The sequence below is a fragment of the Schistocerca serialis genome, chromosome 5, assembly GCF_023864345.2.
Source record: "Schistocerca serialis cubense isolate TAMUIC-IGC-003099 chromosome 5, iqSchSeri2.2, whole genome shotgun sequence".
NCBI lineage: Eukaryota > Metazoa > Arthropoda > Insecta > Orthoptera > Acrididae > Schistocerca > Schistocerca serialis.
The window spans coordinates 209308397-209452575 of record NC_064642.1 but is presented as its reverse complement, the minus strand read 5'-3'; the positions used below and the strand labels follow the sequence as shown (position 1 = coordinate 209452575).

At 42.0% G+C, this 144179-nt stretch overlaps 1 pseudogene; it reads left to right on the top strand.

The window, feature by feature from the left end:
- Positions 1-32587: 32587 nt before the first annotated feature.
- Positions 32588-122759, top strand: LOC126481854 (uncharacterized; annotated as a pseudogene).
- The last annotated feature ends 21420 nt before the right edge of the window (positions 122760-144179 follow it).

Here is a 144179-nt window from a genome sequence, read left to right as displayed (position 1 = left end):
GCAATATCGAATAGTTTTGCTGTAATGCACCCTGGATCGTTGCACATTATGCTCCATGTTCGTTTGACAAACAATGCCATTGCTTTAGACTTGATGTCGGTTAGACCCATTCCTCCATTGCTTGGATCCAAAACTGCTGTCTTCACCGGCACTCGAAACAATTCCCCTTTCCACAAGAACTTTGCTAAGGTGGACAGGATCGCCATCGCCACCATTGATGGAATGGGGAGAGCCTGTGCTATGTAGTAGGCCTTGGATAAAATATATATGTTGATAAACAGTATTCTCTGGAACTGGTCTATGCTACTTTGATAGTTTTCAATCAAAGCTCCCTTGATTTTTCTTGCCAAAAAAAAATGGCTCTGAGCACTATGGGACTAAACTTCTGAGGTCATTAGTCCCATAGAACTTAGAACTAGTTAAACCTAACTAACCTAAGGACATCACACACATCCATGCCCGAGGCAGGATTCGAACCTGCGACCGTAGCGGTCTCGCGGTTCCAGACTGCAGCGCCTAGAACCGCACGGCCACTGTGGCGTGCGATTTTTCTTGCCACCTCCCGCCAATTTATTGCTATCATTTTTAAAAGGGGAGTTGTCAATGCTATTCCAAGAGCTTTGTGTTCATTAACATGGTTCACCCACTCAATGCGCAAGTTAGCAAGCCACTTCATATTTAGAAATTTACTTTTGTTTTCATTTACCCTCGCACCTGATGCGGAACAGTATTTTGCAAGTACCATCTCTAGTTGTGTCACATCTGTTTGGTCTCTGCTGATTACGCCTACATCGTCCGCGTAAGCACCTACCATGATCTATGTTACTTGAATGGTAATGTCTGTCAGCTTGTGTTGTAGCTGTCTCAGGAAAGGTTCCAGCGATATAACGAACAGGAGCATGGATAAGGGGCTTCCTTGGGTAACACCCCTTTTTATTTCAATTTGTTTTGTCAGTTGACAGTTAACGGAGATTAGTGCAGTAACACCCATTGCCATGTTCATGATAATGTCGATGGTTGTTGGCAGGAATTCCATTCGGCGCATTGTCTCTGTCAGGTATTTGTGATTAATTTGATCAAATGCCTTATGGAAGTCTATGAAAAGCAGTCTACATTTTATGTTACTTGCCTGCGTGATACGAAGCCGCAGTTTGTAAAATCGTCCTTCTAAAAGCACAAGTCTGCTTTTGGCCTATGATGTCCGCGGTGTATGGTGTAAAGCGCTTGTTAATTACTCGAGCTGTAATTTTATAATCCGAATTTAAAAGCGAAATCGGCTGTAGGTTGTTTATTTTTTTTGCAGCCTCTGTTCTTGGGGATCAACGATTTTGCATTGTTTGAACTCTGCAGGTACTGGCTTTCCCTCTAAGACTCCATTGACAATTTCGGTGAACTTTTCTCATATTAGGGTCCAAAATCGTTTATAGAATTCAATGGGCAATCCGTCAGTTCCTGGAGATTTCCTAGCGGGGGAGCTGCACACGATTTCTAATACATCTTCCTTGGTGATGTCCGAAGAAATGTTCTCATCATCATCTCGCAATATTCGTGGAAGATATGTACCAAAGAGCTCATCTTATTCTTTTTCGTTTGTTTCCCCTGACGCATACATATGTTCATAGTACGCTGAGATCTCTTTAATTATTTCCTTCTGAGTGGTGATTATGGTACCATCATCGATTTGAAGTTCATCCATGAAACTTCTTCTATTCTTGGCGTATCTGACAAGGTGGTACAATCCAGCAGTCTCATCTTCAGTGACTGACGTTGCTTTGGATTTTATATTAAGACCCTCCATTTCCTTACGTTTCAGACTTATTAATTTGGCTTCTATTTGCTTGATGTCTTTTAATCTTGTAGGAATTGCATCTGTCTTATCGTAGAGGTCCCTGAGCACCCTATAGTTGAATTCTACAGTCTGTTTCCTTTCTCTGGCCATATCTATACTAAAAGATATTCAAACTTCCCTTAGCTTCGGTATCGCTCCTTGGGTCCACCATTCTATCACACTTGGAAAGTTGTTCAGTGAAAGGAGACACATTTCCCAAGATCTGGTTAGGGCATCTTCTAAGCCTTCTTCTGATAATATTTAGTTTCCACTGGCTTCTCACCCTTCGGGGAGGTTGTGGTGTTAAATTTACGTAGGTCAACAATGCACTGTTATCGGAAAAACTAACGGGAACAGTTTCTGTTATCAGTACTTTATCTGCTAAATTTTCCGACACGTAAATTCTGTCAATTCTACTACAGGAATTCGCAACAATATGAGTGAAGTTCACCATTGTTGGATATTTTATTTCCCACACATCTTTTAATTTTAAACCAACAACAAGACATCTCAAGTCAGTTGAGTAATTGAAGTTGGGGATTTGATCCTTTCGACTCAATACACAATTAAAATCTCCCCCTATTATAAGTTGGAGGGGGTTTTTCCTCGGTATATAAATTACGCTTTCATTAAAGAATGTGGCTCTTGCAGCTCTATTACTACTGCCAGAAGGAGCATATAAATTGACTATAGTAACTCCTGCTACATTTATTCCAATACCTCGCCCAGATTCTAATTTATCAACGTTATGTACGGGGCTGCCTTCTCTAACTAAAATGGCCGTGCCAACACTCGTTTCAGCGGAAATATTGTAAAAATCAACGTTATTGGAAAAATTTAATTGCGGGAATACCACTTCCTGTAGGAGAGCAATACTCGTCGCTGACTCATACAGAAACTGTTTCAGAGCAGCTATTTCAACATCCGACTGTATCCTATTAATGTTTAACGTGGTAATCGTATATGACTGTAACATAGTGACCTTTTTTCTAGCTAGTGTATCATTTCATGCCACTCCATACCGGATACTTCCTGAGAATCTGACTGGAGACCACCGTCCGGTTTGCATTAGAACCTTTCTTTTTACTTTTCTTGCGGTTTGCATTGACACTGGGCTTCACCGAATGTCTGCTCCGCCCACCTCCTGAGTAGTTTTCCACCGAGAGCGGTGTTGGTGGATCTGAGGGGCAGTCGTGTGCCACCATCTCGTCTGCCAAAGGCGGCGCAGAAGCAGTTTGCAAACATTCTTCCAATGCCCCGTCACTTCTATGATCACTTTCGTTTGCTGATTGCGTGTTATTGCTGTAAAACTCCGTTTCTTCGTCTTGGTATTTGGGCTGTGACGTCGCCTGTTGTTGACAATCACTCGCTATCTCGTCATGTTTGATTTCAGTTGCATCCGCGAGTGAATCTGTCTGCATTGACTGCCGCACCGGTACTGCAGCGCGGGGTTGTGGCGTCACCAAGACCAGCGCATTGCCATCTACTGGCGCGTGCAGCGCTACACAGTGGGACTGTGATATTACTTCGACCTGTTCAGGTGATGGTGGCGTACTCGATTTGTCTGCTAATGTACTTGACTCAGAGTTTGAATCTATGCTGACAATATTGTCTGAAGCAGTAGTTTGCAGTACTGTTTTCTGAGTGTCACCTACAGCTTTCAGCGACAGGTTGATATCTTCTTCATTTGCGCTACTGCCGTCACAAGTTCGACGTCTCTTGTTAGTGGCTATACTGCTTTTTCCAGCCGGATTGTCTACAGTGTCTTTCCTGAGTAAAGCTGGAAATGCTTCAAGAGTGTTTTGTGGCCTGTCGTCCACATGTTCCGTAATGCTGGAAACTTCACCACTCGTCATCTGATTTTCGGTCACAAGGTCAACCAGTGTCAACCTTTTACGCTGTTGCAAATTATTCTGCAATACAAACACCTTTTTTGGACAGTTTTGTCGGAGATGCCCACTTTCATTACATATGTGACAAGTCAAAGTCTGTCCACTGTACATAATGTGCGCTTTGTAGCCACAAACCAAAATATGAGATGGAATGTTTTGTTTGACATGCATATCGACAGAACGAACACCACTAAAGCATTGCAATCTATGCTGGCTTGACCATCGTTCATTACGAATTTGCCTGATGTCACCGTATTTAGATAATACGTTTTTTAAGTAGCAGTTTTCTACCTCAGGGGGCAAATTAAATACTCTGACTTGTTTATAATCAACATCAGCATTTTAAATGGTAACTGTACTCACCGAATTATCGCGATGGCGGAATTCAGCTTTTCCTTCAAATTTTTGCAAGATTCGTTCCAGCACAAATGGGGAAAGCAGCTTCACAAAAAAGCAGTATTGCTCCAAGTCATAATAAGCAGTGTGCGTCTGATCCGAAGTAATACCAATAACGTCAACGATCCAGCCATGAATTTCCAGTGAACTTGGCTGAACATTACGGGTTGCTTCGTCAAATCCAAATCTTAGGGTAAGCTTTCCGGGGAAACATGGTTGCCATGTCATCCGTTAACAGCTCGCGAAAACAAGGAAACTAAAATGCTGCATCACCACAATCACAATCTTACACAATAATGTAACGCAGAGACTGAATGTAAATTCGTAAAATGTAAACAGAAGCGCCACACCGCGTCCGCTCAGGACGGCTGCAAAAGCCGCTGTTCTTGTCCCAGACAAACGAAACTTTTGTGTAATTGCTTGTCGGAGGGCTATGAATGATAATGGACACCGCTCAAAGTACAACTGTCAGTAATACAACTATATTTTTAAATTATTTCGCAATGCGAACAAAACTGCGATCTCTGTTTACGTTGCTAAGCAGAGATACTAGATTAGAATCATTACTGGTGTTCGGCACGCACTGATTATCTGTAATTGGAGGATTATCATTAAAACACTGAGAGTCGCTAGTGTTATTAATCAAATTATTCGAGTCGGCATTTTCACTCACTGCGCATCGCGATGTACTGTTGGCAGTATTTCGCGGCATTTTCACAAGTCAAAAATAGGCACAAAATCAAACAAAGACAAAGCAAAAATGGAACAAATACAATAAAAACAAAGAACAATAAATTGCCGATGATCTGTGAAACAAAAGTGACAAATTAGTAAATGCGTTCCACCAAATGCAAACTAAATATTAAGTAAATAAGAGCATATATATAACTGACTACTTTTCAGAAATTCACAAAAAGAACGATCCTGGCAGGCTGTCGACAAGTGTAACCTCCCAACAGAAAAAAAAATATTTACGTATAACATTCCAACAGTAAAAAATATAATTATATCATTCACTTTCAGTGTAACCTCCCAACAGATAAATTCCGTAACCTACCAATAATACAATGTGACTAATCTCTCAATAAATTGTGGCTCACTTATAACCTTCCAATAATTGACTGACTGTGAATCTAAACTGGTAAATTTGGACGTCAGCAGTGCTGCGTCGTGGCCCTGAAAGATCATACTTAATAAATTGAAAATTCTTATCTCAATGAAGTCGCCGGATGACGCGTATATATGTGCTCCTATAAGAAATCTTTATGGCACAGCCCAGTGCAATGCTGTCCGATAGATTTGTCATGTATAAAAGAAATAACTGATTTTTCTTTACAATAATCTGGATGATCATGGATTGGAGGAATTAGCAAATTCTTTAAATTGAGATGACTGATTGTCAAAAGTTAATTTTTATAAGAAACATTATTATTAAGAGATTTTTTAAAAACATTTACATGGTACTTGATGAAATGAAATGTCGTGTGGCTAGGGCCTCCCGTCGGGTAGACCGTTCGCCTGGTGCAGGTCTTTTGAGGTCACGCCACTTCGGCGACCTGCGCGTCGATGGGGATGAAATGATGATGATTAGGATAACACAACACCCAGTCCCCGAGCGGAGAAAATCTCCGACCCAGCCGGGAATCGAACCCGGGCCTTTAGGCTTGACAGTCAGTCACGCTGACCACTCAGCTGCCGGAGGCGGACATGGTACTTGATATAACAATAGTACATATGGGCGAGGCTGCTTTTACCTTATACTACAACGCTCAGGCACCGCCATCGCTCCCCACGACCGGACCAGCCAACTCGATACACCAGAGAGCTAGCTACTACTTACTCCTACTGCCACAGAGTTCCCACTGCATGCAACACTGCTTTCTTATAGCTTACATATCGCAAGCAGCGCGCGAGTAATCCACCGAAATTACATCTGTTCGAGTGCGCTAACAATAAATTCCTTAGTCATGGACCTCTTACAATATTGTTAGCAGTATTTCTGCCCTTACGAAAGCCGTATTGCTTCCGGAGGAGCAAGTCGTTGTTTTCAACCGCCGTTCTAAGTGGAATTTGATAAGACGTTCAAAAGGTCTTATGCATACGCGACGATAGGGTAATCAGTCGATGCGACTTCTCTCACCCCGGATCCTTCCCAGGTTTCAAAATAGGCATCAATCGGCTGGAAGGTTCCCGTCCTTCCAAATGTCACTGAAGATGACGATAAGAATGCGTTTTGTTTCCTCAGACAAATCACTGATGACGGAATAATTTATCTGATCGATGAGACCTTGAGAGGCCCGTGGAGTTCAGCGAGAGAAAATAATGAGATGAATCCATCTCGAAGATCGTCAGCGGTACTGGGCAGCCAGCCGGAGTGGCCGAGCGGTTCTAGGCGCTACAGTCTGGAACCGCGCGACCGCTACGGTCGCAGGTTTGAATCCTGCTTCGGGCAGGGATGTGTGTGATGTCCGTAGGTTAGTTAGGTTTAAGTAGTTCTAAGTTCTAGGGGACTGATGACCTCAGATGTTAAGTCCCATAGTGCTCAGAGCCATTTGCACCATTTTTTTGGTACTGGGCACCGAGAGAGCAATGAGTGCTAGTAGTGCAGAGGCTGTTCGATATTATTAGTTAACTTTCTGTCTGGTTCTGCAACTAGCTTCCATTTGAGCGAAGAATCCATTGCTCAGATCCACTCGACGGGGGTGTTCGTGGAGAGATGTTCACAAAATTTCTTCCAGTGTTCTTTTTCACAGGCCTTGAGAAAGCGCTTAGTTGCTTCATCTGTATGTTTGTAAGCAACGCTGTTCTCCCATGCGTTATGCCGTTTGAGTGGACCGCAAGCTAGCCTCCTGTGAGCCACCTGACGAAAACATTCTTGATCTTGCCTGGTAACTGGCTGTCTGCTGGTGCTGGTGATCACCCTCCTCTATGGGATAGAAAGCGTTGCCGCTACGTTGACATGTGTTCCAAAAATAATGTATGTTGATTGCGGGTCGTTTCAGTGGGGAACGATGAAAATTATACATTCATTATTGCACTTTACTGGGACCAATACTCCTTTGTGACGTTCCATATGTGAAACGGCCTATAGACTGCTACATCGCTCTGAGTGAATGTTAGTATTAGAAGACAGTAGTGATTAGACCCCACATGATTAAAATTAGTAATCCATGAGTTTTGTTATTTGGGGAGCAAAATAACTGATGATGGTCGAAGTAGAGGGGATATCAAATGTAGACTGGCAATGGGAAGAAAAGCGTTTCTGAAGAAGAAAAATATGTTAACATCGAGTATAGATTTAAGGGTCAGGAAGTCGTTTCTGAAAGTATTTGTATGGAGTGTAGCCATGTATGGAAGTGAAACATGGACGATAAATAGTTTAGAAAAGAAGAGAATAGAAGCTTTCGAAATGTGGTGCTACAGAAGAATGCTGGGTAGATCACATAACCAATGAGGTGTTGAATAGGATTTGGGAGAAGAGAAGTTTGTGGCACAACTTGACTAGAAGAAGGGATCGGTTGGTAGGACATGTTCTGAGGCATGAAGGGATCACCAATTTAGTATTGGAGGGCAGCGTGGAGGGTAAAAATCGTAGAGGGGGACCAAGAGATGAATACACCAAGCAGATTCAGAAGGATGTAGGTTGCAGTAGGTTCTGGGAGATGAAGAAGTTTGCGCAGGATAGAGTAGCATGGAGAGCTGCATCAAACCAGTCTCAGGACTGAAGACCACGACAAGAACAACAACAACAACAATCCATGAGCGGAAATAGACGCCAAAGACATGGTCAAGTCGACGGCTAAGAGTCTCCGACCCGGTAACGGAAGTAATGTAGGGGAACCACCTTTGACGGAGATGAGACAAATCACCGAGAATCTACAGATCCCGGTACCCAATCTATCATTAAAGTGCGACCTCATAGTCCTCTGTGTGCGTTAAAATCCCACAGAATAGGACATGATGTTCTAAATGCTATTCCAAAGCATACCACTCTTCGGGGAGAATATACGACTGCGGCCAGCGGTAGATGGCCGCAATGATTTTTCGACCGATTGCAGACGAGAGCCGGACTGCTACCACTTAAAAGCTGGCGGTAGCGCCGTGGGATGTCAGTACTGAGGTGTGGTACGACACATTACTGGTGAAGAGGGCAATTTCTCCTCGACCATCCTCTCTGTCCTGTCGGTATACCTGATATCCTCGGAGGCAGACGACGGGATCTGGTTGAAACCATTTCTCGGAGATGGCTGCCACTGGTATCTTCAGCGTTCGAAGTTCATGGTAGAGTACATCCTCACTGGCGATCACAGGTCGCGCGCTCCACTGGAGGGTACTAAAACCTCCCACAGCATCTAGACGTTAAGAGGGTCTTTAACAATAGTCGTACAGGCTGTTACTGTAAAATTCTAGGTAGCTGTGTCGTTTCGTCTTGAAGAAGGCGTAGGATAACTCATACGATTTTTTTCAGTGACGTACTCGCTGTTACTGCGAAGTGACGGTGGTTGTTTAGCGTACTGAACAGGATATGTGTTGTATGGTACAGGAACTTGGGGGAGACGGTTAGAGAATATTCTTGACTAATTTCTGAAAAGCCCTGCCATTTAGATGAATCTCTCTTGCCGAGGACGATACCCGATCTGTCTGATGACTGAAAATCATTCTGTTCATGCCCGACTTCCTGGGAGAGATGGTGGGGTGGCACTGGTGGTGACGGTGATATCGTGGAATAGTCTTGGGACTGGCGGTTGTGGTGGTAGCCTTAGAGGTGGTGGCAAATAATCCAGGTGACTTTGAAGACTAGGCTGAGTATGCGTGCTTTGAGCTACCAGGTACCATTGCCTACGTGACCTAGGCCCTTGCACGCTGTAGCTCATTTTGATGGAGAAATACCACACACGACAGATCTATCCTGGACGTCGTGGCAGCCCAAAATAGGATTTCTTTTATGTATTAAATTCTATGATTCATTTTCGTGTTTAAAGGCCTTTCTACAGCACATGTGCCGCCTGAATTCCTAGCTGTCACATAAGACCTGAAAGAAACCGAACCACCATAGCAGCAGCAAAGGAACGTATTTTACGCCATCTTCCGCTATATTATAAACCAGAGCAGATGCACTTCCTGGTCCATGAATCGTAGAGCCCATTTAGCACTAGCCTGAATTACTAGCTGTCACACAAGACCTGAAAGAAACCGAACCACCATAGCATCAGCAAAGGAACTTATTTCAACTGGTTTCGGCGCAGCACTAATTCGCAGAGCCCATTTATCACTAGTCGTGCTAGACCGCGCGCATCGCGATGGTATACACTTAACGCCTTACAACTATCGATATATCTTGCGAGTTCATTTGCTTAGTTTATATCATTTGCTGCTGTCCAACGCCTGCGAGAACAATGGGCGTCCACATATTGTCTACAACGTCTCGTTATTTAATTTTGGCTCCGTTATTTCCATAGCGACTCTTGTGTAACATCCTTGAAGTACATATCGACTGCTCTATGAACAGGGATTTATTGCAGTCGATCTTCCTGCCGATACAAGTAGATCATTTGAGTTTATCTAAATGTTGTAAACTTGTTATTTTGACTGCGGTTTTCAACCATTTTACACACTAAAATCCCAAAAACGAAGATCTTTAATTGCAATCGTAAATGTTACTGTAATCAACACAAGCTTCTTGTTTGAAATCGTAAAAGTGAGGAGGCAATTATGCCTCTATGAAGTGAGGTTAGGCCGGAAAGTTCGCCAGACAGTGGTTCAAAACACAAGTTGAAATATCTTAACGAAAATGAACAAGATGCTGGTGTTGTAAGATCACATGTTAATCACCAAGTGTAAGCTTCTAGAATTGCTTTTGTCTGTGGCTTAATGTAAATACTGTAATAGCGAAAAATCTCTTATGTTAATGAGGACATAAGTAAGAGAAGAACCCTGTGCAGCAAAATTCTAGCGTAGTGTCAAGTTTGTAAAGTAAAGAAATGTACAGTTACACTCCTGTAACACGCAAAAAATTTGGTGAAGTGCATATTCACTTAGTCCATGCCATGAGATATACTGAGAAAAAAAAATAGCCCAGATATTCTATGCTATGCTGGATCTCCCAACGCCGCCTATCAAGTATGAGTCGTATTATAATCGGTTGCATAGCGTCCTAACAGAAGTTAAGTGAAATATCTATGCAGAGGGTAGCGAAAGAAACAGTAGATATTTGTCAAATTACCGCTACTGTTGCTGCATTGATGTGCCTGGCAGAGGAGAAACCATAGATTGCTGACTCGAGTTGTCACAGTTACACCTATGTAAATACAGGTGAGGTGCTGGGTTATGAATCTGTGACAAAATACTGATAAGGTTGTACCAGTAAGGTAAATGAACACAAATGTGACAAAACTTTGTAGGTTCCTGCGATGGTATGGAAAGCAAGGGAGAAGTCTCTATTTCTAGGCAATTGCTGGATGTGATGATGACTATAAAGGTTTCTTAACATATGGTGAAAATGAAATTGAAAAAGAAATGTAATGTATAGGTCATGTGTAGAAAAGAATGGGGTCAGGGCATAGGAAACTCTTTGCAAGGTCATGACAGGAAAAAAACTCTCTGATGGAAATGCAATTTGTGGACAAGGCAGACCCACCAAACAAAATTTATGGTTAGCCATCAGGGGAAAGAGTGAAAATGTCAGTGAGGTGAGAAAGCAATTTGGGCAGCTCTGTTTCTCAGAATATCCACTGATGAGCATCCACAGCGTGGCAACTACCCAAAAGGAAACACCTTAAGGTGCAAGTACAATAAGTGTAAAGCAAATGGACAAAAATTTACACGTGGACATCCGATTCCAGAATCTGTTATGGAATAGAAATGAAGTCCCGTGCTTCTTGACAGAGCGTAGGGGAACGATGCAGGAGACCCGCAAGGTCCTAGTGGACTTGGTATGCCGTTGCCTTCTTCCGACCGTAATGTGGATGAATGATGATGACGACGACGACACAACACCCAGTAATCTCGAGGCAGGTGAAAATCCCTCACCCCGCCAGGAATTGAACCCGGGTCCCCATGCTCGGGAAGCAATAACGCTACCACGAGACCACGAGCTACGGATAGAATCTTTTATGGTAGAACTAAAGGCAAAATGTAGAGATCTCTCAGATTCTAAACTCCTGGAAAAATGTTTAAATGGTCTAACTCAGAAGCCGAATGAAAGCTGAAATATCTGCATATCGGAATGCTTGCCAAAGGCTGTTTTTGTTAGCATGTCGGCTTTTCAGACTGGTGTGATGGACGCCATAATATCTTTTAGTAATGATGTAATCAGCAGATTAAAAACCATGAGCAGAATATACATCGAAACTAGGGACAACATGAAAAGTGGGCTGCTACAGGTGTACAGGCAATGTGTCACTGAAGCTCAAAAAGCTACTGGAATCATGACAAAGAAGGACAAAACAACAAAGAAAAGAAAGATGAAAAGGACACACAGAATCTAAAGGTTATGGATCTGGAATGTTTTGACATGTTTTAATTGAGAAAAAAATGACATGCATGTCTTTATTTCAGTTTCCTGTAATCAATGTTTTTGCATACTTAGGTATCATTATATGATTAAAGTCTCATTCCAATACTTATTAAAGTTATTGAGTTATTAAAGTTCAGAATACTAGTAAAAACTACAAGCCATGACGTCCAGATCCTCTTAGGCAAACTGAAACTGTAGCCATGCGTGAATCCGGTGGGTATTGACCGTCGCACCTGATGCAACGAGTATGGCTTCGCACTGGTTCAGCCGATAACGAAAACGCCAGCAATTTCTAAATTGGATGACTGGGGCGACGTACGGTTGCACCGAACATAAGCTTTCCACGAGGACAATGTATGGGCCTGCATCAGATCGAGTGACACTCGCCCGCACAGCTTCATCGAGAGGAGTTGAGGGATGATCCTGAGAGTGTTCTTTGCCTGCATTATGCCACCAGCAGAAGGTGGATACGAACACGGTATCGCAGGCATATCACACCTGAGACAATATTAGAGTTGACATGAAGCCGATTACTAATGGGGCCGCCTTACTGCTAATGATGGTCAGCTGCAGTGGTGTCGAGTGCTAAGGTTAAAGGGTCACAATGATGGCTGACATGCTGGATGACATTATGTAGTACTGTCATCTTTGATGTTTTTTTTACTGTTTTCTGTAATTCCTGTTCCTCAAATTGTTGCTGCTGGACCGATTGTTGTTGCTGAAGTTGTAGTAGTTAGTCATGTTGGTCAGCAGCTGTTGTCCCTGATGGTGTTGTAGCCCCTGTTATTGTAGAGACTGCAGGGGAAGGCAGTTGACCCAACTGAACTTCACAGTGAACTGGAGAGATCGTCTACAACGGGACACCCGTTGGTGCATTCTTCTGGCAGATTCCCGGTGCCAGTGGCATTGTCAGGAGGATCGTCCATTTTTGAGGTTAACTGTGAATCGCTACCACCGCAAAAGTTTGATTAGGAAAAGGCTCACAATCCTGGTGGACACTACACTACACGAAAACGTTTCTCCTTTACGTGAACGACGAGGCAAGTAACGATACTAGTCTAAAATCGCTTATAAGAGTATGAAGAGAATGATGGGAGAATGACAATAAGAATATGATAGATCAATTTACTTTCAACATATACGAACCCATTGTTGAAAAACTCTTTTGCCTTATTCCTACAGGCAGGTGCATCGTTCGTTGTTGCCAACACTAAAGAAATGAGTTGCTGTATCATAGTTGGAAATTAAATATAAATATGTAACCAACGGAGATTAGGACCAACAGAACGTGAACAACGGGAGAACGTAAAATCTGGCATGTAAAACAGGTTCTACCATAGTCAGACTGTAAATCTGTTTATGGGATAGGCCAGGTGCACGGTAGAAACTAATCGGAGGATACGATGACCAGACAACAGTCTCCTCAAAATTTCTTAGTCACATGTAGCCTGCAGGAAACATGTTTTGCCGCCTTTTTTGGGTTATTAGTCTTCTGACTGGTTTGATGCAGCCCGCCACGAATTCCCTCCTGGGCCAACCTCTTCATATCAGAGTAGCACTTGCAACCTCAATTATTTGCTGGATGTATTCCAACCTCTGTCTTCCTCGACAGTTTTTGCCCTCTACAGCTCCCTGTTGTACCGTGGAAGTCATTCCCAGATCTTTTAAAAAATGTCCTTTAATCCTGTCCCTTCTGATTGTCAGTGTTTTCCACATATGCTTTTCCTCTCCGATTGTGTGCTGAACCTCCTCTTTCCTTACCCCATCAGTCCACCAAATTTTCAACATTCCTCTGTAGCACCACATCTGAAATGTTTCGATTTTCTTCTCTTCAGGTTTTCCCACAGCCCATATTTCACTACCAAGCAATGCTGTTCTCCAGACGTACATTCTCAGAAATTTCTCCCTCAAGGAATATATTTGATACTAGTAGACTTCTCTTGCTCTGCATTACACTCTTTGTCAGTGCTAGTCTGCTTTTGATGTCCTCCTTTCTCCGTCCGTCACTTGTAATCTTGCTGCCTAGGTAGCAGAATTCCCACTTCCTCTACTTCGTGACCGTCAATCCTAACGTTAAATTTCTCGGTGATCTCATTTCTTTTACTTATCATTACTTTCTTCTTTCTTCGATTTATTCTCAATCCACTTTCTGTACTCATTAGATTATTCATTCCAGTCAACAAATCATGTAATTCTTGTTCACTTCCACTCATGATAGCAATGTTGTCAGTGAATGGTATCATTGATATCCTTTCATTTGAATTTTAATTCCACTCCTGAACCTTTCTTTTATTTTCATCATTGTTTCTTCGAGGTACAGGTCGGACAGTAGGAGCGAAAAACTACATCTCTGTCTTACAGGGTTTTTAATCCGATCACTTCGCTCTTCGTAGTCCACGCTTATTATTCCCTCTTGGATGTTGTACATATTGTACATTATCCGTCTCTCCCTATAGCTTCACCTATTTTTCTAAGAATTTAGAACATCTTGCACCATTTTAGATCGTCGAACTCTTTTTCCAGGTCGACAAATCGTATGAATATGTCTTGATTTTTCTTTAGTCTTCCTGCCATTATCAACCGCAACGTCAGAATTGCCTCTATGGTACCTTTACCTTTTCTAAAATCAAACTGATCTTGATTTAGCACATCCTCAATTTTCTTTTCCATTCTACTGTATATTACTGTCCTCGGCAACTTGGATGCATGAACTGTTGAGCTGATTGTGCGATAACTGTCGCACTCGTCAACTCTTTCATTCTTCGCAATTGTGTGGATGATATTTTTCACAAACTCAGATGGTATGTCGCCAGACTCCTCATACACTCTACACACTAACATGAACTCTCGTTTTGTGGCAACAAATTATTTTAGAAATTCTGATGATATGTGCCTTATTTGCTCTTTGTTCTCCAAAGTTCTCTTAAATTCGGGATCCCCTATGTCGTCTAAATCGACTGCTGTTCATTCTTCTCTCACATCAGGCAAATTGTTCTCCTCGTAGAGGCCTTTAATGTACTCTTTCAGCCTATCCGCTACATTTAACAGTTAAATTCCCCTGGCACTCTTAATGTTACCACCCTTGCTTTTATTGTCACCTAAGGTTGGTTTGATTTTCCTGAATGCTGAGTCAGTCCTTCCGACAATCATTTCTTTTTCGATTTCTTCACGTTTTTCATGCAGCCTTTACGTCTTACATCCCCTATACTTCCTATTAATGTCATTCTTCAGCGACTTGTATTTATGTATTCTTGAATTTCCCTGAAAATTTTTGTACTTCCTTCTTTCATCGTTCGACTGAAGCATCTCGTGTGTTAACCATGGTTTCTTCGCAAATACTTTCTTTGTACCTGTGTTTTCTTTCCATCTCCTGTGATTGCCCTTTATAGAAATATCCATTCCTCTTCAACTATACTGCCTACTGAGCTATTCCTTATTGCTGTATCTATGACCCTAGAGAACTTCAAGCGTATCTCGTCATCCATTAGTACATCCGTATCCCATTTCTTTGCATATTGATTCTTAGTGACTAATTTCTTAAACTTCAGGCTACTCTTCATCACTACTACATAGTGATCTGAATCTATATCTGTTACTGGGTATGCCTTACAATCCAATATCTGGTTTCGGAATCTCTGTCTAACCATGATATAACATAGCTGAAATCTTCCCGTATCCCCCGACTTTTCCAAACTATATCTCCTCCTCTTGTGTTTCTTGAAGAGATTATTCGCTATAATAGCGGAAATTTATTACAGAACTCAATTAGTCTTTCTCCTTTCTCTATCCTTGTCCCAAGCCCGTATTCTCCCGTAACCTTTACATCTACTCCTTTCCCTAAAACTGCATTCCGGTACTCCATGATGATTAGATTTTCATTTCCCTTTACGTACTATATTACTCTCTCAATCACCTCATATCCTATCTCTATATATTCATCGACCGCTTGTACCGTCGGCATGTATACCTGAACTATCGGTGTCGGTGTTTGTTTACTGCCGATTCTGATAAAAGCAACTCTATTACTAAAGTGTTCACAGTAACAAACTCTTTGCGCTACCTTCCTACTCATAACGAATCCTACTCGCGTTAGGTTCTGCTGCTGTTGATATTAGACTATTCTCATCTGATCAGGAATCTTTGTCTCCTTTCCATTTCACCTCACTGGCCACTGCTATATCTATACTGAGCCTTTGCATTTCTCATGGTCACTTCCCCCTTGGCAGTTCGCTTCCAGATATCCGCATGGTGGACTATTCCAGAATCTTTTGTCAATGGAGGGATCAGCACCACGCTTTTTCAATTAAGGGCCACATGTCCTATGGATACACGTTAAGTGTCTTTAATAAAGTAGTTTCCATTGCCTTCTGCATCCTCACGCCGTTGATGATGGCTGGTTCTTTCGCCTTTACGGACACCAGCACCTCTGTTTACATGAGACACTTTATTTTAAATACTCACAGCTGGTGAACATTAAAGACGGAACTATTGTATTCTGTTGTACCTCTGTGAAGGAGGGGGCCGAGTTCTTACTCACTTATCCCTGATACAGTGATGCAGATTCGGTGAAACGTTATGCTGTTCTCATGACTTTACCCCTACTTTTGTCCCTGCCACAATGTCTTAGATTAACTTGCAGACAATAAATGTGCACCTAGAGTGTTGGGTTGTTTCATTTTCAGCCACGTAACATGCTTCACAGTCTCCAGCTATATGCAGTTTAAATGTTTGTTCCCTCAATCCAACCTTAAGTCTCGCCCACATGGACTAAGACTAGGACATCACTGGTAAGTAAAACCTGGCCATGCAAACTACAACACCATGAAGGCTGCATGGCCGAGCGGTTCTAGGTGCTTCAGTCTGGAACCGCGCGACTGCTACGGTGGCAGGTTCGAACCCAGCCTTGGCCATCGATGTGTGTGATGTCCTTAGTTTAGTTAGGTTTAAGTAGTTCTAAGTTCTAGGGGACTAATGACCTCAGATGTTAAGTCCCATAGTGCTCAGAGCCATTTGAACCAGTTGAAGGCTGCATACCATATACACGGAACTGCCACAAAGTAAATTACATGTTGAGGGGTGGCTACCTTTTCCAGCTAGTCACATCTTACTTTTGATCAGAGTCACAACGGAGTAATATGATAATGATAAATCGATTGTGATAAAGGCACTTACATAGTTGGATATGGGTGTGATTGCAGAGGCAGAACTGACCTTTTTTTTTTTTTTTTTTTTTTTTTGCTGGAGTCTCTCCACACCCACCCCGACATGGTGATCGTCTCAAATGATCTACTGTCACCTCCGTTTTCGTTAGTTACTAATAGAGAACTTCACAGTATATGGGGCCTTGATATTATCCGTGCATGTGGGTAGGATTATTAACTAACACAGTTGCGTCGGGGAGATCTGGGATCGGCCGATCGCGTAAGCACCAGTTGGAGTCAGATGATGTCAGTGGAGAGGACATGTGAACGGCAGTGATTGAAGGCCGCCCCGAGTTCCTCTGGTTTGGCGCCAGCCAGCACAGCTTGTAACAAGACTACACTGCAGTAACGCCACACAAGGGTCAGATAGGCACACTAATTTGTTCATTTGAACAGAAGCGGTGGTCTCCCCACTAAATGAGTTATTTTCACAGATGTCAGCTCCTTATCATGCAATCACTGCATAACTACTATCCCATCCAACTTCGAATTTCTGTATGTATAGTAGGATCGCATCATAACCTGATTGACATTCTTACTTCCCAAGCAACAGTGACACATGTTAAAGTAAACTGTTATATATTATTTGAGATGAGATTGTGAATAATAAATGTCCAATCCTTGCAAGCTTTAACGTTGTTTATGAAATAAATTCTGCATATTATACTCTCTGACTTTGCTTTCATAGCTAGTAAGTCGCATATCGTGGTAAAGATGATGATGATTTTGGTTTGTGGGGCGCGCACGGAGCGGTTATCAGCGCCCATGCAAATTTCCAATCTTTCCACTGTCCAGTATCACTATTTTCACGAATTATGACGTAATGATAAGGACAACACAAGCACCCCCAACCTCGAGTGCAGAAAATCCCCGACCAGGCCTTGAATCGAACCTGGGACCCCGTGATCCAGAGGCAGCAACGCTAACCACGGCACCACGAGCTGCGTAAAGAGTTATAGAAGATTCAAAGAATCCTAATTCGGGATTCAGTACTAGGGCCCCTTATGTCAGGTCGCATTGTCCAAAATCTGTTGCGTAACTTAACTAACTAGCAACAAACCCGGATGAGAGATCTGCTACAGCAGTTAGACTGGTCAGTTCAGATATCAGAAGACTGAGTACTCGCATAGTTTCGATATGGAAATTATTAGCGTTTCAGTATAACTGCAGTAAGCAAGTAGGAATAACGCCCTCTGTAATCTGTATACATGGAAAGAGTGTGCAACGGGGTTCTTGTTCAGAAATGGCATTTGAAAGGTTATAGTTTGTGACAATATTATGACCTCGTGTAACGAGGCAAACGTCTACCAGCACATGTCAGTGTCTGACAGCAGCAGGAGTGTGGCCTGTGGATACTGTTTGTCTTCAACGATATTGCTGCTCAGGTTTGTGGTGATCCCACGACTATCAAGCGAATCAGCCCCTATGAGATCAGAAGGGCCATAATTAACGCCTTATTAGATCTCACTGGCCTCACGTGTCAACCGCCCACCCGGCCTTATTCTGAGCCGAAACCTATGAAAAAAGACAAGCCGCGGTGCGTACGTAACAGCACGTGACACACCAGGTCTTGCGAGTGCCAGCAGTCATCTCCTGTAGGGAATGAGTAACTATTTCAGACGAGTTTAATACTTTCTAACTGCACACTTAAAAACATGCAAACTCTTGACACCACGCGACAAAGGTAAGACATTTAATGGGAACCTTTTCATTGACTTATTAATTTCCCAAGAGCGCAGCATGGAGCCGAGCATTCACATAGTATGGTGGACAAGGCGTTTCATGTGACTTCATATTTCATTGTGGGACCCGTATTACTCGTGTCCCCCTCCCCTTTGAGACGAAAAATGGGTGTCGACAGCTAGAGAAGTCTCCCAGATGGGCAGCGCTACAGACCGCCGCGGACTGCCAGGGCGCAACCATTGTTCGGGCTTTCCTTGACACAGTAGTAGACAGTTGCCGACAGTGGGGCGCCCAACGCCAACGCTGGACATAGCAGTGGCACGAGGTCGTCTTTTCAGGCGTCCAGGCCCCGTATACTTCATCACGATGGACGTATCCGTATGTGGAGGCTCCGGGTAGAACGGCCACTGGCAGATTACATTTATCATCATATTAGCTATGTGCAGAGCAACTCCAGTGTGAGCGTGGGGTGCCACTGTGTACATAACGTGATCATTTCTGGTTTATAGCTTTAGGGCAAACTCTCATAAATTATATCACTTTTAACACTTTTCTAGTTTTGTTGAAATCTAATACACGCACATCACTACATGTAAGGCTCATAATCAGTAGCCTTTCTCTCAGTCACATATGCCGGAAATTTCGAAGACAAATTAGAAGATATAACAAAATAGGTGAAGAGATGTAAAGTGCTACAGTTTACAAGAAAGTCTTCTAATTTAAACATTGTTCCACAAAAATTAGTTAACTATAGCAGGAAACACTCTAAAAAAAAGAGGTGCCACAAAGGAATTATCCGAATGGGACAGAAATCTATACATGTGATATTCGTCTACACGCAGACAAATGATAACAATTTCAGTAAAACTGGATGATTTATTCAGTGAAAGAGCTTCACAAACTGAGCAAGTCAGTAACACGTTGGTTCACCTCTGACCCTTATGAAAGCAATTATTCGGCTTGCCATTGAATGGTAGTGTTGTTGCTCATTGAGGCACAGGTCGAAGTGGGACTAATCACTTAAGACAATTCTACTCCAGTGAATGAGATTCGAGGCCAACAACGTGTCTGCAGACGCCCTCGACTGCAGTGGGATACCAACCTGGGAATCACCCTCCATAGGGCCTAACAACCAGGAATGATGATCAAGGCTGCCACTTCCTTTCATAGTAGGACCCTTTTGGTAGTCATTCACGACACCCTTGGAACAGAGCAGACGTCAACGATTTTCTACGCTTCGTTGCCTTTCATGGCAAGCCATCCTGGGCTTACCGAATGGCCGCTCACACACGGCAACAGTTTCTGTCGCTTGTCTTCGTGGCTGCTAAACCCTACATTGGCCAACAAGGTTGTAGGATCTCTCGCCAATAGAGAACGTTTGGAGCTTTATGGGTGGGCCCCTCCAACCACCTCAAGACTTTGATGATCTAACTCACAAATTGAACAGAATTTGGCACGCTATCGCTCAAGAGGACACCCAAGAACTCCGTCAATCAATTACAAGCTAAATAACTACTCGTGCAAAGGCTAGAGGAGGACCAGCGCCTTACTGAGTTGCTCAATATGTGAAGTTCTTTCTCTTGAGTAAATCATGTAACTTTTCTGAAATTACATTGATTTGTTTGTCTGTTCGTGTACATCACATCTACTGATTTCCATCCCATTTGAATAATTCCATCGTGCTGTATCATTCCTATTTTGTTTCTTTTTTTAGGACGTATCTGGACTTATGAGACGTTAGCAAAAACGTTGAACCTTCATACGTATTCATTATCTTCAACACATTCATTCAGGTTAACAGCTATCACAGTGAAAAACTGTTTTCTTTGCACTTAACTTTCACATAACGGGCATGGAACTATGAACAACATTTGAAGAAATTAATCATTTCTTCCTCCTGGTCAACTTCTGCAGAATCAGTGTGAAGACGTATTCTCACTGTTGATTTTGTCTGTTCTAAAATGAAATTTTCACTCTGGTGCTGATATGAAACTTCCCGTCGGATTAAAACTGTGTGCCAGACAGAGACTCTTCCAGAAGTGCTAGTTCTGCAAGGTTCGTAGGAGAGCTTCTGTTAAGTTTGGAAGGTAGGAGACGAGGTACCTGCGAAAGTGAAGCTGTCCGGACAGGTCGTGAGTTGTGCACGGGTAGCTCATGTGGTGGAGCACTTGCCCGTGAAGACAAAGGTCCTGAGTTCGAGTGTCGGTTCAGCACAAAGTTTTAATCTGCCAGGAAGTTTCTTCTCTGTTCTAGTTTTGCTTTTCTTAGATTCCTTGTCCAAAAGGAGCCTTCTATAGAGACGACCGATGCTTCAATAAAATACCTTGGTGCTGTGTTGATTTTTCTTTTTTGCAGAACTGGGATAGGGTAGGTATCTTGTGGACCTACGCTATAGCAGTAGCTCAGTGATCAGCATGTCTGGCAGCTATGCTGTGGATCTGGGTTCGACTGCCAGTACAACCAGGGAATTTTTTTCTCGTTGGGAGTTTCAGAAAGGAGTGAGTATTGAACGAGTCGGGAAAATGGTTCAAATGGCTCTGAGCACTATGGGACTTAACATCTGCGGTCATCAGTCCCCTAGAACTTAGAACAACTTAAACCTAACTAACCTAAGGACATCACACACATCCATGCCCGAGGCAGGATTCGAACCTGCGACCGTAGCAGTCGCACGGTTCCTGACTGAAGCGCCTAGAACCGCTCGGTCACACCGGCCGGCGAACGAGTCGGGAGTGCTTTAGTTTGTCTTCATTTTCCTGGGCGTTCTTAACGTGTCTGTGCACTAATTTCTTATTCCTCATTTCTAGCTTCTGAGTCTGGACTTGGTTCGATCACCACGAAGTCCAAATCCTGAAAAATTTATCGGTCCAATGAACAGATTCCAGTTTTGCAGAGGCCACTGATAGCGGTTTGTACAGTCTTAGACCTACCATATGACTCTCCTAACACTGAGAAATTCTTGTCTGACTAATATTGCTGTAAGGATTTGTGCGAAGCCATTTGTCAGCTGCTTCGTTGTAATAAGCTGCAAGTGGCTTAATAAACGCAGCATCTGGTGGCTGTATCCTGTGTGTGGTACGGAGACATGCAAACCATGAATACACCATTATCTCTTGTTTACGCTATAGCAGTAGCCCAGTGATCAGTATGTCTGGCAGCTACGCTGTGGATCTGGGTTCGACTGCCAGTACAACCAGGGAATTTTTTTCTCGTTATGAGTTTCAGAAAGGAGTCCACTCAGCTTCGTGATGCCTACTGAGCAACTAGTGGAGTGGGAGGTAGCGGTTAAAGTGTTAAAACACCCGGCAACGGACTGGAGAGCAGTGGGCTAACGCCAATCCGCTCCAAACTGCATCCCGTGACTCCATTGACAGAGACTGAGACGGTGTCGTTCGGTCCCGATTGTCTTGTCACGGGCCAGAACGCAGAGCGTTTCTGTTTTTCTTAAGTTATAGCGGGCAGTATATATAATAGCATTACAATTATTAGATTAAATCAGTTGTTAAAACATGTATACTTAAAAATGTATTGGTACAATTGTAACCTCCCCCTCACTTATCGACCTTAATGACAGTGAAAAATTAAACCGCGTGTACCTAATGGAAATTTGGGAAAAGCAATCGTCACCGAAGTTAATCTATCGGTAAAGAGGGAGGAAAGGGTTACATCTAAATGAAAGGAAAAATGCAAATGAAACTGGTGGAAATTAATTTTGAAAAGGGGTAAAGTTAATAAAGAAAGTAAATGTGCGGCCGTTACGTTAACAATTAACTAGCGGTAATTAGATATTTGAGATTTGGGGGAAATCACGGTCGCCAGTCCTAAGGACAATTACTATAGTAACTGAAAAAGAAAGGTTATTACACATATAATTAACACTAGAAGCGTGGCAACTGAAGGTTGACACGTGTGTAGTGAAAACTGAAAGTTTGTCAGAAGTAATAAATTTCGCTACACTCTGACTTAATTTAGCAAAAGAATTAATAAAACCGGAAAATCGAAAGTTAATTTAGTGACTGAAGTTAATAGTGAGCTTTCTTTCTGAAGCACATCGAAATCCAGTAAAATACGGTTAGTCTTGGACTACCTCAACAATCATTTCAAAAGCAACTTGACTCTACGCAATTTAGAAACAAGAGATTTAACTTTGAACTTGAATTAAATGATTCTGAACTATTAACAATAGTAAAATTTAGTACGTACCAAGCTGAGCTGCACTCACAGGTGAGCGAAAATATGCTAACAAAACACGCACTCTAAATTTGTGCTCGTGTAACCTAAATATTGTAGCCAGCTACTGAACTTTGAAATTAAAGCAGTGAAATCTAATTATATTATTTTAATGCTGGCGTTTGAATTTCAACGACACTCGGGTTCATTTCGGAAAAGGAAGGGACCCTGCTTGGCAATGCAATTGGGACAATGAGCAACAAAGGTTCATGCTAAGTTGCTGTAATTTTGCGAGGCAAATGGAACAATTTGAAAAGCTGAGGTCTGCCATACAGTTCTGAAACTTTACGTGCTTTTAGTCTTCCTTGTTGGTTGATTGAAGGTTTGAAGCCGTCGATCGAGGAGGTGGCGACAGTCACTCATTGTCGGCCGTCGCTGTTGCAGAAGCTGGATGTTGGCACGCCTTCTTCTCGACACGGTCACCAGGCGAAACGGGCTCTTGATGTGCGCCAGCTAATGCTTCCCGTCCGCGACACCATGTCAGAAACTATCATCGCGAGTCGAGCGCAATTACATGCTGCCAAACCCCGAAAGCGCGGCCACTCGCGGGAGCGTCACACAACACCTGCTCCACTCGCTACTCCCGCCAGACTCCCACCGTTCTGCCCGCGCTCCACGCGGCAGAGTTGACACTACCAAAGATCCTACACACTTTGATTCTTCACACGACCTATCGATGTAATCGTTCGATAGCAGTTTTCCCTAGGCAAGACCCAGCGTAAAATACAAATAATATTTACGAAACAAACCAATTATACATCGACATAAATGCATAAATACATATATATATATACAAATAGTAAAACAATTACAATATGTAAAGACACAGAAATATCATATATTCAGGTAGCAAAAATAAGGAAAACAAATTATAGTACAATAGATGGAAATAGGAGGATATGCATTTCCGGCGTTACACGTGCCCCACATCGTCTGAGGATGTTCGTGTAACGTAAACAGACTCAGAAAATGTCCCAAAAAAGAAACAGCGGAAATGCATATGCTCAAAACATCAACAAAATTTAGCATTCGTCTAATTAATCATAAATCAATTTTTAGACCATAATAACTGAGTGGAGACACTCCTAATCTTATTCCACTCTGTCATCTTGCACCAAAATAAAACAGGTTGACAACATATTAAAATTCATAGAAAACATAGAAAATGGTTTAGCTATTCTAAAATTGTCAAAATTCCTAACAGTATCAAGAAATGGAATACTATTTACAAAATTAATCAGAGTACATGGTCATAAAAACAGGTAGATCAAAATACGCAAATTAATTATTAATTACATAGAATACACATTTTATATAACCTTTTCGTAATTAATACGCTTGCCATGGGAGTCCACTTAATGCTAAACAAGAAAATAACATTCAGTAGATCGAAAAAAAACATAAGTATTGACAGCAGAATTCTTCCACATCATCTGTCCGGGAAGAAAAACAATTCCGCCTTCCGTACTCGCAAGTACAAAGAATGCCGACAGCGGCACAAGAGCCGACAGCGGCACAAGAGCCGACAGCGGTTCCGCCCCGCCAGTATTGTTGCGCCCGCCTGTGCGGCACGCTTGATCTCTCTCGCCCTTGTAACGGCACTTCCAGAACGTCCGTTTCACTGAATTCTTTAGGAAAAACTCACTCCCGAGTAATCTCAAGGAGTCCCTTAATACTATCACAGTGGATAACTCAACACTGTCCATCATCACACGCATGTACTAGCCTGAAACTTAAAACAGCGCCTAAGTACATCGGCAATGACTAGTAAATCACATATTTATGAAATCTTACAGCTATTTAAAAAATCATATTTACATTCCTTAATCTACTGTGACTCAGCTGAAAACTTAAACTAGCAGCTTGGATTTTTCAGTTGATTAGATCATGATTAAATTGATTAAAATTAAATTGATTAATCAAAATTAATTACTTATTAATTACAACTTCTTTAATGACCTTGGTCAGTCAAAAGCATGGCAATCTAGCAAATCGTTAAATCTTACACTCTATTTTACATACTGTATAAATTACCCATTGTGTGGTATTAATCGATCCTAGGTTGGTACAATTTCAAGTCTACAATATTCCGTAAGCATTTGTGTGAGGTATACCAATGACTTTATATGGTCCATTATAAAAAAACTTCAATTTAGAGATTTCATGGTCTATCTCGCTCGATTTCTCATGAGCTTTTACAAGTACTAAGTCACCGATTGCAAACTTAGCAAAACGCGCTTTAGCGTCATGACGACGTATGCGAGCATCGGCTTTTAGCTTCATTACTTCTCGCAAACGATCGTTTTTCACACCAATACTAATGTCAATCCGTGGAGGGAATTTGATTATCTCTTCCAATTCACTTTCTACACTTTTGTCAATGCCGAAATTCCTCACATTACGGCAGTTCCAACTCATTCCTACGTCAATGTCATCCGGCCAGTTAACAATGTGTATAGGCTGGTATTGCCTATGCACACCGTCTCCTGCCTCGTCAAAACTAACTATCATTGTTTTATCTAGTGACATACATGTCAAAGTTTTGCTTTCGCAGTTAATCACTGCACGGTACTTTAATAGCCAATCTAACCCGATAATTACTTCCGTAGTTAAGTCTGGCACGACGACAAACTCTTGTTCAAATCGTGCCCCACATATCTCGAAGTTGACAAAAGTCTGTTTTGTGACCGGTTTACTGGCCTTCCCAGTAGCACCGATAATTTTCATCCCTGTTACTGGCATAACTACGATGCCAGGTCTGTCTTTCAGTAACTGAAATATTTTTCCAGATACAGCACTCAATTCTGCACCGGTGTCAATCAACACGTTTAGTTGTAGGCCGTGCATATTAGCAGACACTACTATCTGTCTACACTTGTCCTCGACTGTTTCTTTATTTTCCCACAGTAAATCCTTGTCTATATCCAGGTCATTCCAGGATAAACCATCCGGCTTTGATCCTAAATCCGGTTTATCTGGCGGCTTTTTCAGCCTCTGTTCACATACAGTTTTAATTTCAAAACGTTTGTCCTGAGGCTTAGTCTGTAGCGTCGCCTCCAATACCGAAACCTTTTCCTGTAACTCGTCAACTAGTGAGTGTTGCTTTGCTATCAATTCACTAATTGTCACCTTCGTTGATTCCTCTTTAATCAGATTGATCTCATCTGCCAATCTACCTGGAGACATGTGCCCAGTAGTATCTGCAATTACTTCCTCTGGATCTGCGCAACCCACACTGCTATCGTCTGACCGTATAACGTCAGCTCTAACCTCATACACACTGTAATCTACGTGGTTTTCTACCAATCGTGTCCGGCTATCACTAAAATTTTCGTAATCTTTCTCCTTAATACTCTCGCAACGTTTAAACTGGAGGTTTGCGTCGGATGGGTCGGCTACTTCTATCACTATAACTTTCGGTAAAGTCTGCCGGTTAGGGCCAGAACTTTCCGTTACTACTTCAACATCTAACTCCTGCGGGACGAAACACGACGAATCTTGCTCGTGCTCCCCATTAACATCAACTATTTCTGGTAAAGTCTGCCGGTTAGGGCCAGAACTTTCCATCACTTCACAAATACTATCTTCCTGTGGGACGAGACGCGGCAAATTCTGCCCGCGCTCTCCATAAATGCTTCTCCCGTACAGGCCCCTATAATCTCTTAGTTCGTCGTATAAGCGACCGAACTGCCTTAACCAGACCTCATCCCTCTCTGCATCCCCTCGCTCAACGACGGACGTGTTATCCGACATCTGATCTTCTCTCAACAATTGCGAATCATTCTTAAACTCAATCTCCAGTTCCGCTGTGGGTATTACAGCTGCCCCTTTGTAATCGATTTCCGGAACACTACTTAAATTGTTCTCACTGACAGTGAATGTACCTTCTACTGCCGTGTATACAGCTGATCTACTACTTGTGGGCGCACTCCTTTCTCTTAACACTGGCACATTCTCCCGCCGTTGATTATTCCATACGGAATTTTCATAACGACGACACCTGAGTTTTCTACTGTTATTGGGCCGCCAAAATTTCTCCACGCCCGGTCGGCCCCTCACCGGCGCGGCTAATGGTTTCCCTGTCTCGTCCCAGCAGATACGCTCCTCGGATGCTGCTGGGGCGGCTGATCACACCCTCTGGCGTTATTACTATTCTGTGAAGCCCGTATCACGTTAGTATGATACTGGTTTCCGTCATTCCTGTTATTATTTGCATTGTATCGTTTGTTATTACGGTCCGAACCATTATTGTTATTGCTGCCATGGTTGCGGTATGCATTATTCCCATGGTTATCGTTGTTGTGGTTGCTGTGGTACCCGTTGTTGTTACCACGGCCTCTACCACTGTCGCGATTATTGCGCCAATTGTCCTCGTCCTCAACTCTTTCCAGGAAATCATTGATTGTCCTGTAATTGCTTCCAACGTAGCGTTTTGTATCATCTGGAAGCTTCATGTAGAGTTCCCAGACTATTTCGGATTCCGTGCGGCGATCACGCAAATATTCCAAATTGCGGATCCAGCCCTCACAAAACTCCTTCATCGAACCGCGCGAATTCGTATCGAAAGGCCTCGATACGACAAATTCGCGCCAGACACTTTGCTGTTTTTGCTCTGACCAGTATTCAGCCAGAAACAAATTTTTAAATTCGTCAAAAGTCAGGTTCGTAATGTTGAGGTTTAAGCCCCAACGCTTGGCATCACCAGCCAACACATCAATAATCGCATTAATTTTTCTCTCATCAGTCCATGATCTGGGTAAAACTCTTTCACAATTTTTAATGAAATCCGTCGGGTGTATACCGCCTTTTTTCAAGGGGTCGAACCGCTCCTCTTTCGTCAACAACTCCGAACTATGTGCACAGATTGGCACATAGCTCTGTTTTTCGTCAAGTTTCCTTTCTAATTCCGACACTCTCGTAATTACATGGCAAGTGGTTGTCGCAAGCGTTTCTACTTCCCTTTTTTTCTCTTCGCAGGTATTAGCCTGCTTCGTCACTTTGGTATCTACTTCGGATACTAAAGCCTTTAAAGTTTCCACCTTCTTTTGATCCTCTTTTTTCACTAATTGAATTTGTTCCGTCACCTTATTCTCGATGATCGGAGCAACTGATTCTCCTACACTTTTCTCGATTCTGCTAATTTCGGAATAAAAACGAGTATTTATGCTCGCAATTTCCGCCTGAACGCCTATCATTTCCTGTTTAAGATTACCAATTTCGGTATTAATTACAACAATATCTTCTTTGATTTTATCAACTTTTGTGTTAACAACTCCAACATTGTTGTTAACAACGTTAATAGCTTTGTTCTGATTGTCTAGCATCCGTTCAAATTTTTCAGACTGAGCTTCTTGCTTGACCGATTGACTCTTGATTTCGTTAATCAAAACGTTCAATAAATCAGTTAAATTCCCGGAAACTACCGGTTTTACTTCCGTAGCGGCTTCCTCTTTAATTGTCCCCCCGTATTCGTCATCAAGGGATTCAGATTTGATTTTCACTTCTGATTCCGAAACATTTTCTAAAGTTTGGAATTCCATTTCTGCTCTTTGTTGCGTTTCGCCGGTCGCGTCTTTCATGCTGGCCGCCTGCCCCTGAACAATGGGTACCGCGGTGCGCGTTTCCCACTGTTCGACCGATTGTTCCGTATCCAAGTCTACCAAATTTTGGCAATTGTTGCCTTCACTCATTTTAATAATTTTCAATATAACTGCCAAATCTCAACTCTAATTAGGATTCCTCACACGAATATTCTCGCTGACGTATCGACCATTTCGTAACCAGTACTTTGTTACGAGATTTGCACAATGCAAAATTCGTGTCCAGAACAACCTCAAATTTGAAGATTGTCCTGTCACGGTCGCCACGTGTAACCTCCCCCTCACTTATCGACCTTAATGACAGTGAAAAATTAAACCGCGTGTACCTAATGGAAATTTGGGAAAAGCAATCGTCACCGAAGTTAATCTATCGGTAAAGAGGGAGGAAAGGGTTACATCTAAATGAAAGGAAAAATGCAAATGAAACTGGTGGAAATTAATTTTGAAAAGGGGTAAAGTTAATAAAGAAAGTAAATGTGCGGCCGTTACGTTAACAATTAACTAGCGGTAATTAGATATTTGAGATTTGGGGGAAATCACGGTCGCCAGTCCTAAGGACAATTACTATAGTAACTGAAAAAGAAAGGTTATTACACATATAATTAACACTAGAAGCGTGGCAACTGAAGGTTGACACGTGTGTAGTGAAAACTGAAAGTTTGTCAGAAGTAATAAATTTCGCTACACTCTGACTTAATTTAGCAAAAGAATTAATAAAACCGGAAAATCGAAAGTTAATTTAGTGACTGAAGTTAATAGTGAGCTTTCTTTCTGAAGCACATCGAAATCCAGTAAAATACGGTTAGTCTTGGACTACCTCAACAATCATTTCAAAAGCAACTTGACTCTACGCAATTTAGAAACAAGAGATTTAACTTTGAACTTGAATTAAATGATTCTGAACTATTAACAATAGTAAAATTTAGTACGTACCAAGCTGAGCTGCACTCACAGGTGAGCGAAAATATGCTAACAAAACACGCACTCTAAATTTGTGCTCGTGTAACCTAAATATTGTAGCCAGCTACTGAACTTTGAAATTAAAGCAGTGAAATCTAATTATATTATTTTAATGCTGGCGTTTGAATTTCAACGACACTCGGGTTCATTTCGGAAAAGGAAGGGACCCTGCTTGGCAATGCAATTGGGACAATGAGCAACAAAGGTTCATGCTAAGTTGCTGTAATTTTGCGAGGCAAATGGAACAATTTGAAAAGCTGAGGTCTGCCATACAGTTCTGAAACTTTACGTGCTTTTAGTCTTCCTTGTTGGTTGATTGAAGGTTTGAAGCCGTCGATCGAGGAGGTGGCGACAGTCACTCATTGTCGGCCGTCGCTGTTGCAGAAGCTGGATGTTGGCACGCCTTCTTCTCGACACGGTCACCAGGCGAAACGGGCTCTTGATGTGCGCCAGCTAATGCTTCCCGTCCGCGACACCATGTCAGAAACTATCATCGCGAGTCGAGCGCAATTACATGCTGCCAAACCCCGAAAGCGCGGCCACTCGCGGGAGCGTCACACAACACCTGCTCCACTCGCTACTCCCGCCAGACTCCCACCGTTCTGCCCGCGCTCCACGCGGCAGAGTTGACACTACCAAAGATCCTACACACTTTGATTCTTCACACGACCTATCGATGTAATCGTTCGATAGCAGTTTTCCCTAGGCAAGACCCAGCGTAAAATACAAATAATATTTACGAAACAAACCAATTATACATCGACATAAATGCATAAATACATATATATATATACAAATAGTAAAACAATTACAATATGTAAAGACACAGAAATATCATATATTCAGGTAGCAAAAATAAGGAAAACAAATTATAGTACAATAGATGGAAATAGGAGGATATGCATTTCCGGCGTTACACAATGACTAAGTGGTGACAGAATTTATAATCCGACGCCAAACTTTTTCAACTTACATTTCAATCCGTAGAAGCTAGCATCTGGTGACTTGCCGAAACTAAGGCTGAAGTTACGGAGACTGGAATGATGTATGATTATTTGACGTTTCTATTCTATATAATCACTGAAAAGTGTAATTATCTACATCTACATTTATATACGCACGCTATAAGCCACCGTTCTGTAAGTGGCGGAGGGTATCTTTTACCACTATTAATCACTTCATTTCATGTTCCACTCTCAAACAGAGCAAGGGAAAATCTATTATCTACAAGCCACTGCATGAACCCTAATTTCTCGTATCTTAATTTCGTGGTTCTTACGCGAAACGTATGATGGAGGTAGTAGGATCGTTCTGCATTCAGCTTGAAATGCCTGTTCTTTAAATTTTGTCAAAATTTTTCCCTCCAGAGATTCCCATTTCAGTTCCTGAGGCATCTCCATAACAACAACGTTTTGTTCGAGTCTACTAATAACAAGTCTAGCAGAAATATATCAGCCCGCCTCTGAACTGCTTCGGTATCTTCCTTTAATCCGACCTAGTACAGATTTCAAACGCTTGAGTAGTACTCAAGAACAGGTCGCACGTACGTCCTATAGGCGGTTTCCCATTCAAATGAATCACACTTTCCCAAAACTCTCCCAATAAACCAAAGACGACCATTAGCCTTCCCTATCACAATCCTTTCATGCTCGTTCCACTTCATATAGCTTTGCAACGTTATGTCCAGCTATTTATACGACGTGACTGCATCAAGCAGGACACTACTAATGCTGTAACCGAAAATTAAGGGTTTATATTTCCTACTCATCCGGGTTAACTTACACTTTTCTACCTTTAGAGCTAGCTGCCATTCATCACACCACCTAGAAAAAATGGTTCAAATGGCTCTGAGCACTATGGGACTCAACTGCTGAGGTCATTAGTCCCCTAGAACTTAGAACTAGTTAAACCTAACTAACCTAAGGACATCACAAACATCCATGCCCGAGGCAGGATTCGAACCTGCGACCGTAGCGGTCTTGCGGTTCCAGACTGCAGCGCCTTTAACCGCACGGCCACTTCGGCCGGCACACCACCTAGAAATTTAGTCTAAGGCAGCTTGTATCTTCTTACAACCACTCAACTTCGTCGTTTCGCCGTACAGCAACCGCAGTATGCTGCCCACCCTGTCCGGCAAATTATATATATATATATATATATATATATATATATATATATATATATATACTTTCCGGAAATCTAGAAATATGGAATCTCCATGTTGTGCTTCATCCACATTTGGCAGAGTATCATGAGAGAAAAGGGCAAGCTGAGTTTTGCATGAGAGATACTTTGTAAAACTTTACTGATTCGTGCACATAAGCTTCTCTATCTCAAGAAAATTTATCATATTCGAACTGAGAATATGTTCAGAGCTTCTGCAACAAATCCATGTTTGGGTATTGGTCTGCAATTCTGCGGGTACGTTCTTTTGCCCCTCTTATATACAGGAGTGCTTTTTTCTAGTCGTTTGGAACTTTGTACTGAGAGAGATTAGAAATACGTACAAGTTATGTACTCTTTGTAAAACAGAATTAGAATTCCATCCGAACGTGCTACATAAAACACAAGTAGACCTTAAATACCTGTAGAGAGTACAGATGCTTAGCTTCGGTAACAAATGTTTACTTTCTCAGAGCACAGAATAAAATTAACCACTACACGCCGAAATTGTCAATGGTCTGTCGATATGATCACGTACAACATCTACAAGGGGCGTAAGACAACAATCAGCGTCGCCATGCAGGTAGTTTGCTACATCTATTAGCGCTCCAGTTTAAAAAGTGGTACAACAGATAAGACTTTACTCTACGTGGCTGACATTTTAAGGTCCGTTGGTGCCTGTGCAATGTCTCCGAGTTCTCTGAGACGAAATAAGACGGTATGCTGCCTATAACATCATGAGTCATGACCAACCTCGGTGCAGAAGCTGTTCGACAGTTTCCCTCGCAAAAGATACTGCGTAACTCTTACCCATCGAAAACATCTTGTCACGGGTTGCTACCACTCGCCAGACACAAAGTCTGCTGAACTATGGTGTCGTTATGGCACGATATACCCTTACCCGCCATCCAAGTTCAGCTCGGCTCGATGGCCAGTTGGGTTAGGGGCGTTGCTGCTCCTAGACATTGATGATTTGTGTTCTAAAATTACGAAACCCTGTAGCCCCGTATCACCCTCTGATCTTGGCACGTATTGTTCCTACTTCAGTGTACAAGTATACTAAGTAAAACTGCATTATGTGCTATTCTGCTTGTTGCTGCAGTCTGAATGGCCAGCAAATGTCCACGTTGGTGGAAGAGATTAGCTTGAATACTGAGTCTGGCGTCGAGTTCTCTGGCAACAAGCCTGCTTACTTCATTCGTGTGAGCGCCGCAGCTGCTCCTGCAGCGCCGCCTTCTGCCAGATTACTGGAGGCGCCTCAAGCCGCTGGATTAAGCCGGCCTCTGCTCGTGCTCCCTCGTGAACACAGCGGTGTCAGTCCGCGGCACACCGCCGCTGCTGCTCCACAAAGACGCAGGTGCCACAGCCGTCTAAGAACTGAAAATGTTGTGACAAATAAACGGACACGCCAGACCTGTATTACTTCGCAGGATTTGTCTAAAACTGTCACGCAACATATTTCAGAATATTACAGCACATCCTCTTGATCAATGTAGTCGTTCTTTTATGCTGTTTCGTAACTGCAGATCATGTTCAGCACCACCAGTGACTGTCCGGTTTATTGCCTGCTTTTCACTTCTAACTGGAGAGCTAACAGCCTACGAGTTTACTGACAAAAGGTAAATATTTTTCTTCAAAGAAATGAGCAGGGTCATAATCTTGCTAGCCTAGGGCTGAGTTTTAGCCTCAGGTAGCCGCCAAAGCATTCGCATCCCCTCTTCCCTATGTGGTGTCGCTCAGAAATTGCGGTCCCACACCAAAGGTGATAGCGCACATCGATACCATAAACATTAGAGGTGTCTAGCTGCAATCCGCAACGACGCGAGGCTGAAGAGGACACCCACGCTCTTCTCAGCACGGCAGCACCCTCGCACAGAGGTTAATATCGAAGTGAGTGTGGAAGCCCTCTGCCCAGTTTCTGTTTCTGTTAGAGACAGATGATCTCTCCTCTCATTAATAAGTTATATCTATGTGTGTGCTGCGATACCCACACTTTCATTCTTAATTGTGCTACCCCTATTAACTACCTTTTCAGAAAGACGTTTCCATTTTCACGACACTATCATTTCCTTAAAATTAATTTGCATGATCTTACGGGGCGCTTCCCTTCTTATAGGTCACAGCAGATCGGACTATAGCATCTGAGGGTATGCTACAGAGCACAGCTGGCACCGCACATCTGGATTCGAACACACATTGTTATCTTTTTGCGAGGAGTGGTCGTAGTGTCTTTACTTTGATTTTTAAGTACATACTTCCTCCCCTCATAGCCACGTTTGCTGTAGCCAAAATGAGATTCATCAGTCGCAACCTGTGGCTAGCTCAGAAATTTCCTCATGGAAATAGTCCAGTAGTTCTATTGATAAGTCCGCCACTGCGACACCAGCAATGTAACGCAATACGAAATTTGATTCTTCTCTCAAAGAGGGCCAAATGTTTCTTAGAATCAGTTCATAATATCGTTTAACTATTGCTGGATTTGAAGCGCTATACTGACAAAGCCTAAGCACTGTTTTAACACAAGGAAAACCGTCTTTATAAGAAATGGTTCAAATGGCTCTGAGGACTATGGGGCTTAACTTCTGAGATCATCAGTCCCCTAGAACTTAGAACTACTTAAATCTAACTAACCTTAGGACATCACACACACACCCATGCCCGAGGCAGGATTCGAACCTGCGACCGTAGCGGTCTCGCGGCTCTAGAGTGTAGCGCCTAGAACTGCTCGGCCACCGCTGCCGGTCTTTATAAGAAAATCTGAAGTAAAAGTAAGGAGTTTGTCTAATGTACATGAATATTTTCTTTAGAGTTGTTCAAACAAATTACAGTGATGCTTTGTTAAACGGTTTAGGAAGTGATGAACGTCTAGTTACTTGTTTGTGACAGTAAAATGGCCGTTCAGACATCCGTTGTAGCTGATGTTGAACTTGATGAAATGTTATTAATTCAATTTTTCTTGTTATAAGACTTAAAGTCTTTACGTTCTGTATGTCTAGTATTGCCGAACAGTTTTCTTTTAAAAATTGCTACTTAACCTAATTAATAATCCACTATTCAAATTATACAACCACATGAATTCAAATTACGAGTGACACATGAAAGTACGCATGTAAATGAAAGGAACACCAGTGATTGCGAATCTTATAAATACTTCTTCATTTCATTTGAAAATGGTTGAGATATGTGTAATCATTTTTTAGTACACTGAAACCGTTGACTACCTGTGGAAGAGCTATCCATAATGAAGCGCTGTTTGAAAGAAACTGCATAAATATTAAGTTAGATCTTGATAAGATTCTGAAGCGGTACAAAGACTGACAACTTGCTTTAAATAAAAACGTAAAATTGTGTACTTTGCGTAACGAAGAAATGTAGTATCCTTTGTCTGTATTATTAACCTGAGCTTATCACTTTGTAGGGGCACGTAGTGGAATGGCCACATAGGCTCAGTCGTGGGCGAAGTAGGTGGTAGGCTTCGGTTTATTGTTAGAGCACTGCGGAAGAGCGGTCAGTCTACAAAGGAGATTGCTTACACATCACTCGTCCGACCGGTTCTAGAATATTCCTCAAGTTTGTGGGACTCATAACAAATAGGACTAACAGGGCATATTGAACGTATACAGGAAGGGCAGCACGAATGAACGCACGTTTGTTTATTCAGTGGCAGAGTATCACAGAGATGCTGAAAAAACTGAACTGGCAGACTCTTCAAGACAGACGTGAACTATCCAGAGAGTGTCTACTAATAAATTATCAAGAACCGGCTTTAAATTATTACTCTAGGCATATACACACATAGAAAACATTTTGCATTATCCCGGTGCCCAGAACTCCTGAAGAGACGTTGACTCTGGATATTGTATCACAGACACAGTCACTTAGACTACTCATAGATGTCACTAAACCCTCCCAAAGATGTAAACAACCACGCATGAGCAACGACCATTACACGGAGGGGTTCAAAAAATGTTCAAATGTGTGTGAAATCTTATGGGACTTACCTGCTAAGGTTATCAGTCCCTAAGCTTACACACTACTTAACCTAAATTATCCTAACGACAAACACGCACACCCATGCCTGAGGGAGGACTTGAACCTCCGCCGGGACCAGCCGCACAGTCCATGATTGCAGCGCCTAAGACCGCTCGGCTAATCCCGCAAGGCACTCGGAGGGGTCCGACAGCCGATCAGTTCTAGTCATTCCACCAGGAAGGAGGTACATGGCTCGTGTTGTCTGCAGTTCAACCATGCTTAGATGGTCAATCTCGCGGTTAGATCTCGTCCGCATTGTTACTTTGTGCCAGGAAAGGCTTTTAACGAGGAAAGTGTCCAGGCGTCTCGGAATGAACCAAAGCGATGTTGTTCGGACTTGGAGGGGATGCAGAGAGACAGGAACTATCGACGACATGCCTCGCTCATGCCGCGCAAGGGCTGCTACTGCAGTGAATGACCGCATTCCCTCGGATTATGGCTCGGAGGAAACCTGACAGCAACGCAACCATGTTGAATAATGCTTTTCGTGCAGCCACAGGACGTTGTGTTACGACTAAAACTGTGAGCAATAGGCTGCATGATACGCAACTTCACGTCAATGGCGAGGACCATCTTTGCAAACACGACACCATGCAGCGCGGAACAGATGAGCCAAACAACATAACGAATGAAGCGCTCAGGATTGGCATCACGTTCTCTTTACCAACGAGTGCCACATATGCCGTCAACCAGACAATCGTCGGAGACGTGTTTGGAGGCAACCCGATTCAGGCTGAATGACTTAGACACACTGTCCTGCGAGTGCAGCAAGGTGGAGGTTCCCAGCTGTTTTGGGGGGGCATTATGTGGGGCTGACTTACGCCGCTGGTGGTGAAGGAAGGCGCCATAACGGCTGTATGATAGGTGAATGCCGTCTTCTGACCGATAGTGCAGCCATATCGGCAGCGTATTGGCGAGCCATTCGTCTTCATGGACAACAATTCGCATCCCCATCGTGCACATCTTGTGAATGACTTCCTTCAGGATAACGACATCGCTCGACTAGAGTGGCCAGCATGTTCTCCAGACATGACCCTATCGAACATGCCTGGGATACATTGAAAAGGGCTGTTTATGAACGACGTGACGTGACGTGACGCCAGAAGGTTCTCTAACCGCTAGAGCAAACAAGTACTAAAAATCCACTTAAATTTTAATTACACACTATTAATGAGCCAACCTCACATAGAGGAACTCTTTCAACAGTGATTGCGTTAACTACGGGGGTCGTTCCGAAAGTAATGCCTCCCATTTTTATTCAGGTAAATCACAACAGCATGGCTAAATAGAGCAATATTTCAGATTTCAGCTACAGATTACTATATTTCCACATAGTCACCACCATTCGTTATGAACATTTGCCAATCACGAACCAGGGCCTGCATGCCACACTTGTAAAAATCAGAACCATCTGAGTCTAAACGCTTCCTTACAGCTTTGACAACAGCATCCGAGTCTTGAAAACGTGCACCATGTAGTCCATCTTTAAGAAGCCCAAAGATATTAAGTCCATCTTTAAGAAGCCCAAAGAGATTAAAGTCTGAAGACGCTAAATCGGGACTGTAGGCTGGATGGGGTAAGAGAGTCCAGCCGAATTTTGCAATGAGATGCGCAGTCGGAGAAGTGGTGTGAAGCCTGGCGTTATCAAATTGCAGTTGAAAATTGGTCTTCTTCTCTTGTCTTACACTCGGAAATTTGGGCTTTCAGCTTCTTCAGTGTCGTCTCGTAGAGTGCTGAATTGACAATTCCCCTAGGCTGCAGGACATCCAAAAGAACCATACCCTGGATATCCCAGAAGACTACGCACATCACTTTCCCTGCAGAGGGGCAGTGTCTTGAATTTCTTCTTTGTTGGAAAATTTGCATGTCGCCATTCCATGGACTGCCGTTTGGGTTCCGGTTCGTAGTGTTGACACCACGCCTCATCTCCGCTGACAATGTTGTTCAGAAAATTGTCACCTTCAGCCAGCAAATCCCGATAAATTTCCATCAGCGGGACCCATCTCGCACAGATTTTGCAACAACCAAGATGTTCCTACATTGTTTCCAAGGCATTACAGCCGACATTCAGCTCTGCATGCAATTCTCTGGTCGTTATCCGCCGATCGACGCGGATGAATTGATCAAGACGCTCTTCATTGTGAGGGATGACAGCTGTGCAGGGTCCATCTGGCCGTAGCTTGCCACACACACCCTTTTCACCTCCTTGAATATGTCGTACCCATTGCCTTACATTGCTCACGTCTGTTGTATCGTCTCCATACACCTTTAGCAAGAATCAATGGATTTCAATTGGCAGTAAGGAATTCAATCAAGCATCGCTGTTTTATACGCCCGTCCATATCAGACTCCATTTCTAACACACCTCTGCCAGCGCCAGCTACCGCAGAACAACGAAACCACCTGCAAATGAAAGAGGAAGGCTCAGGCATTAGCATTACACTAACGACGTACGGCGCGGACATCCAGAGTCGCCAGAAAAAAATAGGAGGCATTACTTTCGGAACGAAACTCGTAGTAGTGGTTTGTGATAACCTAAGGGCGATCGTTGCAGAAAGCAGACACCCAAATATAGAGGAAACTATGGTATATTTAATTCTGGGGTGAGACAACTGCTCATGTGTTTGCTTTTCGTGGACAACGTTCTGATTTGCTGAACAGCGAAAGATGCCACAAGGTCTGGCTGTAAGCTCCATGTTACCAACACGTATGTCCTGTTCATTCAACTACACTGAAACTACCCTGTACACCTCGCTGGATTACTTGAATGTTGAAGTTGTGATGCAATATACATAGGCATGACATGCAGAAATATTAAAACACGATACAAAGAACACATTAGGTGTTGCAAGTATGAAAAAACCATTCCACATTCTTAGAGAACTTACGACACCATAACCACCATCCTACAAACATGGAAGAAGATAGGAAAATAATGAGAATAAATAACCCTTAGAAATACCTTATACAAATGCAAGAAAAGTTCCATATGTAGAATGCCATTGCTGAAAACAAACATGTGATAAATGAGCAAACACATATCAGTACAGACTCCCTACTACACTTAATAAGAGAAATGATAACATAAAATATTACCCCTCTTGCACATACAGCCACATCAAAACAAATAAATACCTTTCTCTCTCTCTTTCCTTCTTTCTTTCTTTCTCTTTCTCTCTCTCTCTCTCTCTCTCTCTCTCTTTCTCTCCCTCTCCCTCCCTCCCTCCCACCTTCTTGTCCTTCCCCTCCACACACACGCACACACAAATACACAATCAGATCACAGACAGCTCAAAAAAAAAAAAACACACTCGAAAGTTGGCAGTAACATTCGATCTTTGGGAATAACATCCAACAGTCGCCAACACAAACAAAAAAATACAATCAAAACAAGTGTTCAGCTCCTAGTGCTATGAAGTGTGGGAAACAAAAACCCAAATGGCAATTATAAGGAGAAGAACACCGCCAAAAACGGAACTAAAACGCAACATGTAGAAAGTCATCCACGAAATCTGTAAGTAGGATTTAAAACATTACTTCGCCATAGGAAAACCAACCACCAGAACTATGCATAACATACATACACATTGTCCTAAAATGTAAAAAAAGAAAGAAACTTTGTGTTCCGCTTAGCGGCAGGTCTTCTCATGGGGGAAGCCTCGTCAGAGAGATCCACCGAATGAGCGTCTATGGAGGTGATTCCAGTGGTGGTTTCCCGTTGCTTTCCACTGATGATGATGAAATGATAATGAGGACAACACAACACCCAGGCACTGAGCGGAGAAAATCTCCGACCCAGCCGGGAATCGAACCGGGGGCCCTTGGCATGACAGACTGCCACGCTGACCACTCAGCTATCGGAGCGGACTTAAAATGTAAAGCACATAGCAAAACTATATACATATTCCAGACCACTGAAGATGCCTTGCAGAGAATAAAGGCGAAAAGCATATAGCACGTAAAATGTGTTACATCCAGTTGTAGTTGGATGGTCAACATCTATAAATTAACAATATACCGAAATATGTGAAGCTAAATGGACTCAGCATGATCAAAGCAATAGCTGCTGTAAATGCCTATGGTGACATACTTACTGACAACATCATACAGAAAAAACAATAATGAACCGATTTTTACACAGAAAATAATAAGAAAGGAACCATCTGTTTGCATACCATTCACAAGCAAACTCTTCTACCAAAAAGAAAAAAAATATTCAGATCGCTAAACATTGATACCGCTTTCAAAACACAACGTACACTACTGCAATATATACCGAGACTCAACATGAACACACAGACATCAAATACACATAATCAAGCCTTTACAAAGTCTGCACTAAGGACACTGGCCAACCACTTCAGGATATCGTGAATGACCTACATACGTAATATAAAATGGACGCCAAAGGTATGTACACTCCTGGAAATTGAAATAAGAACACCGTGAATTCATTGTCCCAGGAAGGGGAAACTTTATTGACACATTCCTGGGGTCAGATACATCACATGATCACACTGACAGAACCACAGGCACATAGACACAGGCAACAGAGCATGCACAATGTCGGCACTAGTACAGTGTATATCTACCTTTCGCAGCAATGCAGGCTGCTATTCTCCCATGGAGACGATCGTAGAGATGCTGGATGTAGTCCTGTGGAATGGCTTGCCATGCCATTTCCACCTGGCGCCTCAGTTGGACCAGCGGTCGTGCTGGACGTGCAGACCGCGTGAGACGACGCTTCATCCAGTCCCAAACATGCTCAATGGGGGACAGATCCGGAGATCTTGCTGGCCAGGGTAGTTGACTTACACCTTCTATAGCACGTTGTGTGGCACGGGATACATGCGGATGTGCATTGTCCTGTTGGAACAACAAGTTCCCTTGCCGGTCTAGGAATGGTAGAACGATGGGTTCGATGACGATTTGGATGTACCGTGCACTATTCAGTGTCCCCTCGACGATCACCAGTGGTGTACGGCCAGTGTAGGAGATCGCTCCCTACACCATGATGCCGGGTGTTGGCCCTGTGTGCCTCGGTCGTATGCAGTCCTGATTGTGGCGCTCACCTGCACGGCGCCAAACACGCATACGACCATCATTGGCACCAAGGCAGAAGCGACTCTCATCGCTGAAGACGACACGTCTCCATTCGTCCCTCCATTCACGCCTGTCGCGACACCACTGGAGGCGGGCTGCACGATGTTGGGGCGTGAGCGGAAGACGGCCTAACGGTGTGCGGGACCGTAGCCCAGCTTCATGGAGACGGTTGCGAATGGTCCTCGCCGATACCCCACGAGCAACAGTGTCCCTAATTTGCTGGGAAGTGGCGGTGCGGTCCCCTACGGCACTGCGTAGGATCCTACGGTCTTGGCGTGCATCCGTGCGTCGCTGCGGTCCGGTCCCAGGTCGACGGGCACGTGCACCTTCCGCCGACCACTGGCGACAACATCGATGTACTGTGGAGACCTCACGCCCCACGTGTTGAGCAATTCGGCGGTACGTCCACCCGGCCTCCCGCATGCCCACTATACGCCCTCGCTCAAAGTCCGTCAACTGCACATACGGTTCACGTCCACGCTGTCGCGGCATGCTACCAGTGTTAAAGACTGCGATGGAGCTCCGTATGCCACGGCAAACTGGCTGACACTGACGGCGGCGGTGCACAAATGCTGCGCAGCTAGCGCCATTCGACGGCCAACACCGCGGTTCCTGGTGTGTCCGCTGTGCCGTGCGTGTGATCATTGCTTGTACAGCCCTCTCGCAGTGTCCGGAGCAAGTATGGTGGGTCTGACACACCGGTGTCAATGTGTTCTTTTTTCCATTTCCAGGAGTGTATATGAACAACCATAAATTTTCATTCATGGCCTAGTGAAATTATAAGCTACAAAGTAACAATCTAAACTTCTTCAATAATACCCCTAATATGGAATACTTGTTTCATTAAGACATTAACGACCGAATATTTTTGCTCCAGCTGGCAGCAGTGGTTGGGTATTGCGTGCTGCCTGATTTGTATGCAGCTCAAAAAACTTAGCTGTCTTTCGGTATAGTCGTTTATATATAAAAAATGTCATTTTTTGGGCTTTCTGTTTTTTGTTTGAATGTAACCATAAATCAATTTACGCCTAATCAACATTACATCATTTCTACTTTAAACTTTCAGCGGTTGGACGTAAAACGTTTCTCCACATTACGAAACCATAATTTTTAATGCTTATGGAAAAATACCGCTTTTATAAAGTATAATGGTGACGTATTTGTATACTGCTTTTAAATACAATTATCATCATCCACCATAGTAGTACGCACAAAAATCCGTGCATTTTATACAAAAGCACCTATTTTTGCAGTGTCCATTTATTGACTTGTTCCCATGTAGCAGTGCATTAAGACACACAGAACATATGCAAATATTACACTCATGTTCAGAAAAAAACAGAACTCTTTGAGTGACTAGAGATAGGACACTTATTTTCACAGGACACGTTTATTCCTATGTTCTGCATTTCAGTCACCTTGGTTCAGCATGTCTCCTGTTGCCTATAAAGGCAGAAATTCCGCCATGGGCCCTCTTAATTTGTTCCATGCGTGATGGCATCGGCATGTTTAAGGGGCGAATGCACCCATCGTTTAACTATATACCACACATTTTCGATTTGCGACAAGTCTGGAGATCTGGCCGGCTAGGACAAAATGGTGACGTCCTGTGACAAAGCAGCAAAGTGTTAAAGCAGCAACATTTAGTTGCGCATTGTGTTGCTGAGAAATGGTATCGCCGCGCGGGATTAGCCGAGTGGTCTTAGGCGCTGCAGTCATGGACTGTGCGGCTGGTCCCAGAGGAGGTTCGAGTCCTCCCTTGGGCATGGGTGTGTGTGTTTGTCCTAAGGGTAATTTAGGTTAAGTAGTGTGTAAGCTTAGGGACTGGTCACCTTAGCAGTTAAGTCCCATAAGATTTCACACACATTTAAAAAAAAATGGTATGTGGTGTGTTGTGCAGAAAGGGTGTGGCTATGGGTCGCAGAATGTCATTCACGTAAGTCTCCGTGGTCACAGTGTCCTGGACATGCACCAGGTGTGATCTGTGGTTGTACCCAATAGCACACCACACAACAAGGCCTTGAGTTGGCGCTCTATGTCTTGTGCGAATGCAGTTACTGTGATGCCGCTTTCCCTTCTGCGGCGAGCCAAGATGCGGCCATCATTTTCGAACAAATAGAACCTGGATTCGTCCAAAAACACTTATGCCATTCCTGTCCTCAGTCATGTTGTTCCATACACCATTGCCATCTAAGCATGTTTCTGTGCATCCGTCAAAGGTAGGCGGAGAAGTGTACACGCAAGTAGCCGATGCCGTAATAAACGGTGACAGACTGTCACCCCTTATAGTATACGATGTGTTGGCCACGTGCTGAACAGAACGCAGATCTGCCCTGTTGGATGAGGAGGTGGGGGTGGTGGGTCTGGGTGGTGCGACCTGACTCATCTCGTCCTGTTCTATGGCCTTCCGTGACCATTCGGCACACACCCGTTGCACTGGCGAAACATTTTGTCCCACACGAGCAGCAATTTCCCGGATGGATGCACCACATTCTCTCATGCCAATAATGTGCCCTCTTTCAAAGTGGCTGATATGACCGTACGGCTCACGCATATGTCTGCGATCCATTCTGCACTCTTCTCAGGTCACACTGATCCACTACCTTCAGTTTATAGCGATCACGAGTGCCGTTGACTCATTTTATCGTTAGGTAATATTGCTCCGTGATATCTGTATTGATCCTGAATCCACGGGACGACATGATTTAAATGCCAATCATTTTATTTTTCAGAAAATATTAATGTGTATGTCCCATGAATATAAAACTCTATCTCTAGTTGCTCAAGGTGTTCTGATTTTTCTAAACATGTTTGTATAACTGAACAATTTCGTTTGATTTATCGAGAAGACATTATGTTTTATCGTTAGTAATATTTCGTGAATTTTTAATGTATGACAATATGAAAACATTTCTCTCTATAACGCGGAACCACACAAAATTTGCAAATATACCTTGCTTCACTACGTTTTCCACAGAGAGCACACACGCTACAGTCTCTGGTAGGAAATTTTTTCTTTCGAATGGTTGAAATGGACACAATTTCACGTTATTTCACGTCACCTGACACGCTTTCCGGTGGATCTTCATGCGATGCTGTCCCTACTCTTTCAGGGAATGGCCTTGGCATATCCCTCTTTGGGTCCAGAGAGACTTCATTATCAACATTGGAAAGCCATTATTTCGCCACCGAAACGAGAAACTGTTTATACTTAATTTTTTTCTCTGGACTCAAGTTACTGTAAATTCCAAACGAACACAAGAGTCCTCAGTTTATTATATAAACGAGACATATTTGTCCATTTCTTTGATTTCATTGGAATGGGATAACAGGAAAGGTACTAATCCACGTGATCAACCCCTTTCATATGGGCGTTGTACTGATTTACGTACACAGGATTTACTGTGTCCTCTCCCATTTTTTTGGTCCTTGTATTTGAGAGAGGATCATCATAAATTGTTGATATTCTGACAGCCCGATTGAGTTTCTATACGAGGAGAAGACTGTCACCTTTTCTACAGAAAACTTTGTCACCTTTCTTCATTCTGGATGCTCTGGTTTTCCGAGTTTGCGGCAATCCTCTGTTCACGGTAGTAGTACCATAAATTCTGGTTTTGTTTTTCAGTAATAACTCTGCATTAGAGACATTGTTACTGTAATTATACTGGTAGACATGATTCTACCTACCATGATAAGGGAAATGGAGATAACAGATATTTCCAGTTTTTTCCCTCCACTGCGTAAATTTCAACATTGCAGATATAGACTGTGTCGTTCTCGCACACCACCCCAACATGCAGCCCACAATTTTTTCAGGGTTATACGTTCGAAACCTCAGGCGTCCTCTCCAGAAAATCATCCCCTCGTCCGAAGACCATTGTTTGAACTTTGAAGAGTCTCCCGGAACTACTCTTCAGTTTCGTGTACCCGTTATAAGTACCGGAATGTCAAAATCTGTCCAAATCTATTGGGACTGTCAAAATATTGGGGCAGCTATCAGACGGTCTGTTGACCAGTAATCTTTCTATCCATCTTTACTTGTTAATCCCATCAAAAGAATTAGGCCAATGAATTTCTTCATGTGTCTTTGCGTAACAGGAGACCACATGAGTGACTTACCCGACGTATTGCGTTTCACTGAGGTTTGATCTTGAGACGTACACAACTTCACAACTTCTTGCAAGGCAGTTCAATCACGTCGTCACCAGACATCATGCTAATCACATAGGGTACAGAGACATATTGTGTAGGAAATGTGAAGACTACAGGAATACCTTCACACGGTAGCCCTATTTTCTTATGCTCCTTCACAGATTTAAAAATATCATTATCAGTGGAATCTTACGCAGAACCGTAAATGCAACCCCTCTCACAGTCATCCAGTTCTTCATTCCCACTGTGAATATATGAATACGGTTCGGAAGTGCTCCAAAAATATTGCAGAGTCGTTCATATCCTTCCGCTTTCTGAATTAGGGCATCTCTAAAAACAGAAGTAACTTCAAGACGGAAATAGTAATTATTTATGAAATATCAAAATACGCTCACAATGCTAAATAAGCAAAAGGTACGTAAAGGCAATAGCCTTTCATAGATTTTCCGTGGGTGTAAACACCTAACTCAACGATGTGTACAAGCAGCGTGTGGTAAACACGAGTTACGAGTATATCTCGATCCGATTGTGCGTGAGACACACACGCACACAAACACACAAAAGCGCGCACGCACACACACATACACACACACACACACACACACACATACACATACATACACAAACACAAGTATTCAGGAAGAATGTAAGTAAGAAATCAGTGAGTTGATTTAAACACAATTCACTTAAGGTATTCACTGAAACATATAGATATATAAGTACAGAAATAAATTTAGGTATTTAGTACGATACCCACCAAATAAATCTAATCGCTCTTCAGATCATTGTACATGTAACTGCAAAGTATCTGATAATGGCAGCGTGCTGCCGAAATGCGTCGTCCTAACAAATTTCATGAAACCTCAGTTTGCATTTTAGAGAAGAAGAAGAAGAAAACAGAGAGCGCGCCTTATGTTGTTCTTGATAGTGAAAGCAAGATCAGAATCGTCAATACACCTCCTTAGCATTTGTTGATCTATAAGAAGAGTTGGACAACGTAAAAACGAAGCAATATAATTAAAATTTACATGAAGTAGATATGTGTTACCGTGAAATATCGATGCATATAAACCAGGAGGGAACAGTAAGAACGGAGGACCAAGACATTTCTTACATTAAATAGGACTTAAGGCAAGGCTGCAGCCTGCTAGTGTTCTATCTGTACATCGAATACACAGTGATGGGAACTGAAGAAAGATTGAGGAATAGGATTAAAATTGAGGGTGGAAGGATCAATGATACGTTCTTCCACTGTGGAAATAATGGGCAGAGAATAAATCGAAGAATGACTAAGATGTTGATGACTGACAGAACTATGATTTGCGATAATCTTAACATCAAAATTGGGGACCTCACGGCATGAAAGTGCAAGAAATCTGCTACGTTGGAAGCAAAATAACGCATGACGGAAGAAGCACTGAGAATGTCAGGATAGGACAATCTCAGCCGAAGTTCAATCCAGTGGTAGCAAACATTTGCTTTAAGTTAGGAAGAACTGTATGAGAATATTCTTTCGGAGCACGTCACTAAATAGAGAAAGCCAAAAGAAACAGATCGAAGGGTTTGAGGTATGATGTAATAGAGATATTTTTAACGTTAGCAGGAATGATGAGATAAAAAATAAGGTTCTCCACAGGACAGGGATGTATGAAAACGGAAGTAGATGAAGCGATAATATGATACGCTATGTGTTAAGACATGAGAGAAAAACTCCCACGGTACTAGAACTAGAGATCAGAAGCTGTAGAGGGAGAAAGAAACTAGAACAGATCCAACAAAAAATTGTATACGTATGTACTGGCACAAGGTAGGAAATTGTGTCAGACCGCATCATGTCAGTGAGAATATGGATGAGAAAAAACCTCGGCGGTGTTTGCGTATCATATATAACACAGAAACGCTTGCTTCGAAATTATGAACTGTCTTTGAGTTTATTAACGTAACGTTGAAATGTGGCTACACTGAGCCACAGCGCCAGAGATTGCGCCAAAGAGTTTTATTCCGCCGCCTCCACTGGCAGTGCTTATTGAGAAGTAGCAGTAGGCAGTGCTTGTTGAGATGTTGCAGTAGCAAGTCGTAGTTGAGAAGTTGCGGTAGTGAGTGCTTGTTCAGAACTTGTCATATTGTTTTGATGGGCTAGACTCCAGGTGTTGTTGGATTGGGGATGCTGTAATTATCAGAGTGTGCTTTTCGTCAATATATATGAAGGTAAAAAAATTCCCTTTTTTTATTATTTCAATGTCTTAAACAATAATGCCTCTTGGTCACAGGTTCAGTCAACAAAGCATATGGCTCGTGTTCTTGTATTAGACTGTATTTCTGGTTTCTATGTGCAATTATAGTATTTCTGTTTTTTTTAATTACTTCAGTATAAATGGTGTTTAAAATATCTGGTCTTATTGAGGAAGAACCGTGCCAGATGTGTACGTTGAATCATACTTCCACACACAGAACAGCTACACTTGTGTTTTGTTGTTTCCTAGGTTTTATAGTTGCTGGGGACTTAATTAATTAATTGTGTTAACGGAAATTTTCTTTCATTCTTTGTTGTTATTCTATGCAGTCAGATTGCGGAGGAATACTAGTCAGGGCCAACCGGTTACGAGACTGCGTAACCGGACAGACAGCGACTAAAAAAAAATTAAAATTATTTGCATTCTATATAATTAAGCCCCCATGCACGTGGCGACCGTTGCTTCGGATCGTCCCTTGGAATTCTTCTGATAGTAAAAATAGCAGACAGTAGTATTGTTATAGTAATTTGTAGTTTAGTAATTGTAGTCTATATTGCTTGTGTAGATTTGGGAATTGTCATTCTTCTAATTTTTTTTTTTTTTTTTTTTCCAGAATTTAATTTTTGATGTCTTGTATACGCGTTTGACAATTTTGTGCAATTATGAAGATTTCAATTGTTCGTTAATCGTGTTTGAGGGAATCATTTTGCGTGAATGGTATTGTTGGTGATAAAGCGTCATATTGTGTTTATTTTTCGTATAGTGACGAGTTTTGTATGTTTTGTAAATGATTACGCGATCGATGAAAAAGGCAAAAATGATGGATAGTGAGAATGACGAAATTGTTAACATGGCGAACTCGCCAACAGAGGAAAACAGTATGATGAATAATGAAGTATGAAACAATTTAATAAGCAGGGAAAATAGTCCAGAACCAGTTGAAAACTTTTCACAATTAAAAAGTTTTCAGAATACGAGATTAATGACAGAAGAATCTGGAATAGTATCGAACACAGATAGCTTTACAGCTATGACGAAGGAAGCTGGTTTCGCGGGAAATGTTAGGGGCGAAAGGAATTTCGAACCAGTCAATGTGGAGCAGTTGATGGGTGCAATATTAAATCTGGGATCACAGTTGGGATCTGAATTAAAAATAGTGGGATTACAAATAGGAACAATTAAAACAGGGATAGGAAAAATTAAAACAGATATGGGAACAATGGAAACACGGTTAGACTCACTGGGATCACAGTTAGGATCTGAATTAAAAACAGTGGCAACACGGCTAGACTCACAAATAGGAACAATTAAAACAGAGATGGAAACAACGGAAACACGGTTAGACTCACGAATAGGGACATGTTTCAAGAAGATGAAAGATGAATTAAAGAAAGAAATTAGAGAAGAAGTACAACCGATTTTGAATTCTCACAATAATAGATTAATTGCAATAGAAATTAGACACAAGGAACAGGGTAGAGAACAGGAAGAAAGAGATCGCGTGATAGTACAAAAATTTTCAGAGTTAAATTTACAACGTGCACACGATAAGGAAGAAATATTTGAGAGAATCGAGGAATCCGTACCAAATGACAGAATCAATAACATAACACAACAATACGAACAGTTAACTACTAAATATGTCAATACTGAAATCCGAGTCGCGACACTTACGGAAGACGTAAATAAACAGAAAGAACAAATAGGTGACTTATCGGAAAGAGTTGAGGAGATTGCAGATAGATTGACAAGTCTTAGTTTAAATGGGGACAGAGAGTCAGATGATACAGCTCCATTGCCATTTGCGGAAGCCGAAGAGTACCAGAACATAAATAAGCATGTTGAAAATCAGGGAAAATTTAATGAACGCGTTAAAAGGGAATTTGAGGCATTACGAAAGCAAGTCAAACAAATTGAAGGTGAAATCGTAGGAAAAGACAGTAGAAGAAATTTAGAATCACAGGTAGCAGAGGGGTTTGAAGAAAGTAATTTATTTCATTTACGAGAAGCATCAAGAGAGCGCCAGGCGCGCGAACTTGACAATAATCGACATTCGGACTGGGACAGACGCGGTAGGTCTTTGTCGCCACGAGGAGAAAACTTTGACTATAAACACTTCTTAACTGTTCGGAAGTTTAAGATCTTTCGCAATTCTAAGAACGACATACATCCATGTTCATGGTTAGATCAATTTATGTACGCACTTCCACCAAATTGGCCACTAAGTCACAAACTGGAATTTATGTGTGGATATTTAGAAAACGAACCGGCGACGCGGATGCGCGCACTTATTAGAGGTTGTAATAATCCAAATGATTTTTATCATGCTTTTCTATCGGCATATTGGTCCGAAAACACGCAAGACAGAGTCAAACATAGTCTTATTATGCAGCGTAATTTTAAACAGTCTGAGTTCCGCACGCCAGCAGAATACTTTGAAGACATGATTCGAAAGAATCAATTCCTGTCCAACCCTTATAGCCCAACTGAATTAATTCGCATTTGTTTAACTAAGCTGCCACAATCCATAAGACAAATTGCTTTAGCCGGAAGATGTAAAGACGATATTGAGACTTTTAAGACGTTGCTACAAGAACTTGAGTATGACAACGACGACGGAACGTCTTGCAATTTTTTCAGTAACAGTAATTACAATAGATTTTCAGAGAAAAGGGATAATGATCTGAACGGACGTTATATGGGTAATTTTGAGAATGACAGACGAAACAGACAGGACAATAGATACCAGCCTTATGACAATAACAGACGGTCTAACAGAAATTACACAGACAATTATAATAACGGAAATTCCTACCGGAATGATCAATCATACGGAAACAGTAATCGGTATCATCAAGACAGAAATTATTCATACAATAATAGGAATTCTTACTATAGAAATAACCAGGGTAGTAGATATAACAATAATTTCAGAAGTGACAGTCGAAATAACACAAGAAGTAGTCATGCAGATAGCCAGGAAAATAGAAATTTTAATAACAGACGCAACCAAGAATTTGCATGTAACAGACAGGAGGGACCTAATTGGCATCCTCCGCGTGACAGAAATTCCGAGAGACAAGTGCAAATCGTAGAAATTGATCCGCGAAATGACGCGAATACTCAAAGACGTGACGCGAACAATCGACAATGACTTGTAGCTTCGGCTTCTGGCAGCAATATAGACGGTTCAGAAAGTAATGACACTACGACTTTACACTACGTACGCCTGGAAGACATGGGAGACATTTTGCTGGACGAAAAGGAAAATATTGTAGACGCATTTTTACATCCTGTTATTGAAGTATGTGTGGGTAAGAATAAGTTCACTGCAGTTTTAGATTCTGGGAGCCCACTGAATGTCATTAGTGAATCAGTTTTTCGTATATGTGTATGAACTATTGCTTGTCCTGTGTTACCTGTTTCTAAAACTACAATTCGAGGAGCTATTTCTGGAAAATGTGTGAAAGTCAAACAACAGACCAATCTAAATTTCATTTGTCAAGTATACGAATTTTCTGCTAATTTTATTATTGTTCCATTACTCAGTACACAAATTATATTAGGTATGGAGTTTCTTAACACACATAAGGCAATTTTGAACTTTAAAGAAGGAAGTGTGAATTTGACTGTTGCCGGAATGCCGAAAACTTTGAAATTTTTCGAGTGTTTAACAAAATCTGAATCAGACACAAAATGTTTAAGGTTTCTTACTTCTGATGTTTTCGCTGAGCATTATGACGACAACGTGTTCATTCATGACAATGACAATAGATACAGATACCCGAAGGATGATATAATTAATAGCGAAGAATTAATTAATGAAAAGGTTAAGAAAGCCGAAGTGCCAGATGACGTTGCAAGAGAAGAACTGCACCAAATTTTGACTTCACATGCTACAGTATTTAGTCATCACACAGGAACTATACAAGGCTTACAATATTTATTTAAAGTGAAAGAACACACACCATTTCGGGGGAAAATGTACGCTATTCGTTTGGGTTACAGAGACAAGGTTAAGAGTGGACTTCAATACATGTTAGATCAAGGCATTATTGAGCCAGGAGTCAGTCCTTATACCAGCCCACTACACGTCGTTCTTAAAAAGGATGGGTCAATTCGTTTGGTTCTGGATTCCAGACAGATAAATAATATCATCATTCCTGAAACTGACCGTCCACAAAATTTAGATGAACTTCTTCAACATTTCCATGGAATTAAAGTTTTATCCACGATTGATATGCGCGCAAGTTTTTGGCAAATAGAACTCCACCCTGATTGTAGAAAATACACTGACTTTTTAGCCTTTGGTAACTGTTATAAATTTCGGAAATTACCGTTTGGACTTACTGTATCTTCAGCAGCATTCGATCGTAGTTTAAACGAAATTTTACCTATTTATCTTCGTGACAATATTACTTCATATGTTGACGATATTCTTATTGCTAAACGTTCTTGGAGTGAGCACAACAAAATTTTGGATTCATTATAACGTATTTTTGCAAGAGTTGGCATTACAGTGAACTTGGAAAAATCTGAATTTGGTCGTTCTCAGGTGAAATTTCTTGGTCATATTATTTCTACAGAAGGTATTCTTCCTGATCCAGAGAATCTAGACGCTATTCGTAATTATTCTGTCCCTACTACAAAACGTGATTTTCGCAGTTTCCTTGGTGTCTGTAATTTTCTTAGACGCATTGTTAAATTGGACGATTTGACCAAACCTCGTTTATGTGAACTATCTGGAAAGAAATCTAATTGGTGTTGGGATGAGGAAGCTCAATCAGAATTTGAACAACTTCGTGATGCTTTAGTTGCTGCTCCACTTCTTTCACATCCGGATTTATCTAAAGATTTTTGTTTGGCGACGGACTCATCATATAAAGGCTTAGGTGCACACATATTTCAAGAGATAGAAAAAACGGCGTTGTAGTACAGAAAACTATTGCATTTGGAAGTCGTGTTCTCTCTAAATCAGAAAAGAATTATTCGATTACGGAACTTGAAGCTTTGGCTGTTGTATGGGCTTTCACAAAATTTCGCATATTTTTGTACGGCAGACATACTAAGGTTTACACCGATCATCGAGCTCTGGAATTTCTTATGTCAACAAAATTAACTCATGTAAGATTGTCACGATGGGAGCTGTATCTACAGGAATTTGACTTTAGTATTGTTTGCATACAGGGTTCTTCGAATATTATTGCTGATGCTTTATCACGTGCACCTATGGGTTTGAAACAAAGTGCTGAAGAGGACTGCAAAGAAAACAATTATTGTTTGATGTATATTCAAGGTGTTGCGTTCGAAAATTTTATTTCGTCTTCGCTCCAGGACATCGCTAAGGAGCAAAATAAGGATCCAGTCTGGAAGGACATTAAGGAGAAGTGGAGGAGAAGGGAAAGCGTAGCGATTAGACAGTACTATTTAGTTCGCAATGATATTCTTTTTAAACGAAAATCGGTCGACAACTCTGTTTGGTTAGTTTGCATTCCTGATGAGTGGGTTAATAAATTGATTTGGTATACACATTTCAGTTATGAACACTTTGGTCCCAGCAAATGCTTTCATAAATTACGAGAAAATTGCTACTTCAGTAATATGGAAAAACGTATTCGATCTGTTCTTGCCAAATGCAAATTATGTCAGAAGGCTAAGCCGCCAACTATTTCTCACAGAGCACCGTTGTTTCCTATCATTCCAGCGAAATTAAAGGAGATGGCTGCAGTCGATTTGTTCGGTGCAGTGGTTCGTTCTACTAATGGTTTTGCGCACATTTTGGTAGCAGTGGAATTGACATCAAAATATGTGTGTTTTACACCTTTACGCAAAGCAACAGCTCGTTCAGTATCTAATGCTTTCATCAGACATTTTCTTAAAGAAGTGGGTCATGTTGATAAGGTTATATCAGATAATGGATCACAGTTTCGCTCTAAAATTTGGATTCGTACTCTATGGCGTCGTAAGATTAAACCAATTTTCATTTCACTTTTTCACCCTCAATCTAACGCTTCAGAGAGATGGATGAAGGAAATCAATAAATTGTGTCGACTTTATTGTCATCAGAATCACAGAGCTTGGGATCAGTATCTTCATATTTTTCAAAACATTCTGAATGAACTCCCTAATGATTCAACTTCTTTACCGCCTATATTGATATTAAAAAACAAAGCACCGACAAATCGCATTTCTGAAATGGTTCCTTTTCCGCCTTCACGGAAACTGCGGCATTCTGAAGTTGTGAACCTGGTTCTGCAAAATATTGCATCTGCGGCTTCTAGAAGAGAGAAATCAGCTAAACGTCCTGGTCGTTTAAAAACCTTGTCAGTTGGTCAAAAGGTGTTAATTAAGTCTCACCGTTTGTCTCACAAAGGAAAAGGCTTGTGTCGCAAATTTTTTCTGCTTTATAACGGTCCATATGGAGTTCGCAAAATTATTCATGATAACACTGTCGAAGTAGAAACTCTTAAATCTCGGCGCTCTAAGGGAATACATCACATATCGAACGTTAAAATTTTTGTGGAATGACATACTTCCGAGGAACCAACAGTTATACGTAAACACACGGAGAGTACAAGGATACCGCGCCGTGTTCCGGCGGCGGCACATACTCAAAGCAACAGTCAAGTCTGCGCGCCGCATAAGGCTGTCGTTGACCGCAAACAATTACTTCCTACGTCACGCGTACCTACAGCTGATCGAGCGCTCAGTTCGAATGCACTGACAGCCGTAAACAAATACACAGTCTAATTTCTCTGATTAAATTCAGTATAAAGCTATAGTGACTTGATAGATTATGTTATTAACGTTCAGTATTTTTCAGGATAAAGTTGTATAAAATATTTAAGAACTTCGGGTAAATTCTGTGTGTATCCGACGTTAAGAGGACTTGCTATCGAGAAAATTTCAGGAAGAATGTAATTTCGAAGAAGAAACTAATAAACTAAAAAGGTAACTATTAATTGAGTTTGTTTTTCAGGTAACATAGTTCCACTTAGGTACGTACTTTAGACGTAATTTGCTGCTCGCGATTACGTGATTTATACTTTGTGCTAATTTTATGTTCTATGAATTTACTTCTGAAGCGACGTGCTTGCTTACATTTGCTGATTTTGACAATGTTTTATTAATGAACAGGGTTGTTACTTGTGTATATTATGTTACTTGTGTATATTATGCATCGCTTGGCTGCTATGCTTTTTCACTGATGTCACATTTTTTTTTATTATGTGCCTGCTGTGCTTACTTATTTAAATTATAATTGTCACATGATTAATTGTGCTGATATGGTTGCGTATGTAGGTTGTTCTTGGTGCTGTGTCTGCTTGCGCCTTCATGTTTATTTATTAAGATTGCATTTTATTAAGATTGCATTTATTAAGATTGCATTGTTTGCTTATGCTGATATGATGCTAATGACCTGTTTATTATGTAAGATATATATTTGCTGCTTTGCGTATGGATTGCATATTTACACATTTCTGTTTTGCTGTCATAACTACTCTTTAAGTTGGTATATAGAAATGCTGATATGCGGTGTACGAACATGGAGTTTAGGTGACACTAGGATATTAATTATAGATTGTTCGCTTGACAGAGACTCGTTATAGGGACTGTGCTGCAACCACTTGTTGACAATCTGTTCTCTACTGGTATATTTACTCGCTATTGCATGTTTTGCTTACACTCAGTGCCTTATATTTTAAGATAAGAAAATGAACTGCTATAATTCTACGAACGACGTTGGTACAAGAAACTTCATTGAAGTCATATGAGCTGGAGGTTTTATGGAAGCTGTATAAATTTATGCTAATAGGAAGGAAGCTAACGACATGACATACCAACACTAGGTTTAGACCATTGACAGTTATACACTGCATTCTTCGTGAGCAATTGAAATAGCAAGTGACACTTGACACAAGAAATACTTCACATGTTTGCTTCTGTTTTGCCATGATTCTTGAAGTGGTGTACACACTGTGAAATATTACGATTTATTCACTCAAAGTCTTATGTGATCTTTCATACTACGTACTCGCACCTACTTACTGAAAGTTATTCAAACTGAAGGCTGTTAGAGGTCATGCATGCATTTCTTTTATTTTATGATGGACGAGGTAACCAAAATGTATTTTATAATTCATAATGAGCAGAAGATTTGGCTCAGGTGGACTACACAGAGGTTGTGTGTGGACATTGTGTCTTCAGATTGCATGGGATGATAAATTGAAGTTAGCACTAGGATTTTGTCTGTACTTGTTCGAGGAGACTGACTAGAGGAAAGAGTTGTTATGGAGGTGAAAGGATATTGGTAATAAGGTTTATATGTATCGACGTATTAAAGAGGTATTATTGAGGTATTGAGATTGTGTGAAGTTGATGATTACTGGAGTTTTGGTGGACAAGAGGTAAGGTAAATGATATTGATGATAAGGTTTATATCTATCGACGTAAGAGGTATTATTGAAGTATTAAGATTATGTGATGATAATGATTATTGGAGTTTTGGTGGATAAGAGGTGAAGTAAGTGAGGAGCATTTTTTATTTATTTATTTATTTTTTTTGTTGGTCTATATGGAACAAGGAGGATGAAGATAGCAGACTAGAACACTCAAATGGAAAGAAGATTGTCTACACACACACTTTGTTAAATCAATAAGCAGTATATATTTTTTTTGGAGAGAGGAAGTAATTGCATATCTTGGCACACTGACAGTTGTTCAGAAACTGTACATTTTGATTTGGCTTGGCAAACATTGGTCTTGACATGATGACTACGATGTTGACTAACTATTATTGACTGTTATACATTGCTGCAACTACTACGTGATACACAAGTTGAACATAAAATTTTGGACAGAATTGCATTTACACAGTTAACACTATTCAATTACACAGTAGTACTTAATGTGGATGAAGGATGAGTGAGTGTGTTTTGTGTGTTTTCCTTTCCTAATCCCAAATAACTAGTACCGACCTATCTCCTAAATATTATTTTACTTGTTTGTTGTGGCTTGCACTGACACCCATAAATATTATAGGTTTACTGTTATTTGTGTATTGTAATAGTTAATATGACAATTATCTGATATCATTTGTGTGTTTATTATAATTTGTATGTTTAGTGTAAGAGCATTGATAATAATTTTGTAAAAGCAATTGTGTGTGCCTCAAACTATTGTTCGTGCTTGCACCTATTCAACATTGCTGGGTGCCACTTGGAAATGTTTAATTTCTGCTGATAAACTCTGATGAACTGTCTAATTAGTGATAGTGAATATTATGGACTGTTACGTGCACTTGTTCAACATGATGGGTGCCACTAGGAGATGTTTAATTTCTGCTAATGAACTCTGATGAACTGTCTAATTAGTGATAGTGAATATTATGGACTGTTACCTGCACCTGTTCAACATTGCTGGGTGCCACTGATGAAACTGCTTAAACTGAAATGATGTCACTTGTTGCTGTCTGCACCTGCTCAACATTGGTGGGTGCCACTGATGGACTGCTTCTACTGAGATAATGTCACTTATTGCTGTCTGCACCTGTTCAACATTGCATGGGTGCCACTGATGGAACTGCTTCTACTGACATAATGTCAGTTGTTGGTGTCTGCACCTGTTCAACATTGCTGGGTGCCACTAATGGAACTGCTTCTACTGAAATGATGTCACTTGTTGCTGTCTGCACCTGTTCAACATTGCTGGGTGCCACTAATGGAACTGCTTCTACTGAAATGATGTTACTTCTTGCTGTCTGCACCTGTTTAACATTGCTGGGTGCCACTGATGGAACTATTTCTACTGAAATAATGTCACTCGTTGGTGTCTGCACCTGTTGACCATTGCTGGGTGCTACTGCTGGAACTGTCAACTACTTGTTTATTGATATATTGATAATATTTTATGTGAATATTTGTATAAACTGAATTTTTTGTGTATTTACTGTTTATGAAATGTTATGAGACACTTACCTGTACATATTCGTCATTGCTGACGCTATTGATTGAATTGTTTAACCACATGATACTTGTGTAAACTATTATGTAAAATCATATGTATGCAAGCATTTGTATTCCTTACTGTATTTTGTGTATTAGGTTATTGAAGGGTCAGTGCAAAGCCAAATTTTATTTAGTGAAGTGATATTTACTTATTAACATTATCTTTTATTTTTGTCTGTATTTTTTTTTTTTTTGGACGAATTTGGTGGTATTTTCACCACCAGTGCTGGCAAATATACCATCAAATTCTAGCCCGTGGAGGAGGGGCATATGAAAGGTGGCTACACTGAGCCACAGCGTCAGATATTGCGCCAAAGAGTTTTATTCCACCGCCTCCACTGGCAGTGCTTATTGAGAAGTAGCAGTAGGCAGTGCTTGTTGAGATGTTGCAGTAGCAAGTCGTAGTTGAGAAGTTGCGGTAGTGAGTGCTTGTTCAGAACTTGTCATATTGTTTTGATGGGCTAGACTCCAGATGTTGTTGGATTGGGGATGCTGTAATTATCAGAGTGTGCTTTTCGTCAATATATATGAAGGTAAAAAAATTCCCTTTTTTTATTATTTCAATGTCTTAAACAATAATGCCTCTTGGTCACAGGTTCAGTCAACAAAGCATATGGCTCGTGTTCTTGTATTAGACTGTATTTCTGGTTTCTATGTGCAATTATAGTATTTCTGTTTTTTTCTAATTACTTCAGTATAAACGGTGTTTAAAATATCTGGTCTTATTGAGGAAGAACCGTGCCAGATGTGTACGTTGAATCATACTTCCACACACAGAACAGCTACACTTGTGTTTTGTTGTTTCCTAGGTTTTATAGTTGCTGGGGACTTAATTAATTAATTGTGTTAACGGAAATTTTCTTTCATTCTTTGTTGTTATTCTATGCAGTCAGATTGCGGAGTAATACTAGTCAGGGCCAACCGGTTACGAGACTGCGTAACCGGACAGACAGCGGCTAAAAAAAAAATTAAAATTGTTCGCATTCTATATAATTAAGCCACCATGCAACGTGTATCGTGTTGTACATTGAACGAGGTAAGTATGTAGTTAAAAGAGGACAGTCTGTGGTCTCCGGTCAGTATTTGGCAGCAAAAGATATTCCTTTTTGATAAGATATGAAAATAAAGTTTGACGGGACTATCGTGCACTGCAGTATCGTACTGATTTTATTCTCCCAATGCTGCTACACATCAGGCCTCAGGTCCATAGTTTCCGGGATGTTTTGCACCGAAAACTCCCTCGCCGCCATAAAGTAAGGCTGGGGACATCTGGTGCCGCAGATATGTGGCGGAGGTAAGACCGGGCGCGGGCGTGCATACATACAGGACGCAGAAGCAGCGACCGGCGCAGGTCGCATAAATTGATACGAGCCGAGGGCCGTGGACCGGGGTCCCGGAGCTGGTATCGGGATTACGCCAGGAAATACCGCTCCCAGCGGCCGGCCTGGGACGCCGACGCCGACGGCGCTGCTCCGGGGGAGACGGCGCGGGCGCGATCTGCAGGCGAGGCCCGGCTGGCCGCTGCGTCGCTCACATCCCCACCCACTCTCTTCTTCTGAAGAACTCGGCGAAGCGTCCAAAGTTCTTGTCAGCCGGCATAAGAATGTCCTAATTCGACGTCTCTCCGTCGTATCGATTACTCAACGGTACACACGGAAAATTATTATCAATACTACACCTGCATACCGTATACACAGCTGGTAATCACAAACGACCGAAAAAAAGAACGCAGCAGCCTCAAGAACTATGTTCAGTGGCACCAGGATATAATACTTAAGTACTGACGGAAGACAGTGCTTGATCCATTTGGTACGGTCACTGGCGATCAGATAGCGTGCAGGCCAGTCTGTTTTGACCTGTGCAGTAGGTACGAACTGTCTTGAGTTTATAGGAGAAGAGTGTTTGCAGTGGTAACAACGATTCCGGTCAGATCACCGAAATTGAGAGCTGTCGGGCTTGGCTAGAACTTGGATGGGTCACCGTCTGGTTCTGCCAAATGCTGTTGGCAATCGGGGTGCACAAGGCCATTCTGAGGCCAATATAGGAGCTACTTGTCTGAGGAGTAGCGACACCGATCACGGAAAAAGACAACGACCGGAAAAGCAGAGTGTTCGCCACATGCCACTCCGTATCCGAATCGGATGACGCCTTTGGGCTGAGGGCAATACGGCGGCCTGTCTGTCTCGCTTTTTTTCCCTTTTAACGTTGGCAACATTCATTCTAGCGTAAACCCATGTCTCACCGATGACACCACATTCTTGTTGAATAGTTTCGGCCATTAGGCATTTGAAATGAGTCACCCTGTGGACCTGCGACAATCTGGGTGTATGTATCGAGGGCTGGGCACGATGTATCGGTGATGTGTCTCTGCTTTCAACAGTGGAGCGTTCCCACATGTGTAGACCAGATTCTGGACGTCCGCATAGTATTGACGCACGTCAAGGTCGACACACAGAGCGAGTAAAGGTAGCCGACCTAACGTAATTCAGGGACGAATTCTGGGCAGATGTTGCACCTGCTGTTTCATCAGGGACGATCGTTAAGGTTATGCTTGCAGGTGGACTAAAATCACATGTGAATATGACCAGGATTCCACTGACACGGCACCACCAACCATGGCTACGCCGGTGTCGTGAAAGAATGGACTGGAGAGTGAAACGGCATTCTGCTTCTTCGGTGGTGAGAGGGTGAGAGTAGGTTCATTCAGCATGCGAGTGATGGACGTACAAATGTAGACCGCCTCATCTGCCTATTCCAGAGTGCATTCACCCACCACACACAGGTACCATCTCAAGCACTGTTGTGTGGGAAGGGATGTGCACCGCTTTAAACCCACAGTTTGGTGTTTCTGCAGGGTAAATTTACCAGTGCCCACTACATTGCATAGGCTGTAGTCTCCAGGCTGCAGCCTTTTTTTCGACTGGAAGGTGGTGTACTTTTTCAGCAGGACACTGTACCTCCAAATATGGCTGCTGCGACGCAACGTGCTCTTCGTGGTGTACAAGTGTCATGGCCAGCAAGATCACAAGCTGTCTCACCAATGGTTGGTTGGTTGTTTCGGGGAAGGAGACCAGACAGCGAGGTCATCGGTCTCATCGGATGAGGGAAGCACGGGGAAGGAAGTCGGCCGTGCCCTTTGAAAGGAACCATCCCGGCATTTGCCTGGAGCGATTTAGGGAAATCACGGAAAACCTAAATCAGGATGGCCGGACGCGGGATTGAACCGTCGTCCTCCCGAATGCGAGTCCAGTGTCTAACCACTGCGCCACCTCGCTCGGTGTGTCTCACCAATGGAAATGTGTGGGACATTATGAAGCGGGAAAATACTCCTTCCCCAGGGCCTCGAAGATCCATTGCCGAATTGCAACAAAAGGTGGAAGATGCTTCGACAGTCTACTGCAGGATGCCAATCGGCACCATTATGATCGTTATGATGTATGTGGGCGCTCTTTCCTGTGACAAGTGAGTTTCAATTGATCTGAATTTGTTATTGCATACTTCTACAATGATAATTACCTTTTCACTTGTCAGTAAAATATCCTGGCCTTGAGGAAGCTGCATTTCTTTCCGGCAGTGTAATTGTAACACAAGGAGGGATTGTGCCCATGTAGATTTGTATGAACTATACATGACTAAATTTGGAAATGATTTCGTGGTTCGCGGGAGCGGTATTTAGAACTCGTAATACCTCCTGTGGGAGCTGAAATGGCTGTAACCTAGGTGGGGATCGAGTCAGTCTTACATTATTCAATACCACTTCAACTCTACGTCAGCGCTCATCAGTCGTAGTTGTGGGCGAGTGGTGGCATGCCTGTCTTAAGTCCCATGGCCAGATGGTTTCAGCAATAACGAAAGATCCTCTGTATCGAGGTGCAGGGGTTGGACAAAAATATATAAACACCGCACGAAAGGCATGCTTCAGCATGCAGATGCTATGCGGTGCCCTCAATATGTTGCAAGTCGTCAGAAACAAGCCCTGTGTGCCTGTGAGTGCAGTATATGGGAGCTGAGTGAATTAGAACGTAGGATAATTGTTCTTGTTCAGACGGTGTGTGCTTCCGTGACAGAGGCAGCCAATATGTTTGGTTTTCCAAGTGGAATCGTATCGAAGATTTGTACTGCATCACAACGCAAAAGAAAGTGTGTTTAAGTGCCCGTTACAGACGGTCATTGAAGAGGATTGTGACGAGAGATAAGAGGAAGGTAGCTGCAAATGGCACTGCAGAACCGAATGTCGCACTCGCAAACCTGGCAGCAGCAGAACATCACGAATGGAACTCCACAAGCTGGGAATTCCAGGGTGAGCTGTAATTCCAGACCACCCATTATCGATACTGATGCCCATAATAGATGCAGATGCGTGTAACAAGAAAACTTGGTGCTAAAGCTATAAAACTTAGAGTGTGGTGTAATGGAGGAATGTCATTTGGTCGGATAAGTCTTGTTTCGCTGTTTACAACTTCTCAATGATTTTACTCCCAAGACTGAATTATGGCGGGAATTCGGTGATAATTCAGACAGCCATAGTGTGTTATTCCTCGGGTCACATGGCTAATCTGCAAAGACGCATTACTGCCAAGCATTTGAGACCTGAGTTTCTCCTGGCGTATACAACTTTCAAATAACTTCCGGGAATTCAGCCAGCTAATACTTTCAGCGACCGTCGATATTTCGGCGGGAGAACACCCCGCCATTTTCAAAGCAAACTGCAACGGACAGCGGCGTACATGCAAACTTAAAACCTCGGTTCTCGGACTGAAGCAGAAACGATAACACACACACACACTGAACACTAGGGCCACCAAAGATGACCATAGTCAGAGCTATCGATAGTGAGACTATGAATTCGCAGGTAAGGTAGCATTGACTCTGTCCCTCTGTTTTTTGACAAGGGAGAGAGCCGGATTCCAAACAGAGTTTAAACAGAAACCTCCATCCCTGTTAACGAGGTTGCTCGCTAATTTAATCTCAACTGCCTCCCTATTAACACTGTCCCAATAGCTGGACGTGCATGCTAATATGTCGGTGTTATTATATAACATGTGGTGACCAGTATCCAGCATCCAAGTTCGGCAATAGCAGATCTACTTGGCTGCTCTAATCGTGTGTGCCGTTTATGCTCAGTACATCGGTCCTCCACGGTCCTGATAGTTTGACCAATATATGCCATGCCGCAGCTACAAGGAATACAATATACACCCGCCTTACGCAGTCCAAGATCATCCTTAACGGGACTCAGAAGTGCTCTAATTTCAGATGGAGGTCGGAAAACGCATTTCACATCATATTTCCGTAAAATACGACCGATCTTGTTGGACGTGTTTCCTAAGTAAGGCAAAAAGGCAGTAGACTTAGATGTTGACTCAGAATTATCATCAATCACCCGATGTACAGTTGGTCGACAGTGCAACGCACGCTCAATCTGTCTATCACTATAACCATTTTGGCGAAATGTAACTTCAAGATGGGACAGCTCAACTGGCAAAGTCTCAGCGTCAGAAACGACATGTGCCCTGTGTACCAAGGTACAAAGTACCCCTTCACGCTGAGCCGGATGGTGACAACTATTAGCCTGTAAATACAAGTCGGTGTGAGTACGTTTCCTGTAGACTGCATGTCCCAATGATCTATCATCCTTCCTCCTAACCAACACGTCAAGAAAGAGAAGGCAACCATCCTCTTCCACGTCCACCGTAAAACGAATTTTCGGGTGGATCGAGTTCAGATGTTCTAGAAACACATTCAAATTCCCCCTACCATGAGGCCAAACAACGAAGGTATCGTCAACGTATCTAAAGAAACAGGTGGGTTTCAAAGGCGCCGACTCTAATGCTTGCTCCTCGAAGTCTTCCATAAACAAATTTGCGATCACAGGAGACAACGGACTACCCATTGCAACTCCATCTGTCTGCTCGTAATACTGGTCATTAAATAAAATGTAAGTGGATGCCAACACATGCCGAAAGAGAATAGTTAATTCGACACCAAACCTGGCCTCAATTAACCGCAACGAATCAGACAAAGGAACACGAGTGAAGAGAGAGACCACATCGAAACTCACTAAAATATCACATTCATTCAACCGCAGTCCCCCAAAACGACGTAAAATATCAGCTGAGTTCCTGATATGATGTCCACACCGACCTACTTGTGGACAACAGAGAAGCAAGATGCTTGGCTACACGATATGTCGGAGCGCCGATGTTACTCACTATAGGTCGGAAAGGAACACCTTCCTTGTGAACCTTCGGAAGGCCATATAACCTAGGTGTCTGATTTCACTCGGGAATGGATGGACGATGCCTCATGGGGTCAAGATGACTGGGAATAAAACTCGGTCACTGCCCGACATTTGGCAAAGTTTGAACGTTTTCACCGGACGGAGTCGGATGTTATATCTCGACGTTCTGTGATAAATGTCACAGAGAAATCTTTCGACGACGCAGCCTTATCCATGCTAGGGACAGATTTAGATTTTGCACCCACTCCAAAGAGTTTGCCGGTAGCTGATTTTATTATGTCAATTGAACAGGCAGTTTGTAAACCGCCTCCTGACGCTGCAGATGCGGTTAGGAGGGAGGCATGCCGTGTTTTGGCTAGGGCTCGTCCACCCAAGAGTAATGTAACAGCAGCAGAGAGGGCTGCTTTATGCTCTTTCAAAGTTGATCCTGATATTGTTATTTTACCTGCGGACAAGGGCAATGCCACCGTTGTTTTAAATTAACATGATTATGTACAAAAGATGTAACGTTTACTATCTGATTCAGCGTATCGCAGTATCAATGCTGACCCCACAAAAAGTGTTGAGAGAAAGACCAACAGCCTCCTGAAGAAAAGCGGGCCGATGTTACTCACTATAGGTCGGAAAGGAACACCTTCCTTGTGAACCTTCGGAAGGCCATATAACCTAGGAGGAACAGCACTATGGGTGTTAAGACTCTTGATAGTGTCCTTCGACAAACCGCTTTTCTTCAGGAGGCTGTTGGTCTTTCTCTCAACACTTTTTGTGGGGTCAGCATTGATACTGCGATACGCTGAATCAGATAGTAAACGTTGCATCTTTTGTACATAATCATGTTAATTTAAAACAACGGTGGCATTGCCCTTGTCCGCAGGTAAAATAACAATATCAGGATCAACTTTGAAAGAGCATAAAGCAGCCCTCTCTGCTGCTGTTACATTACTCTTGGGTGGACGAGCCCTAGCCAAAACACGGCATGCCTCCCTCCTAACCGCATCTGCAGCGTCAGGAGGCGGTTTACAAACTGCCTGTTCAATTGACATAATAAAATCAGCTACCGGCAAACTCTTTGGAGTGGGTGCAAAATCTAAATCTGTCCCTAGCATGGATAAGGCTGCGTCGTCGAAAGATTTCTCTGTGACATTTATCACAGAACGTCGAGATATAACATCCGACTCCGTGCGATGAAAACGTTCAAACTTTGCCAAATGTCGGGCAGTGACCGAGTTTTATTCCCAGTCATCTTGACCCCATGAGGCATCGTCCAACCATTCCCGAGTGAAATCAGACACTTCAGATGCAACCATTAAGTGAAAACGATACAATTGTTTGGAAACAGAATCCAAACGTCGACGAGTAGAACGAATCCTTTCGCGAACAAGAGCCAAGCCAGCACGTTGCTTGATGCGATTGGCGGCAGGAAAATTAATATGGTGCACAACCTTGGCAAATGTTGGAACATGATTTTCATCACGACACCTCAATAAAAACGACAAAGCACATTGCAGTCTAACTCGACAGCTACGAAGTTTGTCCAACTAACGTAAACACCGATACATTTCCTCCCCGTAGAGGTAAACAATGTGAGACCGGAGTTTCTCCTGGCGTATACAACTTTCAAATAACTTCCGGGAATTCAGCCAGGTAACGCCGAAATATCGGCGGTCGCTGAAAGTGTTACCTGGCTGAATTCCCGGAAGTTATTTGAATGCCAAGGATTACTTAATCACTTTAGTTGCTAATGTTTATACCACGGTACAATGTTTGTTCCCTTATGGTGACTGGATGTTCCAAGACGATAGTGTCCCTGTCCAAGTCTGGTTTCGTGAGCATGAGAATTAATTTTCGTAACTCCTCTGGCCACCACAGCCTTTGTGGCCTACTTTGGAGAGAAGAATGGGTGGTCGCTACCCACCTCCATCGTTGTTATCTGAACTTGCCATTATTCTGCACAAAGAATGGTGTGGTATTCACTTGTAAACCACACAGGACGTTTATTTATCAGTTTCAAGATGTCATTTATTTATCAGTTCAAAGATGACTGGGAGTTGGTTTCAATGCCAATGGGTTTTCCACACTGTATTAAGCATGGTAATGCGTTTGTTTGCGGTGGTTCCGAATTTTCGTTGATCTCTTCTACGCGAGGACAGTTTGTTAACTTGTTGAAAGGTAACAGTATAGAGATGTCACAGATAGGGTGCAGCCACCAGCCATAAAATGTCAATAATATAATGCTTGCTACCGACATTACCGACTATGCAAGGACATGTGGATGTGTTACGCACACATTGGCATCTTATTCTATCACATTCGTTTTGGGCTTATAAGACGAGAACTAATGCAGTCTCATAAAAGTTTTTTCTCCTCACGGGCTTCACACACATGTATGTCTATCACAATGTATGGAGACCCGTGTGACGGCTTACAAGACTGCGATTCCATTGGACATTGTCGTCATTGGGCACACCATTGTCAATGCAACGTCCTGTCTTCTTCGATGCTAGCTGCATGGATCCATTACGAAGCAGCGCTGAGTACTGCTCTCCTGGACAGATCGATTCCATATCAGATACGCCACAGTCCTTGCCACTCTCAGATTGGATACCCACTGGTAGCTGTTTCTCCATCTTACACTAGGCGTAAAAGGATCTTCCACAAACAACCAGCATCCAAATGTAGTTTCTAAACGCGAAATCAGCTTCGTAAGCTTTCCCTGTATACAGAATGTTGATGGCGTTACTCCTTTCAGCTTTCTTCTGTCGTGCTGAAATCGTAATCATTAGAATATCCAAACAGTCCATACTGCTGTTGTCAACTTTGCAGCAGCACTGCAGAACAATAAATCTGCCCGCAGAGGCCAACTAGCCTTTAATTTGACACATATTTCATGGGATGCAATTTCAGTGGCGGAAGTGCGTACGTAGGAAGATACTGTACAGCGTGTAATGGAAGATACGTCGTTTCAAAGTTGTCGATTTCGTCTACTTCTGTTGGGTATAAGGGTGGGAAAAATGACATGATCCCTACAGGGGATATATTATAGTGGCAGCATAATGATCGCACAGTCTTCTTGAAATACATGTATTTTGCGAGAACTTCATCTTTCTTTTGAGGATTACCGTTTAACCTCCCGAACCAGGCTCTACAATCCCAAGCATGCCTCCCAGGCTTCGTTCGATGTGTATTGAGGTAACTTCTTGACCAGGACTCCAAATACGAGCGATACTCTGCAGCTGGTCTCACTTGCATTTTGTATGCAATTCCCTTTATACTCGTAGATGCACTGCACTTTCCCAGAACCTTCGGATGAAAGGTAAGCCTTCCATTCGCCTTCTTTAATATTCATTGCTAAGAAGAAGGGATCGTTAATAAGTCACAAAGTGATGCATTAAGGACTCTCAGTTTTTTAATGAAATGAAGTCTGGTGGTAAAAATTGTGAGGGGAGACTGAGGGGTGAATACCCTAGGCGGTGACGTAACTTAGGTTTAGGGGGCCGCCTTAGGTTTAGAGGGCCCCCTGCAAATAAATTTTGGGGGAGTTGTTTAACAATAAACATTCAAAGAAAAAATACCGAAATATTAAACATTCATACACTGTAATTCATGTTAAAAGTGAAATAAACTTACCTACTGAGGCATTTCTTCTAGAACAAACAAAGCCTTCAGTTCTGTGGAGCGTGGCTATATGCTACACCAAACAAATCTTTCAGATTCTCTTACGGTTATCACTCAAAAAATTTTCATCTACGGTTCCAAGTTAAGTGAGGAACTTTTCCAGTGCTTGCAACTACTAAAACATTAATATGAAGTCGGACACTGAGTTTCTGAGACAGTTTTTTTATCACTTTCAATTTTGAATACGATGCTGGTTAGCACTACAACTTTGTATGAAATTCTCTTTGATTTATAACAATGAAGCAACTCTGGAAAGTCATATAGTTAGACACAAATTCTTCAGAATGGTTGCAACACGTCTTCCAATGGCAACAGTTCCATTTATTTCCTGTCGTTGGACCACAGAACCACTAAAAAACATAAATGCATAGTATCTTCTCATAAAACTGTTGCAGCCCCACTATATTTGCGGAATCATTTAATACTAAATTTAAATTATGTGTTGCAGAATGTATAAAACAAACATTTGATTTCTGTGCTTTGATTATTAGGCGCAAACCTGTATATTTCCACTAACACGTGTAGCACCGTCGTATCCTTTGCACTTATCTAGTTGTATGTTCATCTTCTGTAAACCAGTTACCATTTATTTTCAAATACTGTCAACTCCATGGCCCCTTACTTCACAGAATCCTAAAAACGATTCCCTATTTCAAACTCCTTAAATCTTACACTGCAAACACCGCGATTCATGATGGTCCTCTGGATATTACAAAACACGGGACGTGATGTTTAATAGAGCGTGTGATCATCACGAATGGCAATGCGTGCCTGCAATGTGCTCTCATGTTGAACGCTAGGTTGGTAAGGAGTTCATGTGCTAGGGCGTTCCAATGCTCCACCAGCGCGGTTGATAACTGCTGGGTGGTGGTTGGTGCTTGTGGAGATGCTGCAATATTCCTCCCCACAGCATCCCACAAGTGCTCGATAGGATTTAAGTAGGGAGAACGAGTAGGCCAGGCCAATCGCAGAATGTCCTCTAGTTGCAAGAGCTCCTCCTCCTCCTCCTCGTCCTCCTTCTCCTCCTACTCCTCCTCCTGTTCTGTTCCATGGGGTCGAGTTTTGTCATTCAGAAAAATGAAGTCAGGGTCGAATCCACTCCAGAAAAGATGGTTCAAATGTCTCTAAGCAGTATGGGACTTAACATCTTAGGTCATCAGTCCCCTCGACTTAGAACTACTTAAACCTAACTAACCTTAGTGAGCCGTGCCGGCTCGTATCGATTGATCGATCGGGTCGGCATGGTGTGATCTTTGGGCTCGGCCGTTTGACGTGGCTTTTGGCCGCAACGGGCGTGTGGCGCTAGAGAGGGACAGCCGGAGAGCTGCGCGGCGCTGGGGAATCAGGGGGAGCGTGGTTGAGCAGGCCGGGGCACGACACTGAGGTTGTGCTGTGTTTGACGCGTTTGCAAGACCGAAACTGGCTTGTAGTGTGGGAACTGGACTCGGCCACATTACCCGAATAGAGTGCGGCCCTGATTTGGATCTGTAAAAGATTTCATAAAAGATTTGGTGAGAATTGCTTGTCATGTCTTTGGTGCGCATATTATACTGATCCTCGCTTCTCAAGTATCGGCACCATGATTGGAAACTGTTGCCTTGCCAACCAAAAGGTCCCCTTTATTTAGTGCTGTTTAAGTAAACACGTGTTACTGTGTTTGATTAAAGGTTCCCCAGTTTCAGTGAGCATATGTTAACCTACTAATGTAGTTTAAATTTCTAAGCTGACTTGGTATTTTGCTCTTCGCCCTCCTCCTTTAAGGTTACGTCAAGGGCGTTAGTTATTGATTCACCCTTGACTATTTCATTTCAATGTTCGTGAAATAGGCTATTATTTTATACATCGTAGTTATTTTACATTTGAGGAATTGTTTGTTGTTGTTGTGGTCTTCAGTCCTGAGACTGGTTTGATGCAGCTCTCCATGCTACTCTATCCTGTGCAAGCTTCTTCATCTCCCAGTACCTACTGCAACCTACATCCTTCTGAATCTGCTCAGTGTATTCATCTCTTGGTCTCCCTCTACGATTTTTACCCTCCACGGTGCCCTCCAATGCTAAATTTGGGATCCCTTGATGCCTCAAAACATGTCGTACCAACCGATCCCTTCTTCTAGTCAAGTTGTGCCACAAACTTCTCTTCTCCCCAATCCTATTCAATACCTCCCCATTAGTTACGTGATCTACCCACCTTATCATCAGCATTCTTCTGTAGCACCACATTTCGAAAGCTTCTATTCTCTTCTTGTCCAAACTAGTTATCGTCCATTTTTCACTTCCATACATGGCTACACTCCATACAAATACTTTCAGAAACGACTTCCTGACACTTAAATCTATACTCGATGTTAACAAATTTCTCTTCTTGAGAAAAGCTTTCCTTGCCATTGCCAGTCTACATTTTATATCCTCTCTACTTCGACCATCATCAGTTATTTTACTCCCTAAATAGCAAAACTCCTTTACTACTTTAAGTGTCTCATTTCCTAATCTAATTCCCTCAGCATCACCCGACTTAATTCGACTACATTCCATTATCCTCGTTTTGCTTTTGTTGATGTTCATCTTATATCCTCCTTTCTAGACTCTGTCCAGTCCGTTCAACTGCTCCTCCAAATCCTTTGCTGTCTCTGACAGAATTACAATGTCATCGGCGAACCTCAAAGTTTTTACTTCTTGTCCATGAATTTTAATACCTACTCCGAATTTTTCTTTTGTTTCCTTTACTGCTTGCTCAATATACAGATTGAATAACATCGGGGAGAGGCTAAAACCCTGTCTCACTCCTTTCCCAACCACTGCTTCCCTTTCATGCCCCTCGACTCTTATAACTGCCATCTGGTTTCTGTACAAATTGTAAATAGCCTTTCGCTCCCTGTATTTTACCCCTGCCACCTTCTGAATTTGAAAGAGAGTATTCCAGTTAACATTGTCAAAAGCTTTCTCTAAGTCTACAAATGCTAGAAACTTAGGTTTGCCTTTTCTTAATCTTTCTTCTAAGGTAAGTCGTAAGGTCAGTATTGCCTCACGTGTTCCAACATTTCTACGGAATCCAAACTGATCTTCCCCGAGGTCGGCTTCTACCAGTTTTTCCATTCGTCTGTAAAGAATTCGCGCTAGTATTTTGCAGCTGTGGGTTATTAAACTGATAGTTCGGTAATTTTCACATCTGCCAACACCTGCTTTCTTTGGGATTGGAATTATTATATTCTTCTTGAAGTCTGAGGGTATTTCGCCTGTCTCATACATCGTGCTCACCAGATGGTAGTGTTTTGTCATGACTGGCTCTCCCGAGGCCATCAGTAGTTCGAATGGAATGTTGTCTACTCCCAGGGTCTTGTTTCGACTCAGGTCTTTCAGTGCTCTGTCAAACTCTTCACGCAGTATCTTCTCTCCCATTTCATCTTCATCTACATCCTCTTCCATTTCCATAATATTGTCCTCAAGTACATCGCCCTTGTATAAACCCTCTATATACTCCTTCCACCTTTCTGCCTTCCCTTCTTTGCTTAGAACTGGGTTGCCATCTGAGCTCTTGATATTCATACAAGTGGTTCTCTTCTCTCCAAAGGTCTCTTTAATTTTCCTGTAGGCAGTATCTATCTTACCCCTAGTGAGACAAGCCTCTATATCCTTACATTTGTCCTCTAGCCATCCCTGCTTAGCCATTTTGCACTTCCTGTCGATGTCATTTTTGAGACGTTTGTATTCCTTTTTGCCTGCTTCATTTACTGCATTTTTATATTTTCTCCTTTCATCAATTAAATTCAATATTTCTTCTGTTACCCAAGGATTTCTATTAGCCCTCGTCTTTTTACCTACTTAATCGTCTGCTGCCTTCACTACTTCATCCCTCAGAGCTACCCATTCTTCTTCTACTGTATTTCTTTCCCCCATTCCTGTCAATTGTTCCCTTATGCTCCCCTGAAACTCTCTACAACCTCTGGTTCTTTCTGTTTATCCAGGTCCCACCTCCTTAAATTCCCACCTTTTTGCAGTTTCTTCAGTTTCAATCTGCAGTTCATAACCAATAGATTGTGGTCAGAATCCACATCTGCCCCAGGAAATGTCTTACAATTTAAAACCTGGTTCCTAAATATCTGTCTTACCATTATATAACCTATCTGATGCCTTTTAGTATCTGCAGGATTCTTCCAGGTATACAACCTTCTTTTATGATTCTTGAACCAAGTGTTAGCTATGATTAAGTTATGCTCTGTGCAAAATTCTACCAGGCGGCTTCCTCTTTCAGTCCTTCCCCCCAATCCATATTCACCTACTATGTTTCCTTCTCTCCCTTTTCCTACTGACGAATTCAAGTCACCCATCACTATTAAATTTTCGTCTCCCTTCACTACCTGAATAATTTCTTTTATCTCGTCATACATTTCATCTATTTCTTCATCATCTGCAGAGCTAGTTGGCATATAAACTTGTACTACTGTAGTAGGCATGGGCTTTGTGTCTATCTTGGCCACAATAATGCGTTCAATAATTCGAGGAATTAATGTTTGCAATTTTCTCCCCGCCCCCCCCCCCCCCTCCCACATTTCTCTGAAATTCCGTAGTAGCACGGGCTCTAAGACCTTTTTTCAGTGTGTTATAGTATACTGTGTGCGGCACCCTGTCCAGCTCGCCCGCTTGCTGTGGGTACTGGGTCTAACCGCCTCTGGTCTGGCTCCAGTAGCCGCCTCCCTTCTGCTACTTGAATTAGCCCGGCCTATGTGACGTCACCTGTTTTGAAAATTGTCGCGAAGGGGTGTATCTGTTTGTATGTTATTGTTTCAAATTTTTTTTTGGTATCCGTTATTGGTTAAACTTTATCTCATTATTCTAGACTCCTTTTGCGAGCTTTACTGTGCACAGAATTTAATTAACTTGCGAATCACTGTTTAAAGATTAATGTTGTTGTCCGAATAGGGCGCTTGCCCGTGCTTGTAAGGATTCTTTGCTAACTTACCTTATCACAAGAGATTTATAGATAAAATTTTATTTCCTAGAGAAAAGTTTAATAAAAGTGTTGTTATAAACTGTGAATGTTGCTTATGTGGACCGGCCTTCCCGCTCAACAGCAATTGTCTGATTACGGTGGATTGACCACCACACTAAGGACATCACACACACCCATGCCCGACGCAGGATTCGAACCTGCGACTGTAGCAGCTGCGTGGTTCCGGACTGAAAAACCTAAAACCGCTAGACCACAGCGGCCGGCTTCCTGAAAAGATGCACATGGGGAAGGAAAGCGTCAAAGTGACGTTGGGCAGTGAGTGAACCGTTTTCAAAGATTTTGTGGTCAGCCCGCCCATGCGACGTATGCCTCCCAACATCATATAGCCATCATCAAAACGACCATGTTTGCAATGTCGGACGCCCTCATGTAGTAACGCACGCAGTAACAGTGTCGAACGTGATCGTTCATATGGTCCTAGTGTTAAAGTGTGGGGAGGGATACACTGAGGTGACAAAGTCATGAGATAACAATATGTATATACAGAGATGGATTGTTGGACCTGTCATTTGTACTTAGGCGACTCGTGGGAACCGTTTCCGGAATAGCAATTGGAGCTAGATACATGGGACATTCCATCCCGGAAATCGTTAAGGAATTCAGTACTTTGAGATCAACAGTCTCGAGAGTGTGCCGAGAACACCACATTTCAGGCGTTACTCTCACCACGGACAGTGGAGTGGCCGACGGTCTTCACTTAACCACCGAGAGCAGCCGCGTCTGCCCTGAGTTTTCTGTACTAACAGACAAGCAACATTGCTTGCAACAACAGCAGAAATCAATGTGGGACGAATGTATTCGTTAGGACAATGTGACAAAATTTGATGTCTATGACAGTAGACGACCGATGCGAGTACCACCAACACGATATCGCCTGCAAGCCTCGCCTGGGCTTGTGACCATTTCGGTAGGATACCAGACGAATGGAAAATCATGGCCTGGTCAGATAAGTGTGGATTTCAGTTGAGCTGATGGTAGGGTTCAGGTGTGGGACAGATCCCACGCAGCCATGGACTCAGCTTGTCGACAAAGCAGTGTCCAAGTTGGTGATGGCTCCATAGTAGTATGGGCTGTGTTTACACAGAATTCACAGGATTCTAAGGTCCACGTGAACGGATCATTGACTATAAATTATTATTTTCGGGTACCTGGAGACCACTTGCAGCAATTCATGGTCTTAATTTTCGTGGTTGGAAATGCGCGATCACATCGAAGAGCGCAGGCGGAGGAGTTCTTGGAATTAGAGGCTCTTCAATGAACGGAGTCGCCTGCACATTCCACTGGCGTAAAGTCCATCCACTACTTGTCAAATCGGTTGAGGAGACTAATTGCAGCCCGTCCACACGTACCAAGCGTCATCCAGCAATTGTCAATCATGCTGGTGGATGAATGGAACACCCTAACATAAGAACTCCTTACCAACCTTATGGTCGGAATGGCTTCACGTTGCAAAGCTTGCATTTCAGTCCATAGTGATGATACACCCAATTAAGATTGGTTCAAATGGCTCTGAGTACTATGGGAGTTAACATCTAAGGTCATCAGTCCCCTAGACTTAGAACTACTTAAACTTACCTAACCGAAGGACATCACACACACCCATACCCGAGGCAGGATTCGAACCTGCGGCAGTAGCAGGAGCGCGGTTCCGGACAGAAGGGTCTAGAACCACTCGGCCACAACGACCGGCCCAAATTAAGAACCATGACCCAAATTTGTAATGATTAGGGAACCATCATGAATTGTGGTAAATTCATTGTAATTACTACCTTTGAATAAAAGTGTCATTTTTTTCGTCTCACTGCGTATTTCATTCGTTTACGTTCTGTACTATATTGTATCAGTTGATTCTTTGTATGGTGCAAGTTTCATGGAGCTATGGCAGTTGGCAGTGACACACCATGCGGAAGTTCTAGGCTCCAGTCTATAAGTTAGATTAAACAGACGACAATGAAACCATAAACAAATATCTAACCACATAAATGTTCGTCACAGGTTCTATAGTTACAAAGAGTGATGGAAGCCAGAGACAGTCTTATCTTGCTCGGAGATATATTTTTCCGCGATAGTGGAGATTATTGCGCAGATAATTAATGTTCAGTAACTGGTTTAGGAGGCTGATACGTTTCCTTTCGACTACACTTACACGTACATTGCACACTGTGGATCCCAGAGCGAGGAACGAGTTGCAGGGATGTTATATCACTGGAAATCATCAATCTTTCATAATGATGTTATCTATTGTAGTGATAGCCATTGCAATAATTAATTATACACTCCCATTACCTTTACAATGCTAGAAACAAAAACCACGGCAACATTAAAACTAGCAAGGAAACCCTTTTTCTTAAGTACTCATTTCAAAGAACCTACTGGCCACAATCGTAATCTCACGTGTATATTTCCATCTATAAGAAGAGAGCAGTGTTAGAAGACGTTACGAATGACATAAGATGGTCGATTAGTACAAAGACTATTTGTAAATAAATGCACCATACTCTACACACATAGGAGAAGAACCCTCTGCTGCGCCATTACACTGTTAGTGGAAACAGTAAAAACCATATAATACTTAGCAGTAACCGTCCGGAGTGATGTAAAGTGGCACGACGACATAAAGAAAAAGTGGATGCCAGGCCTATTTCCATGAAATAAGGGGTTTCAAAGCACTTTTCGACCGATTTATTTTGATTAGTGCTCGTCAATCTGTGATCCTTACCAGGTCATGTAGATACAACACCCTTCATTGGATCTTCTATCTATATGACCTGATAAGTCCGACTACTACAGTCTAGTCAACGAAGGAAGGGAATAATCATGTAGTATTAAATTTTTGTGCACTGCTAGGTAGGAGCGTCATGAGGAATATACTAAAAATCCTGAGCTGTGGGATGTGAGCGTTGCGATTGCTGTGTGAGAGGGGGACATTACAGATCATTTTTCTTCAGTTTTTCTCGAATAAACCAAAAACCGTGACTCCTACCAGAGATTTACGTAGATACTGTCCATATGCCTTGCTTGCATTAGTATTATTAGTAACTCATATCCGCTTTCCATGCAGCGCTAACGAACTTCGTGGAAAGTAACCCCTCCCACACATGTCTGGGCACTGTAGCATCAGTGATACTTAAGGCTCGCTGTGGAAGGACTTCGTAAAACGCCGTGTAGCTGATTCTTGTGGAGTTTTGGGATAGACGGAGTGGGGAATCACCGGCTCGACATTCAGTTTGCTGACTTCTGAGGGCGGAAAGTGCATGAACACTATCTGGCGATTTACTTTCCGTCGTGCCTCTATCCCACACATCTGTCCCCTGCACCCAAAATCTACATCTACGTACATACTGCGCAATGTACCGTACGGTGCACGATAGAGGCTACCTTGAACCATTACTTGTCAGTTCTTCTCCCTTTGCACTCGTAGACAGACCGAGGGAGAAACGACTATCTAAAAACCTCCGTACGAGCCATCATTTCTCATCTCTCATCTTCGTGGTCCTTACGCGAAATGTACCTTGGCGACGGTAGAACAGCTTTGCAGTCTGCCTCAGCAGACAATTATCAAAATGTGCGCCGTAGCCCCTTGTGGAAAGAGCATCATCCTACTTCCAGAGATTCCCATTTGAGGTGACGAAGCACCTCCGTAATATTTGTATGCTGATCGAATCTACCGGCAACGAATCTAGTAGGTCGCCTCTGAATTACTTCGACGTCTTCCTTTAATCCGACATGATGCAGATCGTAAATACTCGAACAGTATTCAAGACCGGGTCACACTAGATCTTACACGCCATATTGTTTATGGATAACCTACAGTTTCCCAAAATTCTGCCAATAAAACGCAATCGAGGATACATCTTCCCTACTAACAGCCTGATCTGCTTACTGCGTTTCATATCGCTTTCCAACGCTATGCCTAGGTATTTAATTGAAGTGACTGTGTCTATCTACACCCAACTAAAGCTGTATTCAAACGTTACAGGTGTAAGACGTGTATATTTCTATTGTCTATTGTCAAACCACAATTTATGAAAGGCCCGCATCTCGTGGTCGTGCGGTAGCGTTCTCGCTTCCCACGCCCGGGTTCCCGGGTTCGATTCCCGGCGGGGTCAGGGATTTTCTCTGCCTCGTGATGGCTGGGTGTTGTGTGCTGTCCTTAGGTTAGTTAGGTTTAAGTAGTTCTAAGTTCTAGGGGACTGATGATCATAGATGTTAAGTCCCATAGTGCTCAGAGCCATTTGAACCATTTTTGAATTTATGAAAGATGTTTATATTTTATTAATAGGATTAAGTACGAATAATCAATATTTCTCATGTTGGAAATAATTGTGGTAGCAGGGAATGTCTGCACCAGAAAGCATTGTTGGCAGGAGAGACCGCAAATTGATATAATTTTAAAAAGGGCGGGAGAGACCGCAAATTGATATAATTTTAAAAAGGGCGGGAGAGACCGCGTATGGATACATTTTAAGAAAAGAGCGGGAAATACCGCGCACTGATACATTTTGTAATGGTAGCAGGGACTGTCTGCACCAGAAAGCATTGTTGGCAGGAGAGACCGCACTTTAGCGTTCGTAGGAAGTCCGTAGTAAGCGAGACATGAAGCGAGTTGGTAGCAGGTCGGAAGCGAGAGGCTGAGAAGAGTAGTGTGCCTGCCAGCCACCAGCTGTGATATACAAGAAATTATAAACGGATGTACAGTGACATCAACTATCTATTATCATAAGAGGAACTAATATTATTGAATTATTTTCTTTGCGAAACTCAAGACTACTGAAGGTATGTTTGGCAATGCTGGTTCTAAGATTATTGTAAAAAGTAAGTCCCATTTGAACGTTTGCAAAATCATTTCATTACCAACAGTAAATATTTGAAGTGTTTTCAGAATATAATTAATTTTTGCCAGCAATGTTTGATTACTGATTATAATCCATCCTAAAAACCATCAACGTAAAACTTTGCAAAAATTTTATTGTTGTCAAGAAAAAGTGTAACTATGAATTACGTAACTTCAGTCAAATTAATTAAAGAATAATGTCAGCTTTGCTATTAAAGAATAACGTCAGCTTTGGTAATAAATACAGCCACTTATTATGACAGCCCACCAGCAGTTAATAGAGTATAGTAAACCAGAGTAAGTATATTCATGTCGCAGTTCGATGTGGCAGCCAGATGGCGATCCAGTAACAGTAAAAAAGGTAAGGAACAGTTTTGGGTCATTGCAGATAACGACTGAGGGCCACGACGACGACACATTCTATGCTTCGTCGAAATAATCAGAAAATCACTTTTAATGAGCAGCAACTAAAATTGTGTGCGAAGATTGAGAAAGAGAATAAATTTCAAAGGGAAGATTTCATTTCTTATTATTAAGCAAGAGATAGAAATCCTAAGGAAAGGTTTCATAGGTTACTGTAGAAGGGAACAAAAGAGATATAGAGGATACGGGAAGGTTTCACTTGGCGACAACCAATCAGTAAGACTCTTTAGTGAATATCTGCAGTTATCTAAAACTTGAGTCTGATTGTCAGTCTGTTAAGTATAAACAGGGTAAAGTTGTACCTTTCTTTGATTGTGAGTAATTACTCATTAGTGGTAATATTTTCACAATGGCTGTAACAGAGGAGGAAATTTTGCATTAACTTGTTTTATATTTTAGTAAGAAGAGCAAACTACAGGGATGCACTGAGCTCGGGATGACTTCTCATCGAAATGGTAGAATCTGATATTTTTGCGGGAATCTGTCTCCTTTCATTTTGTCCCTGATTAAATTAGACTCCTAAGCACGCAACCGAAGGTCATCCAAGGAAGCTCCTTCAGCTTTTTATGATACGCCGGATCGATTCGTCAGAAAAAGGTCGGAAAGCAATGCTAACAGAGCCATCCAGTCGGTGGCAGGCACATGGTGTGGGCCTCCTTCTCTCCTTCAGGTCGTTCAAGGTAGCATGTCTTCCAGGTGCCAAATCCTCCAGGTGAAAATATTATGAAAAGAATTGAGGTGGTGAAACTTCTGATGACAGTACTTTCTACTCAATCTTTCTGTCTTCGTCGTTAGTTCTCTGTAACAGATAATCACCATCTGAACACGATGCCTTTTTAAGCTGCATTCCTCTTCTTCAGAAATCCTATTCCTGCTATTGCCACCCTGCATTTTAATTTTTCGCTACTTCTGCAATCATCAGTTATTTTTCTGCCCAAATAACAAAACTGTTCTATTTTTGGGTCTCATACCCTAATCTAATTATTGCAGCGTCACCAAATTTAATTCTAATACATTATTTTACTTTAATTGTTGTCTTTCTTATAATCTTCTTTCGAGTACTATTCATTCTGTTCCACTGCACTTCCGTATCATTAGTCATCTGTGTCTACAATGTCACTGGTAAATGTCCAAGTTTTTATATCTTCTCCCTGAGATTTGATTCCGTTTCCAAATTTCTCCTTGCTTTCCTCGACAGCTTGGTCAGTGTAGAGACTGAATAACATTGGGAATAAGTAACAACCCTGTCTCACTCGTTCTCAACCGTAGGTTCACATTCGTGTCTTAGATACTTACAATTGCGGGTTGGATACTGTACTAATTGTGAAAAATCTTTTTGTCTCTGTATTTTCTACCTGTTATCATCAGGGTTTCAAAAATATAGTCCGATCAGCATCGTCAAAAACGTACTCTAAATCTACAAATGCTTTATACATTAGCTGGCCATTCTTCAATCTACACTATGTTATCAAAAGTATCCGGACACCTGGCTGAAAATGACTTACAAGTTCGTGGCACCCTCCATCGGTAATGCTGGAATTCAACATGGTGTTGGCCCACCCTTAGCCTTGATGACAGCATCCACTCTCGCAGGCATACGTTCACTCTGGTGCTGGAAGGTTTCTTGGGGAATGGCAGCCCATTCTTCATGGATTGCTGCATTGAGGAGGGGTATCGATGTCAGTCGATGAGGCCTGGTACGAAGTCGGCGCTCCAAACCACCCCAAAGATGTTCTACAATATTCAGGTCAGGACTCTGCACAGGCCAGTCCATTACAGGGATGTTATTGTCGTGTAACCACTAAACCACAGGACGTGCATTATGAACAGGTGCTCGATTGTGTTGAAAGATGCAATCGTCATCCCCGAATTGATCTTCAACAGTGGAAAGCAAGAAGATGATTCATCAATGTAGGCCTGTGCTGTGATAGTGCCACGCAAAACAATAAGGGTTGCAAGCCCCCTCCATGAAAAACACGACTACACCGTAACACCACCGCCTCCGAATTTTATTGTTGGCACTACACACATTGGCAGATGACATTCTCTAGGCATTCGCTATACCCCGACCCTGCCATCAGATCGCCACATTGTACAGTGATTCGTCACTCCACACAACGTTTTTCCATTGTTCAATCGTCCACTGTTTACGCTCCTTACACCAAGCGAGGCGTCGTTTGGCGTTTAATGGCGTGATGTGTGGCTTATGAGTACCCGCTCGACCATGAAATTGAAATTTTCTCACCTCTTGCCTAACTGTCATAGTATTTGCAGTTGATCCTGATGCAGTTTGGAATTCCTGTGTCATGGTCTGCGTAGATGTCTGCCTATTACACATTACGACCCTCTTCAACTGCCGGCGGTCTCTGTCAGTCAACAGAGGAGGTCGCCGGTACGCTTTTGTGCTGCAGGTGTCCCTTCACGTTTCCACTTCTCTATCACATCGGAAACAGTGGACCTAGGGATGTTTAGGAGCGTGGAAATCTCGCTTACAGACGTGTGACACAAGTGACACCCGATGACCTGACCACGTTCGGCGTCCGTAAGTTCCGCAGAGTGCCCAATTCTGCTCTCTCACGATATATAATGACTACTGAGGTCGCTGATATGAAGTACTTGGCAGTATGTGGCAGCACAATGCACCTAACATGAAAAACGTATGTATTTGGGGGTGTCCGGATACTTGTGATCACATAGTGTATCGTCTAAGATACATCGTAGGGTCAACGTTGCCCCACGTGCTCCTATATTTCTCCAGAACCCAAACTGTTCTTCCCCAAGGTCAGCTTCTTTTGGTTTTTCCATTGTGTCAATATTTTGCAAGTATGATTTATTATACTGATAATGCGGCAGTGGTCACACCTGTCTGCATCTGCCTTCTTCGGAACACGAAATACTAGATGCTTCCTGAAATCTACGGTATTTCACTAGTCTCGTATATTTTGCACGACATGTGGAATAATTTTGAGACGGGTGCCTGGCCCGAGGATCTCAGTGATTCTGAGCGAGTGTCGTCTTCTCCAGGGGACTTGCATTCAATTGCGTATTTCAGCACTGTATCAAATTCTCCTCGCAGTACCTTCTCTCCTTACTTACCTTCACCTACTTCCTCTTCTCTTTCTATAACACTGTTCTCAAATTAGTTTCCCTTATATGGACCCTCTACGTGTTTCTTTAACCTTCAGCTTTCTCTGCTTTGCCTAGACACTTGCTTGCGATCTGTGCTCTTCGTATTCATACAGTTGGTTGTCTTGTTTCCAGAGGCCTCTTTAATTTTCGTGGTGGTTTCATCTACTTTTACCTTCTGCACTTTCGGTCAACATCATTTTTAGATGTCTGTCTTAATGCCTATATTCCCTTTCGGCTACGTCATTTGCTTCATTTTCGTATTTGACCCTAGTTATTTGGTATCCAAAGATTTGACCATGGGCTTGTCTTTTTACACATATTATCCTCTACTTTCTGATCTATTTCATCTTTCAGAACTATCCATTTGTCTTAAATTGTATTCTTTTGCTCTGTTTAAGTCCAATTATGCCTAAAGCTTCCTCTGAAACATTCGACAGCCTCTCATTCCTTCAATATAACTGGGTCCCATCACCATTGTTTTTACCTCTTTCCCTGCCTCCTTCCGTATTCCAACTAAAAATTCCTTGATGCTCAAGACGTGTCTTCTTTCGGTCAACAAGTGACATAAATTTCTTGTCGCCCGGATTCGATCCGGCGGAGGTTCGAGTCCTCCCTCGGGCATGGATGTGTGTGTTTGTCATTGGGATAATTTAGGTTAAGTAGTGTGTAAGCTTAGGGACTGATGACCTTACCAGTTAAGTCCCATAAGATTTCACACACATTTGAACATTTTTTTGATTCGATCCAGTGTATCTTCGTCAGTTGGTATCTACGCATCTCACCTTCGACGTTCTTCTGTAGCACCACATTTGAGAAGCTTTTCTCCTTCAGAACACAAACAGAAAGTGAATTGTTAAGCTTTATGTTAACAGATGTCAGAAATAACGTGACAGAAATGCTTATTGAAAACAGCGAAGAATTGTATAAAACAGAAATAAAGCGTAAGATACTGGGGAAGTATTAATTACTTTAATACACATCGGCAGAAATGTAACACAATAATGTGGATATTTGAAAGGTGACCTTGTATATATGGAGAGCGAAATCGAAACGATCTGCAACCAAATTTACTGTTAGCAGCAAGATCATATTTCCATCATGTTACTGCTTTGTTTGACAAATTAATTTTAAACATTAATACTCTCAGCTGAGATACAGGGAAGACTGTACGTCAGTGGGCTGAACAACAAAAGCAGAATGTAGCCTGAATGAGAAAGTTAGGTTACTGTTAAACGCGTGACGCTTGAGACTATGAATGACAATGGGATAAGCAAGAAGAAATAGTTCACAGCTGAGTGAGAAAGTTAGTTCCTGTTAAACATGTGACGTTTGAATAAAGTCAGATAGAAGACCCAGTTCTCACCTACTGTTAATCAAGTGGAGAACTGGGAGGTATTACTACAGTTTATGAGTAAGGGCTCGTAACCCAAATTATTACACGTGCGAGTTTGAGGACCACAATGTTTCATAGAGGAAATCCGTCATGCTGAATGCATGGCAGGGTATTAACTGCTCCTACGTATTCGTATGCGTCAATATATAGCAATACGAGAACTCCGACTAAACCAAGTGATGAATCAATTTCTATTATTTGCTATCATATAATCACTTTATGAAATAAAGGGGATACATTGTTAAGAGAGTTTCACCTGAGTGCACTAAATTAACCTTTTACAAATTTTCTCCTTTGTTTTCACTGTTAGCTACAATTGCAGCATAACTACGTTTCGGAAGAAGCGAACAAACGAAGCACGTAATTTGTCGTGCGTAGAACTGCATTGTTTTTTCTGCGTTTTTATCGCCATGAAGCAGTGTGTATTTAACCTTGTTTGCCCACCCGAGCAAATACAATGGCTTGTAACTGAATTGCCGCGTATTATTTTTCGCTCCCATTACGCACCGGCGTAAACATCGCATTAGGGCGCTGGAGCGAACGACTCGGTACCGTTCCCAGTCATAAATCAAGAGCCGGCCGGCGGGCGCTCTGGCTGTACACACGGTAGGAGCAAAGTGCTGGCCACAGGGCGACCACAAAGTGTTGCCGACATTCAGAGAGAAAGCACCAGCTACGAATGGAATTCAGAATTCTCATTACTGCTCCTTACATGTGCACCGATACTTGTTGAAATCAACAGAAACGCCTGTAATACGGAATGTAAATATATTTAGCAGATTATAGCGATCATTCGTGCACAGTATTGTTCCCAACTGCAGTGGAGGAAGCTAGTCCACATTAGCGTCGGTAAATTTTCTGGTCTGCATGGCCGTGGTCAAAGAGGCGTTTTCGTTCATGAATTTTTCCTTCAGAGCTGCAATGGACTCTTTGAAGATAAAGTAATTCACTTTCAATCAATATTATCGTTTGGTTTAGAAAACGGAGAGTTCTCGCGTCCGTCGGCCATCGTAACTTAATATATTATTATTATTATTGTTATTATTATTATGTTGATTGTTGCCGACTCAATTTTGATTTACGATGAAATGTTTTTGTGAAGTTCTCCCTTTTTTTAACAATATTAATCTTCAGTATAAATTATTTTTTTTACGTTAATGAACGTTAGACTCGCTGAATGTTAAAACATGAGCATATAAGTTGATCAATTGCATAAACTTTTCATATTAATTACCTCGGCTAGTCAGATCACTTTAAAACAAAAAATCTTTAGTTATTAATTACAATTGTGGCCCACACACGCGCGAGAGTATTTCTCTTTACCTCTGTTAACCATTGCATTGTAGTCGGAGTCCTGGGTCTGGCTCTCGGCTGTTGTACTGAAAATAATAATCGTAAAGCTACGTATTTTCTGCAGCGTCGGGCGGCTGTGGAGAAAAATGTATATTATGTTAATAGCGGGCGAGTTTTTCGCTTCCGCTAAATTTTATAACTTAATGTCGCCACGTAATGGCGTCGTTGGCTGCATCGGCCGCTGCGATTGTTGAACTGTAAATTACTCGAATGCAGGTTAATTCAAGGAAGGCGGACATGAAATCGGGATCACCTCTTACAAATTAAAAGTGAACAATAATATTAAATCAATATATTATCTGCTTAATTAGTACAAATATGGTTACGTCTGCCAGCTCTCGCAAGATGTCCGTCTACACGCAACCAAGACAAAAGAAGAGGTGAAGAAGACTTAAAATATTAACAAAAGAGCGTATCTTGTCGTCTCTTTAGATCATTTTGTTATAGTTCTTTGCCTTCGAAACATACACACAGAAGTTATTATAATACGGGTACATGATAAAAAAAATCTATATTATTCAAGTTATAAATGTCTCTTCTTTATAAATACAGTTTTTTAGTCTTTTCGTATTATTTCACTGGGGACGCTATACAGTCAAGGTTGTTTCACTCTGTTAATCATAAGAGTAAATCTCATGTAAACAAACACAAACGCGGTGATTGGTCAGAAACCGTAGCACATGTACACTAGTGTTTTTACGCTCTTTGAAGTAGGTCCTATTTATGTATTTGATATCTTATTACGTTAAACGAAACTTAAAGATTTTCTAGTGCATTAGCAACCTTCAAAGTTTTTCTTAGTCACGCTTTAGGTATGCAGTTTTTATTTCAAAATATGTCTACAGCCGCTGTCTCTGTATGCACTGATTATCGCGCTGTTAATGCGCAATATGAAAATGGCTGAGGCTGCTACAGGCTCCGTAGTGAAACTCGAATGTGGAACACTGTTGAAAAGTGCCAAAAAATAGGTTGTTATTAAAATTTTTCATAAATTTACAGAAATATCGGCTTTGAAGTTTTCCGAGGGACTATATTTAAAACAGATGAGATGCAAATAGACACTGGACGTATAGCGGAATCAGTAGCGTGGTAGATTGATAATCTAGTGTAGTTCATGGATTACTGATTTAAATCACGTCTTGCTCGTCCTTCTTTCTCGTTCAATTTGAATTACCTACATGCTACAATTATGAAATTCATCATCAATTTTATGAATAATGCATTTCTTCTTGTTTCTAATTACATATTGAACTTGAAATTCCCGTTTTTATTTCAAGTATAAATTCTTAATTATCGATATTTTAAGAAAGATTGTTAATAACGATGCTTAAATTAAGAAAACATACAATTTAATTTTTTAGAACCAAAATGGAAAACCAGATACTCTTTATTTGGACTACGTCCATTTTTTCATACCACAGATGTAGCCTCACACGAACCAGAGTGGTAAGCATTGTAGAAACATGAATAACAATATTTTCACAGCATCGAACACACCATACAAACGCATCGTTTTTGCATTTGTCACTGTAACACTGTACCATTACGATATGAACCCAAGTGAACTGATCTAGAGCCAAGTTAAGGGATTTGTCGGGAGAAGTAATAAGACTGTTAAGCTGCCAGACGTACTGGAACTAACGCAAGCAGCTTTTTCACATGTCACTGCCGAACGCTGGCGGGATGTAGAACGGCACGTCACAAAAGAAGAGGAGAAAATGCGGCGCCTGGGCGGCTTCGTGGATTCTGTTGTTGAGTGACTCGTTATCAACGTAGTAGATGACAGTTCCAGAACTGAAACGTATTTCTCGGATTCTGATGAGGAAGGAGTTATGAGATAACCTGACGACTGACTGTAATTAATACCTTCATTGGCTTCAGCATTCAACAGTACAGTGAAATCCCTGCAGTACGCTTTTAATATTAATTTAATTTGTGGTAAGTCCCATGGGACCAAACTGCTAGCTGGACCAGCTGGCTGGCCAGTGCTGTCCGAGTTCAAAGAGCCGGTAATGCTGTAGCCCCGCATTATCGCTCAGTCTATGTGCATGTGACATAGCATGAAACGTACGCATGTGATGGTACTTCACTGAATACAGATTGGCTTCCTATCCATATGAAACGAAATCAAATGAGATTCAAACAAACACGGAAGAATACATGCTCTGATGCTTCCATCAAGTTTATTCTTTTGATGAACGCGGTATAGTTACAGGGCGCTGGAACTCCTTATATGCTTAATGTCATTGGGGTTCCATCCGGGGGACAAATATTTCTGCTTGGAATATTTCGGCTGATTAGCGTACAGTTATCTTTAAAGTGAATGAATTAAAACCGCTCAACACAGTGATATATAGTCTGTCGGTAAGGTCATGAGCGAGTAGCGCTCTTGGTGGGGGAAGAGCCCATGGCCGGAAGAACCCTGCAACTGCCCTAAAGTCTCCCCCAAAGTCAGTTGCCCACTTCCTGTCCAGCGGTGTAGTGCAGCGTCCGGCGATTTACGTTGAATCAGCTCGTGTGACTTTTGTTACCAGGGTCGCTCACTTCAATTAGTTTATTTTTTAACATATTTCGTTATTCGTAAGTGATGTATAAGCGTACTATATCACCAAGTAATATGCAGAATACAAAGAAAAGGTAATTTCGGAGTAAAGAGCGATCGGTCTTCTCTAAGATAATTACAGCTTCTATTAGATTTGACACAAAAAGAAGCATTGGCTAATATTTCCAGTCCCAAATAAGGGGATGGAATATATACAAAGGTCAGCGTCGTGTGTTGACTGAAAGTTTTGCAGGAGGAAGAGAGGATTGGATGTGATTAATGACAACAATACCTGTAGAAAATGGAGGAATTAACTTTAAAAGTAGTCAAACCAATCAAAACACTTTAAGTGTTAAGTGTTGTAGACAATGGTAACAACAGATCAATTAAAACAGTCAGCAGAAAAAACAACTAGCGACTAAGTAAAGTAATGCATTCCCAGTAATTTTACAACATATGAAAGCCCAAATATAACCGAAAACTTTTTTGAAATAAAATAGAAAACTTTTTGAGAGTATGGCACTTGTAGGATGCTCGGATGCGCTCTCAACAGTGAAATTCTTCATGAATCAGTAGCAGACCGCTTTAGCAACGACACCAATGAAAATAAAGTTAGAACTGATTATTAGAAACACCAGACTTTGCTACCATCGAACAAATGCGAACCCGTACTGTTGGAAATAATGCATTGTGAAGCACATCGGGGAAGAAATGTTCAAATATGTACATTTATTCACTCACATTTCAACTCAAGACTGTTATGGTCAACATGCAAAATCCAGCTATCATTTATAAAACCGGAAATACATTAAAGCGATATAATAAACAGCACATATATAATGTTTCGAAAATTGAAAATATAAGACTAATGAATGGGCTCATCTTAAAAAAAACTAGACGAAATTGTGGCCATTGGTTACGTGCACGATTATTTAGAGCAACGGAAAATTAACAGGAGTTGATATGGCTTTGCCGACTTACTTTTTAGAATAATCATGAAAAATAAATGAAAAAATCTTTGCATAAAATGCTTAATCATGAAGAATACTGATAGACCTTGGTCATAAATTTTCAGTTAATGAAACTTAAAGAAATAATATTAGTATTTGCTTCCTACAGCAGACTTGCTCAAATCTGAAATACCTTCAGCGCGAGGCGAATTTGGACCATTGAAAGATTTGATGGATGTAATAACTTTTGGCGCACAGTGTGGGGCGAGCTCGTTGGAAATTTGCATGCTTGTCATAGCAGAGCTTTGAATTTATAAAAATTCTGTGGAGAAAAGCTTGCTCGATAGTACTCTGTAGCTGTCCGCTGTGGACGAGCGGTTCTAGGCGTTTCAGTCCGGAACCACGCTGCTGCTACAGTCGCAGGTTCGAATCCTGCCTCGGGCATGGATGTGTATGATGTCCTTAGTTTAGTTAGCTTTAAGAAGTTCTAATCTAGGGGACTGATGACCTCAGATGTTAAGTCCCGTAGTGCGTAGAGCCATTTGAACCAAGTACTCTGTATTGTCCCTGCATCGGCTTTAGTTTGTTCTTTGTTGTAGACAATAATCATTATTTTTCTTTTCTCAGTGTACTTATCCTCTCTCTGTCTCCCCCTCCCTCTCCCTCTTTGATCAAGAGCTGGACGAGTTACTTTTCTTCTCTCAGTGTACTTTCTCTCTCTTTCTTTCTCTCTCTCTTTCTCTCTCTCTCCCTTTCTTTCTCTCTTATCTAATGCCGGACGAGTTGGCAGGATGCTCTCGTTTATAGTCCAAATTGTTCTCTTTGTCCTGTCCTACAGCAAGATGTTCTCCGTATCAGGTTGGTGCTATTGCAATGTGTGTAGTATCCGATATTTTTATTTTAACACGTTACCTCGCATTTCCATGTCTGTCTTTATGGAAATATATGCAAGATTCTAACAGATCTGTCCGACTTCTGGTTTGGAGAATTCCCCGTTGCTTCCTACAACCCTTAAGTTAACAATCAGAAACCCTAGCTAGAAGAGATGTGCTCCGATGCTAGCCACGGTCAAGACAGCAGAAGATTAGCATTTAAGGTCAGATGTACGTGTTAATTGGGTATCTGAAGACAGGCCGCCATTTCAATTTCTACCACCCCTATCGCCACGTTTGTACTCATAGACGAGAACCGACTTCAGCCATAGCATCTACAACAGTCCAAGTTAGACACCACACATCTACGTCTTTTTATTTTGTTGATGCCGACCTACATTGGGAGAAATAACCATCATAATAAAATAAGGGAAATCACATCTTGCACGGAAACATATAGGTGTTCGTATTTTCCGCGCACCGTTCGAGTTTGGAATAACAGAGAATTATTGTGAAGGTGATTCGATGAACCCTGTCATTAATGTGATTTGCAGAGTATCCATGTTGATGTAAATACGAGTTTAACCACACCGAGTTGCCAGTACAGCAGAATTTTAGATCCGGAGAATTGTAGTAGTCTGGTACCAAACAAAGCCTAATTCAAATGGTTCAGATGGCTCTGAGCACTATAGGACTTCACATCTGAGGTCATCAGTCCCCTAGAACTTAGAACTACTTAAACCTAACTAACCTAAGGACATCACACACATCCATGCCCGAGGCAGGATTCGAACCTGCGACCGTAGAGGCCGCGCAGCTCCAGACTGTAGCACCTAGAACCAGTCGGCAAAGCCTAATTCCTCTATATTAGTTTCTAAACCTATTTCTTCATACTGACAAACTAACGGACGAGACCCACACGGATGTCTTTCTGTTGATGTCATCTGAAAAGTCCTTAAGTGCAAAACCCAACGGTGCGTGCTGAATATCACACACTACCATGTACCCAACAATGCCTAGAGGTGATGCTGATAACATCCATATTTAAGATTATATTTACGCCGAATTATGCTTCAGCCTTACGCCTATCACATCAGCAGATGAAATAGAGGAAAAAGTGAAAGAAATTACTACGAAAATTGCCGAATCACAGATGTCCATGATTTTGTTGGCACATCAAATGATGAATTTCGTGAAATTTTTTGGATGTTTCGGGTAAATTTCCTCCAAAATTATTCAATTTTGAACCAAAACAGCATTGAATACACCTTTATCAGAATTCAACAACGATATAGAACTACTGAAACGCATCGTAATACGTGGCGAAACTTTAGCTGACAGACATGACTTTAATATTCAAACAATAAGAGTATCATCGACTCCAGGAACCATTTGGGGTCCAGTGCTCGCTACAGCCTTTTGCAGACATCTTCATTTGATAGTCATCAGCCATTATCAGTCATGTTCGTGCCGCATATTTTTTAACCTTATTTGCCGTACTTCCTCTAAGTTATCGTCGTGGTCATTTCTTATCTGTTGGAATACGGCGAACTTTCTTGGTCCATCTATCAACAATTTGCTTGGCTACTTGTACCACCCATATCCATTTAGTTTTTTGTACCCATCTAAAGATGTATTCCTAAGTAGTTTGTTACTGGATGTTTTTTTTTTTTTTTTTACTTTCAAGTCTTTCCTAGTAATATCTAATAAAATTTATTTCTTTTATTGCATGGAGAGCTGCATCAAACCAGTCTCAGGACTGAAGACCACAACAACAACAACATCGCAGAATAGCTTTCATTCGAGTTTCACCCTTGGTCTAAACTTCAGTAGCTCTCGGCTGTGTTGCGAAGCAGACGTGCACGGTGCCTCAGCGGCCCTTCGCTAACAGGCCGTTTCCTACTCGCGCGAGTAGCAGTATTGTAGTGTTAACAGATCACCTCGACCGGCGATGGTGCTCCTGTACAGGCCACAGCAAAAACAACGTTCCATGCCCAATAAGCATGACCTAAGGCATAAGAGGCAGAACGTTTTCTGCCGGAAGAAACGAACGTACACACACAGGAACTCCTCGGAATACTTCTCTAAATCGCCTCCAGCACGGTTTACCTATAATTTCTCTATGAAGCAGCGTGCAAACAGCTTATTCGCCGATCCGCCGATAAATGTCGTTTCCATCACTCCTACGGCAATGTTTGAAGTTCGGGCCACACTTGTCGCGGACGCACTGCGGCCTTAGGGGGGAATTATTAAGTCAAGTGCAAGAAAAGTAGGACACGTTCGAGATATATGTGGTTCTGAACAGGGTGTGTCAGATGCGAAATGAGCTGTAGGAACACAATCCGTCGTACGTGGCCGTTGACTGATGCAGAGCGATCGGCATTAATGACGGGCAACCGCTGACGTGTTCGGGGTGTGGACAGGAGGGGTGTGTCCGCTCTCAGTGCCTGCAGGGGCGCCTCGTCCAGATACCTCGTGCTGACACTACGCCTGCATCGTATCCGACGATGCTGCCCGTTACCTACGTTGAGGTAGCGAGGATCCGTCGACGTGCTCGGCAGCAGCGACCCAGTCTGCGCTTTACCCGTGTGAAGAAGAGGAGTACCTGAGGGCCTAATGAACCTCGGAAGTGGAGGTTCGGGGGGTTCCTACAACTCGTCGTGATCCACAGGACAAAACCACGCTTTCTGCAAGCAGAAGTCTCTCAAACGCCGAAACAAGTGGAGCCTGTCTGCAGGAAACGCCTTTCTCTGCGGGCCGGGCTTCAAATACCGCCCAAGGACAAAGGCAGCTTGATGATACTCAACCCATTAACATCCTCCTCAGCGATGATGCGGCTAACACACCACACGAACGTTATCTGTCGCCTAACGTACTGCACCTCCACCATGGTAACAGCATCTGAGGTGGAGATGGAGAGAGTGATGTCAGACTCGAGTGACCACTTGATATCCTCTGCCGGTGGTCCGTCAGACAGACATCTTGTTTCGGCCGATCTCAAATGTGCTTTTTGCTGTTGACAGGAATTGTCAGTCAGTGACACAAAGCTTACTGCACGAAACGACAGCGGGATATGTCTACGTACTATTCAATGATCCAGATGAGTCGGATGGGTACTGTCAATGTCAACTGTATTACTTCCACGATCAAAACCTAGCTGTTGAAGGACATGAATTGGGCGGTGGACAACGATATAGCGCTTCTTCAAGAGATCCGGCCTGATCTGCACCTGGATGTTTATGGATGCACTCCTCAGAGGAACCCAACTACGGAAGGCCATGCTATTACGCCATAGAAGCAACAGATATTCAGTTTTTGCCACCAGCGTGAGGCGTTGCACTCAGCATCGGTGCAGCCCGCCTTGTGAATTTTTTCGCCCCGTCTGGCACGGCAAAGAGTGATAAGGAACAGTTTATTACCCAACCGACGTGGCTCGCCACGGAGCACTTAGTGTTGGGCAGGGCCTTTAACAGCATTCTAGGCGCTGAGGATCAGATTCTTCACCATGCCCCGTGTCTAGCCCTTTACGAGTTGCTCAGGAACCTAGCACTGCACGATACATTGACACTCATCCACGGTGAACGACGCGGATATACGTACTTAACCAACCACTCACCTAGCAGGCTGGACAGGATTTACGTTTGCCACGGTATTCGGGCAGGGATTGTCGGTGTCATACCGCGGCCCACTGTATTCACCGCCCATCAGGCCTTCACTCGCACCGCGACCCGGCCACAACAACAGACGAGCTGTAGCAGAGGACTCTTAATGTCACCAATCTCTAGGAGGAGGCTTGTCATCTAGCCTTCATTCATGTTGTTGTTGTTGTGGTCTTCAGTCCTGAGACTGGTTTGATGCAGCTCTCCACGCTACTTTATCCTGTACGAGCTTCTTCATCTCATAGTACCTACTGCAACCTACATACGTCTGAATCTGCTTAGTGCATTCATCTCTTAGTCTCCCTCTACGATTTTTACCCTCCACGCTGCCCTCCAATGCCAAATTTGTGATCTCTTGATGCCTCAGAACATGTCCTACCAACCGGTCCCCTCTTCTAGTCAAGTTGTGCCACAAACTCCTCTTCTCCCCAGTTCCATTCAATACCTCCTCATTAGTTATGTGATCTACCCATTCTTCTGTAGGACCACATTTCGAAAGCTTCTATTCTCTTCTTGTCCAAACTATTTATCGTCCATGTTTCACTTCCATACATGGCTATACTCCATACATATACTTTCAGAAACGACTTCCTGACACTTAAATCTATCCCCGATGTTAACAAATTTCTCTTCTTCAGAAACGCCTTTCTTGCCATTGCCAATCTACATTTTATATCCTCTCTATTTCGACCATCATCAGTTATTTTGCTCCCCAAATAGCAAAACTCCTTTACTGCTTTAAGTGTCTCATTTCCTAATCTAATTCCCTCAGCATCAACCGACTTAATTCGACTACATTCTGTTGTGACTTGGCAAGACAGCCAAGTCACAATGAGAGGAAGCCGAAAGGCACGCGTTAAGCTCACGCAGATTGGCGTGAGGTCTGGAACAGTTAAAGGAATTAATAGTAGCAAATAAAGTACGTAGTTGATGTAATACTTAACTTTAATCCACAATTGTAGAACATTTCTCTTGACGGTACATGTTATAACCACAATATAAAATAATATCAAATGCTATGGCGCCTTGCTAGGTCGTAGCAAATGACGTAGCTGAAGGCTATACCAACTATCGTCTCGGCAAATGAGAGCGTAGTTGTCAGTGATCCATCTCTCGCTAAGTCGGCTGTACAACTGGGGCGAGTGCCAGGACGTCTCTCTAGACCTGCCGTGTGGTGGCGCTCGGTCTGCTATCACTGACAGTGGCGACACGCGGGTCTGACGTATACTAATGGACCGCGGCCGATTTAAAGGCTACCACCTAGCAAGTGTGGTGTCTGGCGGTGACACCACACATTCCATTATCCTCGTTTTGCTTTTGTTGATGTTCATCTTATATCCTCCTTTTAAGATACTGTCCATTCCATTCAACTGCTCTTCCAAGTCCTTTGCTGTCTCTGACAGAATTACATGTCATCGGAGAACCTCAAAGTTTTTATTTCTTCTCCATGGATTTTAATACCTACTCCGAATTTTTCTTTTGTTTCCTTTACTGCTCGCTCAATACACAGATTGAATAACATCGGGGAGAGGCTACAACCCTGTCTCACTCCCTTCCCAACCACTGTTTCCCTTTCATGTCCCTCGACTCTTATAACTGCCATCTGGTTTCTGTACAAATTGTAAATAGCCTTTCGCTCCCTGTATTTTACTCCTGCTACTTTCAGAAATTGAAAGAGAGTATTCCAGTCAACATTGTCAAAAGCTTTCTCTAAGTCTACAAATGCTAGAAACATAGGCAGTGAGCATCTTACCGGTCAGCCATCACTCCAGGGTGAATGGCGGACAGTGGTGGGCTCGCGCGTGCCTGGCCGAAAGGCGAAGGTGGGATCTGGCCGCGTGGCAGCTGCCTTACCCCTTTCCAACAGATACGGGGTGCTTCCTAGTGGTGATGACATCGTTTCCGAGCCACCACAGGGTGCCTCGCCTGTTGGGCCAGTGGCCGATTCTCCGGCAAGGTCCCGACAGTCACAGAGGGCGGGCCTATTAGTTATAGGGAGCTCCAACGTTAGGCGGGTTATGGAGCCCCTCAGGAAAATAGCGGGTAGGTCGGGGAAGAATGCCAGTGTGCACTCGGTGTGCTTGCCGGGGGGTCTCGTCCGTAATGTGGAGGAGGCCCTTCCGGCAGCTATTGAACGCACTGGGTGTGACCGGCTGCAGATAGTAGCACATGTCGGAACGAATGACGCCTGCCGCTTGGGTTCTGAGGCCATCCTTGGTTCCTTCCGGCGGCTGGCTGATTTGGTGAAGACAACCAGCATCGCACGCGGAGTGCAAGCTGAGCTTAATATCTGCAGCATAGTGCCCAGAGTCGATCGCGGTCCTCTGGTTTGGAGCCGTGTGGAGGGTCTAAACCAGAGGCTCAGACGACTCTGCGACTATAATGGTTGCAAATTCATCGACCTCCGTTATTGGGTGGAGAACTGTAGGGCCCCCCTAGACAGGTCAGGCGTGCACTACACACCGGAAGCAGCTACTAGGGTAGCAGAGTACGTGTGGCGTGCACACGGGGGTTTTTTAGGTTAGAGGGACCCCCCTTGGGCGAAACGATAAAATACCTGACGGCTTACCAGAGAGGGCATTATCATCGTTGATAAAGAATGTCCGTCCTCGGAGACCAAAAACAGGAAAAGTTAACGTAATATTGGTAAACTGCAGGAGTATCCAGGGCAAGGTTCCTGAATTAGTATCTCTTATTGAAGGAAATAGTGCGCATATAGTATTAGGAACGGAAAGTTGGTTAAAACCGGAAGTGAACAGTAACGAAATCCTAGACACAGAATGGAATATATACCGCAAGGATAGGATAAACGCCAATGGTGGAGGAGTATTTATAGCAGTAAAGAATTCAATAATATCCAGTGAAGTTATTAGCGAATGCGAATGTGAAATAATCTGGGTTAAGTTAAGTATCAAAGGTGGGTCAGATATGATAGTCGGATGCTTCTATAGACCACCTGCATCAGCAACCGTAGTAGTTGAGCGCCTCAGAGAGAACCTGCAGAACGTCGTGAAGAAGTTTCGTGATCATACTATTGTAATAGGGGGAGACTTCAATCTACCAGGTATAGAATGGGATAGTCACACAATCAGAACTGGAGCCAGGGACAGAGACTCTTGTGACATTATCCTGACTGCCTTGTCCGAGAATTACTTCGAGCAGATAGTTAGAGAACCAACTCGTGAAGCTAACGTTTTAGACCTCATAGCAACAAATAGACCGGAACTTTTCGACTCCGTGAATGTAGAAGAGGGTATCAGTGATCATAAGTCAGTGGTTGCATCAATGACTACAAGTGTAATAAGAAATGCCAAGAAAGGAAGGAAAATATATTTGCTTAACAAGAGTGATAGGGCACAAATCGCAGAATATCTGAGTGACCACCATCAAACGTTCATTTCTGAGGAAGAGGATGTGGAACAAAAATGGAAAAAATTCAGAAACATCGTCCAGTACGCCTTAGATAAGTTCGTACCGACTAAGGTCCAAAGCGAGGGGAAAGATCCACCGTGGTATAACAATCATGTACGAAAGGTACTACGGAAACAAAGAAAGCTTCATCATAGGTTTAAGAGTAGTCGAATCATAGCTGATAAGGAAAAGCTGAACGAAGCGAAAAAGAGCGTAAAGAGAGCAATGAGAGAAGCATTCAACGAATTCGAACATAAAACATTGGCAAACAATCTAAACAAGAACCCTAAAAAGTTTTGGTCATATGTAAAATCGGTAAGCGGATCTAAATCCCCTATTCAGTCACTCGTTGACCACGATGGCACCGAAACAGAGGACGACCGAAGAAAGGCAGAAATACTGAATTCAGTGTTCCGAAACTGTTTCACTGCGGAAAATCGTAACACGGTCCCTGACTTCAGCCGTCGCACGGACGCCAAAATGGAAAATATTGAAATAAACGATATCGGAATTGAAAAACAACTGCTATCACTTAGTAGCGGAAAAGCATCCGGACCAGACGAGATACCCTTAAGATTCTACAGTGATTATGCTAAAGAACTTGCCCCCTTTCTATCAGCAATTTATCGTAGATCGCTGGAAGAACGTAAAGTACCTAGCGACTGGAAGAAAGCGCAGGTCGTTCCCATTTTCAAGAAGGGTCATAAATCAGATGCGAATAATTATAGGCCTATTTCGCTTACGTCAATCTGTTGTAGAATAATGGAACATGTTTTGTGTTCTCGTATTATGACGTTCTTAGATAATACAAATCTCCTTCATCATAACCAACATGGATTCCGCAAACAGAGATCATGTGAAACTCAGCTCGCCCTATTTGCCCAAGAAATTCACAGTGCCGTAGACACTGGCGAGCAGATTGATGCCGTATTCCTGGACTTCAGGAAGGCATTTGATACGGTTCCGCACTTACGTTTAGTGAAAAAAATACGAGCTTACGGAATATCGGACCAGGTTTGTGATTGGATTCAGGATTTCCTAGAAGAAAGAACACAACATGTCATTCTTAACGGTTCAAAATCTGCAGATGTAGAGGTAATTTCGGGAGTACCGCAGGGAAGCGTGATAGGACCTTTATTGTTTACAATATACATAAATGACTTAGTTGACAACATCGGTAGCTCCGTGAGGCTATTTGCAGATGACACGGTTGTCTACAAGAAAGTAGCAACATCAGAAGACTCGTACGTACTCCAGGAGGACCTGCAGAGGATTAATGCATGGTGCGAAAGCTGGCAGCTTTCCCTAAACGTAGATAAATGTAATATAATGCGCATACATAGGGGCAGAAATCCATTCCAGTACGATTATGCCATAGGTGGTAAATCATTGGAAGCGGTAACGACCGTAAAATACTTAGGAGTTACTATCCGGAGCGATCTGAAGTGGAATGATCACATAAAACAAATAGTGGGAAAAGCAGGCGCCAGGTTGAGATTCATAGGAAGAATTCTAAGAAGATGTGACTCATCGACGAAAGAAGTAGCTTACAAAACGCTTGTTCGTCCGATTCTTGAGTATTGCTCATCAGTATGGGACCCTTACCAGGTTGGATTAATAGAAGAGATAGACATGATCCAGCGAAAAGCAGCGCGATTCGTCATGGGGACATTTAGTCAGCGCGAGAGCGTTACGGAGATGCTGAACAAGCTCCAGTGGCGGACACTTCAAGAAAGGCGTTACGCAATACGGAGAGGTTTATTATCGAAATTACGAGAGAGCACATTCCGGGAAGAGATGGGCAACATATTACTACCGCCCACATATATCTCGCGTAATGATCACAACGAAAAGATCCGAGAAATTAGAGCAAATACGGAGACTTACAAGCAGTCGTTCTTTCCACGCACAATTCGTGAATGGAACAGGGAAGGGGGGATCAGATAGTGGTACAATAAGTACCCTCCGCCACACACCGTAAGGTGGCTCGCGGAGTATAGATGTAGATGTAGATGTAGATAGGTTTGCCTTTTCTTAATCTAGCTTCTAAAATAAGTCGTAGGGTCAGCATTGCCTCACGTGTTCCAACATTTCTACGGAATCCAAACTGATCTTCCCCGAGGCCGGCTTCTACCAGTTTTTCCATTCGTCTGTAAAGAACTCGCGTTAGTATTTTGCAGCCGTGACTTATTAAACTGATAGTTCGGTAATTTTCACATCTGTCAACGCCTGCTTTCTTTGGGATTGGAATTATTATATTCTTCTTGAAGTCTGAGGGTATTTCGCCTGTCTCATACATCTTGCTCACCAGATGGTAGAGTTTTGTCAGGACTGGCTCTCCCTAGGCTATCAGTAGTTCTAATGGAATGTTGTCTACTCCCGGGGCCTTGTTTCGACTCAGCCTTTGTAGACTAGCATTTGTAGACTTAGAGAAAGCTTTTGACAGTGTTGACTGGAATACTCTCTTTCAAATTCTGAAGGTGGCAGGAGTAAAATACAGGGAGCGAAAGGCTATTTACAATTTGTACAGAAACCAGATGGCCTTCATTGATACGTAGCACAAATGTGAACGGCGACGTCATTATCCCGCGACGCTGTGATGGACATACTGGCCCAAATCAACTATTCGTCGCACGCTCAAGGCGTACGGGGGTGACAGGGCGCTTTGGCAACAGTCGACCTCGATATTTTACTACACAGTGTTGGAGGAACTAGCGTCGCAACCACTTTCACCGGAGTACCAAACGGGCGTCCACCGGAAATAGGCATGGCTTCTGTAGATTACGGCGGTCAGATTGGAAGACATGTGGGTTCGAGCGAGGCTGCAAGATTCCGTCCCAGATGAACCCGTTTCTCTCTATCACATAGTAATAGGTGACTCATCACGGCAGTTACTGTGCCGGGCGGGCGACGTGTGCAGACGCAGACCGCCATCTCCCGTGTCATCACAGATTATTACCGTGCTCTGTCCGGGCAGCGGCCCCACAGTGATGTTTTGGACGTCCTGTCCTACACGACCGGCCGCATTCGGTAAGGTCACAAGAATACGACACATTCTTGGAAGAATTCTGCATGGCCTGTCGCTGGACGCGAGAAACATATCTCCTGGATCTGATAATTTTCCACTGAATTTGGCCGCATCTTTTCTGAACTAATAGAGGAACTGTTGCGACAGATATGCTGCGAACTCTTGGATCCGGACGTCTGCATCTCCCACATCCCAGAACTTTTAGAGGACACTGATGTTAGTGAATTCGGATTACAGATGTTAGCACTCATACTTCGTGCTCGTCTCCTCGCTACTGTCAAAGATGCCAATCACGCCGACCAAACATGTCTATGAGATAGCAGTAACATAGACACGGCGTTAAACTTTTTTAGAGATGTGGTGGCGCCCATGTCGGCTTGTCGTTTATAGGGCGCCCTCGTGCTGGTCGACCTAGACCACCAGTTCGACGGAGTTGAGCACGGTTTTTTACAGGACGTCTTAGAGAAGATTGGCTGGTGTTGTTCTCCTTATCGTCAGTTGAGCCCCTTCCACGGTCCTGGTCAATGGATACTGTTGCCATCATTCACTATCGAACGCTCGATGACACTAAGCTGCCCTCTGTCAGCCTTTCTCTTTGAGGTCGTCCTCAAGCCTTCACTTTATGCTCAACGTCAGCGTTTGGAGGACATTCATCTCTGCAATGTCGTTTTAAGTGCTGTGCCTATGTGGGCGACGTAACATTAACGCTTCAGCCTTATAGTGGGTTGGCTGGCATTACTATCATCCCGCGGAAGTCTCACTGCATGGACTTGGGCAGATCATAGGTACGGCAGTGCCCGTTTGGGACTGGCCTGCCGTGTCAACGTGCAGCGCACATCAGTGCCTACGTATCGCAGACTACTTAACATGATCTGCATGCAACTTCGCCTCAATACCTTTCGAACGCTTGACTTGATCATGCAGGTGTATTTTGTGAACATCTACCTCGACCCAAAACTTAGTCAGTACATACACGATGTCCCGTTGCCCGCTACCGCGGCAGCCAAGTTCCAGTGATTTCGTCAGGGTTCTGAGACACTGATATTGCTCACGCATGCAGGTGGCCTTGGAATGATACACGTACACAATAGTGCGCACACTCATTCTGCGGATGATAAATAGCCTACGTGCTTCGGATAAGGACATCTTTACAAGCACTGATTGAGGAGGTGGTGTCTCAGTCCCTTGGCCCACAGATTCCTGTTGGGCGTATCGCGTCGCCACTGCGTCACATTCGCACTTACAGTGTCGTAACGACCACGCGGTCGCCTAGAACCAGGAACTTCTACCGCTGTTTTTAACAGATATTGCGTGATAATGTGACTGAACGCCGACATCCGGCGGTCAGCTGGAAGAGAGTCCGGATTAACACACACTTGCCTATACATCCCACCGCAGTGAGGGCGCTGTGGTATGTGATAGACACTGAAAAATTGCACGCTAACCAACGTTTGTACACTACACATCTCGTCGAGGACCCTCTCTGTCCCACATGCACCGCTGTGGACACCAACCTGCACCGTTTCGTTTGTGGTGCGGCTGCCGACTGTTGGTTCCTCCATGCCGCATGTTGGCACTGTGGATGCGACGGACGCCTCAGTCCGTAGAGGGCTCCGAACTAATTCGTTCTGACGCCACTTACTTCCCTGGAGGTCGACATAATGCCACAATGTAGATATAGTGTTTTGATGCTTTTTTAGTGAAGGCGTTGCAGGGTTGTTAGATTTTTAGTGAAGGCGTTGCAGGGTTGTTAGATTTTTACCAATACTTGACGAGCAACTAGATTGTTTTACTTTGTAAGGCGTCGCACGGTTCGCTGTTTGCGAGTTACTTTGGGTCATTGTTTACGCCTCCTCCAGAGCACTGACGAAACTGGTTGTTAGGAGAGGTAGAAGGTACAGCACAGGATGGATTGACGTGAGACATCAACGTTAATTATAGAGTGTTTAACCCTCGATGAACGCCTGGGCGCTGCGTACACCCCTCCTTTTTTGACAAAATGATCAGAGGCGCGCTTCATTTTTTTTTCGGGGCCGGAGTTTGAAGTAGTGGTAAAAATACGTTTTATTAAGCTTTTAGGGTAAGCGGTAACTTTAGGCACTGTTTTTCTTTGTAGGTTAGTTACAATTTGGGCGTAGGATAGGTGACAAGGACCAATTGCCACGTCTTTGACTAGTAACGAATACGTTCTCAGCACTGCTTAAATCCTGAATAAAAATCATCTGCAATTGCGACCGAAGACTTCCGGAATAAGAAGCCATCTTCCTTCTGCCAACGGCCTTGTCAAAGATGATGGAGCATCGGACAGAGATACAGGGAACTCTCTTACCCTTGCCGTGGGAAGCTGCATCTAAAAGGTAGAGGAATCAACAAGACCAACGGAATGAGGCTGTAGAAGGCAATACAACCCACTACATAACGTTTATCCACAGGACATGTGACCTTTAGGTAAAAAAGTGTCAAGATGATCTCTCTATTGGCAGAATATTCCGGACTAATCCCCATTCCGACATCCGTTAGGGGGCTGCCAAGGAGGAGGTGACTACGACAACAAGACTGAACAACAAACAAAGGGATAGCGTTCTTTAAGTCACGGCTTTGGATGTCAGTTGCTTGAACGGGGTAGAGAAGTTGTAAAATCTTAAACGAGAGTATTAAGACTCAGTCTAGATACAGTGGGGTCAGCGAATTGAAATGGAAAGAAGACAAGGATTTCTGGTCGTACGAGTATAGCGGTGTATTAACAGCAGCAGAAATTGTCATAGGATTTGCCATGAAAAGGAACGCAGGGCAGAGAATGAATTACTATGAACAGTTCAGTGATAGGGTGTTTCTCATCAGAATCAACAGCAAACCAAGATCGACAACAACGATTTAGATATAAATGCCGACGTCATAAGCAGAAGAAAGAGAAAGTATGTGCGGATACAGAACAGGTCATTTAGTACATAAAGGAAGATGATAATCTTATAGTCGTAAGGGATTGGAATGCAGTTGCAGTTCAAGGAGTAGAAGAAAGCGTTACGAGTAAATATGGGTTTAGTAGTAGGAATGACAGAGCACAGAGATCTGCAATAAGTTTCAGCTAGTGGTATCGAATGCTCTCTTCAAGAATGACAAGAGGAGGAGGTGTACCTGGAAAAGGCCGGGAGATATGGTAAGATTTCAGTTAAACTACATCAAGGTCAGGAAGAGATTTCGAAATTAAATATTGAACTGGAGCAAATAAAGCCTCAGATCACAATTTAGTAATGATGAAGATTACACTGAAGTTAAAGAGAGTAGTGTGGAAGAATAAATGTGCAAAGAAGTGGGACATGGAGTTGATGAGGAATTAAGAGATACTATTGAAGTTCTCTGACGTTATACATAGGTACTGAAATCATGAATAACTCAACAGACAGTTCATTTGAAAAGGAATGGACAACACTAAAAAAGGCAATGACGGAAGTTGGGGGAAAAAAACATAGCTACAAGAAAAGTAAATGCGAAGAAACCGTCTGTAACAGAATAAATACTTCAGTTGGTCGACGAAAGTAGGAAGTGTAAAAATGTACAGTGAAATTCTGAAATATAGAAATACAGGTCGTGAGGAATGAAATAGATAGGAAGTGCAGGGAGGCTAAGGCGAAATTGCTGCCTGAAAAAGTGAAGGAATTGAAAAGGAAATAATTGTCTGAAGGACTGAATCCGCGTATAGAACAGTTAAAAGAAACTTCGGAAATATTAAAAGCAGGAGCGGTAACATTAAGAGGGGTATGGTAATTCCACTGTTAAATGCTGAGAAAAGAAAAGATAGGTGGAAAGAGTGCATTAAAGGACTCTTTGAGGGGTAGACCTTTATGGTGAGGTGATAGAAGAAGGAACAGGAGTCAACAGGGAAGAGGTAGGGGATCCAGTATTAGAAACAGAATTTGGAAGACCTTTGGACGACTTATGATGAAATGAGGCAGAAGGGATAGACAACATTCCACCAGAATTTTTAAAATCGTTGGAGGAAGTTGCACGAGACGAATATTCACACTTGTGTGTACAATGTGTGACACTGGCGACTTACCATCAGACTTCCGGAAAAAGATCATTCACACAATTCCGAAGGTAGCAAGAGCCGAAAAGTGCCACAAGTATCGGACAATCAAATTAACAGCTCATGCATCCAAGTTGCTGCAAGAATTATATACAGAAAAATAGAGAAGGAAACAGAGGATCTGTTAGACGACAATTTGCTTGACTTCGGAAATGTAAAGGCACCAGAGTGGTAATGCTGACGTTGCGGTTGATAATGGAAGCAAGAAAGAAGAAAAATGGGGCTACGTTCACAGGATTTGTCGATCTGGAAAAAGCATTCGACAATGTTAAATGGTGCAAGATCTTCAAAATTTTGAGAAAAACAGAGGTAAGTTTTAGGTAATAACAGGTAAAATAAAACATCTTTATGAAATAAGAGGGAATAATAAGACTGGAACGCCAAGAACGAATTGCTGGGATTAAAAAGGTTGTGAGACAGAGATGTATTCTGTCGACCCTACTGTTTAGTATATTAACTGAAGAAGCGACGACGAAGAAAGTTTCAGGAGTATGATTAAAATTCGAAGAGAAATTATACCAATGGTAAGATTCGCAGATGAAATTGCTCTCCTCAGTAAAGTAAAAAAGAATTACAGGATGTGTTGAATGAAAGGAACATTTTAATGAGTATAGGATATGGACTAATAGTAAATCAAGACAGACGAAAGAAATGGGAAGTATCAGAAATGCGAACAGCAAAAACTTAACATCGGAATTGGACGTCACGAAATAGAATAAGTTAAGGAATTGTCTTACGCAGGATGTAAAATAACCTATGATGGACGGAGAAAGGAGCACATAAAAAGCCGACTAGCACTGGCAAAAAGGGCCTACCTGGTCAAGAGAAGTAGAAACGTAGCCTCTAATTTAAGGAAGAAATTCCTGGAAAGGTATGTTTTGGAGCGCAGCATTATAAGGTAGTGAAACATGGACTGTGGGAAAACAGAATAGAAGTGAATCGAAACGTCTGAGATGTGGTGCTACAGAAGAATCTTGAAAATAAGGTGAACTGATGAGGTGAGGAAAAACGAAGTTCTTCGTAGAATCGGCGAGGAAAAAAAAAATGGGAGACACTGACAAGAAGAACGGTCAGGGTGACTGGTTATCGATTAAGTCATCAGGGTATAATCTCGATGCTACTAGAGGGAGCTGTAGGGGGCTCAAAAGTATAGAGGGAGACAGAGATTAGAATAAATAGAGAAAATAATTGAGGTTGCAGGTTGTAACTGCTACAGTGAAATTAAAAGTTTCGCACAGGAGGAGAATTCGTGGCGGACGGCATCAAACCAGTCAGAAGACTGATTACTCCAAAAAAGAAAAGAAATCCTTATATTTATATTAAAAGTGAAGTCCTTTTTCCGCTGGGATCGGCGATAAACTGGAGGAACACACTCATTTAGTTTGCCAGAACAGTACTGACAATACCACTACCACCAGGTACGGCCATTTGTTTATCTTTATCGTTCTGCGATTGGTTTCATACCTGAGGTCATCATCTAGTACAACTTTTACAATCTGTCGTAGTGCATATCACATGTCTAACGCTTTAAAATGTAATCCATAATTATCTGTCAATGTACGTATACGTGGCTCCGACTTATGCCATGACATCTTGAAACGTTACTTCAGAAGATAGCAGAAAAGGTGTTGCAAATGAGAAAAGTGTTATTGTCGATAACTGATACTTTGCGCCCGTTGATGTGTACATAATATAGGATGATTCTTTCAGAGAAGACGACAGGAACCAACCACTATCGATAATGCAATTTATATACGTAAATAGAGCCGTAACCCGTTTCGAACCGACAGGTTTATTCTCATACGCCTGTTGATGCACAGTTGCTGAAGCTTACGTAAGTTTTTCGCACTTTATTCCATCTTGTGGTGAAATACACGAGGGATGGTGGTGCCCTACGGTAAATAATTACGTAACAAATGACGTTAGAGTTGACCCACTTTGACGTAACTATATCTACTAATGACAGAACACAATGTAAGCAGTTGTTTAAGGCTGAGTAGTTGTCATATATCATCAGTCTTCTGACTGGTTTGATGCCCCCTCGCCACGAAATCCTCTCCTGTGCCAACATCTTCATCTCAGAGTGGTATCATAGTAGCACTTTCAACCTACGACCTCAATTATTTTCTGGATGTATTACAATCTCAGTCTTCTTCTACAGTTTTTATCCTCTACAGCTCCCTCTAGTACCATGGAAGTCATTCCCTAATATCTTAACAGATATCCTATCACCCTGCCCCTCCTTTTGGTCAGTGTTTTCCACATATTCCTTTCCTCTCAGATTCTGCGCGGAACTTCCTCGTTCCTTACCTTGTCAGTCCACCTGACTTTCAACATTCATCTGTTGCACCAGATCTCATATGCTTCGATTCTCCTTTGTCCGGTTTTCCTACAGTCCATGTTCCACTACCATGCAATGCTGTGCTCCAACCCTACATTCTAAGAAATTTCTTTCTCAGATTAAGGCCGATGTTTGCTACTAGTAGATATCTCTTGGCCAGGATTGCCCTTTTTGTCAGTTCTTGTTATTTTGATGCCTAGGCAGTAGAATTCCTTAACCTCAGCTTCGTTGCGATCATCAGTGCTAATCTTAAAATTAATGCTGTCCTCTACTTCTCATTACTTTCGTCTTCCTTCGATTTACTCGCAGTCCACATTCTGTACTCTTTTGACTGCTCATTCCATTCATCAGATCACGTAATTCTTCCTCACTTTAACTAAGGATGGCAATGTCATCAGTGAATCGTATCATTCATATCCTTTCACCTCGAATTTTAACTCCATTTCTGAACCTTTCTTTTATTTCTATCATTGCTTATTCAATATATACATTGTACAGCAGGGGCGAAACTACATCCCTGGCTTACACCCTTTATTAATCCCAGTACCTAGTTTGGTCTTCCACCCTTAGTATTCCCTCTTGGCTCTTGTACATATTGTGTACTGTCCCTAAGTCCATACAGATTAACCATTATTTTTCTCAGGATTTCGAAGATCTTGCAGCATTTGACATTGTCGGACGCGTTATATTTTACTTGCATCGAAAATGCCGTGTAAATTTGTTGGAATGTTGCTGGCTTGTATTCACGAAATACCGTAGGATATATGCAGCACGTATATGATTTTGATGTATCCACGATATGTACGGCACCACACACTAATCAAAAAGTTTTTGCCACATGGAAAATGTAGACAAAGATGGAGATATCACAAAAAAGACAGTGCCAAGGAAATTTTCTCTCAGAGATATTACAATGTGTACATTCATTTGACAGTAGAAAATTTACAAAGATTAAACGTTAGAGTGTACGCATTTAACATTTAATGTGCATTAATTACAAATAAACTTAGCAGATGTAGCAACCAGTTTGCTAGGAAATGTTACATAAAGTATGTTACATAGATAACGTGGTATACGTAGGGAACAAAACAAATGCTGAGAAACAAATAACAGTATGCCCAAAGAGACGAATGCGCTCCTCAGGAAAGTTAGACTTTCAGTTCAACATCAGATTAATGGGGTTTTACCGCACGTTAAATAGCAATATGTTAGAAAGTGACATCGATACAAAGAAGCCCACCACTAACTTGGCCCTGCATACGGCTTTTGAACACCCACACAAGTATAAAACTGCTGCCTTTAGGTACTTCTTTTGAGAATTAAATAGTGTTTCACTGAAGTCTGAGGCATACGATACGGAACTGAATGTGATTAGACACATTGCCGGATGGAATGGCTGTTCTATAACTATGGTACATAAACTGAATAAAAGAATACGAATGAAAGTGGCCAAAGCACGCAACGCCACTCTCTGACGGAATAGTATTACAAGGTTCTCTAGGATCTCATATGATGGTTATGTACATATGACGACTGAAAGAAAACTGTTCACAGTTAATACTCCTTTGGCATGTTTTTTCCCAAGAAGTTAATAGGTTAATAAATCGTGAGACACATACGAAGGATACACATTCTAACTCTGGTGCATATCGTTTTGATTGTGATGCAGAATAGGTGTGTAAAAGCAGATAGATTAGTCAAACGGGAAGAAACTCTCGTACTAGGACTAAAGAACATAAAGGTATTGCTAATTCCACCTGAGCTTTGACCATGCATTTCACTGATAAAGAACACGACATACAATAGGTTGGCGATAATTTGGTAATCTTGCACACTGTATACAGAGGTCGTGCACTGGATGTACTTCAAGCGATCGAAATTCTAAAAAAGTCGTGAAAGTGTTAACGCACGAAAGGATTTCTACCACAGAAATATTTTAGCCAATAACCGCATACCTTCAGGCTATAGTATAAGTAAAGTCTTTTAAATGTTTTGTCTGTTTGTAGCACTATCTCTTTTAACTATTATCTTATTAGCCTGCTTGTTTTTTCCTCATAAAGTGGTTAATGTGGTGGTTATACACCGTAGTGTTTCATATCGAGATGTAGATGTTCTCTTCCCTTTTAATGTTCTAAGTATCCATACTCTTTTATTTGGTTTTCCCGCTCGCGGTACAAACCTTCCATCTACCATAGCTGCATGCAACAAATGTGTCTGCTAAACGTGTGCCAGCGCACCCCCGCAGGGTTCTCTCCTCACTTGTTTACGGCTTTCCAGTTAGAGCTGCCGGACGAACAAGACGGCGGTTACTGCCGCTTTTTTATGTAAGCGTCTTTCACATTTTGTGCGTTCCGTTTCCCCTTTTTAATATTTCTTGGGTGTTTCGTGCTTCTGTTGGCACAGGTTTTATAATGGGCTCTTTCGTTTTGGTAACTACTTAGGTTCCCTGTTTTATGAACTGGGACGCTGAATTCCTGTTCCAGAGATGAAACAGGGTGGAAGAAAACCTTGATTCGTCTGTGCTTTTCGTTGCTGTTGCATTTTAATTTTTGAACTGAGCTTATTATAGCGTGTTGTTTCCATCATTACAGTGTACGCCGGAAAATTAGATTATATTATTCCGAAACCTAACGTAGGCAGTAAAATAGTATAGGTCCAAGAGTCACTGCGTTTTCTTCATACTCTAAAAAGGAATGGGATAATGGACAAACTGTTGCAAAGAATATAAAGATTGAAATTGAAAAAAATCTTTCTTTGTAGGTCTCCTGGCTGATGACAACAGATGTTTCGGAGCCCACTTAAATGTTCCTCTTCTACGGTACGTATTGAGTGAGAAAGTATTTGAGCGTTTTAGGGGATTCCTTACGCCAGAAAATCAAACTGCATGTGGCTTATTAAAATATATTTTGGAATAATAGAACATAATCCTTCAAGGAAATGGAGAAAAACTGGTAGCTCAGCCATTTGAAGATGCAAATGTCATCAAAAGCTAACAGTCAGGAGTCAAAAAAAAATAAAAGCAGTTTATAATAATGCACATTTCATTCACTTTTACATACAACAATTTATTTTAATAATGACAAATGCAGCAAGTATTACACGAAGCGCAAGAATACTTTTCTCTAATATTCTGGTTATTTCAGTTTTCTTCTCTAAATCACCACAACATTTGTCCATTCTCAAGAAGCTTGTGGCCGGCGGCATTTTACTTCTATTTTCTGCCAGATGGAACTTCAACATACGGATCACAAATAGAGGTCATTACAAGTAGCAACCTAAAAGTAGAATTACTGAAATTGTATGAACATTTTAAGTTCAGTAGATTATTTATGGCATTCGAGAAAAGTGATATGAGCTGTATACACTGTACACGGGACATTTTTCAAATAGTAATCTTTCATGGTCGATATGTTACGTCACATAGGTTCTGAATAAAAGCAATGCGATCTTTGGTTGACAGTAGCGTTGTCATTGCAGTTGCATTCAGTGCGAAGTAAGTGGGTGAGTCATACAGAGGATGTTGAAAATTGGAAATATGGTCTGATAATTATTAACTTGTGTACATTGGGGCCCGCAGTGCAAAATATGTCTTTTAACGACATGATTATTATGAATATCAGCTAATGATCAGAAAAGTTATAATACATTCATTAGATGTTTTTACCTTACACGTAATATCGTTGCTGCCATGTCCTTCCTGTTGGTAGAATTATTGGCTTTTCCTTAGATGTACGCTGGAGACATATATCTGACTTTAGTCTGTTTTTATGTATGTTATTTTCCTCTTGACAGGTTGAATGACAGTGGGTGAGCGAATTTACATGTTTACATTGTTACACATTCGGCAAGCGTGAAAATTTCTAGGTAGTATTATTCCTGCACTGCTCGCATGTGCTTCATTTATGATGTCTTTGAAATAAGAAAGTTTCAGTGGAATTTTTCTTTTTTGGTTTGGATTAATTAGTTTGGTTATCGAAACTCGATTAAGCAAAATAACTATTCAGGTGGCTTTAGCTCAGAAGTTATAGAATTACTGCTCCTTTATCACTCTACGAATTTATTTCATGGCAGAATAAGATATTTTTTTTCTAAGTGATTAGCGGTCAAGATGATGGCAGTTGTTAAGATATCAGAGTTTTATCACAATTTTTAATTATAGTCTCTTCTGCATCATTTAGTAAATACAAAAATCATCCAACAGCTCCTCACAAAAATTTGGGTTTGAAAATTAGGTGCCGCCGCATTGCTGTTTGCAGAGCCCAGTGACTGAAGCACGCTCTGCTTCGAATAGTTGCATATCCCTGCACTGAACTTGCTCAAGGCCTTTCTTTTCTTTAGCTGGTTTGCTGCTGTGTTGTATTTCAATGTTCATCACTTTCGAATAATACCGACTTTCTGTTATCACGCGTAAGTAATGAAAATTTCTTAGGCCCAGTGTAACGTTACAGTCAAGACAATAAGATAATTCATAGTTCGGCGCTGCACTTGAAAATTATCATCAAGCTCAGTGGTGACTGCTGCGTGGGGCTGTTTATGGGACGGGGCGGGGGGGGGGGGGGGTGGACTAGGACCTAGTAAGGGTTGAACACCGTTTGTGATCAAAATATTTATTGAACAACGTATGCTTAAAGAATCAATCAAACTAATTAAGAATAATTTACTTGCAAGCTTTCAACAATGTATTAAAGTTTTAGTTGAATGCAAAGTAAACACTGTAGCACATGTTCGGGTGCGTGCAGATTTATGAAACTTCATCACTTTGGAGGCTTGTCGCTGCTTCTCTTAACGTGTTTTTTTTTAATTAAAAACAGTGATGAAGTTTCATAAATCTGCACACACCCGAACATGTGCTACAGTGTTTACTTTGCATTCAACTAAAACTTTAATACATTGTCATACTGATCCACATTGTACTGTTAACAACACAGGTAAACCAAAATGTTGTGTATGGTTATGAAAATATGTATGTTCAGAGACAACAAATGAGCTTTGCATTTCACTATCACAGTTATTGAAGCAAATATTTCAACAAGCCAAATCACAGAGGCAAATAAATTTGTGCAATTCCGTTAGAATTTATCACTTGCCAGTAAGCTTGAATTCCTAAAAGATACCATAAAATTATTAGGACAAAAAATTTTTTTTCAGACCAAGCTTGAGCGACAGAAGAACGATGCAAAAATTAAATACTGTGTCTAGAACAAGAATAATTTGAGTCACAAACAATTTATGAATTGACCTTACAATACTTTTTAACAGCCTGTTTACTGATTTACGTTAACTGCGTGGTATTACAAACTGTTCCACGAACACTACTGAGCAAAGAAATGAAACCTTACTAAAACAATGACCTTAAAATTTACATTCAGTTCCCAAAAATACACATACACACATTTCCAAAAATATATAACTTAAAAAGAAAGACAAGAAAGGTACTCTGTTGCGTCAAGCAATATTTTTTGCCTACTCGACTGCTACTGATATGAGACAGTGCAACCTGCGACTTCGGAATCCAACCGGCTGTACCCGGGTAATTACTCAGCGTGAAGCAGATATAGACACCTCCCAGAAAATCGAGACAGTTCCGTGCATTCCGCTACTAACTGCTAATCATTATCTGCCAAGGAAAATGATTCTCAAATTCAACAAATAATCAAATCATAAATGACCTTTATCCCCTCAAATCATGGAGCTGAGCACAATATTGCTACACGCGTAACTCTTAACTCACGAGGTGTGGCCTCACAGACCGCGCCAGAGTTTTCGAAGTCGCGTTCAGTTATGATGGAACGTTTTTATACACCACCTACCCTCCTTTAATCACCAACCCTACAAGTTATTACTGTCATTTGCGTTATCGCCTTATTTGATTGATGCTGACATGTGCTGCTGACATGTGATGGGGCCTCCTTGACCGCACCTCGTGAACTGAGCACATGTTTTCGTCAGTTCAGTACAAACAGAGTTAGAAGGAATTTGAAAATTTTCCACATTCTTTGTTCGATGAAATTTTAATCAGTGGGTGCAGAGCGATGTCAGTGTGTAGTGTAATAAATATGTAATGTACTGAATCGACTGTGAGAAAGCTAAGTGGCAAAGACGTTATCTGAGAGACTCTATGATAATTATATCGTTGACTCGGAATATTACTCTCTCTGTGGTTTACTCGTAACTAAGGGTAACTAGAGTTTTCTCTTCGCTTATTTTGGTGTTATGTGGAGAATTGTACAAGAGACACAATAAACCGTTTTTATTTCATGAGAACAAAGGTGAGCGTCACGACCTTTATTAGTATTTTTGGAAGTATTGAAATAGCAGAATTGTTTCAGATTGAATGCGACGTGTACGGGAAGAGACGTGGACAACAGCACTCGAACCTGCAATCTCATGTATGAATAGTTGCTAAAAATATCCAGCCGTCTCTCCCAAGACTCTTCATACGCGCAACAAATAGTAATTCTTTTAACAGCACTATCAGATACAATTTTATCACGTTGTTACGACCTTTTACTGCGAACATAATACATCGACAACAAACGAACAAAAAATAGACAAACACATAAAAGAATCTACCACATTTGGCGACACATGATTAGGACACCATACATGAGCACACACACACGGTTGTCATAGCCACAAAAGTTTGTATGTGTATTGTGATTAATATCGTATGATGTTGATTGTATTTTCTTTTTCATGTAACCATTTGTGACTAAACGAGAGAACAAAGTTACAACAAAGGAGATAAATAGCGGAGATATTCCAGTCAATATCGCAGTTATGTACAAGGACTAAGTGTAGGTTGTCATGTTCTATCCCGCTGACTCGTCTATGGGTAGTAGCAGTGAGTTAAGTGTAGATAGGCACATACTTCCTTAGTAGATTAGCGGCAGTTTGTGTTACAAATTATGTGTCAGTTCAGTACGACTATTTGTCACAAAACGGTCATCTCCATAACCATTAGAACGTCATTAGCTACTGAGTAAACTGTATATGTTACACACGTTCTAACGGATCATTTAGTGTTAATTACTGTGTGATTATATGGTTAAGACACGATCTCAGACCAAGATGGCTCAATCGGGTGTAACTAGTGTGCCTCAAACTAACGTGCAGGAGGTAGTTGACCCTATGACAGTTTTACTGAAACGAATAGAGGAAATGTCTCGAGAATTTCGAGAAAGTCTAGCTGAGTCTCATAACGAACTACAGTCTGCTCTGCAAAAATAAATAGCGGAATCACAGTCGATATTTAAATCAGAGATTAATATAATGAAAACAGCTTTACAAATGCAGATCGTAAATACGCAAGAGGAACTTAAAACTAAAATAGAACAAGTTTCTCTTACGCAGACAGCTTTAATAACAGAGTTTGAAATTTTTCGGGAAGCTCACAAGCACCTACCCGAAGCGGTTAACAATCTTCAGTTAGAATTTGATAAAGCGTCACAATAGCAAGAGCAGCTATCGGCCACAGTTACAGAACTGTCACAGGAATTACATAACGTTACAATAGGGCAAGTTAACGTGGTTAAACACCAGCTTACACATGAGATGGAACAGTTTTCCGATGTTTTTAATCAGTGGCTCGGTGAGCGTGATTCGCAATTAGTGGACGCTGTTGAGCAGAAAGTTCAGTCTGCAGTCACCGAAGCTATAAATGACAGAGATTCTCAGAACAAAGAATTATGAAACGACTTATGGAAAATTGGGAAACAATTCGATGAAGTATTGACAGACACAGAGCTTGCACACCAAGAATTTTTCAAAGGTCTGCGAGAGGTGCGTAAACAAATTGACGATATACGTCAGTCTGACCAAGATTATCAGCCAGTAGGTTCCGAGAACATCTACACAAGCGAGAGAGTTAATCCATCTAGCATCCAACAAAATGCTGGTGTACATGAACATCGACATACTGACAATTCCCCATATAGTAGTGGATGCAGGATCGTGTACCAGATTATGCAACACTTCATGTGGAGGAAAAACTTATTAAATATAGACAATTTCCAACTTTCAATCTAGGAAAGAAAACTATCATCTCATCGTGTTCATAAAATCGTTTAAAGGAGTTTTACCCAGGATTTGGACAGAAGGACAGAACATTAGTTATGTAAGTGGACGTATGGTAGGAGACGGAGCTATGTGGAGTAGTGAGCCAATAGACACTTATCTTATGTACTTAGATTTTGAGCAGGATTTTATCGACAAATATTGGTCTCCTGCAATACAGGAAAGGATAAGAAAGCAAGTATATAACCCAGAACCATATAATTCAAGACCTGGAACACTCAGGAAATATTTTGAGCAATATCTCAACTAAAAAAGTATTTGTGTGAACCAATTTCTTCCAAAGACTTGATTAGAGTATTAAAATCCAGATTGCCGATTGACATGCAAACAAAATTGCTGCATGTCAACGACAATAACCTGGAAGAATTCTTCACAGCAGTCGATATGCTATTAGGGGATATTAAAGCTAGGTCCTACAATCCACATGAGATCAATGGTTTAAATGAAAGGAACTATAGCAATAGTAATCACAACAGCAGCAGGCAATAGCAATCAAATAGCGATAATGGGCAACAAGGACAGAGTTACAGATCAAATAGTAATTCTCGTCAGGGTAATGGTAACAACCAGGGTTACAAATACCATAACAACAGGAAATAAGGAAGAAGATATAATCCTGGATATCGTCAAAATCCCAGAACATCAGGTTGGAACCACTCATACAATAACAACAATACTCGACATAATCAGAACAGTAACAGCAATAATTGGAGAGATTATTCCTCAATAATTACTGATGTTAGTAATGAACACAACTTGCCTAACAATGGACAGGAAAACTAAAATCGACCAACTTTAGCCCCGAAAGGCTGGTCGGAACTTGTGAATGTGGTCGTGACAATAAAATAAAATTGATTAGATACAACCATGGTGATATCAGGAAAGAATTGCTTGAAGGTGATAAAACTTGTAACTTTAAGCCATGAAGCATGCCACAAGCGGCTATAGAAGTTAATATTGAGGGTTTTAAATTCACAGCAATATTAGATACAGGCGCAAGTGTAAATGCTATCTCCACGGCTCTCATGAAGAGTTTACAGGAACGGCAAATATACTGACCTTACGCGTGGCAAACTGCAAAATATTAGGTGCTGTAGGAGGACGCTCCAAGTCAGTGAAGCTACAGATAAAAATTAAAATGAATTTAGGTAAGGTAGCGATTGATTGCACATGCCTAATTGTCCCAAATCTTGTTGTAGACTTAACTTAAGAACATGAATTACTGAGAGAGTTAAATGCAATTATTGATTTCGCCTCCAGTAAACTCATGTTGACTGTTGATGGTGTACCTCTGACAGTTAATTTAATTCAAAAGCAGGAATTGCATAAACGCTACTGCCATAGGATCGAAATTAAGCTGATGAAGAGAAGTTTCAACAGGAAGATTTCTAACCCTCTAACCGAAAAATCAGAGTTAACTGTAGGAGAACAGATCGATGTTAAAGTAACTGAAGCAAATGCCCTGATATCTCAACAGAAGCATGAGTTGAAACAACTGTTAAGCAATTAAACCATGTTATTTGATAAGAAACCAGGTGTTATCAAAAATTATGTGTGCCATTTAAATATTAGGCGACACAAAACTTACAGTCACCAATATTACTCCATTCCATGGGCATTAAGATCTGCTACCGATCGGGAGATACAGTAAATATTTAGCTGGACATCATTGAACCACCCAACAGTCATTATTGCCGTCCACTACATGTAGTACCAAAGTTATATGGTAGTGTACGTTTGGTTTTGGATGCTAGGGAGATTAACAAAATTATTCTTCCTGTGAGAACCCAACCTCCCAATATAGCAGGACTAATCCATAAGTTTCCTACAATTGATTTGCGATAATCATTTTGGCAGGTTGCATTAGACATGGAATCAAGGAAGTACACAGCATTTCTTCATGACGACCGCAGTTATCAATTCACGTTATTTCCATTCGGTTTAAACGTGAGCTCAGGTGCTTTTATTTCAGCGTTGGATACTGTCTTGGGACCTGAGCTGTGTGAATTGGTTGCCCCATTTGTGGATGATATGTTGATTGCTACAACCAACTGGGAGCAATATATTGTAATCCTTAGAAGAGTCTTAGAAAGTTTTAGATTATCAGGAGTAACTGCTAACTTGAAGAAATCCAAGTTTTCCTTGAATGAAATCAATTTCCTAGGACATCTAATTTCATCCTATGGGATTTCGCCAGCTCAAAAGAAAATTGACACAATAGAAAACGCGCCATCACCATGAAACCGAACACAATTAAAGGCATTTCTGGGATTAGCTTCATTTTATCGTCGTTTTATACCGACACAGGATCTTAATTCAGAAGCATTAACATTCTTACTTTGGAAGAATGTGTCATGGCAATGGACTCCAGATTGTGAAGAAGCATTCAACAGAATCAAAGGGGCACTTGTCAATGCAACCGTACTACACCATCCGGACATGACATAGGATTTTGGACTAATGACAGATGCATTGTAATATGGTTTAGGAGATTTCAAATTCAGATGGTTGACAATAAATCTATTTTTTGTGCCATATCTTTTGCAAGCCGGACACTCACTCACTGTGAACGAGCATACACAATCACAGAGGTTGAAGCCTTAGCAATTATATGGGCATTTAGAAAGTTCCACTATTACCTAGCTGGTGCTTATACAAGAGTATACTGTGACCATCAGGCACTAAGTTTTCTGAACAACTGCAAACTCCTTCATCCAAGATTAGCAAGATCGATGTTAATACTTCAAGAGTACCAGTTTGAAGTGATATATGTCAACGGGAAAGAGAATGTTATACCTGATGCTATTTCCAGACTACCAGAAGGATTAACTGAATCTGAAGAAATAGAAGATCAAACAACAGAATTCAAAATCTTATTAATGAAGGATGTTGAAAACAGAAGAGGTTACATTAAGATGTGGAAAGACATGACCCATTTACAACTAGAAGATCCTCGATGGACACAAATAATTCAGAAGGTGCAGGTAAATGACTCACCTAAACTGAAAGAGATGTATGAAATAAATGACAATGTCTTATTCCATAGAAGTCATTCCCAATCGAACCAATGGTGTGTCTGCATTCCACACAATTATGAAAGGAAATTAATTTGGCATACACACATAGTGTTGGGACATTGTGGGTTAAGTAAATGTACAGAGAAGATAGGTAGATACTGTTACATTCCTAACTTGAGAAAGGTTGTAGAAACTACCATAAGGAGTTGTCAGATTTGCCAAAAGGCAAAGTCTTTGAATCGTGGAGTAAGAGGACTGTTTCATCCGATTGTGGTTGAGGAACCTTTGAAGGTAGTAGGTGTTGATGTAATGGGACCCCTAACATGAGCCTGATGGAATGTTAAGTACATTGTCGGATTTCACGATTTATTCACCAAGTATGTAAAATTGTATCCGATCAAGACTTGTACTGCAAAGGCAATTGTTAAGGAAATCATCACTGATTATATCCCAGGTGATGGGAAACACAAAGTTTGATTATCTGATAGTGCATCAAATTTCACCGGATCCAGCTGGAAAAGATCCTTGAAGGAAAGCTGGATTTAACAACGATTAATTTCTAGATTTCATCCAGAAGCCAATCCAATTGAGAGGCTATTCCAAGAAATTAACAGATTTATAAGGACTTATTGTCACCATAAACAAACTTCGTGGGTGAACTATTTAAAAAAATTTGAAGAAGTTTACAATAATTTACCACACACTTCAACCAATTATACACCCTCAGAATTGATGTTTAATAGAAAAGAAAATAATGAGTGGGTAAATTGTCTACTTAAATTATCAATCAATGAAGAATATAGGAAGGCAAAGATTCATCAGGCACTATCAGTGATTAAAAGAAAAGCTCAACAGAGAATAATTTATTATGATAAAAGTTTAAAAAGGGCAAAGACATTTCAGACTGGGACGAAGGTGTTACTCAAGACACATCCCAAAGCATCATTGCTCAAGAAATGGAATAAGAACTGGTCATTAATTATTTCTGGACCCAATAGAGTAATTTCAATGCTAAATCCAGGAGCCTATATTCTAGGACATCCTACGACTAACAAATTAAAGGGCATGTACCCACATAAATATTTAAAGCCATATTTCTCGCTGGCCGAAGTGGCCGTGCAGTTAAAGGCGCTGCAGTCTGGAACCGCAAGACCGCTACGGTCGCAGGTTCGAATCCTGCCTCGGGCATGGATGTTTGTGATGTCCTTAGGTTAGTTAGGTTTAACTAGTTCTAAGTTCTAGGGGACTAATGACCTCAGCAGTTGAGTCCCATAGTGCTCAGAGCCATTTGAACCATATTTCTCAAAAGACTGATAAGTCAATGATCTAGGGTAATTGTGAAAAGTTTGATTTTAATTGGTATATTGTACTAGTGGTATTGTGTTATTTGATCTTGTATGTTAGTGTTAAGTGTTTTTTAAGGTGATGTTTCTATAATTTAGTAGTTATGAATATAAGCGCTTTGCCTTTGAACTTCATACACAGCACATAAAGGAGACTAAGTTAGGGTTGTGTCTATCTATCCTTAACCTAAACTGAATCGAGATGAATATTTATTTGACTCTCTTGGGGAGGAGTTAATCCTTTTGAGACTTGATGTATTAGGAAGACTTTTGCCCTTGAGATGAGTCAGTTGACATGAATATGTGAACATACACAATGTGTTACCAAAGGTATTCATGTTATTTAATTGTATGTAATAGACCATCCGAAAATTGTGAATGTGGGACCATCTGTTTTCTACAGATGTTCGGACACAGTGTTTGATAAGGGTTGGTCTGCGGATTTGTATTCCTGTGCAATGACTTAAATGGACACATTATTATGTGTGAAAAGTTTGTACAGTGGATGCCTTCAGTGTTTCAGTGGAGAACTGTATTTATGTGCAAAGTTTGAACAGGGTATTCGTGGGAGAATGTGCTGCCACACAATGTGATGTGATCTGACGTGAACGTTCATACAGTGTCATGAAATATGATCCAAACTCTATTCACACAAACTTGAGTGAACAGTCGTGTTGCAATAAACATCGCATTTCCTAAAGTAATCAGCTATAATTTCTTACGAAACCTATAATAGGGACATTTGACAATTATTGGTTTAATTTTGACTAACTTTATTGAGTGTTGGTTTCACTCAACTGTGTGAATTGAATATTAACACTTACATTGTTGTCTGGGGAACTCATGAGAATAAACTCTGAATCCGAATCTCCCAAGATCACAGATTCGTCATGTGAGAATGGATTTGATATCTAAATTCATGCAGGAGGTAGTTGACCCTATGAGAGTCTTACTGAAACGAATAGAGGAAATGTCTCGAGAAATTCGAGAAAGTCAAGCTGCATCTCATAACGAACTACAGTCTGCTCTGCAAAAACAAATAGCGGAATCACAGTCGATATTTAAATCAGAGATTAATATAATGAAAACAGCTTTACAAATGCAGATCGTAAATACGCAAGAGGAACTTAAAACTAAAATAGAACAAGTTTCTCTTACGCAGACAGCTTTAATAACAGAGTTTGAAATTTTTCGGGAAGCTCACAAGCACCTACCCGAAGCGGTTAACAATCTTCAGTTAGAATTTGATAAAGCGTCACAATAGCAAGAGCAGCTATCGGCCACAGTTACAGAACTGTCACAGGAATTACATAACGTTACAATAGGGCAAGCTAACGTGGTTAAGCACCAGCTTACACATGAGATAGAACAGTTTTCCGATGTTTTTAATCAGTGGCTCGGTGAGCGTGATTCGCAATTAGTGGACGCTGTTGAGCAGAAAGTTCAGTCTGCAGTCACCGAAGCTATAAATGACAGAGATTCTCAGAACAAAGAATTATGAAACGACTTATGGAAAATTAGGAAACAATTCGATGAAGTATTGACAGACACAGAGCTTGCACACCAAGAATTTTTCAAAGGTCTGCGAGAGGTGCGTAAACAAATTGACGATATACGTCAGTCTGACCAAGATTATCAGCCAGTAGGTTCCGAGAACATCTACACAAGCGAGAGAGTTAATCCATCTAGCATCCAACAAAATGCTGGTGTACATGAACATCGACATACTGACAATTCCCCATATAGTAGTGGATGCAGGATCGTGTACCAGATTATGCAACACTTCATGTGGAGGAAAAACTTATTAAATATAGACAATTTCCAACTTTCAATCTAGGAAAGAAAACTATCATCTCATCGTGTTCATAAAATCGTTTAAAGGAGTTTTACCCAGGATTTGGACAGAAGGACAGAACATTAGTTATGTAAGTGGACGTATGGCAGGAGACGGAGCTATGTGGAGTAGTGAGCCAATAGACACTTATCTTATGTACTTAGATTTTGAGCAGGATTTTATCGACAAATATTGGTCTCCTGCAATACAGGAAAGGATAAGAAAGCAAGTATATAACCCAGAACCATATAATTCAAGACTTGGAACACTCAGGAAATATTTTGAGCAATATCTCAACTAAAAAAGTATTTGTGTGAACCAATTTCTTCCAAAGACTTGATTAGAGTATTAAAATCCAGATTGCCGATTGACATGCAAACGAAATTGCTGCATGTCAACGACAATAACCTGGAAGAATTGTTCACAGCAGTCGATATGCTATTAGGGGATATTAAAGCTAGGTCCTACAATCCACATGAGATCAATGGTTTAAATGAAAGGAACTATAGCAATAGTAATCACAACAACAGCAGGCAACAACCCTCAAATAGCAATAATGGGTAACAAGGACAGAGCTACGGATCAAATAGTAATTCTCGTCAGGGTAATGGTAACAACTAGGGTTACAAATACCATAACAACAGGAAACAGAGGAGAAGATGTAATCCTGGATATCGTCAAAATCCCAGAACATCAGTTTGGAAACAGACACACAATAACAACAATACTCCACACAATCACAACAATAAGAGCAATAATTGGAGAGATTATTCCCCAATAATTACTGATGTTAATGATGAACACAACTTACCTAACAATAGACAGGAAAACTAAAATCGACCAACTTTAGCCCCGATAGGCTGGTCGGATCTTGTGAATGGGTCGTGACAATAAAATAAAATTGATTAGATACAACCATGCTGATATCAGGGAAGAATAGCTTGAAGGTGATAAAACTTGTAACTGTCAGCCACGAAGCATGCCACAAGCGGCTATAGAAGTTAATACTGAGGGTTTTAAATTCACAGCAATATAAGATACAGGCGTAAGTGTAAATGCTATCTCCACGGCTCTCCAGCCGTCTCCCACAAGACTCTTCATACGCCCAGAAACAGTAATTCTTTTAACGGCACTATCAGAGACAATTTTATCTCGTTGTTACGACCTTTTACTGCTAGCATAATACATCGACAACAGGCAAACAGAAAATAGACAAACACATTAAAGAATCTACCACAAGTGACATAGAACAATAAGTAGACGAAGAAGACAAGGATTTTTAATAGCGCGTGATCAAAATTCTTTTAGTGAACAAGAGGACCATTCTGAGGAAGAATTTCAGGACAGCAATGATGATGACCTTCCTGTTTTTGCAATAAAATACTTCATATATTAGTTAAAATTAAATTTGTTCTGAGTGTTAGTAAAGAAAATATTGATCTCAGCACTGAACGTTAATTCTGCATCCTTCCTATTCCTGAGTTCAATTTTTATATCGACGTTTTATGTGAAAATTTGCTTTCTACAGAGATACCATCATTTTTCAGAAAGTAAAATTCAATTTTCAAACAGTTAGTTTGTGCGTACTCTTGAAAAAGCTTCATAGAAATATATGATTTTTGCGTGATACAAAAATAAAATACTGCTGGCTTCGTTTAGTGCAATAAAATGAACAAAGCGCATTTAAACAACATTAACATATTTGTAACCGTAAATGTTATACAACATAAATTAAATTTTCAAACTATATAGAGCTTAAATCTCGGTTTAAAGATGGGGGTCCCAGAGATCACACCTCTTAGTATACGTTACCGAAAGGTCACATAGTGAGTTACGGGTTAATTCCACACCTACTTATCAACAAATGGGCAGAAACCAAGCCACTGAGTAATAACAGAAAAAAATCCAATCGTGACTTTATTAGTGCACCCACACACAAATCTCAACAAGGAGATAAGAAGTTTTGCCCGCCAGCCGCAATTCAGTCTCAAAACAACGCCAAAGGCGTAACGTTAGCGAGGGGACGTCACGCGGGACGGTAAAAATATTTGAATGGATGCACAGGGCTAGCAGACGAGCTTCGATTCATTAGTACGAACCCTTTTCTCCCAGAACTAACAAATAAGCTAGCAAGCATCAGAGCCACTCACAACAATAAATGAGGTAACTTAAACCAAAGTCCACAATCTGTCATATATAAGAAGGTAAAAACACAGTATGTCTTGTGATTCTTCAATTTCTACAGGCGTATTATATGACGAAAAATATCTCGGGTGAACAGCCTGGCATGAGTGTGCATATGACACAGTATTTCGGCGATCGACCACGTTGCCATCATCAGGTGCGCTGATGTACTGACCGGTGGTGGGCCGGCGCCATGTATATGTAGGACAATCCCCCTCCCACTCCTCCCTCAGGGGCTTCCAATGAGTTGGTGAGGTCCTCGCCACGCGCTCGGTCCAGTTACAGCGTCGAGAAGCACCGCACCGACTCATAAGAAGCGACTGAGGGAGGAGCGGGAGGGGCATTGTCCTACATATACATGGCGCCGGCCCACAGCCGGTCACTACATCAGCGCACCTGATGATGGCAACGTGGTCGATTGCCGAAATATTGTGTCCTATACGCACTCATACCAGGCTGTTAACCCGAGATTTATTTCGTCACAGTACGTCTTAATTAAAGAGAAAATGCAAATTTACGCTGGTGTATAATAAGCAGTTGATACAAACACGCCCAGGCCTCTTGGACTGGCACTGGACATATGCACGACCGAGGCTTAAGCAAGCAGGGAGACTGAGTCGGTGTTTTTATATAGCCGTGAAGGCGGCTAAGGCGCATAAGCAGACGGCGATGCACTGGGAAGGACAATAGAGAGGAACCTTTCGAGAACCTCACGCAATCACCACATTCAATCAACAGAAGTGAGGCACCTGATGACAGTTCAAAGACTTCACACTTCCCTCTTAACCAAGGCCCCGTAACCACGGGCTTCCGCAATGGGAACAGCTTCGACCGCCTCGTGTCCTCCGGAGCCGCAGATGAAATCTCATTCTCGGAACACGGCCCGAGGCGGGACACAGAAGTCCAGTCGTGCGACAGAGAAAGCGCACTGCTCAGATCACATCATGCCGTGCCTGCTCCGTCGCCTGCCTCCCTCCAGTTCACGCGTCACACATTTGCTTACGTCAAAACGGCCCGCCCTGTGCAGGAGGCAAAGATGGCATGCGGAAGACGTACCGTGACATAACGACAAATTACGGCTCACACAGTTTAGGTGAAGATTGAGTTTCACTTCTTATGCAGATAATCTTAGTCTTATAGTGCACTATTACATTTGCGTGTACAAACTTTAACTTTCGGAACTTTATTTAGTTAGTCCGCATAGGTCTATGTATTTTCAGAGAAGTATTTTGGTTATTTCTTCTTTGCAAATTCGATTTTTGATCTTATGTAGACTTTTTGTTCTGTTAGTTTTGTGTATTGAAACTGCAAGTCACGCATTGTGACGTCACGCATTATAGTACTGTTCACGACACTGTACAATACAGGATTTCACATGGTAGCTTCTTCAGCATGCAGGTTTAGGTTTTCTGGTTATATTGGTAAAAATTTATTCAAATACAATTTGAGACAGTTTCGACAACTCATGCTATCAGATAGCGTTTTCGTAATCACACCACTTTCATTGTTCAGAATTACAACACAGACATATAGGAAGTTAAAGATAGGAAACCAGTTCAGTCCGCAACAGCTGAAATTCATATTCAGAAATGTTACGACATGAAATGCAGATCAAACTATTGCAGAAGCAACAGGAATTTCAAAAAACTGAATGATGATAATTTCAAGTTTTGTCGACGGCTTTTTCATAAGGTTATGCCTCACTTTGAAATAAGTTGCAACTACATGCACTCTCGAGAGTCAAGTATGCTTACTGTTAATGAATATATAACGATACTGCAAAATGGTATTTCAGAATTAAAAAACTGAAAATACTGTGAGAATTCTTCAAACACGATAGGATTGTGTGAAAGAATTGCTGTTGATGTAATGGACAGACGCTCTTCCATTAAACACTTAATACCTGCTAAATTTTTCGACAAGAAATGTTTCTCCAGTTTTAAGGATGAACAGCGTTCTCAAATGTTAGTACTGACCGCTGAAGCGTATCCTGCTGCTGACAAAGATAACTGAAACTGTACTAAAAGTATGATGAAGATGTGATTTTCATGAATATTCCAAATTAACTGAGCAGCTGAAATTTATCTTGGAATAAAATCTAGACTATTTCCTTAGTGAAATAACTAAACATAAAAGTGCTCTTGACAGTTCCCTTAACTACATCAAAGGCAGAACGCTTCTTTTCAGCGCTAAAAAGAACAAAAATTTTCCGAAAAAGTGCGATGAATTCCGAAATACTCAATGCACTTGCACTGCTTTCAACGGAGAAAAATTTACTCAGATGCCATTCACAGATGAAGGCGAAAATCATTGAGCTTTTCGCTAACATTAAAACAGGAAGAGTGGATTTCCCTTTTAAATAAATGGAGCAAGCTTTAACTGTAACAATGTAGGTTAAATAAGTGAAAAATATTTAACTTTGTTGTCTTAGGACTTTATCAAATTACAAATAAATTTTCTTCTTATAGGCGTCTGTTTCCTTTCACACGCATTTAAAACAAAGGCTCAAAATTTTCTGCAGCAGTACACCCGCTGATTTTTACGAGCCGCCACTGGTAGTAATTATAAAGCAATTTTTATATTGTCCTCGTGCGTACTGTGGGAATAACTGATTAAGTTCTGTATGTTTTATTTCTCGCTCAGTTGGTTTCATGATCTGAGTACGTTGAAATGTTGCTGAAAATCCTATGATGCCACTCGTTATCCCGCAGTTGAACTTGAATGTGCAGCAGATTTACTCTATAAACAAGACACGTTTGATAGTCTAGGAAGAATATAGATGTAAGATTAGAGTCAAAATGTATGCAGTGCGATTAGGCCTTGATGCATCATGTAGTGTGATACATGTGTATGATTACTGACAAGATGTATTTTGTCTGGGTGGTTGTAATGATGAAGTATGTAGCTGTTACTAACGCTCGCACTTCGCGTAGAAATTTAAAAAAATGTCGGTTTAGGGTTCAGTACCTCATTCGGTAGAAATGGAACACTCGTATGATCATTTTAGCAATAACTTCGTTTTTCCTAGCCAAGAACTCAAAAGTAAATTAAACCTCTTGAAACAAGCAAACAATTTTCTGTAGTTCTTCACACACAAAGCGAAGTCGAGGAATTATTATATCCGAGCCAACAAGATTCACTGTTAGTTTGTATTCGTGAAGATAAGATAGCGTCCCTTATTCTGTCGCTGACGTATACTTACGAAAATATTTCTGTCACTGAACTAAAATAAAAATAGAAAAACTGCCAGAGCCACCTGTCGGTTCTGTGGTGTACTACGAAACTAACAGCGCTATCTGGTCGTTCCTTGGTGTACTACGCCGTCATTAATCCGAGCTACTAAGCTGTGCAGACTCCTAAAACTTTACATTACTTCGTTTCTTTTTGTCGTGATCAGATTGCCACTAGCTACGCTCAAGTTAGCTGTGAGAACCCTATGAAAATTTTTTAACATCGAGTATAGATTTAAGTGTCAGGAAGTCGTTTCTGAAAGTATTTGTATGGAGTGTAGCCAAGTATGAAAGTGAAACATGGACGATAAATAGTTGGGACAAGAAGAGAATAGAAGTTTTCGAAACGTGGTGCTACAGAAGAATCTGAAGAATAGATGGGTGGATCGCATAACTAATGAGGAGGTACTGAATAGAATTGAGGTGAAGATAAATTTGTGACACAACTTGACTAGAAGAAGGAATCGGTTGGTAGGACATGTTCTGAGGCATCAAGGTATCACCAACTTAGTATTGGAGAGCAGTATGGAGTATAAAAATCGTAGAGGGAGACCAAGAGATGAATACACAGAGCAGATTCAGATGGCTGTAGGTTGCAGTAGGTACTGGGAGATGAAGAAGCTTGCTTAGTATAGACAGTATAGAATAGGCCGGAGAACTGCATCAAACTGGTCTATGGACTGAAGACGAAAACAACAACAATATCTTGTTATTTTTTTCGTTTTCTAAAGGGGTGGGTCTTTTTTTTCTGTGCTGCCACTGAGCAGTACATGTCAGTAAAATTGATAAGTCATCGTTTGATTGTCGTACAACTGCATTTTAGTGATTTCATATTAACTGCTGAGAATAAGCACCATATTTACGTATCTTTAGATGCGCTGTCAAGAAACTCTAGACGAACCCTTTGAGTGCGAGGTCGCAAGTTCAATCTTTACTAAGGCTCAATTGAAAGTTTTGTGTTAGCATTTATGATAGGAGAAATATTTGCTGTTAATGACTCACCATGTGCATCAGGACAATGACAGTGACTGTCTGGGAGGTGTAGAAATCAACCTTCTATGGGTGTATGCATTACACTTCACAAAATGGACATCGTTGACAAGCAGGAAATGTTCAAAACACGACATTAACTTGCACCATGAACACCGAATGAAAAATGGCGTGCCACAGTGATGACAAAGGTTCGCACCATCAGGATCGAAGGTGATCTCTTTGGGAGTTACAAACTGCGCAGGACGTTCAGCTAGATATCCGATCTTAAAGAATACTTATAGAACATACTGGTGTAACTGGGTGATGAGAAATGATGGAACGTGATGGCATGCAACGGAACGCGAAACAGCCTGTCGTGCCCTTATAGTGAAACTGGCTATCCTTTAAGTCGTAGGCTGCAGATAGAGCGATAATATGTTTTATAGAAAAAACAAACATCCAGAAGCTGAAGTCGTCCAGTACTCCTAGGTGGTATGAATTGCAACGTCACACACTTTCTAGGAGGGTTAGTTTGCTCTAAAAAAAGTATGGTTTTTATACTTAGATCAGGAATCAAGCGAAAGAACGTTATTTTGACTAGCTACTGGCCAAAAGTAGTGCTAATACCAAAGTTATAGTTTACTTAAGCCCATTTTCACACTCTTGCTTGGTGTGACGTAAATATTCCCTACTGCCCTTGCACGATGACGCATACGACAAAGAATATTTGGGACGAGAGCATCTCCAACTCCTCGCAGCACAATAAATAACTTTCCAGCCAATTTACCATCCAGATTAACAGTTGACATAATTGTAAACGAATGAGTGAAGGAATTGATGTTAGTTGTCTTGATACAACTCTCTTCGTACCACTAATTTTCAAAATAACTTTCATATCCATTTCCTATTCAAACCCCGATTGGTAGAAGTTGAAAACAAACTCCTTGTTACGCGATGGGATAAATTTGTTTATCTTATCTACAAACTTTCAGGTCGATTCCATAGTTCACTGTGCATCGTCAAATTGACTGTTTGATTGAAATTTCGTTATTTTACGTCATTCAATTCTGTAGCACTATTTGAAGCTGTAAAACCATCCACTGCTTCAATTGAAATCCTGTAATCCATGTCGCGCGCAATTTTATCTGCGTAACGTAGTTGGTCAATGTCACGCACATCCTGTTAAGTTGTATCGAGTACCCTTGAAACGCGGAAACACCAGTTTTTGTAACAAGTGCGCCTTGTCCACCCTCGAATGTCCGTAGTCTTTCTTACGCTCTACACAGTCTTATTGATGCGGATTTATTTGAAATCTGTTCATAATTGTTTCTTACTGTGCTGCCGATGATCTTCCGTTTATGTAATTGTGTTCAGCGTCCGCTCCTTGGACAAGTCTTCTACTTTACTATGTTCTGTCTGGAGAACGGATTTATTGCTCCCTGTCCGACAAGGATGACGAATTGCATGTATCTCTTTCAATAACACTTTCACTTGTTAAGCACGTGTCGTCATCATTGTACTACTCTCGCACACTCTCTGTACAGTCTAGCGTGTACGACACCACACATTCCCACTGCATCGTCTTGCAGAAACGTTAATATTTCACCATCACTTCTTTCTCACTCTGCGAAATTCCATGGGTTCATTTCTGACGAAATGACTACGTAAGGGGACCACATCGTGGTCCAGGTCGCAAAAAATCGATTTTCGGTTTTCATCACATTTCGATAGATTCAGGTTTCATTTATGTACTCTGAAAAGGATTTTGCTGAAAAAAATTTTTTTCGATCACTTAAGGAGCATTTTCCTACCACGTGTGTTTATGTGCCACGCCCACTATACTGTCACCTACTTTTATGCATATATTTTAGATCTTTATATCCCCTGTATTGCACGCTTTCAAACACGCGGTTAGTTTTGTTCAAGTGTGGTTGCGGGTAGTTGTTACAGAAAATTTGCAGGTATACTATGGGCAGGCAATTAGGAGAAATAAAGAAAATCTGGAGGCAATGAAGAGAAATGTTTGGGCCATATTCCTCAATAAGTCCTCTACTGATGATAAGCCATGCCATGGATTGTGTCCATCAGGAAAAAATTTGTGGTGCAAATACAATAGGGCTCAGGCAACTGGAGAATCTTATTCTCACCAGCATTCTCTTCCTGCCGCTGTTATTACAGCACAATTACACCTATTTCCAGGGACTTGGCTCATCCTGACCTTCCAAGGAAATGTCTGCAATGGCAGACACAGAACCCAAATGAATGTTTCAACAGCATAATTTGGAACTGCGTTCCTAAAACTGTATTTGTAGGCATGTATACAATGAAACTAGGAGTTCATGATGCTGTTATTACATTCAATTGTGGTAATATTGGAAAGTGTTGGGTACTGAAAAAGTTGGGAATTAATCCTGGTGAAAATATGATCGCTGGGCTGCAACATTATGATAAAATGATTATAGCCGACGCAGACAGGTCTGCATCTAATGTGGCTAAGAAAGCAAGACAAACACCCAAGATGGTGAAAAAGAAGCTGGAAGACCTGCTACAGGCAAATGAAGAGCCGTCATAGGCAGCAGGGCCGTTTTAATTAATTGTAAGTAACAAATTTCAGAAGTTTTTGCTTTAAAGTCAATTTCCCGCAAACTACAATTTTGAGTACATATGCCACATTATATCAGAAACTATCATAGATAAATGAATGAAATTTTGAGAGACTCTGTATAACGTAAAAAGCCACCTCTGGTACTACATTCATTAATATTCCCCGATTAGGAAGTTCACAAAAAATATTTTCTGCAGAAAAAACTTAATATTTGTTGTTAATAAATTTTAAAAAGTATTTTTTTAAACTAGACTCTATTAGCACCATGTAACATATAGCGAAAATACACTCCTGGAAATTGAAATAAGAACACCGTGAATTCATTGTCCCAGGAAGGGGAAACTTTATTGACACATTCCTGGGGTCAGATACATCACATGATCACACTGACAGAACCACAGGCACATAGACACAGGCAACAGAGCATGCACAATGTCGGCACTAGTACAGTGTATATCCACCTTTCGCAGCAATGCAGGCTGCTATTCTCCCATGGAGACGATCGTAGAGATGCTGGATGTAGTCCTGTGGAACGGCTTGCCATGCCATTTCCACCTGGCGCCTCAGTTGGACCAGCGTTCGTGCTGGACGTGCAGACCGCGTGAGACGACGCTTCATCCAGTCCCAAACATGCTCAGTGGGGGACAGATCCGGAGATCTTGCTGGCCAGGGTAGTTGACTTACACCTTCTAGAGCACGTTGGGTGGCACGGGATACATGCGGACGTGAATTGTCATGCTGGAACAGCAAGTATCCTTGCCGGTCTAGGAATGGTAGAACGATGGGTTCGATGATGGTTTGGATGTACCGTGCACTATTCAGTGTCCCCTCGACGATCACCAGTGGTGTACGGCCAGTGTAGGAGATCGCTCCCCACACCATGATGCCGGGTGTTGGCCCTGTGTGCCTCGGTCGTATGCAGTCCTGATTGTGGCGCTCACCTGCACGGCGCCAAACACGCATACGACCATCATTGGCACCAAGGCAGAAGCGACTCTCATCGCTGAAGACGACACGTCTCCATTCGTCCCTCCATTCACGCCTGTCGCGACACCACTGGAGGCGGGCTGCACGATGTTGGGGCGTGAGCGGAAGACGGCCTAACGGTGTGCGGGACCGTAGCCCAGCTTCATGGAGACGGTTGCGAATGGTCCTCGCCGATACCCCAGGAGCAACAGTGCCCCTAATTTGCTGGAAAGTGGCGGTGCGGTCCCCTACGGCACTGTGCAGGATCCTACGGTCTTGGCGTGCATCCGTGCGTCGCTGCGGTCCGGTCCCAGGTCGACGGGCACGTGCACCTTCCGCCGACCACTGGCGACAACATCGATGTACTGTGGAGACCTCACGCCCCACGTGTTGAGCAATTCGGCGGTACGTCCACCCGGCCTCCCGCATGCCCACTATACGCCCTCGCTCAAAGTCCGTCAACTGCACATACGGTTCACGTCTACGCTGTCGCGGCATGCTACTAGTGTTAAAGACTGCGATGGAGCTCCGTATGCCAAGGCAAACTGGCTGACACTGATGGCGGCGGTGCACAAATGCTGCGCAGCTAGTGCCATTCGACGGCCAACACCGCGGTTCCTGGTGTGTCCGCTGTGCCGTGCGTGTGATCATTGCTTGTACAGCCCTCTCGCAGTGTCCGGAGCAAGTATGGTGGGTCTGACACACCGGTGTCAATGTGTTCTTTTTTCCATTTCCAGGAGTGTATTAGCGTCCTGCATCAATTAGTTTTTTTCAGAAATGGGTCAAATACTTGCCTAAATTAACATGGGTTAGATAGGCAGGGTGTGGTCCCTTAAGGAACTGTTGTTGTAGACATAATGCAAGTTTGCTTTGTTTCTAGTTGCCATTGCTCTGCTTTGTATCAGCATCACTAGCACTGTATCACCGTTGTGAGCTGCTCGTCGACTAAGCAGTTCAATTATACTCCGTAGTCTCATGCTGGGCTCTACAATGGATACCTCCAGTCCCCCCCCCCCTGTTGCCATTAGCAGCCAATTTTGTGGTTGCATGGTAGAAACTATGTGGGGTGCCGAAGGCCGTAAACATCATTGGTCTTTTGCGACATCGCACTCAATGGACTCCTTGCAAGGTGACCGGTGTGGAGCGAGAGAGTTCTCGACAGTGATTGAAGCTGTGTCTCAGTTCTTTTCACAGTCAACAATGAGCAGTAAGCAAGCCGCGTTATATGAAACTGGTTTACGTAGGATTTTGTGCATTGTGAGTTGTAAAATCACAGCGAATGGAGTGAAAAAATTATCGATTTTGGTAAGGTTACGTACCTCATAAACAAATGAAAACCGAAAATGAAAGGGAGGGAATAGGCAACTACACTGCCTGTGATGTGGTATGAAAAGGGTGAGCAAAATTCAAATATGCCCATCGAAAATCGCAGTGATGATGAAAATATAGAATCAATCAGTGTCTCTGCTCGGTTCAAGCGCTTTGATGAAACGGTCTCTAGCCTGCTAGTCAGTATTTCTGAAGTCGGAAATTGCGTTGAGGAAAACGGGACTGACAATTCCCTAACGTATAAGCTTTCATCAAATCCATGACAGCCTGACGAAAACTATAATTTCGAAAATAACAAAGACGGAAAAAGAGAGCATTTTAGATGGAGTGACTTGTTACGACCACTGCTGTGCTGATTTTTTCTAAAGCCGTTAAAGGAGCGCTTTGTAAGTTGCGCTTTTCCTGGTACTTGTACCGCATGGCAGTCATCATCGTCGCTTCATAAGATTTCTATTGATCAATTTCAAACGGTCTGACGACTCTGCAAAAATGCATACAAGTTCCGAAAGCAGTTGTAAAGCCAAGCAACTCTGATAATGTTATGAAAATCAAAACTAAGAATGTAGACGAATTCGTCAATGAGAACCTTGTGGAATTAGTACAGACCAATCGTGGTAAGTTGAAATCAGTTGTTTCGTGCGTATTGTTTTGTGCATTAAATGACCTGCCTTTAAGAGGAAAAATAAAATTTAAATGCAGTTATTAATAATATTGCAGATTATAGTACAGTCAGATGATGAAGAAGCACTGTGGAAACATTTTGTCATAGACTTCAAAATGATTTTGTTTCTTCTACAAACTGTAAGTTTTGTGTTACGGTAACCATTACCCTATATATTGTGTGTGAGGAGAAACATGATGTAGTTTTATACATAAATCGATTAGAAAATACATCTTGCAACTTGCGGTTGCGGATCAAGAGCGTCAAATGTTGGAAATGTTATGCATACGAAAATTTTAATGGCGTAAAAACAGTTAATTGTAAAGTTAAGGCTTACGACGGGACCAACATGAAATGATTGAAATGGATGCAAAATATAAAATCTATTAGTTCAAAATGGGTTTTATTATAATTATACTGTTGGCCTGTTTATGTTTATAACATTGATCAGGTACTGGAAGTGCACTGTAGCAGCCCTTAAGGGAAAATCGTAAGCAGACAATAATGTCCTCAAAATTTCTAAAGCACTTACAGGTCTATGGGGTAAATGTTTTGCAACTACTACCAAAAAAACATGTGCTCGACCCAGAACTTCATCTGATCAAACGGTATTTATAATTAGATAATTTTTTCTAGCAATGTTGGTGTTTCAGAAATAGGTGCTGCAGAAATGCAGCATACACATATTTCTTGTTCTTTTTCCCACTTCCTTCATTGTTATTTCACTCCCCACTGTGGGACGGATTGGCAGCAGCACAATTCGCCGCTCTCAGCCAAGAGAGTTACAAAAACCACAAGAACATGAGAAAAGAAAACATAAACGAGAATGGTAAAAATGGGTGAAAACGATAACTAAAACAGATGAGTGTAAAAGGAAGATTAAAAAAACATAGATGAGAGCCACATACACATGCAGAGAATGAGCACTGTAGACAGAAGCGAAAACAAAGAAGCACCACAGTGGGAACACAAATGAGTGACACTGGCGACACTGTTGGTGGCGATGTATCGTAGCACTGCACACGGCACTTGAGAAACAGTGACACCACAACAAAAACGTTAAAAATCACTGCACCGAGGGGGGGGGGGGGGAGGGATCCTACCACTGTTGGAAGGGGGAAACCAGGAGGGGGGAGGAGGGGGCAGTGTAGGGGAGGAGGAAAGGAGCTGGAAGCGTGGGGGGGGGGGGGAAGGGTGGAAAGGAGAAAGAAGGTGGGCAGCAGGGGAAAAGGAGAAGGAAGGGAAGGAGGGAGAGGGAGGGAAAGAGGGAGCCATGAGGAGTGGGAGGGAAGAAGGGGGGATTAGAGCTGGTAGGAGGGGTATATGGAAGACGAGAGGGCATTATCCACGAGGGGAAGTTGGCAGTAGCCACCTTAGGCGAAGGTATGGAGTGTGTGAAGATGGAGACCAGGCGGGACACTGTGGCACAGGCATGACAGCGAGCTAGGGTGGGAGAGAATGGGGGAAACCAAAGCATGGGGTGGATCCAGTTTGTGGGAGATGTATAAGATTCTTATTCGTTCAGGGAATGGGAGGAGATGGGGGAAGGGTGTCAAACCCTAGAGGATCCACGTGTGGACGGGAGACAGATGTGATAAGCGAGGCGGAATGCATGGCGCTCAAGGATTTGGAGGGATTTGTAGTAAGTGGAGGCCCAGAGATCCAAATTGGGTGGGCATAACACAGGATGGGGCGGATGAGGGACTTATGGGTATGTAGGATAGTGGAAGGGTCTAATCCACATGTTCAACCAGAGAGCAGTTTGAGGAGACAGAGATGGTTATGTGCCTTGGCTTAGACTGTCTGGAGTTGGGGGGTCCAGGAAAGGTGGCGGTCGAGGGTGATGCCAAGGTACTTGAGGGTGGGAGTGAGGGCAATGGGGCAGCCATAGATGGTGAGGTAGAAATCCAGGAGGTGAAAGGAAGGGGTACTGCAGCCCATGATGATTGCCTGCGTCTTGGAGGAATCGGTCTTAAGGAGTTATTGGTTGCACTATGCAGTGAACTGGTCAAGGTGGACTGGAGGAGGCGCTGGGAACTTTGGAGGGAGGGGGCGAGAGCAAGGAAGGCGGTGTCATCGGCATATTGCAGGAGATGGATGGGTGGTGGGGGCTTCAGAATGTCCTCTGTGTACAAGAGGTAGAGGAGAGGGGAAAGGACGGAGCCTTGGGGCACACCTGCTGAGGGGTAGAACGTGTAAGAGTTGGAGTTCTGGATGCTAACATAGGAGGGGCGGTTAGCGGGGAAGGAGGTTATCAGGCGAAGATAGTTGATGGGGACAGCAGACACTTCATTTTCACTTGCTTTAGTTAAGGTCAGCTTCGGTAAGTAATACAGGTAATTGTTTGGTTTATTTCCTAATTCAAGCGTTGACAGTGACCATGGCTGAGAGCTGCTGGCGGTAGTATACTAAAATACGAGGGGTTTTCGATAAGTAACGCCACACATTTTTTCCTCGGACAATTTCGTTTGAGAAATGCGCATTTTGTTATGGCACATCCAGGAATATTCGAGCTCCAGTCCCTATAGCTTCACGAAGTTCCGATAGGTGGCGGCTCTATATGTAGCCTTCAATTCGGCGTCTGTAACGGTGCTTCGTTCCAAGTATAGAGCAGTCATTGAGTTTATTTCGGTGGAAAACTCGAGCACCACACATATTTATAGGCGCTTGCAGAATGTCTAAGGAAACCTGACAGTGAATAAAAGCACCGTGAGTCTTTGGGCGAGGCGTGTATAGCCATCGGTAAAAGGCCGCGCAAAACCTGTCCGATTTCCCGCGCTCCGGGTGGCCGCACACAGTTGTGCTACCCTCAGGAAAATGAAGAAACGACTTCAGCGTGTTCGTCGCCACAAAAATGCAAACTAACGTCTTCTTTTCCATTTCAGGCCTCAAACAAGTTGCGCACCCGAGAGGAGCTCACGGAAATTCATCGGACTGTTCTTCTTCGTCCACCTTACAGACCTCATCTTGCACCTTCCGACTTCCCAATGAAGGATGCACTCCGCGGGAAGCAATACACGGATGATGAGGAGGTTACTGACGCTGTAAGACGTTGGTTCCGACGTCGATCTGTAGAGTTGTACCACTCAGACACACTGGCCCTCCCACTAAGTTGGCGTAAGATTGTCGCATTTAACGGAGATTATGTTAAAAAACAGAGTTTTGTAGCAAAAGAGCGGGAAATAATGTGGGGTATTGGGAAAAAAATGAAATGAGCGTATGGCATCGTTGCCCGGGAGGCCCTATCCGGGGAAGTTCGGCCGCCAAGTGCAGTCTTATTTCAGTCGACGCCACATAGGATGACTTGCGTGCCGGTGATGAGGATGAAATGATGATGAGGACAACACAACACCCACTTCCCAAGCGGAGAAAATCTCCAACCCGGCCGGGAAGCGAACCTGGGCCCGCTTCCATAGGAGGCGAGCATGTTACCACCCAGCTAAGCAGACGTAAAGTGTATTGGAATCCTGAGTGAAACCAACACTTTCTCATTAAAAAAGATGTATTGCATTACTTATTGATCGACCCATATATTTGCCTCTAATCGAGAAAAGAAACCAATAACGGTGAAACCATCTCATGAACCGAACTGTTAGTTAAATAAAGTTAAGGTGGTATAATGTGTGATGCAACGATGTAGGGTGCATCGTGAATGGCTGATTCAGTCAAGCTTTCCGACTGTGAAGACACTAACTTCTGTCGACTGTGGTACCACCACAGAAGTCAGTAGGGGATGGTGAAACGTAGAAAGGCTGGTCACTTTGACATGTTGTGAAACTTTCTACGGTGTATTCGTAGTTGTTTATTTTTGTTAACAACGGGACGTAAATTTCTATAATTCATTATCAAGTCAGCTACGTGATATAATGTTAACGTATACCCTTGTCGATTAATATCTACGACTTGCTTTCTGTAAACTCTGTGACTGATGTATTGTGAAATTTGTTCTTCTTTGTTATGTGATCCTGGAAGTTAATTTCAAGTAGAAGTAGCCCAATTGAAATTCTTGTATGCTGTTGCACCTGAAGAGATGGAAAAATGGAAAAATATGGAAATATAAATTGTCTGAAAAAGAATATTAATTTGTTTTGACTAAGAGAGCTATCTGGAGTTTCGAATCATTTTCTTTTAGTAAAGCACAATCCCATCAAGAAAGTAACTTTTGCAGGTAGAACTGAAGTTGCATCGATAGCTGAAAATTTTATCAACCAACTGCAAGTGCAGAAATTGGCAGTAAGCTATTTGTTGCATATCTATGTTTTAAAGTCTGAGTGACAAAGAGGGAGTTGTTGTCTTGGAACGACAATAGTAAGCAGCGATTTGCTGTCTAACACAACAGTTTACGTACAAGCCACAGAACATTTAGAAAACGAAAGAGTTTACAGCATTTTATGTCTTACAAACGTATTATTAATCTGAGATATAGAGACATAAGTGTCCTAAGGGTCCCGATGACTACCCAACATCCTCGCCACCCTGGTCAACTTCCGGTGGGGGGTTGGGGGTGAGGGGCGGGGGGGGGGGGGGGGGACTGGCTGAACCGGACATGCTATCTGCTACCCTTCTGGCTTGCGCAGTATTATCGTCCTTATTTTATCCTCTCTTCCTTGTACACATATTCGTATTTTCCCTTTCCTCAACATGTGTCTTGATCGTCCGTCCTCCTGAATCAAAGCCAGATCACCAGGTCGGAAGTTAGTTCTTCTTACAGATACTTCTTGGTCTATCTTTTCCAAAAGTTCTCTGCTAGTTTTTGGTGTAGTTTAGATTCTTTGGTCAGATTCTGCGTGACGGTAAGTTCTGTCCCAGTGGAAACATTTAATAGACCTTCACCAACCAGAAAGTGTGCTTGTGTCAGAGGTCTGGCGTCATCTCCTGGAGAGATTGACGTTGAGTTTACTGCAGCTTCCATGCTGACGAAGATGGCATGGAGTTGCTCTTCAGTTAGATTTGATAGTCCCAATACTTTCCGTAAGTATCGTTTGACTGTGCCCACCACCCTCTCCTTACACACTTCCTACCAAGACGACCGTGGTGCAATGAACTTCCGAGTGATTCCGTTTCTGGAAAGGAAGTTATGGGTCTCTGAGGTGGTTGGAGTTCTATAGGTGCGATAATTTTTGGTTTGTGGTGTGAAAGGTCTTTGCATTGTCGGTGTAGATGGTGTGTGGCAATCCACGTCTACTAGCAAGTCTCTGTAAATCCGTCAAAAATATATTGGTATTCATATTGGAACAGAGCTCTAAATGTACTGCGCTTGTTGTTGCGCAAGTGGAGAGTGTTATACAGGCCTTTTCCATGGTCATACATGTCTTGGTGTAAAGAGAGCCAACAAAGTCCATGTCGGTGACAGTAAAAGGCTTAGACAGTCTCATTCGATCTATGGGTAAGGGAGTTTCAATTTGTTGTCCTCTTGAAGTCTTCATGATCTTGCAAGGTTAAACATTATTTTAAAAGTTTGACGACCTTTAAATATCCAAAGCTCTTGCCGAAGTTTGCATAACACAATTCGGACACCAAAATAATAAAGAGAAATATGTGTTTGAAATATCAGGTGTCCTGTGGAGCGATGTCAACCTTCTACAAGTAATGGATGTCGTTCCTCACTGGTGAGGTCTGCAAACTGTTGTCTACCTCCCAGACGAATGAGTCCGTCTTCACTGAATGGCTGAAAGCGCCAAATTTTAGAGTCTTGCGGGATCGGTTTACCGTTATGGAGTGCGTGAAATTCCTACGGGAAGCAATGATGTAGGACCATTTTGATCCGGTGAGTGCGAGTATTTGCGGGCTCGATTTCTGTCAGCTCTCCATTAAGTTTATCTATGTGACGAACCTTAAATATGAAGCAAAGGATCCAGTCGGTTGCACGAATTAGTCTACAGTAGGAACTGGATTTGGAAATGTCTGTGATGCTAGGAGATATAGCAACTGCTATCACATGTTTTACACTCCTTCTTTTCTTCCGGGAGGTGATGACACATATCTGGAGTACCAAATGGCAAACATTGTGCAAGCTATGGCGGACCTTCCCGCCAAACACGAGCAGATTGGATTTGACTGCAAAGAAGTCGCCGTGTTAGATGATCCGCTGGGTTATCGTTTCTAGGACAATGTCTCCACTGACTAGGGGACATGTATGTACGAATTTCTGCTACTATTACAGTTGAAATCTTCCATCGATTTGCATCACTGCGTATCCAGCTTAAGGCCACTGCAGAGTCCGTCCACAACATTGCCTGAGTAATGTTGTACGCTGCAGCTGTGCAGAAATATCTTAGTAATTGCGCTCCCACAAGGGCACCTAGAAGTTCGAGACGTCACAGTGTTGTCCTTTTGACAGGTGCAAGTCTGTTCTCGCTACAGGCCAAGGTAATCATTGCGTTGCCGTGCAAAACACTGCGGTTGTACAGAGCTGCGCCATACGCTCTTTCCGAAGCATCAAAAACTACGTGAATCTGAACATCGCGATTTTCGGTAGTTGTTACCACTCGTAGGATACTAATGCAAGACAATGGAGGTAAAGTGGACACCAAAGTATTCCGGTAAAGCACTTGCCCGCGGAAGGCAAAGGTCCCGAGTTCGAGTCTCGGTCCGGCACACAGTTTTAATCTGCCAGTAAGTTTCATATCAGCGCACACTCCGCCGTAGAGTGAGAATTTCATTCTATTCCAGTATGTTGCCAGATCGTTGGGTAGCAATACATTCTAGTCAATTCCCCTACACCACATTTCTTGGAACGATAGCTTTGCGTGATTGACACATTACAGAATATTCCTAATGGATCGTAAGGTTGAGCTACACTCTGTAATAGTTTCCTTTTGGTAGTAGATTCATCAGATAATTTTTTGTGATATCATCCGTGTTAATGTAGAAGCTATCCGTTTCTATGTCTCAATACACTCCTTAAACTTGACTAGATGTAGTAATCTATCGTCCTTGGACTCTGCAAATGTCCTGTAACTGATCTGAAGTAGCGGCCCATTTCGCTAATTGAAAGTTCGATAGTTTCATAAGGGCCGTTAGTTTGTAATACATAGCGAGAGCTTCATTGTCGTCATCTGCACCAATCGCGAAGTCAACCATGAAAGTAATGTTGGCTAGTATCTGTGCGGCGATGGGAAATGCAGTCTCATCTCTACAAGCGTGTTCTTTCGGTGTTTCCGAAAGCAGTAATGGACTGCATGTAGGGCCGAATGGAAGTCTAGTGAAACGGTAAGTCGTTATTACGTTCGGCACGCGGTAATTTCCTTGACTATCTTGAAAAACTTCGTGCCATAGAAATCTCGTAGTCTCTCTGCCGTCTTCATGCAACGTAAGTTGCAGAAATGCTAGTGCAATACCGCTAACAACAGCCACGGAGTGTATTCGGAACCGTATCAGAACAGCAAGTATTTCTAGCAGGATATCTGATCCCGCCCTAGAGTATTATCGAGAGAGGACGCGCTGAATTCGTGAGAAGAAGCATCAAAAACGATCCTCCACTTTGGTTTACCAAGTTTCTCCTTCCTAACTGCATGATGTGGAAGGTAAAAATATTGTGTTACTTGTGTCTCCAGGAGGAGCGAATTCTATATGGTACTTTGTAATGTACTCCAACAGAAGACGGTGGTAACTGTTCTTTAAGGAGTCGTTGCTAAGAAGTCTTTTATGCAAACTTCGAAATCTGCTTTCTGTGTTCAGTCGGTTAGCAGAATATAAAATAAGACTTTGTTTCATAGAAAGACAAACGACTCTTCGATGATCCTGCACAAGATAAGATGTCTGAAATTCTTGAAGGAGAGCAGAATCCTTATGAGCCTTCACCGCATCAGGATGCTCATTTATGTGAATAGTATCTAGATGCCAGAATCGTTTCAATTGGTCACCTGTGGGTATTTGAGTGTGAAGTGCAAAGTGAGCAATAGCTAAATTGGCAGAGACAGATTTGCGTCCACTGAGGATACAACAGAATATGGTGGGAAACAGAACGATGGATTTAGAAAAACGAATCGGTAAATCATCTGTGCCAATCTTCCAATAACGCTCGATGGGCATGTCTTCTTAGGTATCTGTCTGTGGCTCAGTTAACCGTAGTCTGCAGACAAGTGCTACGTCCTTAATGTCTTGTTGAACTCTGTGCTGAGTCGTGAAGCAGTGGTCACTTTCATACGCGTTGATGTACGAAATTGACAAGGCTATGCCATCGTGATAAGATCCGATAGTACAAACTCTAAGTGGTCATTGATCTAGGGCAGGGAATTTCAAATCTATTTATGACTTCGCTACGAAGAATGCTTGGCTTCCACTGTCTATCACACATCGAATGAGTCTACTTAGATCTGTTGCTCCTACTATGCGCACCTGAGCAGTTTGCAAGAAGGTAAAGGTGGGTGTAGTTGCGTATGTTTTACTAACAGAAATGACGTTGCTCTGTGCTGCTTTCTTAAGCGTCGTACCTTCGACGCATATCGACTTGTGATATGGTTTTTACAATTACCTCAAAATGCCCCACCGTTCTTCCTGAAATCTGACATTTTATGTCCTCTGCTTGGGCATGAAAAACCCCGGTCATTACTTTCCAATTTCCGTTTTCTTTCAGTGAGATCAGTAACTTTATTACATTCTTGGGCCGAATGGCCACATTCTTCGGAAAATACACAAAATCGACCATAGTTTTTATTCCCCTTTGGTCATGTTTGTTTCTGATTAGCTCGGAGATGAAGGGCTGCAGCTGTGGGAGTGTAAGTCAACGTTTTACTGTCACAGCGGATCTTCTCCGAAGCGAGCGCTGCGTCTATTTCCGTTCCTATAAATTCCACCAACAGAAGTATGTCCCCTTTTTGAGAGAACGGTTTGCTTGACATGAATGATTCAGCGTCGACAGATATCATGAGGAAAGGCTCGGTGCACATTTGGTGTTACTACGCGACCATAAGCATTCGCCTTCACCGAGCGACCGCAAAGCTTGGATGCGGCGACTGGACTCAATAAATGTAGAACGAAGGGATTCTGGATTCAAAAACTGAATGGGTTTAAAAGATCATAATAATCTAGGTAAGCTTGTATAGTTCTACGTTTATCGCCACAGAATGCTGTGAGAATTCTCCTGTTGTCATCAAATGCGTCAGAGATCACAGAAATACCATCAGCTAAATACTTTGGTTCCCCTTCTAAGCAGCTACGCAAGAATATGTGTTTATTAATGGAATGTCAGAAGCTTGAACATGGTAGGGAAGCTACAAAAAGGGAAATGCAAAGGTTGCATCTAGATATATGTGGGGTCAGTGAGGTGAAATGGAAAGAAGACGAGGATTTCTAGTCGGATGAGTATAGGGTAATATGAATAGGAAGGCAGAGCAGAGAAAGAGTTACTGTGAACAGTTGAGCGATAGGGTAGGTCTGATCGGAGTCGACAGCAAACCAACACCGGCAACGATAGTACAGGCATACATGACGACGTCGCAACACCGAGGATGAAGAGACCGAGAAATTGTGCGAGGATACCGAAAAGGTAATACAGTACATAAGAGGAGATGAAAATCTAATAGTCATGGGGAACTGGAATGCAATTTTTGCGGAAGGAGTAGCAGCGAAGGTTACAGGAGACTATGGGCTTGGGACAAGGAATGATAGACGAGAGAAATTGATTGAGTTCTGTAATAAATTTTAGCTAGTAATAGTGAATACTCTCTTCAAGAATCACAACAGGAGGAGATATACGTGGAAAAGGCCGGCTGATACGGGAAGATTTCAGTGGATTACATCATGGTCAGACAGAGATTCCGAAATCAGATACTGGATTGTAAGGCTTACCCAGGAGCAGATATAGACTCATATCACTATGTGGTAGTGACGGAGAGTAGGAGGAAGTTTAAGAAATCAGTCAGGAAGAATCAGTATGCAAGGAACTGGGATACGGAAGTACTAAGGAATGACGAGACAGGTTCGAAGTTCTCTAAGGCTGTAGATACAACAATGAGGAATAGCTCAGTAGGCAGTACAGTTAAAGACGAGAGTACATCTACAAAATGGGCAATCACAGAAGCTTAAAATAAAAGCACAGTTACAAAGAAAGTAACTGAGAAGAAAACATGGGTAACAAGAAATACTTTAGTTGATCGACAAAATAAGAAAGTACGAAAATGTTCAGTGAAATTCAGGAATTTGAAAAGTAAGACGCTGAAAAATGAAATAAAGAGGAAATGCAGGGAAGCTAAGACGATATGGCTACATGAAAAAGTAAGGAAATCGAAAAAGAAATGATGGTTGGAGGGACTGACTCAGCACACAGGAAAGTCAAAACGGCCTTCAGTGAAATTAAAAGTAGGGATGGTAACATTAAGAGTGCAATGAGCATTTCATTGTTCAGTGCAGAGGAGTGATCGAATAGGCGGAAAGAGTGCACTGAAGGACTTTATGAGGGGGAAGATTTGACTGATGTGGTAGAAGAAGAATCGATTTAGAAAAGAAAGGGGATCCAGTATTAGAATCAGAATTTGAGACGGCCTTAGAAGTTTTAGAACAAAACAAGGCAAAACAGATAGATAGCATTCCATTAGAATGTCTAAAATCGTTGAAGAAAGTGGCAAAAAAGGACTATTCACATTGGTGTGTAGAATGTATGAGTCTGGTGACGTATCATCTGAATTTCGGAAAAATATTATCCACGCAATTCCGAAGTCTGCAAGAGCTAACAAGTGCGAGGACTATCGCACAATCAGCTTAACAGCTCATGCATCCAAGTTGCTGACAAGAATAATATCAAGAAGAATGGAAAAGGAAATTGAGGAAGTGTTAGGTTTCGATCTGTTTGGCTTCAGGGAAGGTAAATCCAATGCCCCTCCAAATCCTGACCTTGCGGTTGATAATGTAAGTAAGACTAAAGAAAAATCAAGAAATGTTCATAGGCTTTGTCGAGCTGGAAAAAGCTTTCGACAGTGTAAAATTGTTCAAGATGATCGAAATCCTGAGAAAAATAGGGGTAAGCTGTAGGGAGAGACGTATTGTGTACAACATGTACGTTCTGCGCAGAATCGGAGGGTAAAGGGATATGTGGAAAACACTGACAAAGAAAAGGGACGTGATGAGAGGACATCTGTTAAGACGCCAGGGAATGGCTTGCATGGTACTAGAGGGTGCTGTACAGGGCAAAAAGTGTAAAGGAAGACAGAGATTGGAATACATCCAGCAAATAGTTGAAGACGTAGTTGGCAAATGCTGCTCTGAGATGAAGAGGTTGACTCAGGAAAGGAATTCGTGACGGGTCGATTGCTGGAATTGTTTCCACTTCTCAGCATTTTCAGAAAACGTCTCAAGTTCTATAGTGGGCAATCTGATATTAGGTGCTGGAACAACTTAAGTGAAGGTCATGCAGGTTGTTTATCACTGACGGTAGTGTGAGCCACGGAATTCGGAAGTTTCCCCTCTTTTACCCGTCACACGTGGAGAAAGCGCACTTGACTGCGTATGTGTAGTCGTTACATTTGAGAACATCAGCAGCGTAATCAGCGCCATCGAGATGATCATGCCTCCTGGTATCAGGATCTGTTAGTGTCCACCATAGTTCCTGCAATCGATTCTTGGAATGTTCATAATCTTCCATGGTAGTTGTGTCATTAAAGTCGTGTACTTCGTTCAAAATACGTGTAATATTAGCTCTTGCTGTCGGCCGTGCTCTTTTCAAGCGTTGTAACTGATGCTTGCCGTCAACGTTTTCCGTGTCAGTCATCGCGAAGTGATTGCAATTGCTTAAGCGGATGAAGATAGTACGTAGTTTGTTAAAGAACTAATAGATGGCAGCAACGATCATAAACAATCAACACGCGTAGTATAAGAGTTGATAATTAGTTAAAGCGAGAACCGAGCAGCTACAATATCGTTATAGAGCACAATAACGTAATCAGCCGCGTTTAAAAATGGCACTATAAAATGCGTGGAGTGATAATTCAGTTAAACTTAACTGTGTGCACAGGCGGCTATCGTCGGAAGAGTCTGTTGCCTGGGGTGACAAATCACTGCAGTGAGCTCCTGTTCGTATTTCCGCGTGTAGTATGTTAAAAATCGCGTTGTTGCAGCAACAATCGTGGAAATCTCCCGGGTTTAGGCACTAGTTTTTATGTCGTGAAAGCTGGGATTTGCTGTCTAACACGATACTTGTTTTACAAATCACAGAACATTCATGTAACTAAAGAATGTACAACATGTTATTCCTTACAAAGAGTATTACTAATTACAGTTGTTACACTAATACTGTTAGAGACAAGAGCCATCTCGTGACGTGGTCACAAATGGAAACCCGACCTCTCCGCCATAGACTACACATACCAGGTGATAAAAAAGTCAGTATAAATTTGAAAACTGAATAAATCACGGAATAATGTAGATAGAGAGGTACAAATTGACACACATGCTTAGAATGCTTTTATTACAACAAAAAAAAATACTAAAGTTCAAAAAGTGTCCAGCAGATGGCCCTTCATCTGATCAGAACAGCAATGATTAGCATAACTAAGTAAGACAAAGCAAAGATGATGTTCTTTACAGGAAATGCTCAATATGTCCGTCATCATTCCTCAACAATAGCTGTAGTCGAGGAATAATGTTGTGAACAGCACTGTAAAGCATGTCCGGAGTTATGGTGAGGCATTGGCGTCGGATGTTGTCTTTCAGCATCCCTAGAGATGTCGGTCGATCACGATGCACTTGCGACTTCAGGTAACCCCAAAGCCAATAATCGCACGGACTGAGGTCTGGGGACCTGGGAGGCCAAGCATGACGAAAATGGCGGCTGAGCATACACTCATCACCAAACAACGCGCGCAAGAGATCTTTCACGCGTCTAGCAATATGGGGTGGAGCGCCATCCTGCATTTTGGTTCTAATAAAACCCCATATCATTCCAAGCATGTGTGTCAATTTTTACCTCTCTATCTACATTATTCCGTGGTTTATTAAGTTTTCAAATTTATACTGACTTTTTGATCATCCGGTATATTGAAGTACTTATTGTCAAAAAGCATTACTTGATAGTGAGTAATGGAGGATACTATCTGAACCCCCCTTGCCAGTTCGGTTCAGGAATGGCACTTGGGAAGAATTTCTCGAATTTTGTCTTTGTGGTCATTTCTCAATACGTATGTGGTAGGAAGTAATGTGCTGTGCAACTCTTCTCGGTAACTGTCCTTCCGGAATTTCGATAGTAAAACTTCTCTGTGATGTACAACGTCTCTCTGGTAGCGTCTGCCACTGAAGTTTGTTGATCATCTCTGTAAGGCTCTCGCCCATTCTAAGCGATCGCTTGACGAAATGTGCGCTTTCGTTGGATCTTCTCTGTCTCTTCTATCAGTCCTACCTGGTAAGGATCTCAGAATGACAAACAGAACTCAAGAATCGATGGAACCAGGCCTTGTTTGCAACCTCTTTAGCTGGATGAATTGAATTTCCTTAAGATTCTTCCTATGAGTCTCAATCTGACATTTGCTTTTCCTATTGTTCGCTTTATGTGTCCATTCCAGTTAAGGTCGCGCCCAATATATGCTCCCAGATATTTTACGGTGGTTACTGCTTCCAGTAGTCTGTTGTCAATAGTGTACTTCTAGAGCAGTGAATTTCCTATTATATGTATGCGCAATATGCTGCATTTATTTACGTTCGCGGACAACTGCCAGGGTCTGCACCATTCATCGATGCTCTGTAGGTCCTTCTGGAAATCGTTACTGTGTTCAGACTTTGTTTCTCTCCTATAGACAACAGTATCATCCGCGAACAGCCTTAAACAGCTTCCCACGTGTTCTACTAGGTCGTTTAAGTATAGTGTAAACATTAACGGTCTTATCACACTTTCCTTTTGTCAATTTTATTCCCTTAAGAGCTTTTTTTCCAGTCGCTAGGTACCATTCGTTACTCCACCGACCTCCGATACATTGACGCTAGAAGGGGAGCAAGTTTTTTCGCATAATCTCTGTAGAGTGTTACAGATATTTCATATGGTCCTGGTGTCTTTCCACTACAAAGCGATTGCAGTTCTATCGATACGATACGA